This window comes from Callionymus lyra, chromosome 6 (assembly GCF_982586985.1).
Source record: "Callionymus lyra chromosome 6, fCalLyr1.hap1.1, whole genome shotgun sequence".
Classification (NCBI taxonomy): Eukaryota; Metazoa; Chordata; class Actinopteri; order Syngnathiformes; family Callionymidae; genus Callionymus; species Callionymus lyra.
This window is the reverse complement of record NC_141823.1, coordinates 32,157,800-32,301,978: the sequence shown is the minus strand read 5'-3', so window position 1 is coordinate 32,301,978 and position 144,179 is coordinate 32,157,800. Positions and strand designations below refer to the sequence as shown.

The window sequence follows — 144,179 nt, the reverse complement described above, 5'->3', positions numbered from 1 at the left end:
GCAATAAAAACACATTTTATTTACTTATTATAAATCAATCATATGCTCTGTCTACTAAAACAAACTTAAGAAGTATATCAAGTAAATGACAAAACGTTTCAAAATCCAGATGGAACTTAAGGCCGCAAAAATGTAATCGATCTAAGTCAATTTTTAGCAATCCTGAAATCATCATGGAAATCCATTTTCAACTACACCAAACATAACCCATCATCATCTGAGTGATGATCCATTAATTTTTTATTTTTTTTTTAAACCACTAAACGCTTGTCAATTGAAGGGACAATGTGAGCTGTAAAGCATGATGGGAGTTAAAAATATTTTGCTAATGTACTGATGTGAGGCTAGTTTTGCAGCCGTGCTCAAGACTTGTAAATGTGTTGAGAGTGATATTATGATTTACTGGAACCAAACTAGATATTTCAAATCTACTGCATTGTGCGAGATTATAATGGAAAATTAGTGTATTGTTTAATTTCAAAGTCCAGCTGGCCACATAATTGGACCCTGTGGGCCTTGAGTTTAACTCATGTGCTACAGTGACTAGTGCTGTGTCATAATTCCAACTTTTTACCAACAAAACCAAAAGTAAAAGTTTGATGGAATGAGTTGAAACTTTATTTTTGTATGTTCCTCTAACCTTCAAAAATACACTTCAAATTCATGAGCTATTTGTGTGTCCTACAATGCACTGTTGAAATTCACCAGCTGTAGCCAGTAAAAGTGAGAGAACAACTAAATTAAAAGTTCTGCCTATATTTGGAATAAGAATAAAAAAAACTAATGGTGCTTCAGTTCCCCATGTGTGTCACTTAACTTGCGAAAAAAATATCAACATGTACGTTTACAGCATCTCACCAGTCTTGCACTCAGCCGACGATTGTTTTTTTGTTTAGTTTAATTTATTCCAAACTTGCTGCTAGTGTGACAATTTGTCATTCAGGCTGCATCAAACTTTCGAGCGTCGACCTGTTTATTACCGTTGCCCTCTGTACATATTCTTTGAGATGCACACTCGCAGGCACGGACACACAAACACACACAGAGCCTCACACAGCTCATTAGGCCAGCCTAAGCTCACAGCTCTGGCAGAATGTGACCCTGCCTAATTGTGTACCATGCTCATTTGTTCGCCCTGCATGACGTGACGATTGCTTATTTATTCTCCTCAGGGCTCCCATCTCACATTAAAACGATTGCCTCTTTTCATTCACTGCACATTTTCAAGCCTTATTTGATAAGCACACGTCTATAGCGTTCACATTCATGCTTTCCTCCTGCTTAAAAGTTATAATTTTATGAAGGCAAATTATTGTTCACTTGGGATTGTTTTATCGGTTAATTATCTGCGGGAGGAAATAATTTTCCATGTGTGATTCTGTTTATTCCGCTGGAGTTGAGCTGCACAAAAGGCCAGATATTAATGATGCAGTTGGAATATTTTAAGGAGCCAATTGTATAAACAAAAGCGGACGGGCACGGTCAACAAGAGGCTTAAGAGGGATTTGGATTTGGCTCGGCCAGAATAAGTAGACAATATTTGCATTCTGTTAAAGTTTTACATCTGGTTAGAGACTTGTTTTATAAATAAAAAAGCAATCTAGCTGTTTTTTATTCAATCCTATAAAGAGAGAAGCACAGAAAAGAGCATAACGAGCAGGGGCTGATGGGGATTTGGGCGGCATTGTTTCACAAGGATTTAGCCGGCTGACAGTTGATCTTGTCTCCCTCCAGCCACTGTTTATCAACAAGGACATTTTTCTGTTTCTGTTTAAGAAAGGGATTTCCACTTTTAACACCGAACTTTTGTGGCCTTCACGGCAGCAAGATATATGTGAAGCAGGTGTTAACAATGATAAAGTGGTAGACAAATCAACACAGTGACCACAGTGTTTCCTCATCAGCAGCACAGGCAAAATCACTTTATTTTAAGCCAGATCTTTTGTTTGGTTTTCATTTTAACTTTTTATCCACTTATCCACTACAATATATTCATCTTCATCAGTGCAACATATTAGCAATGTTTATAGGCATTGGCAGTTCTTTTTCCTAGAGTTATATATATGCCATTGAAGAAGGGCGCAGCAGTTGTTGGGTGTGTTTTTCTGTAGACTGGTTTGGTGTTTTTGTCTCTTGATATCAGGACTGTTTTTTAGAATGCACATCAAAACTCTTCCTTATGCATCCATGTGCACGAGTTGTCTTGCATATATGTGTGTGAGTTTCTCTACATGCTACCACTGCTTCGTTTCATTTCGTGAACAATCCATTCCTTTTTTTCATTTTGTGTGTTTTATCATCCAGTCTCCATCAGAGGGGACCAGGTGGAGATAGTTGACATCTATTAGTACCGGGACAGTAAACTGGACTGGTCCTGCAACACAGACCATGTGTCTAAGTAAGTACAGAGTAGGCTGTACTTTATGAGGAGGCTCCGATCATTTAACATCTGCAGGAAGCTCCTCTGCATGTTCTACCAGTCTGTGGTGGCCAGTGTTCTGTTTTATGCTGTGGTGTGTTGGGGTGGGAATGTGTCCAAGATGAGTATCAACAGGTTGGACAGGTTGATAAGGAGGGCTGGCTCTGTGGTTGGCATGAAGCTGGACTCACTGGTGACAGTTGCAGAGAGGAGATCACTGAACAAACTACTGTCCATCATGGATGATCACAGTCATCCTCTGAACACTGTCATCAGTGAACAGAGAAGCAGATTGTGCACAATGCTCATCCACAGATGCAACACTAAGACACTGGACTCAGGGACTCTTATGAATGGATTTCAAAAAGGTTTTAACAATTTTCTCAATCGCACAAAAAATAAAAGATAGAAGTAGTAGTAACGATTGTACTATTAAAGAAATATGAATATACAAATTAAAAAGCTGCTAAAAAACATCAAAAACAAATGTGTGAAATTTAGCTGGTGTAGGTCTACACTTTCCTTTCTACTTGTGTTTTTGATCACTAATGTACTGACAATATGTTTTAATTCTGTCTTCTGTGATCCAGCTACGAAGGTCTGAGAAAGAGGATCACTCCAGAGTACACCTGCAGACAAGAAAGGAGATCAACACATACGAAGAGTAAACCAGAGCTGGGAGGTCTGGATGTTTCATGCATCTCAAGATGCAATCTTCTTGCACGCATCATCATGATAGTACCTATGATCACACGGGTTTTCAGATCTTTGAACCTCAAACCCCCTCACCCAGAAGACCCGACGGAAAGTTATTGGTTTCCAGCTTCTATCCAAGATGCCATTGCCCATCGTTTGTACCTCCCAATCCACAGAGTGACTTTCTTGCAAAGCCCCTTAATCCAACTTCAACAGGCAAGCACCTCACACTCCACTCCCCACCAGCTCTCTCTCTTCCTCTCATTGGATTTCTCCATCCTCTCCTCCTAGAGCACCATTAACTACTATAAGATGACATGCTTTATTTACTACAAGAGCATGGCCATTTCTGTTCTAGGGCTGGCTTCCATGATGTTTTCCGGGGAATCCGAGTTGTTCTCCCAGGTACACACTTAGCTGCCTGTTTAGATTGTGCGCCATGGTGGTGGCAAGCATTTGTACTGGTTAATGGCAGTGTTGATGGACGCAGCGATCACCATCAAGTCCTGGTCATGGTGCAATTGATAGAGGTCTCCATAGAGTGAGGTTTGCGGAAGCCAGACTGAAACTTCTCATGGATGTCGCTCTGATCCAGGAACAAAGACAGCTGCTCAGACACCATCTTCTCTAAGATCTTGCACAAGAATGGAAGCTTATATATAGGCCTGAAATTACTGAGGTTAGTCGGGTCTAAGCCCAGGTTTTTTTGTCTAAAGGCTCGACAATGGCATCCTTAAATGCATTGGGAAAAACCCCTGTGGAAATGGAGAGGTTTACCATTTTGGTAACCCAGGTGTTAATTACATCAAACACTTTAATAAAGAGCCTACACAGAAGGACGTCTGACTAGCAAGAGGAAGGTTTCATTTTGCTCACCAGTGCCAAAATATTCAGTCCAGAGTCACAATGTTAAATGAGGACCACAAGCTGGAGACATGCTCAGTGACAGCAGGGGTTCCACACAAAAGGGGAGAGATTTTCTCTTTGATCGGCAGTATCGGCTGAGATAACACACCTCTGAGACCTTACTTCTAAGGGCTTTGGTTCAGGGATCAAGTCCAAGTTAAACAAAACAAGAGAATGATCACTTAGATGGACATCATGTATAGACACATTACAAACGTCCAGGCCGCTCCTATGCTGTGTAGGCTCCAGGATCTCCATTAAGGTCCAGGCAAACAGAAGTGTTGAGGTGATGTCACAGACATAAAAGGGAGGAATGTAGCGCAGACATCGAGCATGACTGATGACGTCAGAGTCAAGGCGAACTGCAGCATGTCTTCTCTTTACTTGGACACCAGAACGGGAACCTCTCCTCCGCAATATTTGGCAAAACTCCCCGGTATCCGACAGAGCAGCCGATATTAGAGAGAAACACTCGATCATAACTGTATCGTGTGTAAAAGTCCTCCATCGACTTTCTGATGCTATACAGAGAGTCACGATCATAAATCCATAAGGCTTGAGACATATTAACTTTATATTTTCAATGTCATGAAAAAATAAAGTCTAGTCTAGTCTAGTCTAGCTGTTCCACAAGACATAACAAACTTATAGTTTGAGGATCTCCTAGCGCTGAACACCCAGGGTCTGTTGGACTGCTAAGTTGTCATGGTCAGGAAGGAACTTATGGATGACTACTCAATTAAAACCAACAAAGATCCTCATCCACACGTATTTAACCTATTTATTTCACATCAGAAGTTATCATAGTAATTTCAAGCAAAACAACATTTTTTTGTGTTGTTATTATGGTATTATGATTTTATTCGAGCTTGATGTTTCTTATATTGGAACTGTTTTGAAATCTTCAAAGGGAAGAAGCACATGGTGTGTTTTGAACTCTCGTATCACATATTTTGCTGGAGTCAAAGACCCCCACAAGCCAGCGCTGCCAAGAACCTTAATGAACATGTGCAGATAGACCAGAAATTGCAGCCAAATAAAAGAATAATAAACCCTAACAAGTCCTTCCTTTGTTCTTCCACTCCACCCACCACCAGTTGGCTGCGCGAAAGCAGGCATTCTTGCAGCTTTGAGGGCAGCTCTGAGAGTTCCATGCCCAACGGCCTTCAATCACAGGGGATATCTGAGTTTGACAGTATAAAGTCTTTCTTCTAGAACAAAATAAGACCCCTAAGCAATAGTGGATGAGCTGTTAGTAGCTCTGCAGTCCACTGGGAGGTTGCTTGGTAGTTCACTGTACACAAAGTGTTGGTTTGGGATAAGACAATGGAACAGTGTAAATACAAACATAATACTTACACTTGCACTGGATGACACAGTGGTAGATGGACTCGGTCCAGTTCAACCTCATGAAGTCCTTTGATTGAATCACCTTGTTTTAGAACCTTTCACACCATCTATGTGATATTTTCTTTTGGGGTGGAAGTTTGGGGAACTGGTAATGTTGCTCAGTGACTTACTTAGTCACAAATGGAATGTGAGCATTAACACAGGGGAATGGGAGAACAATCCCTGCCATTGCCTAGTCAATTCACCGCAATCTTTCTGACAATTTACATAGCGTCTCAGGACACTATAGATTAACAACAATTGTTATTACTGTCTTGAGTAAATTTGACTTGCATTGCAATCTAAAGGACAATCAGCCATAACATTATAACTATATATCAACTCAGAGCATGAACTGCACTGGGAATAAGTCCAGAGAGAAACAAGAAAAAAGGAGCTATCAATGCCTATATTTTCAAAATATCTAATTCCAGCGAATTGGTTGGTGAGTCAATTCTTTTTTCTTGAACGGAACTGTTTTAAAGAAGGATATTGCAGTGGTTAGTGGTTTGTATATAGCAACAGAATCAAATGTGAAAGCAGCACTGCGTCACCTTTTGAACTTTAGTGTGTGTATTTTTATGATTTCTTTCATTTTGACCAGAAATTAAGTAGATCTCTGTTGATGTGACCACCAAACTTTTTCGCATCAATGAGTCAGAGTGGCAGCTGAATTCATTTCCAAAATAAATGAAGAGCAGTTTTTGAGGCTTCCAGGAAGAGGAAACTGACTTACTGTCCTTTCACAATCAAAATGCACATGCAAACTGTGGCAAAGGGATTGAAGAGACTTGTGCTGTCAGGAATTTTAAATGTAATTGTTTTATAAGAAATAAACATGATAACATAAATCAAGTAGAAATAATAACATTAAGATATGTTATTGGTTTGATTACATATGAATTGTGTCTCATCAATCTTGCTTTATTGTGTTTAAATGACAACAGATTTCAGAGGTGGGCGGAGGTGATGCTCATCCCCTCAAATCTCACAGCGGTCAACAACCAGCATTCACCATTATAATAATCCCTCCATCAAATTTCAGCGAGACAATATAAAGTTGAGCATGGTATTTTATTTCGGGTGTGGCTGCAGAAGCAATTTAAGAGGTGTGGCCTTCCACCCTTAATCCCCCCGCTCCTATCTCAGCTGCCCCGGAGGCCATTTTAATTCCCTCCATCATTACAGGGACCCTTGCTGGAGAGCTTTGGAAAAGGTGACTGCTGACGCTGTCATTCACAAGGACTTTTTCCAAATGTCAGTCTGGACCCCAGCTTTGTCTCATTAAATTTGACGGAGTCCATTATATTCATCTCCTCCTCTTGCCTGCCAGTCTCAATCAAGAGCTGAGAGGGAGTTGGTGAGGGAGGAAGGGGGTGGGGGCGCTAACCAGAAAGAAAACACTTGTATTCGTTGAAAATGAAGAAATCAGCAGAATACTTTCTCATGTAAGCTATTCTCTAGGAGATGTTTTACCCAATGTCAACATGACACACTAAGTCTGTCCGTTATTTCATTGCAGCTTACAAAGTCAGGCCTAAGATATCGAATATGTCTTAGTGTGTATACGTATTGAGGTTTGTCCACATTGATTCCCCCATTAAATCTTTTTTTTTCTTTGCGTAATCACAGTAGTTTCCTATTGTGGATGTATATCATAAGTTTCCATCAGTTACAAAAATAAAAACAATAACATTACTTAAAGTGAATAAAATAAAAAAGAAGAGTAAGGATAGACATAATTCTATTTTTCAACTGTAAAAAATAGTTGAAGACTGGGTAATAGTATAAGTAAAGTGGATGCAAGACATACATTGTGAATGTTTTGAAGTTTATGGTTTAATGTTAAATGACAAGATGAGATTGTATTAAATGCTGGATTTTTTTTTCATTTCCTTTTTTTTGTTGGTTGTTTCTTTGGACATACAATGATTATTTTCTTCTTGTCTTACCATTCTTCCGTGTCATCGTATAATTCATTTTGAATCAAAGCTGACTCGATTTGGAATTCCTTGGATGACCATGACCTGGACAAATGAGAAGCTACAGTGACTTATCTGATCACAGGTAGAGCATAGCTGTTTAGCTGCCAGACCTTGTTTATGCCATTGAGCTCACTCTTTAGGACCTGCCTTACTTGCATTAGGTATTTGGCAGTTTCTGGTTTCCTAGTAGTAAGTAAGTAAGTCATTTTTATTTATATAGCGCTTTTCCAGACCAGGGTCACAAAGCGCTTAAACAATCAAAACAATATTCAATAAAGTAGCCTCTTTGTGGTTTCCATTTGCATGTTGTATGTCAAGGTATTTGTAGCTCCTTTCCACATCTGCAATTCTAACTTACTTTTTCACTATTCGACCACACATCTGCAAACTGAGTGGCCTTTCCAAAGGCTCTGCTGTGGATCTTGGTACTGTGTATCAGTGAGTCAGTGTCTTGCTCACTTGTCGTAGAGCTTGATGTCTTCCATGTAGTGGAGGTTACTGATGTTGGAGTCAGTATCCATAGCCATTCTTGTTTATTATTGCCCTGAGGGGGTTCAGGCATATGTAGAACAGTATTAGGGATTGAGCAACTCCTTGTTTATGATACATTGAATGGGGACCTTAAATTGGCCTTAACGATGGTGCTCCATTGCCTAGTTGAGTAAGCAATGAAAGCCCTTGGCATCTTGTTAACCTTGTAAAGCTTCAGACATTCCAGGATCCCATTGTCGAGCATGGAGTTGTAGACTTTCTTGCAATAAATTTGTCTGGTTTTTCAGTTTTGGGAGATTGTTCTGTCAACCCGCATCTAGTGTATCGCTCCAATGATATTTTTACCAGTGGCCTTCTGTGTCAATGTAGCGATTCATGTGTACTGAATCATCTTGTGCCAATAATGTCCAAGGCCAGGAGTTTTTCTTCAGCCGTTAACAAAGTCTCAGTTATGGACATCTGCCTGCACCTGTCTGTAATTCTTTCTGTAATTCTGGGTAGGTTGCACCTACCCAGACTATCAGTGCACCTTTCTCCGTGACACCTCGACAGCATCATTAACGTGTACGTCTTGAATCTCTAGTTGAATTTAGCAGCTGCCATTTGATTTTTGGGTGTAAGCATTGACTGTGGTTATCGTGCCTCTTTATGTAAACGAATTACCGGTTACCATTCCAACAGAGCCTTGTTCTCATATTGTGTTCTTTGCCATCTGCATCTTGCTCCACTATCCCATTTATCATCACAATGCTCTTGTTCCTCAGCATTTGATGCAGACCTTTTCGACTTTGGCAACATTAGTCACAGCAAGTCTGTGTGTCGCTCATTAAATGATGAGGTAAGTGGTAGCATAAAGGCCATTTGCCCAAGGACCTACACTGGAAGAAGTAATTCCCTCTGCTATCTGTAGGTTTACAAGGTCAAGACTCTTAGGGGCTTTACTGCAAACTCAATGGAACACCACTCTTGAGGCCACGTTTCCATTCAATGTGGCATATATCAAGGAGATGCTCTGTCCCAAGTACTGTTCTGCATAGGCCTGAACCCCCTAAGCAAAGTAATCCACAAGACTGGCTATTAATACTGACTCAATAATTGGATCAGTCACCTTCTCTACTAGGATGACATTAAACTGTAAGCATTGTGACAGAGAAAAGGAATGTTGTCCATACAGTGGTTATTACAACCCTATAAGACAGAAGGAGGGAATGTGATAGAGGAGATGACCATGATTGATCTTTTTCATAACTTTAACTTGGAATTGTAAACTGCACTTTGTATTCGAATTCCTATATATATTTATCTCTATGCTTTTATTTTCTTCTGTCAGCTGCTGTACAGTTATTGGAATCCTAATTTCAAAAGAGATTCATAAAGTACTGATAATCCTGATGAGTCAACTCAATGGCATAAGGTCTAGTCTATTATCAGCAATGCCATGCTTGTGATTAGATCAATAATAATAATAATAATAATAATAATCTCTATTTATATAACGCCTTTCTAGACCAGGGTCACAAAGCGCTTTGACAGCCACACATACTGATGGGAGTAGGCTGCACCACATGGCGCCGAATCTGCCATCAATACGGGTATAGCTGGCCCAAAGATGGAAATAAGTATCCAAAGAGTAGAAACAAAGAACAAAGAAGGAGGCCTGGTAGAGCCTCTATCCAAGATGAAACATAAGCGCCATGTCTACATCAGAATGATGGCCCCCAAGAAATCAAGCACTAAATGAATTTCGAAATCAATGGAAATTAAAGAGGAGTAACCATTATGAGAGTAGAAACCCCCTGCATGGGGTGAACTACCGACAGATATCTGAAATGGCTGATGTGAATAAATCTCACAAATGTCTAAAGTTGGCTGGAGTGATGGACAGCTCAGAGGTACTTGTCCTGAGAAACAGTGAAATCCTCCCACTGGCAGTCGCAGGTAGTAGCCTCACACTTGCAGTCTGGTTCAATCTGTGGTGTGTCTGTGGCATCATGACTCCATGGCTAAAGTGAAAAAAGTTATTCTAAGAGAATGTGGCCCTGCCCTTAATAGCAGCGGGTCAAGGGAAGCGTGTACATATAATATATACTATATATGTGTGCAGTATATGGAATACTATGTTATAAGGTGCTGGGCCACAAAAGAAATGGAGTTAAAGAGGAAAAAAAAAAATTAAAAAAGAATCAACCCTTGTGTTATCTCAGGGTCAAAATGACCCGATGGCCCAAAAATAAACGTGTCGTATCGCCTGTGTTGTCTGTAGTTCAAGGTGAACGCCCTTCCAGGCTTCTAGAAAAACACATGCAATGGTGGAGGTCATTCACCTTGACCCACAGACAACACAAGGGATACAAATAACACATTTTTTGGGGGATAACATATGAAACCAAACCAGTCCCTTAAAATCTCTCTATCACAAAGACTTGAGAATCTTTGTTTCGATTTTAAGAATACAATGATATGATATTGGAGTACAAACCAGAAACAATCTTAAACCAGTATGTGAGGCTAACAACTGAAGAAGCTGTAGAATGTGATAGAAGTGTAACAGAGTAACCAAAAAGCACGTGCTGGTTTGGTGTGTTACAGTACCATTATGGTTCATGACATCTCTCATGTGTGACAGCCAGTGAACAAACTCACATTATGTTTAAATCAGCTTTTGTCATCCTGATGCAGGAAATTAAATGATATCAGCTTGAACAGTGACGCGGGCTGATGAATTAGAAAAAGCTCCAAAATCTTCCATATTCACGAGCCTGGAAAAGAAAAGCAATCATTGACAGTAGTGCACAATGATGGGTTTTGTTCCAGGGATCTCCCTCTTCACCTTTGTGCCTTATACAAGTTCATCCTCTAGTGGAAGTTAGAGGAACTGCAGGGGACAACACCAGGCGCGTTCATGTTGCAGCGTCCAGTTGACTGGAACAAAACCTCTGGCCTCCTTCTTCTCAGTCTACATGTCTAAAGGATGGGTCTGGGTGTTGATGGAGCCTCTTCTTCCCTTCTGACACCAGAGATGGTTGGACTTGTTAGGAGGTAAAGAAAGGCAGCTTTGACAGCAGCAGATGTGTTTTTGTTAAGCCTTCGACGGCTCCCACAAATACACAAATGAAACCAGATGTAACAGAACAGCAAATAGATCATGTGTTTAGACAGCTTCAAATAGATGTCGATGTTTGTGTAACTAAAAATGAAAAGACAAGTATATTTTATGGTTTATTTACCATAATGGGGAATTAAATGGAAGAATGAATGAAAAACTTAGATAAACTGCTACAGATTATCTTGACAAATAAAGGGTGAATTACGTAACCATTTTTTGGTTTGTCTCAAGTGTGTGTCACTAAAATAAAAGTGTCCAAAATCCATTAAACTGTACATAACAAGAGACTCACTGTCAAGCAAAACCTTCTTCAATAACTGATGTGCTTCAATAAATAAATAAAAAGTACATTAATAACTTCAGTAACTTCTATCAGTGTCTGGTAATTAAACTAGATTACGATGATCGCTCTCACGTTTTCAAAATTTCTGTCATTTTTGTTACACTGTACATTTTCACTTTACAACTGGCAGATTTACAAATTCATGCTCTCCATGTGATAATAAATGGAACTGCTTCAATGATTTAGTCAAAAAAATATTTGTTATTTATTTTACATTTTAAAGGACTAACAATATCAGTAATAACTTGTTTGTATTTGTATTTATGTAATTAAGCACTCCTCAATATCAGAATCTGTCATACAAGTAAACACCACGTTAGTCACCAGTTTGTATTAATTGATAGTGGTTTTACTTATTGAAGTTCAATATAATTATGAATGGTCATAAATGATTTTTAGCAGAAATGTCCGTTCACTCAAAGCCACTGACTTTCGATCAAATAACAAATACATGTCCATGTCAATAACTTTGGTTCTATAATGTGTAGCTTTCAATCAAACAAGTCAAACTGGACTTATTCACGTCATGTTCATGAGTCTTGAATGGATTTCAATTTGAAAACAGTTCAAGGGAATTTGGTTTAGACCAAATTTTATTGACTCTTCTTCAGCTCAGTTTCTGATGTCAATTAGCTACAAAACTTGACATCATTGATCAACTTAATGTGAAATAATAGTCTCTTAATAGTGTTGTACAGAAAAAATGGAATCAAGAATTGAGGAGAAATATGTATGAAACTGTCAGCCTGTGATTCTGTCACAGGGGAAAGCAACAATAGACAAGATTAACAGTCAGAAGAGTGTAACTGCAGGGCCGAATTGATCATTCATTACATTACTAAATGTGCATTTGTTCACAATGTGAGAGGAAGGCTCTCATTGGATCAGTTTACTGTTTTACCCTTAAAACAAATGCTTAGTGTTAATTTATTTTATTTATCCTTTATTTATCCAGGTTATTCTCATTGAGATTAAAATCTCTTTTAAAAGAGAGACCTGGCCAGGATGGACAGCAAAACACAGTTACGCATACAAAGAATTGCATACAGTATAAAGTACATTGGTACAATATAAGAAGAAGATACAAGATCACTGACTAAAAACATTCACTCTTGCCGATAGAGTCCGTCAAATTCCTGACAACAGCCATAAATTTGTTAAAAGTCACTAGATTCTCAAACTTGTGCGGCAGATTATTCCACGATGACGGCGCAGAAAACTTAAAAAGTAGTTTTACCCAACTCAGTATGAGCTCGAGGAACATTTATAAGCACTGTATTCTTAGACCTTAACCCATGAGGGACACGTTTTTGACAGAAATATATTGACAGATAACACGGGAGTTTACCTAAAACCACCTTGTAGATAAAAACATGCCAATGACTAAGTCGAATGATTTGTTCCTAAAATAAAAACCTTACTTTAGTTTCAGTTTATTTACCAGGTTTTGTATGTGAATTTTAAAAGATATGTGGTCATCAATCATAAAACCCAGGTATTTGTCAAAAGACACCACCTCATTTTCATGACCTTGGGAAGTTAAAATATTGTGATTTATCTCAATCTTTTTGTAATTTGAAAATAAAATGAATTTGGGTGGGGTTGAAAAAAATGTACTGCTGCTTTAAAGGGCCTTCAATTTATGTGCAATAAAATAAATCATTTAGTTAATTATACCAATTATAATTAATGCCTCACTTTTAATACATTACTAAAGTAATGCCACATAATAAATTAATATATCTTGGACAAATATATCTCTAAAACCCTCAAGTTCAAGAGGAACCCTTTAATCCAAACGTCTGTAAGAACTCAGAAGGCTGACGTCGTCTCATGCAGTTTGTCACACTGAAACTTTTGACTTTTGCTCACAGCAGACACAAAACAAATGAGTGTCATTTGCTAATTCACACCCCTGAACGGTGCCAGCGAGCTGGAAGACAGGTGATAAGCAGCAGACGCACACAGGCAAACTCAACAAATTATTTCATCTGCGGTCACACTGAACTCAGACACCAGACGCCTGCTGGAGGACAAAAGAGAGCCCAGGAGAGACGACAACGTTCCTCCTCACACACCAACTCTGCTGCTCAACCACATTCCTAATCCCACACATCCACGGTGATTATTTCCTGAGAAGACTTGTCAAAAACGTGGCCTGTTGAAGCAGCTTATTAATTAACAAGGAAAGTTATGTTTTGAAATCCCTCTTTATGAGCTTATTTCTCTCTCCGGGTGTGAAATTAATTTTTTGGTTTAATTTGGAAATGAACGGCTGCCTTTTCCTACGCTCTGGCACAATTTAAATTGCTGCGGTAATGGGGGTCAGTCAGGAGTCAATATTATTTCTTTTTGTCTCGTCTGGTGGGACCAGAGGTGAGAAAAGCTCATCAGGAAGCGTGAGAGAGCGGCTGAGGAGACGCAGGGAGGGGTGAAGATATGGATTGGCAGTGCGGTAGGTAAATTAAACATTTCTATCTTGACTGAGTGGAGGAAATGAGGGCCGTGGGGAACTATTGTTGGAGGAATTCTCGCTGCGACCTACCCAACACCGCCAGCACTGCTCTTTCTCTCCTGTTCATCTCAACCAGCTCTTCTGAGCGACATCTTCTCCTCGTCCATGTTGCCGATCTCCTCGCCTCTGCAGCGGTTTTCCTGGAGGAGAAGAAGGAGTGTTGAAAGATAATTCTGTCTGAACATGGGTAAAACAATCCTACCAAGTATTTTTTTCACCTGGAGAGTAACATTTCAGTGGGATATTGACAATGCATCTTGAATATCTTGTTGAGTAAAACAGTATTTGGAGTTCTATCCAAGCAGAAACAATCCAAAGTGTTATTTATCAAAGAATGAATGAATCTTCTTGAATTTGAAGTAATTTATTACTTAATTAAGTATTTAAATTACTTCAAATTATTTTTTAAAGTTGATGGTCAACAACTTACTCACACATTATATCAAATCTTGCAAGAAGTGTGGTGGCTATCAATATATATATATATTTATATATATTTATATATATATTTTTTAATTTAAACATCTTATGAGACTCATCCAAGACATTTTTCGACTGTTTCGATGGCAGATTTATTTATTTCACTATTATAACACACAATTCCAGTCAATAATGAGTTAATAATTATACTACAAATATTATATAAAATATATAATATTAAACTTCTGTATAACATAGCAAAGTTAGTAGGTTTATATTCTGGCTAAATGTACTGCAGGTCACCAAAAAAACATAATGTGAAAATTAAATAAACTAATTCATCATTAAATGAATAATAAATTAAAACATGTTTCAATAAAAAAAAAAGGTTTTACAAACATTATCACACACAACACCACACATTTCCCCTCAGAGACAATTAAAATAGTCCGACTTTGACCATGTCTTTTTTCTCCCTTTCACAAGATCAATAAAGTTTGACTGATTTTAAAACCCGGACGCACATCATATTTACAGGATGTTTTCTAATTAAATACAATTTCCTGAAGGGGATCTCCAGAGGGATCAATAAAGTGTATCTAATCCAGATAAAGCTGTGGTTTTGAAAATGTGACTACTTTGGCGTTCACGTTGTTTCTTTTTTTCTTTTTTTTTTTATTACATAGTGTTATTAAATATTTTTGTTTTTAAATGTTTCAAAAATCCTTTACAAACATTTCTTACGTGTATGTTTAAATGATTTCTGCACTTAAAATAAAGTGATAAATAATTAAGTGTCTACTTTGTCCATTTGTTGATCCTACTTGTGTGACTCAACCTTATTCTTTCCAAATATAGCAACTCAAATCATCTGGTGAGAATATCTTTATTGTGTTAACATTTCAATATCAATAGTGTGATTTTTAAAATACGGAAATTATCTTTAATTACTGACAAATCCTAATTACTTATGCAATATAAATTATTTAATATAATGTGTGCGACAGCAGACTTCTGCTCCTAGGAAGCTAAATTATATATTTACATTTTAGCATTACAGTATTTTTTATTGGAATCAGAAATAATAATGTTTTAATTTGTTTTACTCTTAATAGTATTTTTTTATAATTATAAAAAATATATATTACTTATTAAAAGTATTACATTATCCACATTATCAAAGTTAAAAAAAGAGAAAAATATGTATAAATATTTCAGATATTTGCTTCCTCATTATTAGTATTTATTGAAATACATTTTTCAGTACAATATCTGAACTACTTAATCCCTTAGTAGAGTATTGGGTGGGGAGGGAAGGAAGGGGGCCTACCCCAGATATGCGGGCGAGAGGCGGGGGACACCCTGCACAGGACTCCAGTCTGTTGCAGGGCACACAAAGACAGACAGCCATTCACCCACACCAAGTCCTACGGACAATTTCCCCAAGTTCCCAATCAACCTCTGTATGTTTTTGGACTGTTCGAGGAAACGGGAGTGCCTGGAGTAAACCCACACAACGCGGGGAGAAGATACACATTCTACACAGAAAGGTCACAAGTTGCCTCCCTCCTGACCTGGAATCAAACCAGCAACCCCTCATTTGGAATTATATAAAGTTAATATTTTATTATTATGTATGTGTGTTAATCAAGTGACTATTTAAATTACAAAATTCCCTTGTGTTATCTCAGGGTCAAGGTGAACCGAAGGCCTGAAAACAAATGTCTTTGAGGTATCCCTTGTGTCAAGGTGAACAACCTCCACCACTGCATATGTACTTTAACACTCAGAGACAACACAAGGAATACCTCAAACACATTTGGTTTTGGACCTTGGGTCATCTTGACCCTGAGATAACACAAGGGTTAGAATGTTACCACCAATGCTAAGTTATACAATTAAAATGACCCCTATTATGTTCCCTGAATTTTGAATACATGTTGAGTACATGTTAAATATTTAGTCAGATCAATGCAGATACACTTTAAAATGTTGATGATTGACCCCAGCTCATAACAAACAAGACCAAGATAACCATTGCACTTTAATCCTTGTCCACATCAATAACATGTATTTTAATAACGTGGTCAATTAAATGTTCGCTATAATGGACTTGTGAACAGTGTAGTGCGTCTTCTTTCTCTCGTCCCATTCACCCAGAATAGTCCTTCTGTCCTTAATAATGGCAAAAACCAATGAATGAATGAAAAGAAAAGCACCTTTGTTTGGCACAGAAACACATTCCTGATCACATCCCAGTCGGAGCCACAGGAAATGAGATTCATCCTCTGTTGCGTCATGATGTCGTTCAACTGGGAACACACGAACCCACAGCACCAGACAACGGTTTGAATACTGCATCAAACATAATAAAAGATATACACGGGACATTTAGCATCGATATTTGATTAAATCGAATAAGGGACGATGGTTAAAAGGGAATTAATTTTACCCCGAGACCCAGAATCTCTGCGAAACATTGGAAGAAAACCTGACCTTGCTCATAGCCTTGCTGCGGATAAAGTGGTTGTTGCACCAGATGCTGGAGTCATTATTGGTGAATTACATGTAGACGTTCAGATATGAGAGGTGGTCACTCTCTCGCTCTCCTCCTCACGACCCTGCTCACACACAAATATTGAAACACTGCATTTCTTTCTTGATTCTGTGTCAGCGCAACAAATTCAATTAACAAATCGGAATCACGAGCTACACACATGGACATGCAAGCATGTGCACTTTAGCAAAAATCATAAAATAGGGCTCATAAAATTGTTAACTTAATTAATAACATTTTTTAAACGGACAGACCTTGGGAAAATTTCTGTGGCACAAAAACAATCATGAATACTTCAGTGTTCATTTAACTTTTGAAAGTGTTTGAACTTTAACTTTAAAAGCTCTGAATGTCAGAAATGTGGAAAAAACTTGACGTCAAAGTCATTGAAATTCTGCAGAAAAATACTTCAAGAATGTTCACTGACCTTGTGTTTTGCTTCTCATTCGAAAATATCATGCATTTGTTACCAGCATAGATTCATATAATTGTCATCTACAAGTAAATCATGTCAATGGTATATAAAAATCATGACACTTAGAGTAAATAAAAGTATTGGGTAGTAATTGGAAAACACCAAACGTGTTAAAAATAATTTCTGATGAAACATGAACATTCCTGCATCAGAGTGAGTCAGATTCACATCAAGTATATCTTCTATGTATAGTTCATAGTGGTAAAACTGCAAATCTCTAAAATCAACTATTTAAAAAAAAAAAAAAATCCCATATTACATTATAAAGGTATTATGCAACTTAATGAGATGCTATTAGATACTTCCTCTAAGGCAGACCTGGGCAGAGTGCGGCCCGACTGTATTTATGCGGCCCTGGTAATGTCAAAGTATGATCATGTATAAATGGTTCTAATGCATTAACACATGTATTTTGTATTTATTATGCATTTATATTTCAACATAACACTTTTTCGAGTATATATTAATCCCTCAAAACATTTTTTTATAGTTAGTTGAAGAAATGTTTTAAATAAAACTCATATATACAAGAATAAAATTGCAGCTTATATAGCTTGATAAAAGTCACGGCCTAATGACGAATGTCCTTTTTTGAGGGATTTTTTCATCTTTCTTTTTGCTTTACGGCCCCTAACAACATTCACCGAATATAAAATGGCCCTTGAAGAATTTTAATTCCCCCCCTGCCCTAAGAACATGTACAGCCCGCCCAGTTTTCTGACAGCACACCAAGGATGGTTAAATAATGTTTTAGAAATGGTAATAAATCTAAACTTTAACTCTTCAAAACTGGAGCTCAAGTCAATCCACCAACATCAAAGTTCATTCTTCACCATGGTCAAAACTTAACAAAGCAAAGAAGTTACCTTGGGTGTGTAAAAGATGGATGCAGAGAGGACATGCACACCATGAGAATGTCAGCACATCAACAATCAGCATTTTAGAGAATACTCCAACATGGTTCGTACAGTCCTCATGAAAGCAGATCACAGCAAAACTCACATTTCTCAAAATATCTTAAAAATGTGTTAGCTTTATAACACAATTTTAAATCATCTGAGACAGAACCCAGAATAACGGAGATAGATATGTGTTTATTTTAGTGTACGAGGAGGACAAACTGCTGACAAGGCAGAGTGGGAAGAACGAGAGAAGAGCCAGATCAAAACCTGTCTGTCCTGATTCAAATGATCAGATGAGTCTAAGAGGCTTACAAGGAGAAAATGCAGAAAAGCACTACACCCACTCCGGCACAGGTAAGCTTAAATCACAGATAATCTGCTGTTAACACACCATACAGGGAATCATCCCAGGTCCGGTCTTATCCCCAAATCCTTAAATCCCCGGATTCTGGCTGAAGATGAGACAGAAGTGAAGCCCAACAGTCAAATCAAACCCAGGAGATGTCCGGCAATTACTCAAGTTGCTAAACTCAAGACTTCCTCATCCAGGTGAACGGACGACATTGACTGAAGTACCTTGTGTCTGAGCTAAATGCCATGCAAAGAAGCTTCATTCACTCGAAAACAACCTAATAAAATCATGAATTGATTCATTGGATCGAGCATATCGTCTTCAGGTGGTGGAACCATAACTGAAGGAGAAGTCAATCCTGAACGCCCAGAGATTTCAACAGATTTGTCTTCAAAGTCTCTTGAAAGGTATGGTCTTAATTCACTTCAATTTTCCAAAACACAACAAAGCTCTGAATGTTGGCTTGCAGTCGCATGGATGATGGAATCAATTTATAAAACTTACATTCCAATTTGAGGATTGAAGTAGTAAAATAACATTTAAATAGAACCTCACAATACAACAATACAAACATTTTGGAAAGTCAGACTGCATCTGAGATAAAATGAGAAGAATAGCTAGAAGTTCTCCAAATCCTCCCATCCCTCTAAAAACGCTGATCTGAAGAGACCTGGAAGGATTAATACATCTTTTTTCATATTTCTGTGAAGGGTTTTTGTTACTACAACTATTTAGAAATGAATCGTAAATGTTATTTTAGTGTTTAATAAAGTATTCTCTCACACAAACCCAGCAGTTCCAAATTGTATTTTCCTCAATATATTTGTGAGACTTAGACCTAGCTTGCTAAATACCATGTCCACTGGATATGTTTGTCCAGGATATTGAATATTAAAACAATTCCCCAAATTATGTTAATGTGTCCATAGTTTTAGAAGTAACTGTGAAATGTCTTTCCTGGAGAACAGCGCAAAAATGAATTAAAGAGTTTTTCAATGGCAGACAAAGATTAGAAATTTAACATATTATTTGCTTTTTGAAATTTTATTCCACTCAGAAGTTGATGGGATGTCCATGATAACTGCTCTCTAGTGGTCAACATCAGACCCCAAGTGACTCTCTTAGCAGTACCACATCTCTAATGTATTTATAAATACATTTCTATGCGGTCAAAACGAATATCATGGCCCGCCTGCAAGAAGCATAAGACCCCATCAATGTAAATCATACTTTTTTCCACTAGATGGCTGTAGAGACCAGAATTAATCTGAACACGCCAGGCCTCGGTGCTTGTTTAAAGCGTTTAGAAACGAATTAAAAATAATTAAATTATAAATAAAGCTCAAAAAGATTTTTTTTTTAAAAGGCAAATAATAAAAAATAATAAAAAAAAGGATTCAATCACGTCCCAAAATTAGTCGTTGACGGGGCTTCTCGAAAAAACGATTTTTAGGTTTAGGTAGGTAACTGTTTAAATCCTGAACTTGTGAGCATTGGAATCGAAGCATATTTGTTTTAGTCAATTGTTGGCAGGATCGCGTGATTGAGAGCAGAGACAAGTGTTCAGTTTTAGATTGAGTGTGTATTCTTCTATTTTTGTTTAGAAAGCGAGTGACCAACATTTTGGTGTCTGACCTGTGTTTATTTTTGTTTCCTGTCCCATCCCCTGAGACAAAACAGCAGTTGGTTTTCGCGGATCGGCAACGAGCCCTGTCCCACCTTACCTGGCTTCATCCTCAAGGTAAGGGTGGTCTTAGTTGTTCAAGAAAAAAAAAAAAAAAAAAAAAGGAAAAAAAAAATGTAAATGATGGAGGCTGAAATGCAGGAACTTAGGGATTTAGTTGCTCAATTGAGGGCTGACAATGAGAAACTTAGGCAGGAACAGGTTGCAGCTGTCCCTGGCCCTAGTACAGCCCCTTCAGTTTCCCTTCCTGCATCCTTCAGCGTCAGTGCCCCTGTAACCGAGAGACTGGTTATGGTATCACGTGATAGAAGGTGTCCCATGTTTAGGGGAAAGTCGGGCATAGGGTTAGGTGAGTGGCTGGAGGAGGTACAAGCCGGTATGAGGGCTCGTCACCTATCTGTTTCCGATCAGGCATTCTTCTTGTTCGATCATCTAGAAGGGGAAGCGCGTGATGAAATTAAGTACCGCTCTGCTGAAGATCGTTGTGACCCAAGTAAAATCATTTCAGTGCTGCAGGAGTTATATGGATGCACAGCATCTTATGTAGCGCTACAAAAGGCGTTTTTCTCCCGACGTCAACACGAGGGAGAGACTCTCCTTGAGTTCTCGCTCGCACTTATGGGTCTAATGGCATCCGTGAAGCAGCGTGCACCCACAGGCATCCCCAATGCGGAGGTACTGTTGAGGGATCAATTTGTGGAACATGTGCTGGATTGGTCACTCCGTCGGGAGTTGAAGCAGTTTGTTCGCGGGCAGCATGCCTCTACCCTACTGGAGGTCCGAAGTGAAGCCATCAGATGGGAGCGAGAAGGTTCGCCCAGCAAGGCTCGGGGTCGTAGCAACTCTCTTCCCCTGGCTGTTGGTGCTCAGTATGTGGTTCAGGGTAGTTATCCGTTGGGTGTCCCTCAAGTCTCAGAATTCAGCGAATTGAGAGAGATGCTTAAGTTGCAACAGGAGCAGTTGAACCAACTGACTCAAAACATTTCCCGTCTGCAAGGTTCACAGCAGCACAGCCGGGCAGTTTCTCGTGGTCCTATAATTTGTAGGAGATGCCAACAGCCAGGTCACTTTGCTAGGGACTGCGATGGATCACGTGCTCCGGCCCGCAGTCGACCTTCATCACCTTCTGCAAGGCAGAGATCATTCCGCTCTCCTCACACGTCGGAAAACTAGCACCCGCCGCATTGCAGAGTCACAATTCGGAGGGGGCAGTTATTGGCTCAAGTGTTCGGGCAGGCGATGTTGAAGTGTCCAAGCTCATGTCTTCCTGTCCTCATTTAGCGGTGAACATGGGCGGAGTTGCAGTCTCGTGTTTGGTGGACACGGGGTCCATGGTGTCAACCATATCGGAATCCCTCTTTTACAAAGAGTTTGAACCGTGGGGTCAAGAGCGACTCCGGTCTTGTCATTGGCTGCAGCTCACAGCAGCGAATGGTCTGGCTATCCCATATATTGGTTACCTAGAGTTGGATGTTGAGCTGTGTGGCAAGTCGTTACCTGCCTGTGGCATTTTAGTGGTTAAAGACTCACCTGGCGGTACCCATCTGCCGGCTCCAGGTGTGCTGGGGATGAATGTCATTCGCAAATGCTATGGGGAACTTTTCGGTCAGCATGGCCTGGCATTGTTTCATCTACCGGTGGTGTCTGAGGCTCCTACCACCGTCACAGAGGCCCTCCAGAAGTGCCATGAGGCCTGTGAGTTGGCTGATCCGAGAGCAGGGAAGCTCAAGCTACGTGGTAAAAAGGCTTGGCGTATCCCTGGTGGTATGATGAAGATTGTAGCTGCCACATGCTCTGATAAGTACTCCAGCACTACAGCACTGTTTGAACCACCAGAGTCTGGCCTGCCTGCCGGACTGCTGGCTTCCCCCGCGCTAGTGCCGATAGCCCGAGGCACGGCCTATGTGCCAATTTTAAATGTTGGTTCGTTGGATGTGTTGCTCTACCCCCATTCTGTTGTTGGAACCATACAGGAGGTTAAGGTCGTGAGTTTGCCAGCTGGTGTCACTGAGGTTCAGTCTGCGGTGGCCACAGTTTCTTCTCAGTCTGTTTCCTTCCCAGTGCGTGATCAGATGGCTGAATTGGAGTTTGGTCATCTTCCGGCAGAAGCGCAAGGTCAGGTGAGGGCCCTCCTGGGTCAGTTTTCATCAGTCGTCTCTGCCCATGATGGAGACCTAGGATGTACTGACCTGATCGCCCATGAGATCCCCCTACTGGATGAGGTTCCAGTACGGCAGCGCTATCGCTGCATTCCCCCATCTGAGTACGAGGTAGTCAAGGACCATATTAACCAACTGCTTGGTTCCAAGGTCATTAGAGAGAGCAGCAGCCCCTATGCTTCCCCGATTGTGCTAGTTGAAAAGAAAGATGGCAGCCTCCGTATGTGTGTCGACTATAGGCTCCTTAACAGTAAAACCCGGAAGGATGCATTTCCACTGCCACGCATTGACGAGTCTTTAGACGCCCTTAGTGGAGCCCGTTGGTTTTCCACGTTGGACCTGGCAAGTGGCTACAATCAGGTCCCTGTAGCGGAGCCTGATCGTGCCAAAACTGCTTTTTGCACACCCTTTGGCCTTTTTGAGTGGAATCGTATGCCATTCGGGCTTTGCAACGCACCTAGCACTTTTTAACGCTTGATGCAGCGCATTTTTGGTGACCAGCAGTGTCAGTCCCTGCTGCTCTACCTAGATGACATTGTAGTTTTCTCCTCTACCATTGAACAACATCTAGAGAGGTTGAGGTTGGTACTGGAGCGTTTGCACCATGAAGGACTGAAGGTGAAACTTGGAAAGTGTGCCTTTTTCCAACAGGAAGTGCGGTATTTGGGGCACGTTATTTCTGATCAGGGTGTCTCCACGGACCCAGGCAAGATTGAAGCGGTCGCCCGCTGGCCACCCCCTACTACCGTATCGGGGCTTCAGTTCTTGGCTCTCAAGTGGGCCATGACTGAAAAGTTTAGGGAGTACTTGTTGGGTCACCAGTGTGTAGTTTACACCGACAACAATCTCTTGAGCCACTTGTCCTCTGCCAAGTTGGGGGCCACGGAGCAGCGGTGGGCAGCTCAGCTGGCCTCGTTCAACTTCGAAATAAAGTATCGGTCAGGAAAAAGTAATAAGAATGCTGACGCCCTCTCCCGCCAGAACACACCGGAGCCACCAGACCTGCAAACTAGCGGAGGCAGATGTCCGCTGCTGCTTTAGTGTTACTCCGTCAGTGGGATCGTCTGACAGAGAGGGACGGGTTAGTTTATCGGCAAATTTTTAGACCAGATGGGGCGGAGGTGGTGCTGCAGTTGTTGTTGCCTGCTGTTTTAAAAAAGGAGGTCCTCACTGAGGTTCATCAGGGCCATGGTCATCAGGGCATTGAGAGGACTTTGGAACTTTTGCGCAGGCGTTGCTACTGGCCAGGTATGACAGCTGAGGTGGAACAGTGGTGTCAGGCATGTGAAAGGTGTCAGGTAGCAAAAGTTTGTAAGCCGGCCGCTCGTAGTTTCATGGGCCACTTGATGGCTTCTCGGCCTAATGAAATTTTAGCTATTGATTTTACTCTCCTCGAGCCAAGCCGTAATGGTTTCGAAGACATCCTGGTGATGACTGATGTATTCAGTAAATATACCTGGGCGGTCCCTACCCGTGACCAAAGGGCAACTACTGTTGCCCAGGTCCTGGTGACTGAGTGGTTTTCCAGGTTTGGGGTACCCGCTCGGATACATTCGGATCAGGGACGTAGTTTCGAGAGCACCATTATAAAACAACTGTGTGAGTTTTATGGCATTGACAAATCTCGCACCACTCCATACCATCCAGCAGGAAATGGTCAGTGTGAGCGGTTCAACCGAACACTCCATGATCTTCTGCGTACTTTGCCAGTGTCTCGGAAACATGACTGGAGCTCATGTCTACCCCAGGTCTTGTATGCCTATAACACCACACCACATCAAGCCACTGGTGAGTCCCCATTCTTGTTAATGTTTGGCCAGGAGCCCAGGCTCCCTGTTGACTTTCTCCTAGGTCGGGTTTAGACCCCTGTGGGAGGTTATATTCATGAGTGGGTTCAGGAGCATCAAACCTGACTGCAGATGGCATTTGAGGGGGTCCGTGACCGATTAAAGGTGGCCGCGGAGCGCCGTAAGAGAAATCATGATCAACATGTCCGGCATGCTCCTCTGAAGGAGGGCCAGTTCGTTTGGTTGCGGGAGCTTGGTGTGCGGGGCCGCCACAAGATCCAAGATCAGTGGTCGTCTGTCATACACCTTGTCTTGAGGGTACCGAAAGAAGGGGGCTCGGTATACACCATCGCACCAAAAGATGATGCAGATAGAACCAGGCAGGTCCATCGTTCCTTGTTAAAAGCCGTAGTTGGTGTCGATCCTTCGTGTGAACCTCCCGCTGTTCCCTCTCCATCTCCGCCCGAGTCAATTCAGTCAGAAGATGAACTTTCATCTGAATGTGACTGGCTGGTTTTAAGGACCGAGAGCTTTTCACCCATTTCTGTCCAGGCTGGAGCTCCAATCCATACTAGCCCCAGAGGTCAACCTTCAACCTCTGTGCACCCTGATCCTATGGTGGACAGGCCCCGTCTTCTCCCTTCGGTCGGCAGAGAAACTGTGCGGCGTACAGTGAGGTCAACTGCGGGTCAGCACTCTAATGTTCACCATCTTCCACGGCCGTTAGCAGACCCTGAACAAGGATCTACTAGTCCTTCCAACTCAGTGTTTAACTCTGTTGCTGCACTGTTTAGACCGTGGCAGTAAACTCGGTCATTGTGTCCGGTTATTCCATCGTCGGGCCGACGATTCAATTGTTGGGGGGAGATTGTAGCAGGACGAGGTTGTTGGCATTCCAGCCAATCCCGTCTTAGCCTGCTGGTTAAAAGGAGGCGGTGCGCACACTTCCCTCTCGCTCTGAATGGCTGGAGGCTGAGTTCCCACCTCAATCAGCGTCCTACGCTTCCGCTTCCGGGGTCAGAGGTAGGCTGTTAGCGACGACTGTGGTTCTCTCGTTGTGTTCTGTCCAGCTCTGTGGTAAGCTCATGGATCCTTTGATAGATTCCTCTCTGGGTGTGTGCTTGGCTGTGTGTTGCTTCCCCTCTGCAACTTCTTTACGAAGTGGGTGACGCCGTTTCGTGCCGTGCTCCCCAGGAATGTTTTGATCGGTATGTGGCTAGGTGATTAGCACATATGGAGCTTTCCTCCTCCGGTTTTTTTAGTTTATTTTTAACTCTGCTTTTATTGATCCCCCTAGGTCACTTAGCGAAGCCTCCGCTAAGACCACCCGCTTATTTCACTGCTGTTTTGTCTTGGGTTGTTTTATTTAAACCCGGAACTGCTGGGACGGATCGGGTGGCAACGATTCGCCCTCCCGACCACCTGTGTTCCGACGGCCGACTGTGCGTGTGTGTGATTGGCTAATCGCACTAAGTCGAGCGAGCGACAGCGGACTGAGGCTCTGTGTCGCAGTTCACCCCGGACTCTTGAGTTCTTGTGTTCATTTTTGTTTACGTTTATTTCAATTGTGTCTGTTTCTTTCCGTGTGATTATTTTGATCATTCTATGTTTTGTTGATTTGTCATTTGATTAGTTTTACAGTTAAAGTATATTCATTTGTATTTTGTTCGTCATTGTCGTCACTCATTGTTAAAGTTTCACTCTCTATCTGCTCAGGAGCTGCCGTACTGCGGTGTCGGATTGGTGTCCCGGTGGTGGTGTTTCCCCCCTTTCTTTTGCACGTGGGTTTTGTTTGTAGTGTTCCCAGGGATCCCCCCTTTTCGTCGGACATCTCTCACCGTAGGTGTCAGCCCTGGGCAAGGGTATTCGTAACCAGCACTGTTTTATTATTGTGGTAAATTAATATATAGAAATAATAAATATTCTTTCTGAATTACTGTCTCTGCTCCTTCCCACGAATGAACCTATGTGTCGACTTTTATATTAATATCCTCTGGGTGAAATTCCCAGGGTGGCGTTGTTGAACACACAAATTACATAAGTAATACTCTATCCGTGCTCGTGTCGCCACAAACAAAGCCACAACATTCATATGGCTTTTAATAAAATATTAAAAGTTAACTGATACATAACTGATTCACTATACTTTTTAGGTTGCGTGTCATGAGGAGATTGAAATAAGTAAATAAAAAAAGTGACTTTAAAGTATTTTATGTCAACCATCTGGTGATCACCTTGTGATATATAGAAATGGTTATGGCACCGAAAAGATTTCCTTTTACCATATCTGCTCCAAAATGAATTATTTTTTAAAACTCATTGATTTCTTCTTCATGTGATCTGCAATATTCTCATATGACCTCATATATTTGAAATGCTGTTCAAACGTGCACACAGGTCAACCATTAGAATATTGTATTAGTTATGAAAAGAAAAATCCATGACCAAAAACCTTGAAATCTTTGACTGAAACAAGATGACATAAGGGAGGCCACATGACTGTATATGATACAGATCATTATTTAGTCGTGGAGTGGACGAGGAAGGAACCAGACTGGATTGATTCAGTCAACTGTGTATATTTTTTCTTGGGTAGAATTTTTAATTTTAAAGGGTTCTGTAAAGGAAGAAGTTCAGAGTGTACTTGTTGCTGTGGTGTGTCAATAAACATGACTTTGGTTATATTCGATTAGGTTGGATTAGATTAGATACTTTATTATTCCCTCTGGAGATATCCTTTTGGGAATTAGGTTTCAGGTTCACAGCAGACCATAGAAGGTAAACTAAGTTTCATGAAATAAAGAACAAGAACAACGTGCAAATAAAAGGTTCAAAGAGAGAACAAATTGGACATATAAAGAGCACAGATCAAGGAGAAAAACACAAAGATCAACATATAATAGCATCATCACTTCACTCTGCTCCTGCCCTCAAACTCAGAGTTATAAAGTCTAATAGCACGAGGAATGAATGAGTCCCTGAGTCTATTAGTGTTGCATCTGGGAAGGAACATTTGTGCACTCCATCTGCTTCTCTGTTCACTGATGACAGTGTTCAGAGGATGACTGTCATCATCCATGATGGACAGTAGTTTGTCCAGTGATCTCTTCTCAGCAACTGTCACCAGTGAGTCCAGCTTCATGCCAACCACAAACTGGTAGAACACGCAGAGGAGTTTCCAACAATCTCCAACTGTTCTCTTCTAAAATGTGTTCATGCATAGCATTTAAGTCATCAAAGGGGCCCCATGAAGAACTGGCCACTCTGGACTATTTAAATGGGTTCAGCCAGAGACGATGTTGGAAAGGAAGAATGGATCTCATAGAAACGATTACTTTGTTTCTGGTACTACAGGGAATGGCAGAAAAAGAGAAAATTGCAATTGCATTTAGATTTTTATATTCTGCACTAGAGCATTTAAATAAGTTGCTGTAAATCACTTTTGTCAGGTTAGAAATGTGACTTGGGCCATTTCAAACAGAGAAGAGGAATCAGAGATGGTTTAATGTCACACAAGCTTTACTTAAATGGCAAGAAGTGAAAAAATAAATAAATAAATGCATTAATTAGGGCACTTTTTATGCAGCATAAGAGTAATGCAAGCTGTTCATTATCATCACCAAATGTAACATCAGCAGCCCACGCTTCAACTTTGTATCTGATTATCAGAGAGAGCGTGCAGTTAGTTTGTCCTTCTGCAATGACTCAACTCAATCCAGCACCTCAGGTTTCCTGATGTCAGCTAAATATGAGTTGGTCATTCATCTAATTTTGAAACATCAATTCAACAAATTTGAGGTCAAGAATAATAAAGCATTTACATTTTTATTCAACAACTTGAGATAAACAGCCTTTACTATAACAGAAAAAAAGACAATTTTATTAGGTAAAGGAAACAACCGTTTTATTTTTATTCCACAAGATGATAGTAGGTCACAGTTTATTACAACAAATCCAGGACAAACTTGAGGGAAAAAAGATAAATGACCAGTATTTGATGTTTATAGGACCTCACCAGTGACACATCAACTCTCCTTTCTCTGGTAAATAAATGATTGTTCACATTTATTAAGCAAAGACAAACTTTGGTTTAATGTAATTTTGGTTTAAATATCTTCACAGTTCACTCACCTGACCTAGATCAAGGAATGTTAAACTAAGGTGTGATGGCAAATGCCCCAAAGTGTCAATAAATAATAAATTAAGGTTTTGATGGAAAGTGTAAAAACAAATTTTAACAAGTTTTAAAGAAGAAGATGAACCTAGAACTTCTCAATGAACAACAAACCCCCACAAAACAAGGTACAAACTCCTTTCATGCTCCATTAATCATCTATTTGGCTCTTTATCCGAAAAAACAGAATAAGTTACATCTTAGCTCTCGTCCAAAACTACATCTAAAATTAGAAGTCTCCCCTGTATCCCCAATAAAAACTAGAAAAATCCTGCACTCGTCCTGATAGACTTTTGAAGGCTTTTGTCTTGGAGTCAATCGAGAAATGAACTCTGTTGGTATCCCCCACTGCAGCTCACATGGACATATGTTCAGGCAGCACGTAGGAGATGTCGTCCCAAGGGTGACGGTACAAACCCTGTTTCAGCCTCTTCTGATCCAGATAGTGACCTTGGATTGGTAAGACAGCCGTTAGAAGAAACTCAGATTGGAAACTACATGACAGCACTGAAGACTCACCAATGAAACCCATACTCCGGCCGAGAACAAAGACTCCATTCAAGGCACCGATCTCCACAAACTCATCAGCTTCGTCACTGAAACAAGTTCACAAGACACGGATGAGCAAAACCATCCAATTTTCCCTTAAGTTGAAATATATTTAAACATTTTTTTGTTAAAACATGAGGGCGCTTTACTGTAATTTTTATGATCATTTGTATTGTTGATAAAATGACTCATCAACAATTCTGAATGTCAGCAGTACCATCTATTGAACACAAAAACAAATATTGAATTGGATCAACACAGAGGAATCTGGAGGCCTCACCGTGTGAAACCACCACATGTCCTGAGAAGGTCCACAAAGGCCACACCAATAAAACCGTCAACATTGAGGATCAAGTTTGGTTTCTGAAAATGAGATTTGTTAGATGAATGCATCGGCATTTTAAGCGAAGCAACAATATCCTTTTTTATCTTCAGTAGAGTCTGCATGTACCTTGGAGGTGGTGATCTTTTCCACATCCAGAGCATAGTCCAGTAACTGGGTAGAAGTAAAATGTCCCTTCACGAAGTCCTTTAAGATCTGCACCCGCATGTCAGGGTTGTTGATCTGCCGTGAGAAGAGGAGGCATTTAAACACAAGGTTCCTACATTCGTCTAAAATAAAATAAATAAACATAATGATAATATGGTCAATACAAGTAAATATATGCATTTTAAATAACATGTCAGACCGTTGTAAAACTACAAGCAACTTGTTTAACCAATGTATCGTTTTTGTCAAGACACTTCTGTGAATGTACGTTTTATAACAATGAAAAGTCAAAGTTACAAACAAAGTAATTAGTGTACAATGGATGAGGTTTAAATGGTGTCATGGTTAGAAGGACCAGAAAAGAAAAAAAAAACAACATAGGAAAAGGGAATTCCGAGTGATGACGATAATGTGACAAGGCTGTATATTCCTGTTTGTGTTTTACCACCATAGGTCTAAATAAACCAAGTAAGTGACAACGGAAGTGACTAATGTTCATACACAGTAAGTTTTTATAGGAAAATGCAACTGGACAGTGAGAGTTATTTATTCAAGTCATTTTTAAAAGTTTTTTGGGTAGTTTGTTTTTTTCTTTTTTTTTTTAACAATAAACGTACATTTTTGTGTTGGGTTTCAGAATAGATAAACGGTATTTATATTCATCTCAATGGAAAAAGGTTTAAAAGTTACAACTGATTGATCTGGTCTTAATGTGCGTCATCGCCCCGTAGCATAGGAAATATTATCAGAGTTGCTGGTTTGAACTCTTCATAAGAAGGTGCCACTTACCGATTTGACCCGGTGCCCGATGCCCATGATCAACTTCCCCTCTTTCTTCATCTTGTTGACAAACTCCATGGGCAACATACCACTGTCAAAGGCTTTGCTGAACTGTTTGGCTGCTGCGTCCAGAGCTCCTCCAAATCGGTCTCCCTGGATAGAATCGTTTCTAATCAGCTTTCTTACAGTCGAGTTTGATGATGTCAATGTGTCATGTGATGCGTCACTAAATAGTACTGACAATGGTGAGTAGCCCAGAGGTCAGGCTGGAGATCAAGTCTTTCCCTGCACGAGCACAGACAATGGTGTTGTGGGCTCCAGAGACGGCAGGTCCGTGGTCAGCAGTCACCATCAGGCACATCTCTATGAACTGGCAGGCGTAACGTGGCAGTCTAGGAAAAAAACATTTAACAATTGAGATTCAGGATCTTTTGATTCGGAACAACTTTAATGGCGACATCTGTTATGCACACCTGCGTTGGAACCAAAGCAGTCCCAGAACTCCTCCTATACCCATCTCCTCTTTAAAAACCTCAGTGATGGGCATGCCAGCATAGATGAGCTCCTGCCCTCGCTCATCACAGATGCTGGTCATGAAGGAAGCCGGCTTTCGGATCAGGCCCAACTCCTGCAGGTTAACAAAAGTTGATTAATGTTTTTTGTAAAAACATTTTCACGTTTAAAATACACAGACTAAACAATCTTACTCTGGCCCAGGAGTAATCCATAGGAACCGTTGGGGGAGGAACCTCTTGGGCAGGGATGATAGTACCATTGGCCACCAACTGATCGTAAACTGTCCTGTTTGAATCACAAAAAAGAAGATTTGTAAACTTTAAAAGGTCAAATAGTATACACAGTATAAACAATTTCCCGAAGGAGACCTCCTGAGGGATCAATAAAGTTTTACCTTACCTTAGTAGTAAGTAAGTAAGTAATTTATATTTATAGAACGCTTTTCTAGACCAGGGTCACAAAGTGCTTAAACAATCAAAACAATACTCAAAAAATAGAGAACAACACAGGAGTCCCCGAAAATCAGGGTGAAACCTGCACAAATAAGTAGGTCAACTTCTCAGGAACAAAATACCTTGTTGACGTCATGATCAGATGTAAGGAAACGGTTTCAACAGATGTCAAGAGTCTGGGAGCAAATTTGGTATTCAGGCCATTGATAATGTCATCTAACTTAGGTTATTTGAATTTCAAAATAGACACTAGATGACACAGTTTTAAATATAGCCCTTCCTACCACCTCATTTCATTACTAGAAATACAGTACTGTGCAAAGGTTTTAGGCAGGTGTGGAAAAAAAACAACTGTTAATAGTTTATTTTCATCATTTAACAAAAGCAGTGAATGAACAGAAGAGAAATGTCAAACAAATCAATATTTGGTGTGAACACCCTTTGACTTCAAACCAGTATCATTTCTTCTAGGTACACTTGCACAGTTTTTGAAGGAACTCGGCTGGTAGGTTGTTCTAAACATCTTGGAGAACTAACCACAGGTCTGCTGTCTCTTCATGTCATCCCAGACGGACTCCATGATGTTATGATTTTGATTCATCAGTCCAGACCTGTGACATGAAACTGTCTTCCACAACCTCATCTTGGTAGAAGAGTTTGGCTGTTCCTCACTCAGTTTTAAGCTCCTACACAGCTGTATCTCTTTCACTTAATCACTGTGTTTCAACCTACTTGTAAAATTGATGATCATTAGCATCTGTTTGGTATAATTGTTTGATCATACACTTCACTAGAATCCTTCAAAACCCCTGACTTTTTGCAAATGTACCTAAAAATGTATGCTGGTTTGAAGGCAAAGGGTACTTACAACAAATATTGATTTGATTTAGATTTCTCTTTGTTTGCTCACTTTGCATTTTGTAAATTGATGAAAATGAAGAATTTTATGTATATTTTTGAAAGCATTCTTAGTTTACAGCATTTTGTCACAACTGCCTAAAACATTTGCACATTACTGTATATGCAGAAATGTTGTGCAAAATCTTTCCATCTTTTCAGAGGTTACTTTTCATGGATGTCCGCTCTCTTCTTTAGCCCATCAGTGTCATCAACACGCGACTGCACTCATGTACAAATCTCATTTTTAATCAATAAACCTGATCATTTAAATTAAACAAGTAGATCCAATCATACATGTACCTGTAATGTACAATTAAAAAGGAAATTACTTAGTGTTGATTTATTCAAATTATGTTATGATAACTGATTTGTCGTTTTTGTTTTTAACATCCATGCTAAGAAACAGTCTATATAATTAATACAATGTCTTTTGTACCTTATAACATCATCCAGCTCATCAAAGCTATTTGGCACATGAACTCCAGCATCTTTCAGAGCCTGGTTCTTCGCCACCGCAGTCTCGGACTCCTGGTTTGCACATGCTCCAGCGTGGCCAAACTGAACCTGTGTAAAAATATCAGTACGGGTACTTGAGCTTATTCACGTATAGTATATATATATTGTTTTTTAAACTGTCCCAAACTGACCTCAGAAGCAAACAAAGTGGCACACGTCCCGATGCACCAGCACACAACAGGCTTGGTCAACCTGCCTTCTTTGATACCCTCAGAGATCTTGTACTCCTCTGTTCCACCAATCTGAGAACATTTCAAACATTTGTTCTTAAATATGTGCCTTTATGGTTTAAACGGAATGTTGAAAAACATGGTATAATGTCGATTTATAGTCACCTCTCCAAGGACTACAATCATCTTAACCCCAGGAGTATCTTGGTACCGGATAATGTGATCCATAAAAGTGGAGCCAGGATATCTAGAGAGAGACAACCACACGTTTATAAAAACACATGCATATCAATTCAATTGGTGTTGGGTGTGGTGTGTGTCTGTGTAACAAGTTCTCCGTCTGTGTGTGTGCAGTGGTCAGTGTGAGAATAGGACTCCAGTCACCTGTCTCCTCCGATGGCCACGCCTTCAAAGACACCATCAGTGGTGCGGGAGATAATGTTGTTGAGTTCATTAGACATTCCCCCAGAACGAGACACATACGCCACACTGCCAGGTCTATACAGTTTGGAAGCCAGGATGTTGTCCAGCATGCCTCCTGTGTTCCCGATTTTGAAACAGCCAGGCTTAATCCCGCCAACCTTGAATTGTTGGGTGGTGAGGAAAAGAAGATTACATCTACAAGTTTCATAAATCAGTAATTCTGAAAAAGACTCAAATACCGTTGCAGGTCCAATGACGGTCACTCCCTTTTCATCTGCAAGTTTGATCAGCTTCCTGGTCTGGGCTTCAGGAATACCCTCTGCTATGATGGCAATTGTGCGAATCTGAAACCACCAAGTTAAGAATTAGTGAAGTCCCTAATGGTCAACAGTCAAAGCTTTTACCTGAGGGTATTGCATTGCTTCAATGGTGCTGTCAAAGGCTGAACGGAGGGAAGCGAAGCTGATCAGAACGTCCACATCAGGATGTTTTTTCATAGCATCTGCCATGTTCTTGTAAACTGGAACCAGAATCTCCTTGTGGCCCCAGTAAAACTTCTGCTTGTGATCCCCACTGTAAAAAGAATTAAAAGCCTGTGAATTTATGCTCAAGGCAGACAACTGGATGACGTAACGGTCTGTACATGCTGAACCAATCTCGTTTGCAAAACTGTGTTTCAAAAACCAACTTGAGAGCCAATGAACTCAGTGAAAAGTGAATTTCCAAGCTTTGAATAAACAAAGAATTCATTGGTATAAACACGGAGACAATGTAATTGAACGTAATTATTATCATTAGCATTTTCAAACAATTTCAAGATCTTGAAAACATAGAGATATCTGCACAAAGACAAATAGTTCGGGCAACATACGTGAAGGGGTAGACCAAGGCAGCAACAGAGGGCTCCTCCCGGGAACACACGTAATCAAAGTCCATCATCCCTTGAACCGCACGCGTCTGCATTCCCCAGACTATGGATTTGGTATTTTTGTGGAACAGTGTGGTGGCTTTGGCTGAAAGGACATGATCAGTACAGGTAAGAACAAGATCAATAATCCACTTTTCAATTTTAGTGATTTATCAACCCCCAGTTATAACCATTGAAAACATATAGGATAAATTGTTTTCAATTGAATTCCTTGTACAAAGACTGCATAAAGAGTTCAATGAAAATACAAAACAGAAAAACAATGAAAAGTGGAAGTTGTATATACTTTAATTAGAAGCCAATAGTTGGCTTCCAACTTGATCATATACATGGAACAAAGGCATAGGATAAATCCCACAATCAAACTATATAAAGTGAGATCAAGAAACTTGGCAAAGAGCTCAGGTTTCTGTGGAAATTCTGTCACTACAAAGTTGATGCTCAGATAGTAGCTAGAATATTCAGTTAATTAGGCATTTCCATCTTTGTTTAAATATCAAGCACTATATACACACAGTATTTGAGTTCCATATTCATTAATAATTTCTTGGTAGTTTTAACTCACCGACATGAATAGTTTAAAATCAACATGAGCATGTAAAAATGTTTACGTAGTACACCGTGTTCATAATATATATAACCCAGCAGAGGTCCAAGTGTACACTGGTTGACACTTACAAGCGATACAGACGCTTAATTTTTCCCTCATTTTTGAACAAGACCCAAAGGTACATGAACTCATTCACCTAGGGATGGGTCTCCCCTCTGACCTGGACATGGAATTACACCCTTTTTAAGATTATGACCATAGTCTTAGGTGACAATCCACTCAAAAACAGCTGATAGTCCAATCCTTTGGGAGCCAACAGCACCACATCATCATGTTCAACGATCATGTGCTTCTCTCGAGGTACAATCTCTGACAACTATAACAGTTAGGATCGGGCTTTGAGCAGTGGGCTATAAATTAGTTGCACTTTCATTGACTTCATTAGTTGTAATGAAATTATAAGTTGGGTAAAGTGCAACTAATGTGTTTATTTGTGTGAGTGTTTCTTAAATAGATCTTGGACCTCTATTGTACTCATCAGTATGTGTCCGTTTGTACAAAACTCTCTTTTAACTAAAATATTTACATTATAAAATATGCTTTAGCCACACCCACTGAAAATGCTTTATTTTTAATATATATATATATATATTTTTTTTTTATATATAATATTTAATTTTTTTAAGATTAAATATTGTTTACCATAACCACATCAACTCTGCTGTGATTGCTCAAGCAACAAAGTGTGTCGCCAAGTGTCATCAATTCCAGAAGTCTTCACCTCCAAGGGACATTTGTTTTTATGAACAACGCGGGTTGTGATTACATTAGTCAGTTGGGTTTTCACGGTAGTTGCCCTTTACGCAAAAACATGAATCTGAATTGTTTGACTTTTAAAAGTAAGGGAAAAGAAAGGTAAGACAGGTGAAAAAGCAGAACTGATGCAGATCTCAGGCACACCATTTCATACCTCCACTGCAGCCTGAAGAGGCTTGCACTTCTGTGACCCACAAGAACCAAAGATTGGAAATGACAACAGAAGAAAAAAAGGGTGAACGCAATATTTTTAATATGTTCTAAACACTGCAACACTGAAATAAAAAAGAAAACCTTGTAAAAGAGCAGTTAAGTTTTAAATGCGTGCTTTTATCTAAATGAACCAGTTGTCTGTAGCTTTAAGACAGTTACAGTTTCATATTATTACCGTACATTACATGCAAAATGTTAGTTGTCAATCCTGCTCAATGGTCAAACTATTCTGGGTTACATTTAAAATTTCATTTGAAATGTATAAATGCATGTAATTGATCCACTACATTTATAAACATTTTATTTTCCATGTCCCACATTCCTGTTACACATTAACAAGAAGATTGAAAATGATTTTAACTATGTTGTCTTGATGATTATTTTAAAGATGTCACTTTCATGATCATTGCAAAAAACATACATGCAGACAGGCACTTTTCACACTGAAATACGTGTTAAGTAGCTCACTCTTGTTACTTGGAAGTTATTAAATCGTTTCCCAATTCCTTTCATGTCACTAGTGAGATGAGAAAAACTAAACTGGTCCAATGCACCGTAAGCTTTACACACCCGTCACTTACCTTTAAAATCACCGGTGACCGTAATCTTCAGAGGCCACGGTTTAGAATGAAGAGACTCTTTAAAATGTAACCATGAAAATGAGCATCAGTGGCAGCCGATCGTAAAGGAATGAGTGTGCAGTTGCATTTGTAGGACAGGGACAGTATGCAGGAGAGAGCAAGGATAAGAAAATGAAAAGTATATCTGAAATACATGCCAATATGGGGCTTGCTCGAGAGGAAGCAGTGTTTTAGTGCGTTCGGTCGCGTCATTTACCTGCTGAGGGACTTGCTTTGGCCTTCGTGGTTGGTACAACATCATTCGCCAGCTGGGTTTCAGAGAAAGAAGCTGTTCTTGTGGCAGCTGCAGCCTGGGCCAGAAAAAGTGAAGATTCAATCACAGCACATGTATGAATAAAACAAAGCACTGTTTTTTAAATGGAGTCCAATTCAATGATTATATAATATAAATATATATATATATATATATATATATACACACAGTATATATATATATTTATCACCTGAAAAATTATTTTTCTCATTTTGGAACCTTTTTCTCTTTGACTACTTCCAGTCTTCACGGATTACTCTTAAGAGATGCAATTAAGCAGTTTAACACTAGTGTTATCTCTGGGTCAAAATGACACAGTAGCCCAAAAACAAATTATAGAGACCAACAAAGAACTAGGAGGAGTTGAAATGAATGTGTAACAGGGCAACATGGTGTGCAACGTCTAGTGCAGTGATGCCCGGATCTGAGAGACAGTGCTGAGCTCTCTCCCCAGGCAGCTATCTTATCATAAACACGTTGGATCATTTGAACATAACATCTCACATGACCGTGTATGTTTCCAACCCATTCAGGATAAAAAGGACTCCAGGGCCAAATCAAATCCTACGACAATTCCAATCCAGTATTTGTTTTGTCTCTTTCAAGGTAAGATATGTACCTACTCCCCTCACCACCTATTTGAAACTAATGACGTTCCTCAGTTGAGAAACCCTACACACTCTCAAGTTGCCACATTTTCGAGTCTTTAGAATAACCATGACTTCAGGCGACACAATGAATGAGAACCTACCTCAACACACTGTGGTATAAAGTTTAACAAGGTATCACGTGTATAGGGCCTATTATATCATTAGTGACCTGGTAGAAAAGTACTAGCCTAGTTTAGCAAGCAGGTCCTGGTAGCCCGACACCCAGTGACCATTATTATACCTAAGGCCAAAAAGGTTGATTTACATTATTTAATGTTGCATGTGAATAAATACATTTGTTTCAGTTATCACTATAAAGGGAAAACCTCAAATGATGACATGTATGCACATACCACTGCACTGTTGCTTGCATTCAGAAGGAAGTTTGCAGTATGTGCATCCATTGGAGGCTGGTTGGGGATTGGACGATGACCCAGGGCCATACCAACTATGGCAGTCATATGGGTCTCTGTACCAAACACGTGGATAGGAATCCCAGTGGTCTTGCCTGGAAATCAATGCACAATTATTAACCAGAAAGATATACAAGTATGTATGTATATACCCACCAACTTCACCCATCACTCTGAGGCCCTCCTGGTAATTGGGTCCTCCACGTCGAACAAAGATCTTCACCTCATGCTCCTTCAATGGGCCTTGGTAGTCTTTAATGGCCCTGACAATGCCCTGAAGACCAAGTAAAATAATCATTATTTTGAATTAAACCATCTGTCCCAACATGTGCATTTATTTTACTTCACTGAATGTAGTGATGATTTTAAAGCATTGTATCATATTTGTGTCATTGTATAATTTTATAGTCTTAAACTGTGTTTTTCATTAAATGACACGATAAACTGTTGAAGTTTGTGTAAAGTCAGTATGGTTAACTGTATCAAAAAGCCTCTTGCAGAACTGGAGGAATTTAGGCCCATTCATCTTTGAAGAATAGTTGTAATTCAGCCACATTGGAGGATTTTCCAGGACAGACCACCTTTATTTTGACTAGGGCACATTTTATTCAGAGGAGGACTTGCCGTTTCAATCATTCCATAGTTTATCAACATAAAAAAAGGGATTTTAACCAACTTAACATTTCTTAAACCAAATTCCTCACAGTTTTTACTGATTTGTTATATTGCAAGATGATGGTTCAACACAAACAGGGTAAACTGCCTCAAATGCTGGTACCAAGTTTTTTGGACTCGATTCTAGAAGCATCATTTTTTTTTAAGTTTCATTTTTATTTGTTATACAAACTTAATCCTTTATTTTACTTATAAAAAGGAAACTTAAATAGTATGGATATCACGACATTATTGCTGCCATACGATATAAACATACAGCCGTTCTGCAAAATGTTATGATTAAAAGTGTCATTACTTCAAGCCTCCACATGATGGCGCCAATCGAAGAGTCCTGTCTAGCAACAATTCGTGCAACACGTAGGCATTGAATATAGTGTAAACAGAAGAAGTACATTTTAATTCACCTCCAAAGCCATGGTACATGAAATACTTAGTTTTACTTGTCATGTCATTTATTTGAAATTGATGAAAAAGCTTTGCATTTCCAGTTAAATGGACTCAGTGCAGTTAGTAAATTCTGAGTTTCTTAAATGACACAGATATCATGATACATTGTATACATCACTAACCATAGAGGGGCATTATCAGGAGAGTTTTATTACCGCGGGCTAATATTGATAGTACCATAATGGAAGGGGCCTGATGATGCCTAAATCAGATTATCGCCTTCAACTTAAAAGCTTGATCATATGCACTTGTGTGCCTTTTATCATGACAGTGTGTGCACACATTTCTTGTTAAATCCCCAAAAATGCTTTTAATTCAATGATCATATACTTTTGATTAAAACCAAAATGTTACCTTGAATGTGGCAGCAACATTAGTGAAGTTGGCAATACTTCCCCCAATGATAAGAACTTTCCCTGTAGGACAGAGAGAACAAACGGTGGTCAGATCTTAGACATATTTTCTCACTGGATAATGTTTGTGGCCAGCAGTTGACCTCAGGGCTGACTAAAAACATTTCCGCTGTGATACTGAAAAAACATTAAAAAATATATTCTGGCTGTTTTTTTCACTTTTCTTTTCTGCAAACATCATAAAACTTATTTCAATGCAAATATAGACCAAAAAGTGTTTAACTTGCTCACCATCTTGATGTTTTTCCCTTGTCATCAGGGAGAGGATGGTTTTGGCATAGTCATAAGTCTGTTGTTCGCTGGGTGCACCAGAGTACTCGCCATAGTTTGCCAGCTCATCAACTCCGCCTAGGTCACAGATGGTGTCACTAGAAAAAGTACAAAAAAAAGGGAACTAAAAATTACAGTTTGAAGAATTTACAAAAACAGAGTCAAGAAGACCATATTTAACCAAAATTGAAAATAAAAACACCATATCAATTAAAGAAGATATTATTTATTTAGAACTACAATTTATCATAATGTTTTTTGCTGCGTTTTTACATTTGCAGGTCGCATTGAACTGAATTGTTTTTTATTTCTCAGTTCCTTATACACTTTTTGAGCCATGAAGGATCCATGAGGTGATATACAAGTAAAAGTGCGCACTGGTCGCTTTTGTGCACCTGATCTTATTTCAGCTGTGGAGTTTTGGTTTTATTTAATCTTGATGCAACACTAGATATAGCTATACATTTTAAATACATTCAAAGACACAAACTAGTACTACCTTTGTGCGTGTCCTTCATATCATTCCACTGTCCCACATTGTCATGTGAATATCGATTCTGATGAATACCAAACTTTTTGCACGATTTGTCGAATGCATTATTTTGTATGCAAGCATCGCTTATATAAGGGACCCTTTAAGTAACAGTACCTGTAGACGACAGAGGCCCCACCACCTGCAACCATGGTCCAGATTCTGCCTCGAGGATTGAGGAGCGTCAGTTTGAGACTGGCACCACTCTTTGCATCCAGGTCCGCAATGTATGCTTCCTGACAACAGAGTCAATTGGATGATTAATGACCGGTCAGATAGTTAATACATTATTTCAGATGACAAGTTACAAGAGTTAAGCGACTCTTTTTCAATAAAGGAAACTACATCCAAGGTTCGCATTGCATATTTTTACATACATATATCTATGTACACAAGCACAAGAATCTTACCTCAGGATAAGCCTCTCTGCCAAACGGAGGGGGGAACTCCACATCACCCCACTTAGCCCTGCAGATGTAATCAGCTGTTGCATCGATCTTTGCTGCCATGTCAAGAACGAAGACTCCATCTTGGGTAACAACTACAGAAAAAATGTTAAATGAATGATTATTGACAAATATAGTAATTAAATAGTTATAATGTTCTTTCTGATAAAAGAAAATTAAATAAAAACTCAGATTGTGGCAAGTAGTTTCATGTATTGATAAAAGACAAAAAAATATATAGATTAAATCAAAGTATATTAAATGGTCATCTCACCAAGTGGGTTGATCTCAAGATAGGTGAAGTACAAATCTTCATACAAGTTAAAGAGGCCCACTATGAAACTGGCCAGGACTCTACAAGGAAAAAGAACAGAGGCAATTATTACAGATAAATGACACATTAGCAAGATATACTTGTATACATTCATTAAAACCAGGGCTGTGTATTGGCAAGAATCTGGCAATTGAGCAAATAATTTCTCTAATCAAATGTGAAAGTTCTTTAAGGAAAGTGCTTCTTAAAATATTAACAAAAATGTAAACACAAATTTAAACTTGCATTAACAATAATTAAATTAGTTTGACTTAGTTGACTTTAAAAACTGCTGGACTCTGGTGTATTCTTTCTTTTTCACTCATTTCTGCCATTTCATTGGTTTTTATTTTTTGGAGAAAAAAAAAACATTTTATCTGTGATCAACACGATTAAAATATAAGCCATAAAATAACTTAAGAGTTCAAATAAAACGTTACATCAAAGGTTCAATATATATATAATGTAAAGTTATTCTTTTTAAAAAAAACACGTTAAATGTATTTTAGTTTGTTAAATTTGCGGAGGGTCCAGTGACGTCACACACACGAAACTATTTATCGAACCACTTTTAAACTCTCCATTTATTGGATCGAGGCAGATTCCAATGATGAAGTCAACATTAACACTTACAAGAACGTTTGTTATTGTTTACTGTCATGCGTCGACTGAAACTTTCTCTCGTCTAAACTGAACAGCAAAGTTAACTGCTTGGTTTTGTTTCATCTTTGTTTCTCCAATCTGCTCATATTCTTTGTTGTGACGCGTCTCTAGATGCTTAATAAAGTAAGTGGTGTTGAATCTTCTAGCGTGATTTCTCCTCCACACCTCCGCTCACATCTTCACTGCAGCAGAGCTGCTGCTGTGAGCGGCTGCTTCGCGAGCGTGTGACGTCAGCACAAAAATATACTGTATATTTTTAAATATTGATACAGTGCTATTGAATATTGATACAGTATTGTGAATAAAAATATCGCAATATATAGTTATATCCATATTTTCTTACACCCCTAATTATAACGTGATACTAATGTTACTGTATGCAGTACACTTGTAGTATTTGTTCATGTATAACCCATACCCTATTTTCTCCTGAGAAACATGTGTAAGGAGCTGTGACGTGACACGATCCTCTGTAAGTTTGTCGTCCACAGCCACCATCAACCTCTGGGCTTTAGCATCCACGTCACCGACTTCCACCCCTCCCTCGTGATGAAACAGCACATAGTCACCCTCTCGTGTGGCATAAATACATACATAAAACTCCTCCTCCTGGGGGAGACAAGAACAAAAAGAGACATGGTCAGATAAAGTGGGCAAATTGCAAACTTAAATCTTAAAGCCTCCTCTTTACTTCTACAAAAACTTCTCGTTTTATATTATGGACAGAAAAGTGTCATTCGATTCTATTTGCCATTCATTCAACAAAATAAAACAGGTTACTATTACACAAAATTTCCTAACAGCAGTCTACAGGATTACAGAGGGACTTATGTTGTGAGAAGGTGTTGTGTTGCACTCAAACCTGTGTGTGCTGCACAAATGGCTCAACCAGGAAGTTTCTGAGCACACCCTTTGCCTTCCCCACCTGGAAAACAAATACTTAATGTCATAAACCATTATCCAGCATATCAGCAGAAATTATTTACAACCAGAGTGTGTACCAATGGTGTGAAACGAGTAAAGTTGTCCCTTTCTCAGTGATGAAAGGATAATAATGACAAAAGCAACTGGTCAACGGATAGTGATTGGCCAGTCTGGAGGGAATGCCTGTGTGAAATGTACCATGGCATAGTTGTATGAATGGCATCCCAGAATGGAGCTGCCTCTTCTGACGTTGCATAACCCTTGACCTTGCAGATCTATACATAATCCAGAGCCCTTCATGCTCTATACTTCTACCTTTGTCAGGGCCAATAAATGTAACCTTCAATTGGAAAGGTTGAGTGAGTCTATTCAACAGATAATAACAGATAATAATCCTCTGCTGGCCCAAACATACTCAGAAGGGTGAATGGAATTTTATGTTTTGTAATATTTTATCAACTTGGTTGCCTAGCTTTAAGTAAGTTGTGATAGGAAATTAACTCTGTTGTGATGAACATTTATCAGTGAAAGCAAACCATCTAGATTGGTGAGTGTAAGCATTTAATATGATTTGGATATTTATCAAGAATAATCAATCAATGGTAACAATAAAATGGCAAAATTAATGCAAATTAAAAATCAATTTTGAATCATGGTTTCATTCACTTTAGCAAAAAAAAATGTAAAAAGACCTACATTGGTCTCTTTCATCATCTGAGTTGAGAGCCACTCCTGGACGCCCTGCAAGTCTAGGTTTATGCCGACCAGTCCCAGCTTCCCACGTCGCTTGATCAGCTGATCTGGCTTCACCACTAGGCGCTGTGGAAAGAAGAGAAAATTGATAGTTATTACGTATTTTGCTTTCTAGAACAACAGGCAAAGAAATGTTCTATTTTTATTTTCTGCCATTTCTCCATAACCCTTTTATGATTTATGGTTTATATAATCTTGTAATCTACATCTCCAGTTTGGAATACAAGGGTTTTAACAACACAAAGAAGAAAAGTTTTTACTTTACTTCTCCCCTGAATATTATATCTTTATGTGTATTTCCAAACCAGCAGTCATATAAGGAGACTTCTCTTAAGTTTGACTACTATTCTCCGTTCTATATAACATCTGACAATGTTCAGGTAAGAGTCAATAACTGGCTCTGTACATTATCAACAATGACTGTCTCTCTAGCTAGTTAGACCATTTCAATAATTGTGTCTTTACAAACACACGTGTGTGCTTATCGTTCTACGACATATATATATATATACTCTTAAACCCCCATTCTGTAGAAGAAGCAGCTGCCTTGTACTACTTGGAAAGTTGTTGTTTATTAATAAATATACATCTTGCCACTTTATATTTATTACTAAATATGTGCATTTTCTATGTAATTTGTTCATGTATAATAATAATTTAGTGGTGTTGCTACTTTAATCTCTTTAAATAAATAAATGAATATAACAAAAAGGATAAATGAAAGCTTTTGTTGTACCTCTGTTAGCAGCCACGAGTGCTCCTGTGTAAGGTGGTCCCAGTCCGTTTCTGGCGTGACCCTCGCATAGCGGAAGCGGTTCTGTACAGATGCTGAGGTGCAGATATACTTGTAAAGGAACTCCTTTCCCGTCTGCTCGGAGATGGCTTTCGCTGACATGACAATTCTCAAGACGCACAGGACCTATGGAAGATCATATAAATACAACCATATAAAAGTTGATTTCAATTCCAGCATAAAAACAAAGTAAACTTTATCAAGTACAGTAGATTAAATACGAGCGACCAATAATGTTAAGGAAAAGTGACACTGGACAGGCAAGCGAGAGGAAGCGAAAGGAGAACTTCAGACATGTTTTCCTTTTTTTGTTGATGCTGTCAAAAATGGTTTAGTTGTTGACCAACCTGTTCCGCAAAACAATGCGTTATTCATATTAATTTATGCATCAACACATCTCATTTCATCCTAATATGTAGGCCTCGTCTACAGGGAAGAAGAGTTTATATGATATCAGATGTTATGTTGGTCACACTTCACATAACAAATGCACACTACAATGCTTTACTTCCATTGACTTTAAATTAATGTAGCCTTGGCCAAGAGGATTTGAGGTCAGAAGGTGGTACCCATCGTTCATTGGGTGTTACAACCTGTCCACAACACCCTTCTTATGGTGTGTCATGATTGGATGAAAATTGTTTTGTTATTTTCAGTTCACTGGAACTGGTCCTCAAAGGACCTGGGTGGTGCTGGTTTTTGTTCCAACCGATCAAGCATACACAGTTTAACCAATGAGGTTTCAGCTAAAACAAGCAACACCAGACTGGCGATCAACAGAATACACTCTGAAGACTCTTGATTCGTCAAAAGGTGTCAGTGTGACCATTATTTACAAACATTTTCTGCCCATAGAGTTGATCAGACCACAGAAAAGTTCCTCTGTTAAACTCTGAAGGACCATCCTCAACACAGGCACATCAAGATAAGACGAGAGGTGCGTGTGAGAGAGAAGGAAGAAGGGTAGGTTGGAAAGAGGAGAGCTTTGTGGCCATCGATGAAACTGGTTCCACTCATGACCCATGTTGGATTACAGACCTAGTCTAAAACACATGCAGCCTAAATTCTTCTTATGTTTTTTGCACTTTAGTTTTGGCGTGCGGAACCCGTGGTGCAGAGGTGAACTTAACAGATTCACAGCAAGAAAGTTGCATGTTCGCTTCCAGGTTGGGAGGGAAGCAACTTTTGACCTTTGTGGAGTTTGTATGTTCTCCCTCTGTTGCGTGGGTCTACCTAGGATACTCCAGCGTCCTAAAAATGGCTTCAGCTACCCATAAGAAAATACTTGGCAGAAGATGAATAAATGAGTTTGGGCAAGTGATAGTTTAAGCATCTCCATTACTATTCAATTGTAATGGGTAAACACAGTAAACGGAGAAAGACATAAAAGCAACAACTGTTTAATTTCCGTCAAGCATCAAATGCACTTGAATGATTGCCACATCACAAAAGAAAATAATGGGGTGAATGTTGAAGTGATTTTCCTGCCCATCCTGTTTTTAAAAACATGCTGCCCGACCTGTTCATGCAAATCGTCATCATCAAGTTAGCTATTCTTAAGTCACTAAAAAAGAACTTCAGTTAAATTAATTTTTGAGAATAGAACATATAATAATCAACAAACAACATTATGTGATTTACATTTGACTGGCAATGTTGACTTGAGCTTTCTGAATTCTATGCATAATGTAAAGTGGACGGACCCCCATTAAACCTTCAAAGGTTACAGCGTAAAATGCTTCAACTGAGAGTCGAAATACTGTATATGGTCAGACATTATTAAATAACAAAAACTAAAAAAGTGAATAACCTGACCTAAGAGTACGATCCAGACTCGATACTCTTTTGAATCAATACGTTTTAACTTTTATTTTACATTATCAGGTTTCCCACAGCTTAAAGGCAAGTTCAATTCAAGACCAACTCAGGAAACAACCAAATTTGAAAAATAATAAAAACCCACCACAGTTATTATATAGGTTTGAGGACAGTTGTAACTAAATGTTTGTATTCATTTGAGATGAACGTGAGGTTTAGTCAACTGAAAAACTAATTTGATTGTGCAGATTTAAAGGTAATTCCTGAACAAAAAACATTGTGTTTAGAATATGTTGCCTGGAACCGTTTTCAGCTATGAAAAAACATTGGTTTGAAACCAAATACTTTTTTGAAAAATAAATAAACATGTTTATTACCAGATATTTTCAGATTTAAAACTATGATAATATCCGGATGTGTTTTGATTTAAAATATTGAAATGCCAACTAAGTCCAATTTTTAGATTCATAAATTGAATGCCTTTTAAGACTTTTTAAGGATCCGCAGATTCTCTGGTTAGACATACATTTATTTGTCCAGGTCCGGGCAGAAGACACGGGATTGAGGATCTACTAACCAGTTACCTCATGTGTGTCACCGTGGTTGAATTAAACCACCACACCCATGTCGGACTAGACCTCAACCAACTAGATGAGCAAGTTTAATAACAAATGCTAATCATTTTTAGTGGAAAGCAAACGTGACCAACGTAAACAAACAAAAAAAGTAAAATACGTCAGCTGGGCGAGAGACGTGGTGATTTATTTATCATTTTTTAAGGAGTCAAATATTTGGATCATACATGAGATGCACATTGGAACCAGTTAAACGGCTCAGAGTTGTAGTTCGTCAGTGTGGAAGTTAGAGAAGATACCCTCAGCATCACAGACGTGCTAACCTAAAGTTGTGCTAACACCAATGTAGCCGCGGCGGCGTAACATCAAACCCCGACATGACGCACACAAACGAGCGCCATACTCACCTAGTTAGTGATGTTGTCAGGTTGGCGATGAACGCAGATTCCCTCCTGCTGTCAATATGTGTCAAGCGAACAGTTGTCTCTTCCTTGAACGGGAGTTCCTATCCGGCCACTCTGCACTCTCACCATAATCTGGCGAGTGATTACGCCTCCATGGCCGCGCGCTGATTGGTTGGCCCGGTGTCACATGGGTAGGTCAGCCCCGCCCCCGGACGAATGAGACAACTGTGTCGGTGTCACCGGACCGTCTGAGAGGGACGTGGTTATGAACACACGGATATATGTTTTTGAACATTTACAACAAATAGAAAGAGTTTTAAAATAACTGAAAAAGTGTAACGTCGGATGGAAGGTTGTTTATTGAGGTGGGAGTTTGGGAGGCGATGTTAAAGTTCACTGCTTTCATAAAATATTCCCCTTCATCCCGTCATCATGTAATATCCTTTATTTATTGTCTTTGCACTGATCAAATAACCTCAATTCATTTTAGGGCAAAAGCAGACGGGCCACACTTTCTTTTAGTATATACACTATGAAAGTTATATACAAGAATATCAAATAAATATCATCATTTGAACTCATAAAAACAACATAACAATACAATCGTTTAAAAAAGAACAGAACACTCATGACAGTTAAAAGAGCTGCCCATACAGGAATGCACATTTATGTTCCAGGATTCTCACATAACCTCTGAAAGGTCATGGAATGCATCATGATTCAACATGTCATCCGTCCACCAATAGATACCACCAATAGCAAATAATGACTGCTTTTGAGGTAGCTGTTGAAGAAATCTTTCAGCAGTTGACATCACCTTTTTGTAACGTTTGTTATTTTTGTGGTGTGGGACGACACGTCATGTTGTATTGTCATTGCTGGTTAACTGGTTTCAACCTATTCAGTCACATTTTTTCCTCAACTTTACTACACGTGTATTAATAGTCTTGTCTATTCAATCTAAACATATTTACTTTCCATATATACTTTGGTTTAATAAATATAAGATAGATTATTTTTCTTTTTTTTTTTAATTTAGCAAAGCAGGTTTAAAAAACGATCAGCCTATTGCAACCAACCAACTCTCCACTATCTATTTATTTATATTCTGTACTGACATCCCCATAAAAAAAATCACGTGTTGTTTTATCAACAATGGCAATACATGTTTTTTTATTCTTATTCTGACAATTGTACCATCTCTTTCTTGTCCAAGGTTAAGAAGTTGCCTCTGATCACCTTTTTGCTTCAAGTCAGCCTTATTTAAAGACTACAGCGTGAACATAGTAGTATGTACACTTCTGGCCCGCAAGATGGAATTCACACTGGATTGGACACTGCCAGGGACTCTAGTCACCAGCCATTTGTCACCAGTTCTGTTAATATTAGGATCTTACCTTAGGATCTTATCACTTTTTATTTAACCAATGATGTGGTCTGTTGGCTCCCTCTGTACCTCCAGTTTGTTTATCAATTTATTTCAATCTCATTTGTACTCATTGTTTACATATATCTGTGGAATAAATACAATGGTAAAATACCCTATTCTTTACAGTAATCACAAAATGTTTTAAGATTTCTAATCCAGTGGTAATTAAAGTCCTTTATACTCCTATGGAGTATTCTTATAGTTTTAGTTTCATGCAAGTCATTGTTTTAGTCATTTATTTATTTAATAATTAATGATATGAGACATCATGATAAACAATTGAAACAATTAACCATACAGACAAACAGATTGTATATTGTCAAGGATCTCCAGACACATATTTGCTTGCACTTTTTTGTGAGCACTCTTGTGAGTATATGGTTTACTCAAGTATAATCCATTTAAATTATCGTGCCATTCTTTGATTCCTGTAACAAATTAAAAACATACTTTCCAAGTACACTTAATGAGCTTTATTATACCTTGTGATACTTAAATTTATTTTTTTTTATTTACATTTTTAATATCTCATGTACCATTAAGTAGTAGATTTTTGCTGTCAAAATGTGGTCCAATTATCTTGAAAACCAAAATGTGTCTATAAGTTAACAATGTTCTTAATTACTGAAATAGTTTATAGTATAGAAGGAAAACTTTGACAGTATAGAAAACGGATGCATTTTTCTCCAGGAAAAAAAACAAGTCTTTATTTTCTAACAAACATGTCACTTGGACACAATGACAGGCTGTAAAATCAAACAGATGAATGGTCATGGGCAAAGATATTAAACTATTTAGAATGATCAAACCAGTGGGGGGAGCCTTTACCAGAACACGCATTAGAAGAACGATTGGATGAGTCAGTGGGAAACCTATAGTCACTCTGGATTGGAGAGAGTTTTTTGTAAGGCACTCGAGTCTGCACAGGAAAATCACACATGTATGCTCGGTGCTTGATTTAAAAACACATTAGAAATAATGTGATGTTCTACTTTTGAATATTTAGCAGGAACATATTTGTACAATGAATAAAGAGGAATATCTTTAGGTTCTGATTTTAATATAAAAAGGGACAAAGAAACTTTTGCAAGAAATTGCCACAAGTTGGAAAAACAGTAGAATAAATATAAATACACCAGAGGGAAGGTGAGAAATAAAATTTACTGAATAAAATCGACTTTACATTCAAGTCAATATACAACGCAGCATTTTGCATCAAAAAAAACAAAAAGAAAAACAACAAACAGCATGTTCTTTTAGCAAGTGGGTCAGCCAAGCCCACCCCACTGGGACCAGTGTAAGAGAAAATCAGAAGGTGTCCTGAGGTCAGATTTGACAGTCTATTGGAACCTGCAATACACAGTTTATTACATTTGGGGAAAAGCCCATTATGTTTACATATAAGAATGAGGTTTAACATCCGTGATGCTGACGGCTCCAACACAATCCTCACCACAAGAGCAGAATCTGCAGTTGATTCCGACAGGGGTTTCTGAGCATCGGCATTGGTCAATATAGAGGGGCCAGAACAGAAAACAAAAGAGCTGAACAATTTGTGAGAACACGTAGGAATCGAAATATTGGCAAGTGAGGGTCCAAAATGTCCGCTGCAGCAAGTCTCCTTTTGAGGCTCACATTTATCCAAACTGAAAGAAGAAGTTCCCAGGGCCGGAATCTGCAAACACAGGCTGATATTAGAAACATTTACAACACAAACACACAAGAAAAATCCCTCTCAATGGATGAATAATAAAGAATAAAATGCATCTCAACATCTCAATCTGATTTAAATTTCATATCATTAGCCTCAGCTACTGAGATAACCCTATTAATGGCTGGATGTGATGATGCAAGCCTGCATTTAAAACATTCTCTAGTAATTTCTACTAACTAAGTATGAAGTAAATATAGTTTTAACTCCTAGAAAGGAACTGAAGGCGATCTGATGATATAGATGGTATAGAAAAAAAAGTTTAACTAGACGCTACAATGGTTCTAAGTACAACCCTCAGTCAAACTAGTTTGACTTTAAAACGTGTTACGAGTATAAAACAAATATTTGGATAATTTCCAGCAATTATTTTTGGACGAGGAAAACTGAGCAAGGTTTGCAACCGTCAAGCGGAGATGCATTTCTGCCTATAAATCCAAAAAGGATTGGATTAGCTGCCATGAAGGCGAGTAGAAAATGAGTAAAGTTTGAATTTTGGGTGAACTTTCACTTTAACTTGACAGGTCATAATGCCATATTTGTTTATTTGTAAACAGAGGTGAGCTGAGCTCAAGTGCAGCCATCAAGGCTGGACAGTGCAGTGATGCACATTTGGGCCAGTTCAATTGCTAATCACACTAGAGGTCCTCAAAAAAACTGTGGCATTTCAGTTCTATTTGAAAACGGGCTGATCCAATTCAAACTATTAGGGCTACCTCTCTAAGACAGGCTCTTTTGACAAAGAAAGTACTGATCAATTTGTGGAACTGGCAGAGGGCTGGTCCAATCAACACTGGACTTGCACACATCACTGTGCTGATTCCAAGACTGTGTTGTATCGAAGTCCTGCATTTACTTGAAGGAGTTGAAAAAATGGACGCATGAAAAAAGGAGATGAAGGGGAGGGTTCTATTGTATGTAAACGGGTTGTAGTTTGGTTAATCCCACTCAAACCATAATAACTTGCTAATTATTAATTTCCCATTTAAAAATTAAATGCACTTTTGACTTTGAAACTTTCATCAAGTTAATATGACTAACTTTATAACTAAATTAACAACACTGTGCAGCAAGGTTTACAGGTCCAGCTTTGAATCAAAGATATCGGTAAGGAAGTTAACCATTAAGCAACCATCTTGGTTGTAAAGGCCACTCATTAAGCAGGAACACCGAAATACTTTATTGGAGTTTTTCTCTGGTTGTGCTCCATAAATTCTTACTTTAATTCTGTTTTGTAGTTATTTTCAAAGTTCCAACTGACTGATGATATCAACATCAATTTGTGTATTTATTCAAAGATTATGTACTGGCCTTAATAATGTTATGCAAATGCAGCAGGTTTGAGTCCAAACTTACCAGGACTGGAATCAAAAGTATATCCTCCACCACCCCCTCCACCTCCTCCTCCTCCTCCTCCTCCACCTCCTCCACCGAAGAATGCCCTGAAGATGTTGTTTGCATCAAAGTCTAGAAAAAAGAAACATGTATGCCGATGAATGAGTCCACTTTCTATAGCTGAACAAGACCAGCTTTAAATGTATTCCAAAATATAGCAGACGTGCAAGAATGAGATACAATATATCAAATAAAAGTACTTGATTGTTCATGAGTTTTTCTTCTTTTTTTTAACCAGAGTTAAACTAATTCAGAAGCAGTATTTTAAATAAGATAATTTAAAAATTGTGCACCAAGTTGTGTAAAGCAATTAAAAAAATTAATTTGACAGGACATTAGTAAGAGCAGGTCTGCATTCCAAAGGTAATACACTCGCCGTACCTCCACCATCGAAGCCGCCATCATCAGTCAGATCGTGCCCGTTGTCATATCTGAGCTTCTTTTTTGGGTCAGAAAGCACTGTGAAGGCCTCGCCCACTTCCTTAAATTTCTTTTCCTCCTCCTTTTGAACCTCTGGGGTGGCAGCACTGTGGCGATCTGTCGCAAACACAAACGCAATTTAAGACCATAAAATAATTGTCCATGTTAATTCTGTTAGTGTGAATGCTGAGAAATACCTGGATGATGCAGGAGTGCCCTTTTACGGTACGCTTTTTTGATTTCATCTTCTGAAGCATTCTTGCCTACCCCGAGTACTTTGTAATAGTCTTTTCTCTTGCTTTTTTTCAGCTCCAACTGTGCCGATTTCAGGAGCTGCTTGTGGTCTGAGGATGAACATTTTAATTGAGTAAGCGGTATATGCGGTTATATTGACAGAATCGTTATCCAAGTCAAAAGGCTATCTACCTGATGTCTTCTCTGTCTGGTACACCTTTTCATAGTCCCTTACAGCTTCTTCATACAGCTCTGTGTCCATGTAACTGCAGTTTCCACACAGAAAACAGGGCAATCCATCACAAGAGTGCAAACAATACAAAAAACAAGGAATTTGATTTTCATTCTTTCCTTCTTCCACCACTCACAAAAGTCAATAAAACATATCTATTGTAACCAAAACTCCTCATGACTTGCATGAGAGGATAGATGAGACTACATTATGGTTATGACTCTAGCACTATTGGTTTGAGAAATAACATCCGTCACATTATGTATTGTTCTGTCAACGATATTCGACAGTGGCTAAATATTACCACATGAAAAACTACAATATCTGAAAATCTATTAACTGCCTTACAAATTATCACCATTTACATCTCTTTCGCAGATATACAAAAATAAACAGAAAACAAAATCTCTGACCCATGATGTAAATCAAAGGGCTACATTGTAGCACAACTTTAAAAATGGAAAAAATGTGATTTACTATTTTTTTCAAATCAACTAAGACTTTTACCCACCATTGTGCTCTTCTTAGGTATGCCTTTATGTACGAGTCATCTAGTTTGATTGCACTGGAGCAGTCCTCAATGGCTTGGTTTAGCTTCTTCAGCTGGTCACAAGAAATAATTATTGAATTTAAATTTCTAGAAGACCACAAAGACAATATCACCTTACCTTTGCTCCTGCTGTGGCTCTGTTGCAGTATAGTTTGGCATTTGTCTTGATGTTGTTAGGGTCAATTGCAAGTGCTTCAGTGTACAGATGATATGCAGCGTCATAGTTGCAGATTTTGAACGCACCATTGCCTTCATCTTTTTTGGCCTTCAGGGCTTTGGCATCCTGCAGCAGATTACAAGAAAGGTATTACTAGACAGATCAAAAATACTAATTTACGCTATCTAAACATTAGAAACTGAACCTTATAAAACTATTTCAAACAGAAACGATTTAAAGGTTAAATCAGTAGGCAACATCAAAAAAGCCCTCAGATTTTCATAGATATCAAATAATAGAGAAGCATAAACTCAGGTAAAGGCTATTAGACAATACTTTCCATCTCAACATTGAGAAAAGGGGAATGTCGATGTAAGAAAATATTTTTAAAACCAAGTCCATTAAAAAAATAAAGAGAAACTATTGTCCACTAGAGGGCTCTAAAATGCAAAAAGTCTAAAGCTGTAAATCCAAACCAATGGTTTTCAGCATACATACTGCATATGCCTTGAAACATTGTCAACTGTGCAGTGAAAGATGAACCGATTTCAGCTGTTTGTTGCTCCGATAGCCCGTGTACACCAAGCTTATGCTGGTACCAACTAAAACGGGGAACTTTAAATACTTGTTTTTAAAGCAGGAAAGATGCTGCTGCCACCACAGTTGCACTCAACTGCTGAACTGCAAGGTTGTTTTTTTACAAGACCTGGAACCTGTGTCTGGTGAACATTGAATGAGATGGAGAAGAAGCTTATGTACAGCTTAAGATTCCACTAAACAATTGATGATGGTGGTGTATATGTTTAGACATATTTGGGCTTTTAGTTCTATTAATTCAACCAAAAGAGAGTGGAACGACCCCTAATGTCACTGATGTGAAATTTGATGTACCCTAAAATCGTTCCAAAACGTATGCAATTTATGCAGTGCATCGAAATTCATCTAGCAAATAGTATCACAACAGCCCTATTGGTTTGGTGACTTTGGTCGTTGTTTTTTTGCAATTGATGACAACAGAACAAAAACTAAATTTTGGTATGGTGACATGCTGTGTGATTCTTCAAAAAAAATGATGTGTGGTGGATTCAAGAAAAGATCAGCAAACAGTCGAAATGGATAAAGAAAACCCTCCTTCTGAAATTCTGTTGTAACAGACAGTACTGCGCTTCATGCTAGTACAAATCATGTAATTGGTGATAAGAATGAGCAGTGAGATTATCAGCAGAAGAATCCTTCTTCCTTTAGTAATAATTACCATATTTTGGATCCACCATGAAGTTAATTATTCTTTGAGGTAAAAAGGAAATCTTACTCTGCAAGCAAGCCGGGCCTTTTCGTGGTCTGGTGCCATGCGCAGAGCCTGAACGAAGAACTGAACTGCCTTGTCGATGCAGTCCTCGTAGTACAAACAGAGACCTCGGACATACAGAGCATCTGCGTTTGTGGACTCGAGTCTCAGGATGTCACTAAAAAAAAGAAAGTAGCTTTTTAATACTGTAAATTACACTTTTATAATCAAGATACTTGTAACAACATGTATCCAATTTTGCACACAAACAAAAGGTTAGACTATGTTTAACTACTTTACTTTTTTAACAAAGTTGCAAGATCATTTGTTAAAACAAATGTATGTATATTCAATTGGCTCACTGTGGGAGTAAGTTTGGATGTTTTCAGCCTGGGAATAAAGCCCCTATTAGGCAAAACTTGTGATGCATTTTTCATTGCCAACATTTAACTTAATTTGCAGGCAAACGTTGAGTGCAAGCTATGCATGCACACAAACACAGAAGAGAATGATCTTGCCCTAAATTTCTACATGAATGTACCTTAAACATATTAACCAAAAATTATTTTTGTAAAACGTAGGAAAAGGGGAATCCTACATTATCACAGAATAGATTGAAGGAACATACAACACAAGAATCAAAACAGTAAAAGGGTATGATTGCACCTTGCAACAGATTGAGCCTCTGGGTAGCGCCCCAGGAGGGCTAAACACTCTGCCTTCAAGATTTTGAAGCGGTGGCAGGCAGAAGCCAGAGCAAGGGCCCGGTCCATACAGTACACCACCTGGCACAGAACAAGTGACACAAAATAAGACAAAAAAAATGGCTTTACTTCAATCTTTTAAACACACACATGCTTGCTCACAGAGTAAATGTAACAGGGTGAGCAAACAGATGCAGAAGTGTTATCTAAAAATATTGAATACCTTTCTAAAATCCCTCTTTTCAAAACCAAAATCTGCCAGTCGCTCAAACTCCAGCACGGTGGCTGCATTCTTGTTCTGAAACACATTTAAATTAAGACAAGCAAGACAGTTAGTATAACAAGTTCTCAGTGACATAGACAAACCTAAAACATAGCATAACCAAATAAACATTTCTACTTGTGTTTACACCTTATATATAGAATTTATAAACTAAAAAGATATATTAATTTGCATACATGTCCAGGTTATAAAGTATGTCCATCCATCCATCTTCTTGGATGATCATGTACTATAGTGGGGCTGTACAATATATACATTTGAAACATACAAGCCATCTGAAAACTGAGTTTAAATGTTATCCTCTTAAAAAAAGATTACATATACAAATCAAGAAAGTATTTTATTCACATTAAAATTGTTTTCACATATTTGATTATATGCATCAAAGCATCATCTAGATCAAGGCTATATATCAAGATATATTTAGTACATCTCGATACAAGTATAGATTTCATCAATATTTAAATGCCGTTCTCCATGTTAACACTAGCACAGGCCGACATAACTCACCTCTTGCTGGGCTTCTCTGTGGCTCGGTTCCAGCTCCAGAACTTTCTTGAAACAGCGACTTGCTGCCATGGCATTCCCCAGTGAAAGGTGGCATTTACCCTCACGTAAATGACCCTATCCGTAAAAACAGAACCGACATCAATAACGCAAATATAAATGGCCTCTGGATAATATGCAGTCACTATGGAGCATCTAGAGAAACTGACCTTCATGAAGCAGTCGTCCAGTCGCACAGCTCTCTGAGAATCTTCCAGTGCCTCTTGGAAGCGATAGAGCATCATCAAAGTGGCTGCTCTGTTGCCATAATAACTTGCATTTTTGGGGCAGGTGTCTTCGAAAAGAACAGAGGACACCATATAACAAACTATCGATTGCAAATTAAGCTCTGCTGTATAGATATATGACTCTTTTGAGGACTAATAGCCTGGTCCAGTTCAGCATTAAGATTAAATACATCCTGTATACATCCGGTGTCGCACGGGGCTAAAGCCTAACGTTGCTATCCTCATTTTATTTGAAATTTATTTTTCTTTACAGTCAATTAGACTGACCAGAAGCAATAGTGTATATTTTTGAAAGGCAAAGTTAGAAAGGTGAAAAGTGCATTTTCTGAGTATCTGGTCATGGATTAATCATATAATTATCTATAATTCGCATGACATTATTTGCTCATTGCCACTATTTGAATCTTTTGTTGTTTATTTGCACATTAATAAGACAAATATTTAGGTTTGTCATTATCCTTAAAGGCTGCTAATTACAACTTTGTTGTTGGTTTTTTTGTTGATTTGCACATTTATGAGAAAAAAGGTTACAATTAGCGCTATTTGAATGTAAAAATTATTGTTGGTGCTTTTGTTTATTAAAGTTGTGCACATGAAAGTAATTATTTTCTTAAATCTTGGTAAATAATTGGTATCGAAGTATCAAAATAATGCACTAGTATTGGCATCCACAACTGAAATAATTACACACAGCTCCAAAATAAAGCAAGAGAAAAACTAAGCAGTTTCTGTAGTGCGTTTGCAAATTGTTCTCTGAAAATCTATATAGTTGTGTATCTTTATTGTGGTAGAAAATCACCCATAATTGTGATAAAATATTTCTTTCAGATCCCCTTCTCTAACATCTGATGTGCGGACAATTTAACAAGTGGATTTTTATAAACCAGAATCCTTACCTATGGCCTTGGTGTAATAGTTGAAAGCTTCAGAGTAATCCTTCTTGCTGTAAAAGATGTTTCCTTGTTCTTTGAAACCTTCCGCTTGTCTGGAGAGAGAATGAAAAGATGAGATAATTTACAGATATATCACACCTAAAATAAGATCTAAATTTAACATCATCAGGAGCTTCACATTTGATGAGTCAAGGGGCCATCCAAGGTAAATTGTTGAGACTGTTTTTTTGTTCAAATGGATTTTTTTGTTATTTTTAACTGTTCCATCTTAACTATATACTCAAAGCTATATAAACAAAAACAATTGATGCCATGTTTCCTTATCCCTTAACCATCTGATATTGTATAAAGAGTTCTTTGCTCGACCCGATCTTGTAAAAATGATTCAGGCTGCTCAATTATGCGCAGGATCCACCTCGATTGCTTGAGTTTTATACGGAACTTTTGCACTAGAACCTTTTTAGAAAATGTAATAGTTTGATAAAAAAAAAGATCAGAGAACTCCACAGGACAAGAGCAACTCTGTATCTTTCCTCAGATTTTCTATCCCTGATGATAACAATCTTTACTTGGCTAGAACATTACTTGCGAAGATAAAATAACGTATTTGCCTTTCTCCAACTATCAAATGGAATCATATGATCAACATACTTGTCAGGTGTGACTTGAATCTAGGGATTACTCAGTAGTCATTTATAGAAAGTAAAATATTTTTATTTGTAAAGCGCCTTTTTAACAGACCAGGGTCACAAGGTGCTTAAATAACAAATGAATACTCAGTTAAAAATACTCACAAATTTAAAAACTTTAAAAGGCAAAGACAACATGTTGAAAAAAATATCAGGTCCAAGTTAGATTTTGCACAATTAAAAAAGTCTTAAGATGTTTCTTGACGGAGTCAGAAGACTCCATCGAACGCAGAGGGAGAGAAAGAACTTTCCAAAGCTTAGGAGCCTGGAAGGATTTCTCTCCTCTCATTCAAAAGCCAGATCGAGGTAAAATGCTTAGGTTATATAGTATTTATATATTCATATGTATTTAGTGATCTCTAATAACAATGGTTGTATATGTATCTGCCAAGGATAAATAGTTGGGTTACCTTTAAATCAGAAACATGAAATGATTGTTATAGTATCAGATCTGATGTTGAGATACACAACTGGGACTATTAAGCTGACATATTTCGCCAACAATGCTAGGCTAGTATGCTGTCGACGCTGTTTTTAAGGACACAAGTAGGGTGTGTTTAGAAGAACAACGATACAATTTTTTTCTCCCGATAACGCCCTGCACTGTCACGATTAGTACAAAACAATATACATTTAGGCTCACTGGTACTTAAGAACACGTGACAACACATGATAACATATATTATATTAATTTAGTTGTATGTACTAAAACAGGGTGACGTTTCAAATTCTTAACAATTCTGCATATAAATAAATGATCGAGAATGTGTTTTCTTATCTTTATTAGTAGGATGCTATAGCTCGTTAGCTAGTCTGTGTTAGCACCGAGGCCAACGTGTAGTCTTGTCAACCAACATCTCGCCAATCTCACTCATTTCTTGGAAATCAATACAACAGCAAAATAAAAGGCGACCAACAGTGTTTTACTTACCGTTCCATGTCTGCCTGGTTGTGAATTTGTGGCTCTGAGTCCACCGGCACGTCCATATCAACAGCTGCCATTTTGACTGGAAAGAATGAAAAGACGTCACTTCCGGGAGAAGCTGTTTTTAGGTCACATGAAAAGAGGTCACACTAGAAAACGGCGTTTATCTAGTTTCACCATTATCAAATTGTGGCGATTAATAAATAAACACATTATATAATACAAACATAGATCATTGTTGTCGCATTCGTTTGCGAATTCGTTTGTTTCAAACATAATTAAAATTAACTATTGGAACACTGTCTCATACATTTTGGAGCTGCGGTGTAATAGATAGAGAGAATGATCTAATACGTCGTCTGTGATTATGCTTATTTATATCCGAAGAAAACAGATATATTTCACCATTTTGCTGAAACTGCTTTGAGTTAATGCATCTGTTGTAAACATGTTTACTATGACCATATGATGAATGGTTTTGAAACTTTGTGTGACACAGGTATGATGCCTGTAGTATTGCAGCGCGACAGGAAGATCCTTTTTATGCTGTAATCAACCCATCGTAAAACTGACTTATGAAGAAAGGTATTTTGAATGCACTTGCACAACTACAGTAGTCCCTGATCAAGCCTATTGTTAATTCACTGCATGTGGATTCTTTGAATCAGGTGCTGATGTTGTCAGTTATCAGTAAAGTGCTGGCCGTGTTGCAGGATACACCATTATCGTCCCACTTTTTAAAATCTGCTGCAGTTTCATGAAGACAGTTTGATGAAAAGATACTAGTGGCACTGTTTCAACGACATTATCAGGACCCCAGACTGCATATACCAGAATTTATAGTTTCAACACTGACCGCTGAATGTCCTTGTATTATCCCCATGCCCCACTTAACCATCATGCACATTCTGTCTACTCATACGAACCTTGTAGACATGCCAGTATTGTCATGTTGTTTAAAACAGGTGGCTTGTGCAGTTCATACAGTTAGCCACAAGCATGCTCAACCTTCACATGCACAGTACAAAATGGTATTGTTGACAAAAATACTGGAAGGTTATAAAATGAATGAATCACCAAATAAATGGGATGCGCTTTATTTACAAAGTCTCAGCATGATCAGGATACATGTCACACACAACAAATAACAGCAACACATCCACAATATAATTGTCTCTTAGGCTTTACATAATGTTTCATCTTTTGGCTCAACATGACACTTTCTCTTGATTTCTAACTGTATAAAAAATGATCTCTGACTGAAGGACTGAACTTGGAAGGAATCTCTTTTGGTGCGGCTCTCTTAGTGTCCACAGTCTAAGAAGTTAAACCCCTTGTCTGGTCCTGCATGTTTGAGCCTCCACGTGAGACCTCAAAGTCAGAGCCCAACCTTTATTTCTTGCCAAATAACTATCACATTTGTAGTAGCCCTTCAGATCCCACAGTGACCTTGGTGTTTACAGCGTTGTATCAAAATGGTTGGTGAAACCTGTTAGAGGCTCAGGTAGTAGAGCGAGGCCTTCCCAACGTTCAAGCGAACCATGTCTATGTTCCTCCCGCAATCCGTTCCCAAATTCTCCAGTAAGGGACATGTTCAAGATCCACCATATCTTCTCTTTCCTGTTTCACCATCTCTATGTTTAACAGTCACCTTAAAACTCTGCGTTTTGATGAAGCCTATATTTGGGACTACCTTAGGCTTTGCCCAGACCAGCTCTTAGTCATGCTTCTTTAAGTTTAGATTTCTGGGGGAGTTATTTGTACACTCTGTCTCTTTCTTTTTCCTGCATCATGCCTCATCCTCTTCACGCATCTTATCCACCCCTTCCTCAATATCTCTCCCAGAGCTCAACCTCCTTTTACAGTACTGTGAAAGCATACTGCTGGATCTACTTTGAATAATATCACATTCATTCATTGAAATTACATTGTACAATAACAGATTTACTCTCTGAAAGAAAGTTGTACTTTTATTTAGACAAATTGAAACATGATGTTGATGAGATTTTTATTAAACAAAAATATAGAAAGGGTATGTTTGAATCTATAACACATTTCATCTCCAGAAACTTTATACTGCTAAAACTGATAAATTCTATAAAAAAAAGTTAATATTATATTAAATGGGTATTATTTGTTCACACAATATTAAACATGCATACCTTGTTAACTTAGCAATATTTAAGCTGTCGAAACAACAAAGAACATGACATTAAATCACAGCACAATCATGACATTACAATACAATACAAATATTAACAATGTCAACAGTTTTGACCATTGTGACCCTTTTTAACATCTGTATTAGGTATGAGGTTTTCATTCACCATTCTCCATGTTCAGGCTTTCGTCATGGAAGAGGGGTTGGACTCTCTCTGATTTGTCACTATACATACGGAGAGAAGATAAGAGGAGGATTTGAGGCCCTCAGTGGTCCTGGTGCAGGCATAAAGAGTCTTGGGCTTATCAGGGAACCCTGTAAGATGGCTGTGGGACCTTGTGCCGCCTGTGGGGTGAAAGGGGAAGACATGGTGCAGAAAGCAGTAGCATTTAAGGGGTTTGACTGTAAACCTGATCTCAGGATCTTGGTTTGCAAGATCAGATTATTCTGAAACACAAGAAAACATAAGAGATAATTATAGTTAGATAGAGACATTACCCTTACATTTAGAATAATGTACATATATCATTGAATTTTCCCTTTTTCTTTATTTTCAATGTCACTCATTTTAATATTTTTGCAATATTCAGAATTAGGATAGTTGAAAATCTTAGTTCACTGAACTGTCCAGCAAATGTTTTGTTTATTTAAGTTGACACTTACCGCTAATGCTGCTGCAAACAGCAAGTTATTTATTGGTAAAGACTTTGGTTTGACCTGTTGTCTGAACAGTTGCTTGTGTCTGCGACTATTCATGTGCTGAAAGGAAACAAGTTAATCAAGAACAAACAGTTGGTCACAAAAGTGAAAAGAAACATGGCATTACACAGGTATGAACTTAGCAAACCTGTTGAAGTTGATTCCCAGAGTTGACGCTAACCTGACACCTGTCGCAGTAAAAGGGCTGCCTGGACCCTGGCCCTCTGGACTTGTTGTTTGGACTTTGCCTTGGTCTGATGTTTTGTCGTGTAGTAGAAAAAATCTTGAATCTGTGTTGTGATTTACCCTCCAGCTTCTGTTTGTGTTTTAAACCTTTCCAAAACAGAAACAGAGAATCTTGAGTTTATAAAACCATAATTAAACCCCAAAATTGGAACCTTTTAAAAAAAAATTCAAAAGAAATTATAAAGGAAAAATGGTACAACTCCATCAGCATCATGCTAATGTGTTACACCTGTACAACAAGCTTAGTCTGACAACATGAAAAGTTGAGATTAATTTAAAAAGTATGTATGAATAACACAGAATCAGCAAGGGGGGATATGCATGCAAAGTTAAATGCTAAAGTGTTCAATGTTAATGTAACAGTTAGTTAGTTATTAAGTTTTCTTAAATCTTTCTGAATTACCATGTGACAGAACGAAAGTTGGGTTTAAAAAAACTTGTTTTAATGGAAAAAAAAGAACTCTGAAGTCAGATGCTGTGAGGTGGGGAAATCAGTTTATGGCTGCAAAATAAAAATAAAAAATTAAATGTAAATAGCTATGTAAACACATTTATGTACCATTTAAGTGATCTTGCAGCTGAACACATGAATTTACTTTCACTTTACACGTGGGGCAGTGTAGAGGAATGTTGTTAAATCTGGTCTCTTTGGGTTTATCTTGGGTCTCTTGCTCATCCCCTCCATCTCTCTCTGGGGGCTTCTGACATCTCTGAGCCAACCAGCAGGTGACTGGAGTTGAACCATCTGTAGGTAAATCAGTGAGATAAAAAAAAAAAAAAAGTCATTTATTCATTTATTTGCTGACAGCATCTTTGCGAGTAGTGCTCAAATAACCCAGGGCACACAAGGACAAAACAGGTCATGATGTACTACAGAAGGGTAAAAGCATAATATGCCCCGTTCAGTGGAAACTACATGGAAGCACCAACTTCTACTTTGTAGGAATGCACATCGAGGAGGAACTGAACCGGGGTGCCAACTCTCGGTACCAAAAATGCTGCAGCTTGGTGCTCCTTTAAACATATACTTCTTTTCTTCGTGTGTGAGTTTGTAAGTCATTTTTTATATTCACCTTTTGTAATCTCAGATGTTCTGTGGTATTGCAATTTAAAATGGGGGCAGTGTGTGAAGGACAGTGCGCAGGGCGAGATTGCTTTATTCTTTAGCATTGTTGGGCAGACACAAGTTGTGTGATTCTAAATAATATGTGATATTATTCAGACAATTTGATTTGTTTGACCAATTTTGACCAATCCCAGCAGAGTGGGTGTGGTTAAGGTAAACAAGATTTATCTCCAGAAAAAAACAAGAATTGGTTTCAGTGGCGGGGGCTTAAGCCCATTTTGTAAATATTTAAATTAAAAGAGAGTTTTATTTAAAAAAGTCACATACTGATGAGTAAAATAGAGGTCCAAGATCAATTTAAGAGACACTCAACTGAAAACATTAGTTACTCTTTGAATGCATTTATCTGAGGAATCATTCATTTTGACAGTGTTTCGGATTAGTAACTGGACCCAGGAGACTTAGCATGATCATTGCCCACAGTGTATCTGTGGCTTTTTGTTTATTCCTTTTATAAATTTCAGAACACTACTGCTACCCACTGTCCTACTAAGCCCATTTGAATTTGGTTATTATTAAAGATATGTCTGATGCTAGAAAAAGGTATCTAGTTGTATAGATATAAATGCAGGACAATATCGTTTAAATTTATTGTAAGTCTGAGTATTACTTTTAGTTGTTAGTGTCTAATGAATTCTGCTCATTCGTTTGATCAAAGGAAGAGCGGAATTTAGAATTAAAACAGTGAATTTATTAAAAGAAAAAAATGATTACAAAAGTAGGCCAGAAAACACCTCAATTACAACAGTTTACAAAAAATGCAGATTATTCAGAAATACCAGAAGTTCGAGCACTCAGTCCAGTCTTTGTCCGAAATCCTGGCGTACACCAAGTTTCTTTTAGAGGATAGCTGAAAACCTCAGAGGTATGTTATAGCTTGTGGAATCTGACTCCATTATGAATAACAGATGTTACTCTCATCCTTGGTATAATTTATTACTGACAGAGTCGCTGAACCTCAACTTTCATTTTTTCTTCATACTCCATTTCCCTTCACCTGGTTCACCTGATTTCTGGGTTTTGACATTTTGACAAGCCGATCCAGTTCTTATCTCAAAATGGAAGGAGTCCTGGCTCGGCAGCTACTCCTTAAATCATGTTTTTCATATATCTTACCTTGCTCGGGGACGGGAACGATACATAAAGGCCTCTTTTATTTATACCAGAGTCGCACACGATCGTTCGTACAAAGTTGAGGCACAGATGTTAGAGACTGAACCTTTTGAACCTTGGTTTTGGGAATGATACGTTTAAAAGATGAAATACAAGAATATGTTTTAATTCCGAGTTAAAAGGTAATATTGTCAATGTTAACAATTGATAAACATGAATATATAAAAAGAGGATGTATAATTTAACCCTTCAGTACCCACTGTTGGATGAAAAACAATTTCCATCTTGTTATTTTGAAATATGTTGTTCATATGTTTTCTATATCAGATCAGATTCTATATCAGTCATTTAATTTCAAGTATTCACACACTGTTTGAGCTGCTAATCCATAGTGTCCTCAAAATCCTCAGAGATTTGATTTGTTTTGAATGTAAACTGAAATGCATTGCCAGTTCATAAGGGATCAAATTCCAAAATGAGAGACGTATATTTGAAATTAAAAAAAATTAAGATGTAAGTACGAGATTAACGTGAGTTAAAAATCTTACCCGTACTTTCTTTCAAGTCCAGTCTAGTGTTTCCCAAAGTCATCCTCTTCTCTCTCTCCATGTCTTTTCCCTTAAGCGTAAGGTTTCCACATGTTTGTTTTCTTCGAGTATCGAAGGTAATTAGCTTGCAAGCATGTTTGTGGACACAGTGTGCCTTCGTCTGGGTCTGTAGCAGAAAAATAAATAGGAAATGTCAAAAACATCCTTTTTATTTATGTGCTACTCTGTCTCCAACGTGTGTGTGTGTCCCCTGACAGTTTACCAAAGCTGAAGTTAATTGATATATACAAATGTATATACATATACAGTACATTTAAAATAATAAAATGTGTATCCAAAAGTTTCTTTCAGGAACCAGTATCGAAGGGAAGGTATCTGTGGGAAGGGAAGGTATCTGTATTGTAATGGTATCATATTTCCAATTGATACCCAGTCCTAAAAACCCCAGATTGAAGTGATAAATAAATAGGCTATCCATGTTACAAATACAGTGTACATTGCCAATCCCTTGGTTGATGTGATGTGGTACGTTGGCCAGACACAGTGCCTTGAGAAGTTACTCCATTCCATTCGGACATGAGACAAATAAACAAACATGTTATTAATATATCACTTGCGCCTCTGTAATAGCCAGGGGGTTGTGGTCTTATCAGACTTTTAAAAAAGAGCAGGTTTGTTTATATAGGACTCAATACGTATAACAATATACTGCATATACGTGGCTAATTTCTTTTGTCCAATGTTTTAAGATACAGGAAAGACCTTACCAGTTCATACACTTTGTCATATTTTTATGTCTTGCGGGGCTGATTAAGGGGTTTTGAAATAGTGGTCAATGAGTGGTGAGCTGTTGGGATTTTAATGTTAGTCGAAAGGGGGGTGTTAATTATTGTCCTTCTTGCTCACAATAATGTTGACAGATTTGAAAAAACGCTACAAATCTGACAGATTGCGAGGGAATCTCCTGTGCACAGCACTCTTTAGATCCCCTTACCTATGTTCAATGGTATTTTAGGTCTGGACTCTGGCTGGGCCATTCCAAAGCCTCAATCTTATTCCGATTAAACCATTCATTTGTTGATTTAGATATGTGCTTTGGGTCATTGTTGTGCTAAGAGATGAAGTTTCTCTTCATCTTCATCTTTCTAACAGAAGATCCCTTATCTCTATCTCCCTACTCTCAGCTATGGTCACGAACGGTGGGTAGTGACCTAAAGAACAACGCCATATATACGTGTATAAGTGGCCGAAATAAGTTTTCCTGTAGGGTGGCTGGGCTCTCATTTCTAGATAGGGTGAACAGGGCAAACCTGGATAAGCGGAAGAAAACGTAACAAAACAAAGACAAAACTTGGCTTCATCAGACCATAAAACATTTTCCCAGATTTTTGTGTGGGAGATTTCAGACGTCTCACCACCCTACCCTATAGCTCACACATATGAAGAAGAGATTGTTGTCACATGTACTACACAGCCTGTACTGTGCCAGAAATGTGTGCAGCTTCTGAACTGTTGCTGTTGACCTCTTGGCAGCCTCCATGAGACCCCTTTGATGCATTGGAAGCTCTCTGTGGACCATGTTATGTGGAGATGTTGTTACAAATAATTTCAGGGAAAGCCTACTTGAACAGCTTTTACTTGTGGTTGAGTCACTTTGGTTGGTGAAAGGTGTGTGCCGACTTCAGTTTGAATGTAATTGGTTAAATGTGAACACAGCCACATCCCCAGTTATAAAAGCATGTGCACACCTATAGAACCACATAAAAGTTTGTTTTTCCAATTTTGTTGGACAGGTTATAGCCAACATTAAATGTGGAACAAGTTGTGAAAGAATTTTACTGTAATTTCTTACATGACAAAAACCTGGCATTTGAAGTGTCTAGACTTTATCCACTGTACATCCAATTTATAAATTCTGTCACGCTTAATCTGTAAAGTATTGATGTGTCATATTTTGCCAAAGATCAATAAAGTTTCATGAAGTCTTAACATAATGTATGTTTTTGCTCTCTCTCGCTCACAGACATGGTTGAAGAGTCAGATAAAGCAAGGCAGTATACAAAAGAGGAATACCCAATATTTTAACTAATGATAAGAAACATTTTGAACAGTCATGACTTCTCCAGTACTAAATAAACTAGTCCAGGCATCTGCTGGAGCAACTTCTCCAGTGTTGGGTCACTGCTCCAAGTGCATCAAAAACCATCTGCACTACTGTCGCCTTCACCTTCTAGGCTTTTTCTAGCTTCTTGAAGCCTATGGTATAGTTCCAGTTTCTCATGTTACTAGTTCCTTAACTTTTCTGAATGATGACTGGATCTCTAAATACTGACAGCAGTATAAAACAGTATAAACAAGGTGGCGAGTCGGAGATAGTTGACAACTATAAGTACCTCGGTGTGTGCGTGGACAGTAAACTGGACTGGTCCTTCAACATAGACCATGTTTATAAGAAAGTTCAGAGTAGACTGTACATTCTGAGGAGGCTCTGATCATTTGACATCTGCAGGAAGCTCCTCTGCATGTACTACCAGTCTGTGGTGGTCAGTGTCCTGTTCTATGCTGTGGTGTGTTGGGGTGGGAATGTGTCCAAGAGGAGTGTCAACAGGTTGGACAGGTTAACTTACTGGTGACAGTTGCATGTCACTCGACAAACGACTCCATCATGGATGACGATAGTCATCCTGTGAACAGTGTTATCAGCAGTTAAAGCAGATGGAGTGCACGTATGCTCCTCCCCAGATCACTAATACACTAATAAACTCAGCACTAACTATCTAATTTGATCATTGTACAGGGGATGTTAAAGTAACAAGGGTGTATGTCATTTTAAACTTTGACCTCACCGCATTGAAGCTCAGCAACAGGTTGTGTGGTGTGGCGGTGTTGCTTCTCAGATGCTGGAAGTGCTCCATCAGTGCCTGGGATTGCAGGGATCCAGTAAATAAAGGGAGGGATCCAAGCAGAGGGTTGATGTGACCCTTTGACATAACACCTAAACAAGAGAAGTTTTACAAATTCAACATCCGACATGTTTTTAATAATAAGGACTTCAGTGAAAATAATCTATCATAAATGTTAATTGCTAAACCGATTTGTAAAGGACTTTCTTGGCATATGGTAAAGCTCTGTATGAGGTGGAAGTTGAAGGTCATTCCCACCAGATATATCGAGCATGGCCTTCCATGTTTACCTGCCATATGGCATTGGTTGAAAGCAAGGTGAGGATCAACGCGATGTATATGCCCCCAGCTGACCGCCACCCCTAAGAGACTTGTTTTTTGGGCGTGCGAGACAGCTCGCAGATGGGCACCCTCCCTGCTCAACCTCAAAGAGGGTGCAAAAAGCATTTTCCTCATCGTAGTCTTCCTACGACTTGGAGAGAATATGTGGCTAAAGACTGCCAGGCCTCTAACAGGCCATTTCAACTTGCACAAATCTTGAGGAGGTAAATGGAACCAAGCAATCCATAGAGAAATGGATGTGATGTGATGTTGTAATTCTTATTTTTTTGTCCAATGTCAAACATATTCTGAGCTTGGTTGCAGGTTAAATGATGAAATAAACCCTTCTACTCCTGACATACACTTTATTTATTATTATTATTATTATAATTATTTATTTTATTACATTTTGTTTTGATAACAGCGTACTAAAAACCTACATACCATAGCCTATTAAAATTAGGTTTACATAATAAGCCAGCCACATAATAACTGAAGGAAGATTTGAACAGTGTATTCACCTGTAGCAACGGCCTTTGCCAGTCGTCTCAGCCTCCGCCTGTGTGTCCTGCCCTTGTAGTGGATTTGAGCCTGTGCACCCGAATTTAGCTGAATGTTGCATAGCTCACACATTGTAGCACTTCCTTGACGACGTTTGATCCTGTGTTTGGTCATGACCTTTGGCCTACCCTCTTTGTCATCGTCCTTCTTATCCTCTTGTCCTTCCTGCTCTCTTTTTGGTTGCAGTCTCCCGTCTGCCTGTTCAACCCGCATGGAACACTTCATGCCTAAAAGAGAAAATGCCATACATGAAAACAACTAATGTGTTGATTTAAGTGTCTCTTACATCAATCTTGGACATATGTGGTACTCATCAGTATGTGACTGTTGTCGAAACTCAACCATTAATTGAAGTATTTGCATAAGAAAATGTGCTTAAGCCCTGAGTTATTCCCTGATAGACACTATTCTAATGGATTAATTAAACTTGCTTTTAGTGTTCTTTGGCAATGAACTAGTGTAATACAATTCTGCCCTGCCCGCACAACCGTGGCCCCCCTGTGACTCGGGGGACCTGGGCCGGTGCCTGGCCATTGCTCCCCCGGGCTCATGCGGTGGCACTCGACCCGGCTACTGGCCGTGTCCGCAGGGTATTGGGGGGGGCTCCGCTGCCGCTGCTGTGGTGGATCCCTATCTCCTTGACTCGGTCCCCTGCTATGGACTTGGTGGCAGCCTGACGGTCTGGGGGTCCTCCGTGGCCCGGCCTGGCCCCGGGGCTCTATCCCCTGACTGGTTCTTCTGGCTGCCCCTCTGCCCCGGTGCCTGCGCCTGGTGCCTCCCCCTCTCTGCTTCCTCGGTCGTCCTCGCCTGTGCTTGCCCTCTCGCGCCCCCGGTGGTGGTCCGCCTTCTCGCTGGTGTTTGGGGTCGGCTCTGGTGGTTATCTCGCCTGCCGGGTCCTGGTCTCCCGCGGGTTCCTGCCGCGACTTGGGCCCCTGTGTCTGGATCTGCTGTGCTAGGTATGTGCCCTCTGGCCTGGCTATTTCAACCCCCCCCCCCCTCCCCTCTATATATCTTCACCCGTCACCGGAGTCTGTATACATGTGTATTGTATACATTTGTCCCAAACCCACACCTTTTTATTTCTCTCCCGGAGCCCCAGGGATCCACCTCCAGAGCTGCTGCTGATCCAGGGATCCACCTCCAGAGCTGCTGCTGATCCAGGATCTTCACCACGTCATCAGATCCCGAGTTCTCTCCACCACCCCCATGGACCCTCCTACACTCTCCTCTTTTCTCTCACTATATCCTCCCTCACTCCTCTCCTTATCCATCTCTCTACCCCCCCATCCTTCCTCCCAGCCGGTCAAAGCGGCAGGCCGCCAACAATGAGTCTGGTTCCGCTCGAGGTTTCTGCCTTCTAAAAGGAAGTTTTTTTACAGTGTTTTGTTTCTTGCTCTTTGTTGAATTGCTGGGATCTATTTTTCCTTAATCAACTGTAGTCTTATTTCAACTGTATAGTGTCTTGAGATAACTTTGTTATGATAAGACACTTTAAATAAAATTGAATTGAATTGAATTGAATTGAATTGAATTGAATTCTGAATCAAGACAAGATTTTATCATAAATGTGTACTCAGACATTAATGTCTTTAAGACTGATAGAATCCTGTCAGGATGAATTTCCCTGGTGGCTTTAGTGATTTTTTTTCTATTACATATAACTCTGGACACAAAAGAAATGAACAGTAACCATAATTTTGATTTTAAATATGCCAAATAGATTTGGCATGCAAACCACACTTCGTTTGACACACAAATTATAGAGCCATATCTTTATTTGTGACAGTTCTATGAAGGATTCAGCAATGACAGAAGCAGAGAATTGATAGATTGACTAGAATCAGAGCCTTGTTGCTAAGCAACCCTGGGATTTTCTGTGAAACTATTGTTGAACCAGACAAATTGCAGTGTAATTACTCTGTAATTTGCGTAGAAATCACAGCAACGGAATGGAAAAAAAGCCAAACCAGTGAGAAACACGGATAGAAAATCATTCTTCAAATGTGCAATGCACACGCACAAGAGAATAATAAACCTAAGTTTTTTTTAAATATATTTTATTTATTTGTATCATGTGGGGACATACAGTAGGTCATATGTACTGTATGATTTATGAGCTGAGGTTTACCTTACTAATATTATCATTATTTATTTATTTATTATGTCTGTCTTGGTCTCGACACCCATCCTGACTAAAATTCTAGCAAGAACACTCAAGAAAGTAGAATACTTTGTTGGAATACATATAAGAGATGACATCAATTCATTATCTTAAAGAGAGCTACAGCTAGTATCAACATATTAACATAATTTACTCAACTAACCTTTCTTTCAGACAAGTTTGTGACATTACTCCATTTGATCCTTAGGGTGAAAGAAAGCAGCGTCAGGCCAACCCTTGGTCTTATTTCATCAGCAAAAGTGGGTATAATTCTACACATTAGACAATTACAAAAGTGTCACGCACTTCGCCACTTTCTAGACTACTACTGTAAAAGTGGTGATTTATAATGGTGTCTACATGCACCACTATCATTAGAAAAAATGCCCTTTGAAAATGAAATGATGCATTTTGAATGAAATAGCATTCGTCTTAAGAAGGGGTTGATTATGCTGATAGTTGATCAGGTAAATGTATTTATTGATCCAATCGTTTTACTTGCATGGGCTCACTTTGTGAATGTGTACCCCATGTGACATGATGTATTTTAAGGGGTGAAACAGCTCAAACAAAGCAGATTAGCTGAGCCTGTCACTTGAACAGCAAGAGAACCACAAATGTAGCCATTTGTAGCTTGTGGTAAAGGTTAATTTGGAAATGATTATAAACCAATATTCTTTACATGTTTTTAAATGTTCTGGACTGAATCTTGGTGGACAGTGCATCTGAGAGCTTGCCATGGATGACAGTTTTTCTGAATGTCTACAAGGAACTTCAATGAACTTAAATCATTTATAATTAAACAGCAGACTGGATGGAAACTTGGTGCACATGGATCTTGACGCACAACATAGGATGGAGCAAACAGGAGACATGGAACATTTTGGCCAAAGAAGGACTTAGTTAGCCGAAGGGTCGGACTAATAATATACTGTGGGCTGCAATCGTGGGCATCTGTCATCCACCATCTGGGTGCACCCTGTGGCGAATTTGAGGATGTATGTTAACCCGACCTCCACATGAGTGACAGTTTAATGCTCTATCCTGTTTTCACATTTTAGTGGAAAAGCACTGTAGACACATTTAGAAAAACAATGAAGGAACTTAAAACAAAATACCATTTAGAAAATTCCTTCTGATTAAAGTAGATAAGATATACCCATTTTCTTCACACATTGGGGATAGTAACACAGACATAGTTACTTGACACATGGTGTGACTACATACTATGATTTTTTTTGACTATGATTGATTATTTAGATTTAACAGAATTTATATTTGACCATCCTGACTAGCATGTTTTGTTCAGGATCAAATAAGAATCCAGTTGCGGTTTGAAGCATTTGAAGGCATTAAGGTGACTTGTACTAAACAATTTTTTTGTTCAGAATGAGTCTCTACCCCCCATCCTCATGCAACATCTTCGTCTGTTTGTAACTTTTATAGACCTCTGGTTTAAATCTGTGGATAGTGATGAATAGAGCAAAATAACTGATACAAGAGACCGAAAAGGCTGGGCTGATTAGGTCATGTCCACCGTTAGGATAACATGGGGAAGACAGGAGACACCATTGTAGCCCCATGGAGGAAAGGTATGTGCTTTGAAGCTGAGGCAGCTGCCTCCAGAAAAAAAATGTAACAACTTAAAAAATTAGCATATTCATACTAAAATACGTACAGGATCCTGTTTTTAGGCCTAAAAAAAACCTGATATTGTTTTATGGTGTTATGAAGTTAAATAAGTTGCCACAATGTAGGTACACAACTTTTAATGAATGGAATATTGAAAAAAAAAACATTACAGAAAACTAAAAGGCTGTTTTTTCATAGAAGTCTGCATGATGTCCTTGGTGGCAGTTATTCATCGTCATCAAATTGTTGGGCAATAACTTAAAGTAATGCGTAATGCATTATTGTAATGGCCGGACCCTCCACAAAGTTGCTCTATGTTTTACAGAGAAGTTTTAGTGCATGGAATCTGAAGATGAGGATGTTTCAGCAGCACTGCCATGTTAATTGGCTCTTGCTCTATTGATTACACATGTTGTTTGTCTTTAATTTACAGTATCCCTGTCAAAATATTATTTTGCCGTGAGCCTTAAATGAAGCCATAATATTGCTGTATTTAAAGCAACCACTAAATCCGACATTTTTGTGAAAGTAATGCAAAACTATTATAAAAGCAGTGTATCACATTAGATTACATAATACAACATGACTTTATTAATCCCTCTGGAGATCTTCTTTTGGGAAATTAGATTTACAGTTCACAGCAGATAGAAATAATTAAAATTAAAAAAGAACAAGTGCAAAGAGATAATAAAGTTAAGATATAAACAGTATAGATCAAAGGAATAACACAACGATCTTAAAAGTATACAAAGGTTAACATACAGTTGCACTGAAAATTATTCAACCCCCACTGCAAATAAGGATTATTGGCAAAATATACAAATTAGCAGCTATTTGCAATAAAAAAATCAAATAAGAACAATTCAAATGGCTCAGCACAACTCATATTACAAGCGGTTTCAAGTCAAGATATTTGTCCAAAAAAAACAGAAAAGAGAACATTGTCTTACATAAACAATGAAAGGGTTACAAAAACATAGTAAGGACACTGAATGTTCCTAGAGATACAGTTGGAAACACAGTTGGCAAGTTTAAAGTGAAAGGAGCAGTGGCTACACAACCTGGATGTAGCAGAAGTTATCAATGGTTGCAACCAGAGTTTTGAGTAGGCAGGTGGTAAACAATCCTCAACTGACTGCGAAAGACCTGCAGCAAGACTTGGCAGCAGACACTGAGGTTTCAGTGTCCACAGTAAGGCGCACACTAAATGCTGAAGGGCTCCATGCCCGAATTCCAAGACGTACTCCACTACTGACCCAAAGACACAAGGCTCCAATTTGCTCAACATTATATTGAAAAGCCGGAGAGGTATTGGGATTCTGTTCTGTGGAGCGATGAAACAAAACTGTGACTTTTCAGGCCTATAGATCAGCGTTCCACCAAGGCTTGGTTTCAGAAGAGGTCCTTGAAGTTGTTAGAGTGGCCATCACAGCCGCCTGACTTAAACATCATTGAAAATCTCTGGTGGGATTTGAAAATGCGGTTGCAGCACGCAAACCCAAGAATATTAGTGAACTGGAAGCTTGTGTCTGGCTATGCATCATGTCTGCAGCAGGTCATATCAGCAAAAGGGTGCTCTACTAAGTATTAAAGTTGCTTGTCATGAAGGGGTTGAATAATTTTGACACTGCAGTGGTAGTTAAAATGAGATTTTGTGTTGTATTTGGAGAAACAACTTGAAATATTAGTTGTGTTGAGCTATCTAAGTTGCTCTTGCTTGATTTGTGTTTTGCAAACAGTTGCTAATTTGTACATTTTGCCAATAAACCTTGTTTGCTGTTGGGGTTGAATATTTTTGATTACAACTGTAGACTACATCATCCCTAAAGATGGTAAAGTTATATTACTAATGATTTGAAAGGAGAATATTAAGTAATGCATAATGCATTGCCATTTATGACTTGTCCAACAATGGTCATCAAAATAGGGGGTTTGTGTTCTTTTCCCAAAACCAAACATGTTTCAGGGTTTCCATCAGCGGGAGGCACTGATCAAAAGACAAGCCAGAGCTTTAGCTGCTCTATACCCATCTCGTTCCACATGAGTACTCCCAATTTCACACATGAGGGTTTTATTATGACACAGTTGAAACCAAATGCACCCTCTGATGATAAGGAGGAGAATCGCGGCAATGAACCCCTAACTTCGCCACCTTTTTATCTCACAATCAATCTGTCTAGAACATAAACTCAGATCTGTGAGTATGAGATTATTATCTGTCACAAATGCAGTCTGAATGTATATTTACCTCTATTCACAAATCTCAATCTGCATATGTGTATGATGCATTAATTAAGTATATAGTATGCATTAAGCAGTTTGGTGGTCACTTGGACAATCACTGACTCTCTTGGTTGGACTCCCAGGCAAAGTTGTGTAGTTAAGACCATTTATAGTTTTTGACTGATTAACTCGGTCATGGCTCTAATAATGTCAGAATGGAGAAGTTATTGCTGCTTTAAATTGGTTTGTAATGGTGTTAATTACTTAACTAGCATTTTTTAAAGACTGTGTCCGGTCCGGACACATCTGCTATCAGATGCTTTATTTCAAAACCTTCTTGATCCACGATGTGGCTAGCTTTCAAAGCCCCATTTGTATAGGCAATGCTTGCAAGAACACATTGTGCAGTTTATCTTTTCACTCTTGCACTATTTGTTTTTCTTAAAGGCTAACAATCGGACCTTAAGCCCGCACATTATTATGTGGTCTGCAACATTTGGCATGTGTGCTTTTGGTTTAATAAATTTTAGCTAAATGACACTAGAGCAATAAATATTCCCTTTGAATTAGGATTTAAATAACATTCCTGTGAGATAACATCATTTTCAGCTTGTTGCTTTAACGCTACAGAGCAGAATAAACACTTCAAAATTTAAAATAAACGCAAACCATTGTTTGGCCAGGCTAAGTGAAAAGAAATGAATTAAATTCTTAAACAACAAAAATCTTAAAACATTGTGTGCTTATTTGTGTGTGCATGCATGTGGCTGTTTTTCCTAATATTAATGTGTGTATTTGACTTGTATGCCATGTACACATGAAAGTAAAAAACAAGGACAATTTTATATCTTATCAAAGTCCTATTCAGTAAAGAATAACATTCCAATAAAATAAAAAAGAATATGGCCACAAATATATACATTTTAAAAGAAAATTTATGTAATGTCAGGCTTGATCATGAGAAAGTTGAATCATGCTCATATGGATGCCAATTTTGAACATCTTCAAGCAGTATAATTTAATTTCAGTTTCTAATTTAACTGGAAAACCACATGACAACTTTTAGTCCAAATATTTAAAGTAGGCAAAAGGCTTAAATCTCAAATGGTCTCCCACCCAGAAAAATTGTTGAGAAAAACGTACCTGAACACGGAGTCTCCTCTGCTCTCTCCATCTCTCTCCAGCAGTGACGAGAGAATGCTGGTCTGCCACACTCCAGTTGAGAGAACGCTGGAAGACAGAAGACAGAGATCAAATAAAATGATACACTGAGCTCTAGGGGAGGGAAGAGGGAGGAGAGGACGGACACTGATGGAGGGAGAAATATAGAAATAATGGGGAAAGTGTTATTATTAATTTTATTATTATTAGTGTTTCTATCTCTACCTTTAAATCCCTACAAAACCGTACGAATCAAGTGCATTGCATTGCCTATAATTCAAAAATATAACACTAATATAATTTAAAGCTGCAGTACAGAACACAAAGATGAGTGATGTATACAAATTCATAATTGCTTTTAAAATGTATTTGTTTCTTTTTCTCAATTAATCCCATCATGATCTAATGAAAGATTAATAAATCATGTTAGATGACAGTTTCTTTTTTAGTGACTCGTTTTTTCCACCATTTTCCTTGTTTTGGTGGTGCAAGGCAAGATAAAAAGATGTATATTTTTCTATAGTTCAACAAACACTTCAAGGATTTGGACTACCAATCTAAAAAGAAAATATTCAGCCGGAATTTCTTTGGTCCCAATATTAAAGTCAGACAGAAATGCTGCCATCCAATGGTCAACGTACACAATACAATACACGTTGCATTTCTTCATTAGCACAATGTATTTATTTTAAATACCTTGGGGACATTTTGTGTTTTAAAGATAATTGAAAAAAAAAAATCCTAAGTTCTACACTATATTGGCCACTACACTTGTTAAGGAGACGTTTAGAATAATGCATCTAGAAAATGTCAAAGAAGAAGAGTACTTTACTTATAGTAATGATTCATTAATGGTAATGATCAACATTTGTTATTCTAAAGAAACTTTATTTATGGTACATTATTATCCTCTATTCAGGGACAGGTGAGTCTTTATCACTCAGGCGTTCAGCAAATCAATTAAAACACAATTTAAATGATGGTCCTACCTTGAACACCTTCACAAAGTATATTATACATGTACTGAGACTTCCCCATTGTCTTGCCACTGGTCCAGCTCCTGAGGTTTAGTGACACAAATGTCACCCGTTTAATTTAGGACAGTAGCGACAGATACACAAATTGATACTGTATGGTCAACTACCTTATTTTGCTCCTGGTTTAACTCAACTCAAAACATATTGTGCTACTTCTGTTGCCATTTTAACTTAATCAGTATTGAAATAAAGATTCTAGTGATATTTTTTTTCTTTTGTGAATCTTCATTATAGATGAATAAACTTTATTGATCCCTCTGAAGATCTCCTTTGGGAAATTGTTTTCTAGCACACAGAAAAACAGACGACAGATTCATAAAAAAAGAACATTATAAAGTCAATAAAACAAGTAATATTTCATGTTATTTATTATATTTCAGATTTTACATGTCAACCAGCTCTCCAAAGTCACGTATGTCATCACAAAAGGAATGCAAACAACTGCATTCGTTTAAAAATATTTCCAGAGGTGTAATTTGATGTAACCCAGTCTGCCTGAAAAATATATATATTGAGCCATCGAAATAAAATTTTGGTCCAAATAGTCAACACAAGACATCCATAGTAGGAAGAGTGGGGAGGTGAGAGTACAAAGCTGTACACACATGGTTACTCATTAATGTGTGTGTATGAAAATATATATTTAGTTCTATAAATATACACATGCAATCAAGAGTAAAGGTTTGTCCTCCGATGAAAGGGATAAAAATGGAAGAGGATAGTAGTGGTGAGGGTCTTCGTTGGTCCCTCTAGCTTATGATTTTCTCCAAAAATATTTCTCTAATCGAAGTTGATAGTTTCATCTTTCATTCCAGGATTGGCGAGTGGCTCTGCCCTTTCCCGTCACTATATACATCCTGTCCATAGAACAGGGTTCAAGGCTCACTTTCTGGATGCATTATCTATTGAGTGCTAATTGCTGCCACCACAACATCTGCTTCTGCGACTCTGAGTAGTGGTGTCATGAAGATCTACTCCGGTCCTGGTCCGGCCACTTGGTCCTGTCCCGCCCTGGGGATCATTTTTTGGAAGTTTCTTTGCTGGAATGAAAGCACAGTGAAAATTTGGAAACTTCGCTTATGCGTTAGTAACAGATAAGGAATAACATTGTTAGAGTTACAAGAGAGTTAACCTTTTTAACAGGTTCTCTGACTAATGACTATATCCTCTGTTAGAATGCCGTTACTGTTACCAACAATTAAACTATGCCCATTTTTTACTTAAGTATGGCTTCATGACAAAATAAACATAATTTTCCCCCTGTGACAAAATATGATATTTAAAGTCTTCTAATAAAGGTGGTTAATATAATTTTACAAATTATAAAGTTAAAGTATTTTATGCATTTACTATAATCAATGAAAACATGCGAAAGAATAATTTTTACACTAATCCATCCAGATTATCGCTTTGATACATCATTTGACACAATGTATGCAATTGATTACCCAAGTGACAAGAATTGATGATAACCGAGAGACTCACCAATGGCCATAAAGACTTCATTAACATTCATGCCGGTCTTTGCTGAAGTTTCTGTGAAGAGTAAGCCGTTGTCATCAGCATATAGTTGTGCCTCCTGAAAAAAGTCAGAAAAACTTAACTTACATAAAGTTGAACAAATGTATATTATAAGATGACTTAGAGGTCGTCATACCTGTTGATCTACAGCTCTTTTATCTGCAATGTCAGCCTTATTGCCAGCCAAAGCAATCACGATGTTTGGATTGGCTTGTTTCTGCAACTCCTTGACCCAGTTTTTTGCTCTCACAAATGTATCCTGCAAAATCAAGTGATGTTGACTGAGTGTTTTTTCATTTTAGTCATACGACTTAACTCAACCACTATAATTATAATGTGTAATTTAAAAAATGTTATATACAAATTTCACCAGCAGGGGCTTGTTTCCCCTTGTGCTGCACCTTACCTCTACTGCCAGCTTCTGACTTCTAACAGCTATCCACAAGAACACACGTGTGTCCTCTGTAGTGGCTGATGTGTTACCACTAACATTAAACTATATTGAGTCTTTTTTTTTCATCCAAATGTTTAGTTATTCATTTCTTTAAATATATGGGGGTGGGAGGAAAATATATTAGAAAATATTAACATCACAAGAGGATGAAGAGAGTCGTTTTTTAAGAAACTTTGCCAACACTTAAACGTCAAAAGTGCAAAAGTGAGCAGTACACTAGTCTTTGTAACTTAATGGCAAGTTCATTAAAATTAGAAGGATTGATACTTCCATCAAGGGAGATGGTCATTTGTGTTGTTCATTCATTCACCTATCCATATTTTCTGTATAAATAGTTTAAGAACTTATTTTGATGTATTCAGATTTGCACCAACTTGTAGATAACATCAGAAACAGTCACCAAACCTTGTAGTAGTTTTCTGGTGTGATCGCACCAAAAAATTGTTGTCTGTTCGGATAGTGATGCGGCTGCACTCATCACAAGTTCACTCGATCATTTTATTCTTGTAAAATCTGTCATTCGGACTAGAAGCTGGTACTTGCTGTTGGATTTTGGTCGTGTTGGTCTTCAAAACAAGTTTAAGAGTCATCTGTTAATGTTATATCCATTGTTATATGACACAACACCAGGTGCGTCACTAGGTTGTGTGAATGAAGGTGCTTGGCCCTCATGATACGTGTTGCACATGGACATGTTACAATCAGATGATTCTTGACAAAAAGAAGTGCTAGGGGAGGCCAGAAATCCTATTTGAGAGCCACAGTGAGCGCCTGGGCATACATAAGGAAATTGATTATAAAATATAAAAAAATCATATAAATAAATGCTTAGCTACAACATTCATTATCAATCTAATCAATGATTGCAAATTGATCCATTAAAGAATAAAAATAACAACAGCACAAGTTGCCTAAACATCAGAATAGATCAGCTACAGGCATTAAGTACTGGCCTTGGCCTGGATCACATTCATGTTAAGATGCCAATATTTAAGAATTGGTGCGCATTCATTCAAGTTGAAATTGGAAACATGACATCCTCAATATGCATCAAGTAGACATGTAATTGCTCAGAATAAGCAGAAAGTATGACAATCCATAATGTCACTCACAGTGTTTGTGATGTCATAGACCACAATGGCAGCCTGTGCCCCTCTGTAGTACATAGGAGCCAGACTGTGGTAGCGCTCCTGTCCAGCAGTGTCCCAGATTTCAAATTTGACAGTGATGTCGTCCAGACAGACCGTCTGGGTTAAAAAGGCAGCTGAGAAGAATAGATGAAGTGAAAGTCATTAGTTGTAAATATCAAATTGTTAGTACAGTATAAAAAAGGTTTACATTTGAAAGACATTTCAGTTGTTAAGATTCGTGAATATGTATTCAAGTGCCAATGTAGGTGACCAAGAATGTAAGTAATAATGTCTTCCTTCTCACCTCCAATTGTGCTCTCCTGGTATTCGTGAAACTGCCCCTTGACAAAGCGCAGCACCAAGCTGGATTTTCCAACTGCTGACTCACCAAGCAACACCAGTTTAAACTGACAGATTTTGTTTGCTGCTGCAGTGCCATTAGGCCTGGTGGCCGTGCCAACATGGTTAGCCATCGACACAACTGAGAGCTGACAAGCAATGCAGATAACTGAAGGATGGGTAGATGCTGATTCTTCAGGCTCTGATGGTGGAGAAGGAAGAGTCACATGCACCTAAAGAAAAAACAACAACATTGTAACGTTCATTAAACCATTTTTGGCTTCAGATATTGTAAACCTGTGACTCATGAAATCAACGGAGACACATCCTAAAAGAGTAAAACAACATGTGTTGACATGCATTTGGTTATGCCAATTCAATTTTTCAATGTTTACCTAAAGCCTTTTTTTATACGGTGTTTGGAATTCATAATAAAAGAAATAAAACTGTTTCAGTTGGCCGACATTACTTATTGAAAAGCAACAACAAACTGCGCATTTAAGCATTACATTATGAAGATAAACCTTGAATACTGATCATGTCGACGCTAATAGCACTTTTTGGGTGTATAATAATAGCATTAATAGTTTTAACATGACACTGGACACCCTGTCTAACCAAATTAACAAACAAATACATGAGTAATGACGATGTACACCATACATAGTCATTTAGCTGCGTGACAAGTTTGTCTTCAAACCTAAAACGTCTTCATTTAGTAAAACACAAAAAAAACAACAGGATACCAGTTCAACCGGATAAACAAGTCTTTGGTGAGGAAAAAAAAACAGCAACAAGACTGAAGTTAACTCGAAAGCTAAAGCTTTTAAGTAAAAAATAAGGCTAAGTATGAAGACGCGTTCAGTGAAGGAATGGACAAGTAAGTGTGATTCTCACCGACAACACTGCACTGTCCAACCCAGGGACAGGACTCTGATCCTTTTCCCACTCACTCGCTTGTTTTCTCCACTTTTCTTCCTAAATGTTTTACTTCCGCCTTGTGCAACAAACCATGTGACATGTTGTTTGGACCAATGAACAGTTAGAGAAATGCAGCTCTGGCAGCCTGGGGATCTGGGCGGAGCTCAAGCATAAGCCCCGCCCACATGGCTTTGTGACTCAACTAAGGACGGTATCTCTAATATCGAAAACTTTTAAAGCACCAAAGAAGGATGTAACAAACGTTTTATCATTTTTTTTTAAATTGTCATTATAATATACATAATATACCACTACAGTTCACATTTTAACTCGAATGAACAGTATTTAATACTAATGTAAAACTTGTTGTTATGGGGTTTGATTAGATTCAATTAAATACAAATCAGCAAGAGTATAAGCGGTAGAAAAGTAATGACTGCGAGTCTATATATATTCGTTTTTTAAGGGTTTTTGTTGTGTATTTTGCATAGGCCTGTCATAAAGGTGTTTCCAGTATATAATGACCACTTCATCTACAAGTGTATTCAAAGTTATTTTTTGCTAATGCAGTACAGTGAGTTAATTGTTATTTCTCTTTACTTTCAGTTACATACATGTCCTATTGTATAATCTGGTCCATAGAAGATATGTGATATGGATGAGAATTAATATATTTAAAAAAAAAAAGAGAATTAAATTATAATTGACGATTACAATCTTGTCTTTTTTGGGTTATCTTGTGTAATGCATAAATTATTGTCATCAAAATCCAGTATGCAGCGCTTTAACAGTGGAGGCAAGTTATAACTTTAACAACGTATGTTTGACTTTGAAAATAAAAATGCCTATATGTGATTACGTTTTAGTAACAAATGAGGCAATAGTGGTACCCATTCTCACTATAAATATCCCCATGCTATATATATATGTTTTGTACATGTTTTCTTTACACTCACTTACATTCAACATTAATGACCTGAATGTATATTTTCAAGATGGATGTAAATATTACATGTAATGAGACTGCTGGAATGAAAGATGACACAGGTATAATCTATACATTATATAATCTTGAGTCTAAGTTTACATCCAAGTATAGGAATGTTTTATGGTGGGTAAAATAAAATTCCATTGCATTAAGACAGGATTATTATAATAGACGCAAGACGATATTGGTAAATTAAATTGGACGTGCAGCTCTAAAATGTGGCCACACGATGGTGCCACAAGAAAATCAATGTTAGTTATTTCGATCAATTCGATTGATGACAGACGTTTCGCCACATGGAATTGTGATTGATGAATTAATGGTTTAATGTTTATGTGGTTTATTCGGAACAACATGTTTATGTTGTTTATTCGTAACATTCGTTAATGTTGGGTTGTTACTGGGACGTACTGAGCTGTTTCCCCAGCAGTCACCGAGGATGATACTTCTGTTTCTGCCCTTCCTGGACCAGACTGAGTATTTTAAAGCTAAGTGTGTTTTTTACACTTACACACAAACGTATAAAACTCCAACTACTTTTTTACAGCTCTGGAAAGAATTAAAAAGACCACTGCCATTTTAATCAGTTTCTCTGATTTTGGGATTATAGGTTAAAAATACCTTTTGTTTCATTCTACAAACTATTGACAACATTTCTCCAAAATTCCAAATGAAATGTTATCATTTAAAGTAATAATCTGCAGAAAACTGACAGAGCCAGCATGTGAGGCTTGGTACAACTGTCTTGGACAATCAGACCCTCAACACTGGATCCCCTCAAGGCTGTGTACTTCCCAGAAGACACCACCCTCATTGGACTCATCTTGTGAGAGGACCAGAATAGTGGAGATGATAGTCGACTTCAGGAAAGTCACAGCCCCACCATCGCCCCTCATCCTCACTCCTCAACCCCCTTCTCCATCGTGGACTCCTTCTGCTTCCTTGGCACCACAATCTTGCAGGACCTCAAGTGGGAGCAGACCATCAGCTCCCTCACCGAGTAGGCCAAGCAGAGGATGTTCTTCATGCCGTAGTTGAAGAAACACGGTCTGTCGACTGAGATGCTGGTGCAGTTTTACACAGCCATCATCAAGTCCGTCCTCGCCTAATCCATCTCTGTGTGGTCTGAGAAGGTGAGAAGGCTGTAAACTACCATCTCTTCAAGGCCTGCATGTCTCCAGGACGTGCAGGTTGGATCACAGCCGGCCCTTCTCACCCTGGTCACAGACTCTTCACTCCTCTGCCATCAGGCAGGAAACTAAGTTCCATCACGACCAGAACCTCCCGCCACATCAATTCCTTCTTCCCCTGGGCGTGACTCCTGAGCCATACTTCTTGGTAGCTGATTTTATAGGAGAACCACTTTCAATTCTTAACAATATTATTATAATAAAAAAAAAGATAGTTGTATTGTACTCACTTTCTATTTGCTTGTCTTTAAGTCAGAGTAGAGAACCTTAGGAAATCCTTCCCCCCAACTTTTTAGAGCATCCTCTGGTGATTGGCCACCAGTGGAGTGAGTGAGCAAAGTTTTACTTCAGAGATGCACCAATAAGCTGGAGTCACTATAGCATTTTCCTAATAAAGTACATCCAAATCAATGTCTTAAGGTTGCAGGTCTTGGGCTAATTCCCAAGTGAAATATTAATTTATTGCAAACTACTCAACAATCTTACTGTCAGAACTTTTTATTTTTTTGGTGATACCTACAATTCTGACTCCAGAGAATTCAACCTAAATGCTTAACAATGGCTTTTTTAAAACAGTTTGTCATATGTATTTATTATTAAAAAGAGATAACTGTAATTTATTAATTATTAATTAAGCGCCCTGAACCACGAGTCTAGCCACCCACTCAAACAACATTGCGAGTCACAAGCACTTAAAGCAACATATTTTCTCCTATCATCAAATTGTAAGGGCTTTCTGAATGGGCTGCGGCAGATCGCATTATTATGCTTCCACAAACACACGGAACTCCTTCATGTGCTGGAATCTAGCACATGCTTAAGTGACAATAAACCTTTGAGTAAAGCATTTTCAACATCAAAACCCTCTCTGCCTGCGGGATACTGCGCCATAAGAAGACATGACCAGGCGTTTCCAGTTTAGCAAGCAGCTGATATTTCATAGCCTATGATGTTTCATTGCTGTAACTGTAAAAATCCAACAGTGCATGTTGCATGCCAAAAGTGCAAATATTTTAGCACAACTGGAACAGAGTTGGTCATATCTTTGTTTAATGCGTCAGTTGCCAAATAGTTTTCTTTAATGTCAACTGAACATTTTTGCACAGTTTGTTTCACACCGCGGTGAGCTCACTTGCCCCTCCCTCACCTGTCTTCTCCCTGATTACCTATTGTTCCACCTATTCCCCTTTACCCTCATGTGTTTTAGTCTTTGTCTCCCTTGTCATGCGTTGTCCTGTTCATTCAACCCAGCCTTGTCACAGCCACAGCTCTGTCCGATCAAGTAAGATTGTTTTTCCCCTTGAAGAGTAGTGATGGCGAGAGGAAGCCTCATGAACCACTGAAGCCCCCAGCCGAGTAGTTCATCTTTGGAGCAAAGCCTCGTGAGGCTTCCTTTGCACGACCATGCCATCAAATGATTCTTATAATAAAATGTGCTTGACTAACTTGTTTGGTGAATTATTTATAAAAAAAAGCAGTATTTCCTGGCTAATATGTAAAGAGACTGGTGGATGTTTTTTAAACTTTTGCCAGTATTTCAGTGGTGTCCTCCTATCTTTTAATATTGTGTTCAGTGAGGTAGGACTTGACTACCACCGTTGCATCCACTGTTTCAGCTTTGTTGACACTTACACTGAAGAACCCTATTTTTCCAACAGTGTTGCAGGTGAGGACAGGCTCTGGGACTGGTAGATAAAGAGTTTTTCTTTAAGGTAACGCCTCAGAATTTTAGGTCTCTCCTCTCCTGCATCTGTAGGAATCCTAGATCCTCCTCTGTGTCCACCTGCTTCCAGATTGTCCCTGCGCACCTGCATTCACACTCTAACCACCACTGCTCCTAAACCCCCTCTGTGTCTTGTCTCGTACCATTGTCTTGTGTTCCAGCACTTTTTCTTTTCCACGTAACTTGCCACAGTTTTTTTTTTTCTTACTGTGTTTTGAACCTTGCCTACCTGATTTTTCCCCGTCCTTGTCTTTATCGATTCTGTTACCTATGCCTGTTTGGACTGATCTCCCTGTTTTTTGACCTGGACCGATTAAACGTTTTTGGAACCTGCCCTGAACCCTGATTCTCTGCTGCCTGTGTCCTACTTCTGGATGCGAAGACCTCGCTCTTGACAGATACACATTATTTTGTCTGAAACTTCAAAAACGAGTCGGACGACGCCAAATATGTTAGCTATTTTGTTTTCCACAGTTTTTCACCTTTTTGTAAGATGTATGTGCCCTCGAGGTTTTGACCTAACCAGTTCAACTTTGGGGGAATAATTATTTTCATAAAATGAATTAAAAGGAGGAAGCGTGGGTTTGTTATAGTTATAAAAATCAGGCTACCGGTTACGCTGTTACATTTAACAGCGTTATATGTATGTAATTACTATATTCACTATTCAACCTAAAGACTTAAAAAAATAAAATCTTCAGTGGTGTGTTATGCTCGGCAGATTTCATTAGAGCAAACAAAGTATTTTGTTGATATTTTATTTTATTTAATATTGGTTCATAAAATGTAAATTATGGCTACTTGTATTTAAATAGACTTTTGTTTTTTATAGTGCTTGTTTTTTGAATCAGGGAATATAGCAGTACTGTGGTAACATGGCTGGTCCATGATATTTAAGGCACTGAGCAAATGAGGGCAGGTGCGTTTTATCTATTCCAAAAACTTCTTCAAACATTCCCCTCTATGTTCCAAGGCTTACTGAAAGTGAGCAAGGGAAACTCAAAGGCTGTTTAAATACTTGATTGAATTTTCTTGTTTACCCACCTTAATTACTTTTGTGCATTAACACATAATTTGACAGACTGGACTATATACCAGCTCCTCAACTTCAATATTCATATTCTGTCAACAAATGCATTAACAGGAGTTCTATTTGGATATAACTTTGATTCAAGTTTAAACTAATTCAAAATATATATTCGGGTCATGGAAAAAAATGTCTTGAAAATATGCACAAGATACTAATGGCATGGGGGAAAGTTTAGTAGAATAATTAGGCCTCACCATTAGCTTCTTTCCTTGTATTTTGTCTCTGATAAACAATAGTATATTATTTGATAAGGTGTTTATCTACATACCTCATTGAACTTTGCCTGCATTGTAAAGTATTAGTGCAGTGGATGCCACAAATAAAGAAAACGGATGTTTTACAAGATCTCCCAACAAATACCACAGGATTATAATTGTTAAGGGTTCAATTACAGTAATAATGAATTAGTTGTTATAGCACTAAATAGCAGATATGAATGTTGTTGGGGATGGTGCACTTCTGTCCCCCTACGCAAGCTCCAGTCCGCTCAAGACACTGCTTACCTTATGGGCAATCACACCTTCCATATCCATGGTTTGGCATGGCATTCTGACATACCATGGACCGGCACCTCTTCCAGACGTATATGTACCATATCTATAAAATATTTTAACCAATGGATAGTACAAGAGGGCCCTCTACGATTCTTTGTTCTCAACACCTTCCTGGAGTCTCCAAATACCTTGAATATGCCCACAACTCCTTAACAGTTTCTGGGATGTCTTTTTACGGTTGGTTATGATTAGCAGTTTTCCTCTCTTCCCTTTCTCAAGAATTTGAAGCAGCTATTTCCCATGTCAGAACCCAATTCAGTGCTGCAGATCCTACTGTAAACATGCCCAGCAGGCTCTTTGTCACTCTATTGCCCTGGTCAGCATGTATGGCTCTCCACTCGGGAGCTGCCCTTGATTCCTGCAAGCTGGCTCCTAGGTTCATTGGGTCATTTGAGATTGAGTGAATAATCAATCCCACTGCATTCTAGTTTTATTTTGAATTCGATTATTGAACTTATTACGCCTCGTTTCCTCTCTTATTGCCACATATGTGAAATTTATGCGTCCAGGGCAATATGCACAGCTGGGTGGAATTATCCAATCTCCCTTCCCCAGTGTCAGCATGTTTGCTTTGATGGTTTTTCTGGCAATTTTTCAGAACCCTGAGTTTCCCATTGTTAAGTTTCATTCATTTTTTTTTTTATTTTTAGAATTTTAGACTTTTTTTTTTGTTGTGTTGTGATTTAACTGAGCCACCCCTGCCCTATTCCTCCTTTCTAAACAATTTCTCCGTAAAAGTAAGTTATTTTGGAATTTATTTATGAAGCTCATGGACCGTTATTGAACAGCAATTTTGTTTTGGTGAACCTTAAATTGACAGTTTCTGCAGACTTGAGTCCCCTGTGTTCTTGTTACCTGGCACACTTGGGTGTCCATAACCCTAGATGTCACACTAACGACTCTCAGGAGGGGAATCCCCGTGATGGGTTTCTACAACTTCTCCCACTTGTGTCCTTATCTCTTCCCTATCTCACTGAGGTGGGACTGGGTTTCAGTAAAAGGTGGTTAATGTCAATGTTAATTCTGGCGCATTTAATCTTTGTGTTATCTCACTTTCAAGGTGACCCGAAGGCCCGAAAACAATTGTGTTTGTGGAGGAGAAACAATGTATACTTCATATAATCACACTTTATACATTGAAATGGGAATATACATGGGCTCTAGTTGATTCAAGACCATGGATCTCGATTTCGAGTAGACTAGGACCAAGCCAGGATATTCTGACTCAGTCACAGATTCCAGAAGTTAAAAATGGATGTCCTTTTGATGTGACGTTGAATGAAGAGTAAGTAAGTAAGTAATTTTTAATTATATAGCGCTTTTCCAGAAAAGGGTCACAAAGCGCTTAAACAATCAAACAATCAATAAAGTATATACTTTAAAGGGCAAGATAAAACTGATAACACAACAGGAGTTCAAGAAAATCAAGGAAAAGCCTGAACAAATAGAAATGTCTTAAGATGTTTCTTGAAGCAGTCAGTAGACTCCATCAAGCGCAAAGAGAGAGGAAGATCGTTCCAAAGCTTAGGAGCAACAGCCTGGAAGGATTTCTCTCCTCTGGTCCCGAACCGTGTGCGAGGAACGATCAGTAGATTCTGATCCACAGACCTCAGAGCCCGAGCTGGGGTGTAAGGCTGGATCAGATCACTGATGTAAGGAGGAGCCTGACCATGAATAACTGAAAGTAAGAACCAGAATTTTAGAGTTGATCCTGAAAGAAACTGTAACAGTTTCGCAGTTACAGTTTCTTGAAGCCAGTGAAGAGAAATAAACATGGCAACCATACAGGCTTGTTATTCTTTATGGGCAAAAAATTGAAAACTTTGACAAAGCATAGTTATTATAAAGGAACTCTAATGATTCTTACAGGGTCCCACTTTTGATGTTAATATTTTATTCATGAAATGAGTTCAATCTATTTTAAGAGCATTTAAAACAAGATATTCAAATTTCAATGTGATGTTATGATGTTATTTAAACTGTTAATAAGTTAGCAGTTGATCACAAATGAACCATTAGCATTTCAAGTGACACTATTATAGGGCACAATGTAGTATACTGTGGGATGAGGAAAGACAAATATTTCAGTTTAGTGATGCAAAACAAGCATTCCAAGGTGTCCATACATGCTCTCTGTCCATTGTAAACTAAACACATCATGTACGATGCTTACAAGTTGTTTTGGTAGCTTTTCCTTAGGAAAAAAAAATCATTACGTTTAACGCAGCAAGATAACAAGTCTCACGACATTTGACAAAAAAAGAATAAGCTGCAGCCCAGTCTTAAACAAATGGAATGAAACACGGATGACACACTTTGAATGGAAATGCTATGCTTCATGAATCAAATATATTAAACTACACAATGTCAAAAAAGAAGAATAGTGATGCAATATTTAAAAGACCTTATGTGTCCAGTGAATGAATGAAGAACTTCACACCTTTTTTTAAATAAACCTTTCATTTGTTTCCTATTTGTTATTTTGTCAATTAAATAATACTAATAAGAGAGAAATTCATGGTCTGGTATTCATCATCCCCAACCTCTAAAATACACAATTATGAGGTTTATAGCTTTGAATGACTGCAGGGTTTTGTTCTTCGTTGTAAAAATCTGCATGTTGAATCATGTTTGAATCCTAAAACACGAGTTTCTATCTCTCCTCCAGTATGCTGTGTTAAAGTATTTTGATTTTTCGTTATGTATAGTTGTTTTAAAATTACAGTTTAAATATTCTGTTGAATTAATACTGTTCACCCTTTAGTTTTCAGAGCTGCCTTTAGCGATCATAGTTCCTATTACTCTTTCTATTTACAAATAATCCGTTTGATGGCCTTCAAATGTACAGGAAAACATTTGGGCAAAGTAAACTCTGTTATATGATAATAATGTAAACAAGATGAAATGTTTCATATTAATACATGTAACATACAGAGGGTGATACGGCACAAACTGATCTCCAGCTGAGTCTGAACACTGATAGATGCTACTTGTTCCTCAATCAAAGAGGTCCTGACACCATGACTGTTTTGTGTTCGGAGTGTGAACACAGATGCTGGACCTCTGAGATGATGCACAATCACTCTCCTTGCTATCGGTAGTGCCACTATTCCCCAGGAGGCAGTCCAAACGTGTTTGGTTTTCTGTGGATGAGCCTGTCAGTGGGAGATGAAGTAGTGGAGATACCTGGGGAGAAACGGGAACATTGGTGAAGTGTGATCCTACATTTTGTGAAGGGTCAATGGAGGACTCGGGTTGTAAGATATTTTGCTGGGTTTTAGAATGAGTAACTGGACTGGCCATCAGAACACAAATCCCCTCCAGTGAAGTTTGAGTTGAGTCCAACTGGGAATCCGACGGCAGCTCAAGGTGGAAATTAGAGTTGGGTGCCTTGTTCCCTGTAGTATTCATAGATGTGCAGGTATTGCTGATGCAGGATAAAAGGCAAGACGGTCTTTCACTGGTGTGCTGAAACAAAGAGAAGGGTGAGACCTGCTGATCGTGGATAAACTCACATCCAGACTTACCATAGAAGAGTTTTCATGTTGAACCTGTGAAGAAAAGATGGGACTTTCAGCCAGGAAGCACGAGCTACTGCTGGCAGGAACAGCCCAAGTCTGTGGAGCAGAATACAGGGTGGATCCAGCGTTGGGTTTCCCAGAAGGTGGCATGTTGTACTTGACAGGGGGAACAGTTGATGACAAGAGTTGGTGGTGGATTTCTGACTGTGTGTCAGATGTTCCAACGTAGTTCAAGGTAGGAGTCTGTCTTTTTGGATTATTGTCTCGATACACATCAGACGGTGTGGTGACAGGTGTAGGTAGAATCTGGATGCTGTATGGGTACGAGTACTGATGAATGGATACATGGGCTTGCAGAAGATGCATCATGTGTTGGAGGCCCTTGGTGAGCTCAGATACTTCTTGGTTTAATACAGCCATCTGTGACGGAAAGTACCAGAGACATGTTTAGACAGGGGATCATATCTATGCAGTATCTTGCTGATAAAACAATAAGTGAAGACCAAACATGAGTTCAGAAACAGGAAAGTTGAAATATTTATGTCGCTGCCAAAATACCAATATTTTTTTTTCTCTGCTTCTTCAATAGCCCTATCAATAATATTTTAACATTGTGTATACAAACTTTGAATGTAAGTGTGCAAATAATAACAAATGTGATTGACTACAATCACCAATTATGATTATTAACCCTTTATTAAACCCCAAATGTGCAGAAGATGTAATATATATTTCCCTGACCCAAAAACTAAAATCTTTTTATCCAGAAGAGAAATTGAGAAGTATGAGGGAGAAAGTATCTGAGGACATGTTTATTTATTTATTCATAAAAACCATTAATGAATTGATCTATTCAAAATATAAAATAAATACTATAAAAAGGGCCAGTAATAAAAATGATATATTCACTACCCATTGTGTTTTGAAATATCTCCATAATGGATTTAAATGGTTCTTAAATGCAGTCGGAAGGAATTGAAACAAGATTTTACTTAACAACTAGTATACTGGGCACATAGAAAGACTTAATGAGAGGGAATTAAATAACTGAACCTTGTTGTGTAGTTCACTGATGCTCTGTTTTATTTCCTCTGTCCCCTGTAAGAGTTTTGCTGAAGTGGATGTGTGGTCTAAAAGACGTAACAGAAAGAAAAAAAGTTGTTCAGACACATATGTATTGTTATTCTTATCAAAACTGAATATATTACAAGACAACCATCTGTTTGACTACAGATATATTTTACAATGGGGAGAAGGGAAAGGGTACAACTTTATATCTCTATAATCAGAAATTAAGTGCAGAAAAGCAACAGTCCTAGTGAAGAAAAGTGGTTGTAAGTCAAGATTACAGGCCAAAGGTGCAGGCACAGTCAAAGAAGGGTGGGAATGGTCACTGTCAAGCCAGGGACAACCTTTGGAAAACAACCACGTCTTACTGCTGATAGTGAAGAGTTTGTCCAGTTTAGTTTACACCCAGAAAAGCTCATAGATGTGCTACTCATTGAGATTGCATTTGGAAATGCTAAAAATGGTATGAAAATATTATATACACCTAATAACACAAGGAGAAGTAATTGCTTTCTGAAATGTAGTGGAGGGTTGATAATGTTATGGCACTGTGTGGCTAGCAGGTACTGGAAACCTGAATGTTTAAATTGAGTTCATAAATGTTTAAAGTAAGTTCAGTAAGTAACAACATGATGCAGTGATAACACTTTAAATGTAATAATAGAAAGTCATTGTCCACAATCAGTTTCATAAAAGTGTTCAGGAATAATTCATCTTTTTTACGCATCCAAACTGAGATTATAGTTTATTATTATATATTATTGGGGTTTCGACATAGACAAGTGGGTTCTAGGTTGTTAATTCTGCAGGGTAACGAACAGACACCGATACAGACCTGATGCGTTCTTTGAAGGTTGTTGGTGTCATAAAATTCCAATGACACACACTCATTAAAGAGAAGAAAATATGGAGCAAGCATCTGTGACACTTTTCAATCTTACATCATTTGTGACACTTGTTATTCTTAGGACTGTAATTATCAAAAATGATTTACAGTTGAATTTAGCAGCCAGGATGAGGATAATCTACTCCACTAAGTGAAGTTGTCCAGATACTAACTGTAAGATGGCCCCAAAAGGTATCCACCAATGACCGACGAAAGGACTATACATGGAGAGTGTCACAGTGACTCCAACCAACCAGATGCACTCAAAAGCTTCTTAGCCCCGGTTTAAGGACCCGTCCTACCCTTTCAGGCATCAGACTTCACACCTCCAGAAGAGGAAACCATTAAAGCCTCTTGTGGTGGAAAGATTCCTGATGAAGATTGAAAATCTCCAAGAGAGGGTGCCAAAGGACTGTGTTGCTAAGCTGTCTGAGGTACTTACAGACATCTTTAACATTTCCCTCATTCGGCTCCTCACGCTTCCTGTCTCCCGTTGAGACTGGGACTTCCTGAATAAAAACAGTTGGAATTCCCATCTCCTACTCCTCATTAAGCACAGTTTTTTCTATTGCTATTGCTGTTATTTTATTTCATTCTTTTATTCTATACTGCCACCACACAAAATCTCCACTGGCGACACAAGTTTCTGACTCTGAGGCAAAACTGCCCTGGCTCTCCCCTTTGGTTTGAACTTATTTAACCTCTAACCATCTGTTTTTGAGTACCCTAGGAAATGGTTTAGGATTACCTTTACTTTCATCACCTGTGTTGGCTTTTGGGTGGCTGTCCTCCATGTTGAACTGAAACGTGGAGCCGTTATCTTCTACCCCATCCACGATCCTAGCAGGTCGGGTCAAGAAGAGGACGAAGCTGTGTCAATGTAACAGTAGTGCCCATCCCCATCTTAAATTTTGTTATTTTTATAAAATATTATGTATATATTTATAAACATAATCCAGACATGGAGGCATTTCAAAAACTGTTAGAAATCAATTATCCAATAACGCTTATTGAATTGATATATATTTTTTCATGTTGCAAAATATATTAGAATCCAGCACCTCGGGTATCACTTGAAACATAATGCCAGAAATATATTTAATGATAGTCTCCAAGTAATTCAATAACAAATATTTAAATGAAAAAAAAAACAACCTATATTTAAATAAAACCAGAGCTGCTGCTGTTATTGTACCTCGGACTAAGGTCAGGTGGCCCAAAACAGGTGACTGTTGGAACCTGTATCTTGGAAGGCTTCTGCTCAGCTCCAGTCTCACTTCTGGCAGATGTTGTTGAAGGAGCAGCAGCAACTACTGAACTGGACTTCTCGTGTTTTGCTGAAGGCTGAGGAATTGTGCTTGGCCCTAGAAAACCATGGCTGAGTTTCGGGGAACGGCAGTGGCGAAGGGCATGAAACTGGCGGAGCTCATCCCCGAGCAGGTTCCCTAGGGATGTGCGGCGGACTGGGCTAAAGTTGGGCAGCAGGAGGTTTCGGGCTGAGCGTGTTGAAGGAGAAGGATGAAGATTCTCACCAGAGTCATCAGCCCTGGTCTCTATGATAGAATCCAACCTGGAATCCTGTTTTTCAGAAGATCACAGAAGATGAAACATCATCAGCTTTGGAATCAAATATGTTTCTTTGGGTTAAAATATGAATAAACTTACATGAGAAATCCTAGGTGATCTTGAAAACTTGTGCCCCTGGAAAAATAAGGTACACATCAAAAATGAATGTATTTCTACTTTATTAATTTATTAAGATAATAAATTCGACTTGACAAAAAGCTTAGGTAGGTCACTTAAGATCATGATTTTGTAACTTTAAATTTAAATGAATTTCAAAGAAGATGATCAAATCAGTGCTCACTTACACTGATTTAGACATACAGTAAATGTTTTAGATCTTTGAGTTAAGCTCATGAATAATGGCAGCTAAAAACAAAATGGTTGTATTTATGTTTTCGTTCGGTCTTTGTAAGGTAGAAACAGCAAACAGATACATGAACTGTTTGTAAAGGCATAATTATTGAAATGGGCTTAGTGAGTATAGAATAACATTGTTGATAATATACTGAGTCAGAAATATAAACTATTACCAGAACAAGTTAATGTTATTTAAAGTTACACCCGATGAAGAGCTAAACAATCATGGAGAGAATATGTATCAACCATGTAAGAGAACTATTTTTAGGCAAATGAATACTTCTGTAAAAGATGTAACAATGTGGAACTCTACCAACTGGGATGAAAATGGTAACAAGTGTGAAGCTCCATTGAAACATGTTTTCGACTAAACTAGTACTTCATAAGAGGTAAAAATGCATTTACTAATTGGTCAAACAGAACTAACTACATCCTACTACATCATGTGCAAGGACAAATGAAAGAATAAAAAAACAAAAAAACAACATGAACATAGACCCCAACAATAAAATCAGAAAGAAACTTATAATACAACATTTATAATAAGACATTGGCAACAGAATAAATAACAACATAGACACAAACACTGATGATAAGATAACATTAACTTATTAATATCCATTAGCTATGAAGTTAATATTTTCTTCAGTGAAAAATTAATTATAAATATTGTAGGATTACAGAAATAATATTGTGTACAATTCTATGTATTCCACAGATTCATCCAACCTAATTCTAAACTGACTAGATAAGATAGAAATGAACAAACATATAAACTATTTTACTGTACCTCGTCCTGGCTGCCCTCCCTCAGGTTGTACGTCAGGTTGTTCTGAATGTCGGAGACGAACACACTTCCGTACTCGGGGTACAACTCTAGAACTTCCTTCAGGCCACGGACACTGATGTACTGGAGATCACAGTAGGTCAAAGCCTTCACATCTGCATTCGTCTTTATCACATGATCCGTCACAGGTATATCTGAGCCAATCAGATCTCCTTTACCTAAAAGACAGCAGGTATTACTCAAAACAATAAACAGGGGTGTCAACATTTCTTTGATTGGGATACATTTTTTAAGAACTTGCCACACATGGCAGGCTCACTATAGGCTTAATGAAGCAGCATAAATAAAACACAGTGGAAACAGTATAAATTACAACACAGGCTTAATGATATTTTATTCAATGCCAAAAAGGCTGTTTTTGTCAAGGCATGTTAAACTCCAACTTTACCGACCGACTCACATGTTTCAAATGTTGAAGTCTTTCTCTCCAAGATTCCATAAGTCTCTCATAGTGACGATGTTTTGAACTTAGTACTTGATAAAATTCTCCCCTGCCTGGAATCTCAGCGAATGAGAGGTTACGAGACCGGATTCCATTTAGATGTAATAATTGGCTTCACCAGCCAGAGACACACCCGTCTTTGTTTTCAGTGTTCTCAATGGGCGGGGCTTAAGCACATTTTACAATGTAAATATTTAATTGAAAAGAGAGTTTTGTACACATAAAATACATACTGATGAGTACAATGGAGGTTTAAGATCTATCTATCTATCTACTATATTTATAACTGAACTATTGTTGTTAGTTAAGCACTTTAGCATCACAGTGCTGATATATATCTTTACTAATTGGGTTGGATATGTTGTGGCAACCAATGGCAAAAAAAACAAAAAAGAAACACAATGTTTATGCCTTTTGTGCCACTTGTACACTCAGCCGTAGGTCATTATCAGTTGGATAAGACACATCAGTCTTGTGTTGGCCTTATATCAGAACTGACTATTTGGCATCAACAATATATTATTATTATTATCATACCCACCTAAAATAGCCAAGACCATGCTGTCCCTTAGCACCTCTAAAGAACCAGAGCAGACAAAGTAGTTGGCGTGCAAGGCATCACCCTGGCGGATCAGGTACTCTCCTGGGACGCAGAAGGAGGTTTTGATATGAAGTGAGAGGGAACGCAGGCAACCTCGACTGGCCCCTTTAAAGACAGGCAACTGCAGAATGTCCTTGTTCAGATGCATGGCAATGTCAGCCCTCAGCTCGTCAGGGAAGTCGTGCAGTAGCTGTGAATGAATGTCACAGATTGACAAATACATCGTGCAACCTGTCAGCCTTCTCTTCAAGATCATGACTGTCACTGGGCTACAGGACTCCCACCTCGTTTGCATCGATGCCGTTGTTGACGGACCAGGTGGTCTGAAAGTACTCCAGCATGCGCTGCTTGATCTGCTGTGGCAATCGATGGACACGGATGAAGTCCTTCAGGTCCTTCATGCGTGTGTGGTAGAGGGACCGCCTGGAGTACATTCTCTGGATGATTGCTGTCACGTTACCGAACACTACAGCATGCATCAGGGCTGTTTAAGTGGACAAAAACACACACCATTTCCATTTTCAACTGTAAATACTTAGAAGGAAACAGTTAAATACGAGAATATACAAGATGTGTGATAAGCTGTGAAAAGCTTCTGCCACCACATTTGGTTACAATTTGGAACATTTCTCCCAACAGCGTGCATGATGGCACTCGATTAGTTCTTGTGTTCATGACTGACAGTTAAGAATTATGAGAATAGAAAAAAATGTTCAGTTAACCTCTCCTTTTCACCAATCAACAATAGAATGATTGATAATTGCTTTTTTTTGGTTAAGCCACATTAACCGCTGTAATTCAACACATTCCCTGTTATTGTCTTGCTTTGCTAATAATTGCAACAAGATACACCTCAAATAGAAAGTATGCAAATCACATAACATTTGAAGTGCTTGTCATAGTAAATTGAATGAACCCTTTCTGTCTTCAACCAACCTCCGATGAGCATGGTGCAGATAGAAAAGATCTTCTCAGCGTCAGTATTGGCACAGACGTTGCCAAAGCCCACACTGGTCAGGCTACTGAGGGTGAAGTAGAGAGCAGCAATGTAGGAGCTCCGCACTGTCGGACCTCCAACCGTACTGTTGATGAACGGCATATCAAGACGCTTGCCAAGTTCGTGGAGCCAACCTGAAATGTGCAACAAGTGAATAACCATTTTGAGAAGGTGGCAGAAGACTCATGAGCCAGTGGCCCAACCAGTGAAGAAATAGGTTAATTTTCATTATAGGACATCACATGCTCACAGACAATAGACCAGATGCACACACACTTTCATGCTTCAACCTTAATCTAGATTCAGAGTTCCTATTAAGGTAATTGACGGTGTTTATATTAAAGAGACAAGCATTTATATAAGCAAAAAGATGTGATTGAGTGATCACATCGATGCTGGTATTTGTAGTTATTGTCAGCCGATCATGATGCGTTTCTTTCTTCAGACCAGAAAGATTGGAGAATGATAAGATTTACAAAGATCGTCTTGATTCATATGTGTTAAAATTAGTCAAATCATTCTTTCAATGTTTGTAGATATTTTCTTTTTTAACTGAATCGGAATTCCTAAACCTGCGGGCAGGGCAATGTCATCACAACAAATTATCATTTTACAGACTAATTATGTTATGTTTGCCATTTTTATAATTATTTTCACGAAATAACACAATTTGAAATCAAGTTTTGTATTTGTTGCTAAAGCTCTGTGTGTATCAGTAACTATAGTTACACATTCATAAATCAATACACATGAATTTTGCATTTATGGAATTACATACGCATTTGTGGGTAATAACCCAATGAGAAGGCCCGCGGAGAATCTAAAACAATCCCACCAGCATTTTATATTTTATCATTATGTCTCTTTTCCTGTTTTCTGCTGTTTGTTTCCTTCCTCTTGTTTACAGAAATGATTGGTTCTATTATCTGTCTGGACAGTTCTCAAGCACACGGTTTGCGGCAATTTTCCCAATCCCTCCTTCCTACAGCATGACGACCAGTTCGCTGTACAACTGAAACCTGGGTTATTTATGTTATGAACCTAAATCTTTCAACTGACATGTTTTGTGAAGTTTATTTTTCTTCAGAGCCCTGAATTTACATTTTGGTTACATTTTTTCTTCACTTTACCTGTTTTCTGTTGTTTATTTGGCCCTCCCTCTGTGTCAATTTTATTTTTGTACCTTCGTCATAATCACATGACAAATCTCTGTACAACACCCTTTTTTTTAAGTTGACTTTTTGTAGACTTCCGCTTGGTGTGTTCTTTTAATCTGACGACTTGGTTCACCTTAACTTCACGACCCTAAGAAAGACATTTATTTAAATTAAAGTATTACTGCCTATATTTTGTTTCTTTCCAATGATTCTGTTGCTGTTTTTCTATGGTGAAGAATCTTGCAGTTCTCAATCACAAAAATGTTGTTAAAATAACAAAAATAAATATTTTTTCCCATCTCTCTGATGATTGATTTAATTTGGTTTTGAATGACTTGTGCATTATAATAATAACTTTTATGGGAATTGCAATTAAACTTCACTGACAAGCAGCTTCGCCAGAAACAACATTTTCCTACGTATGTATGTACCCAACTTAAAAAGACATAATCAAACTCACCAATGTCCCAGGTCTCAAAATTCTGGATCTCCTTGCGTCCAATCATGTACCAGATGCAAGCCATCCAGTGTGCCAGCAGTGCAAACACAGACATCAGCAGTGTGAGCACCATTGCGCTGTATTGAGAGTAACGGTCTAGTTTTTGAAGCAGACGGAGGAGCCGCAGCAGCCGCACCGTCTTTAGCAAGTGGACCAAGGAGGTCTGCAATGTAGGGAGAGGTTGTCAGAGTGAGGTGACAAAAATCAGAGAAGTGGCCCATCAGTATAAAAATGTTTTATCTTTCAAGACGTTGAATAGGAAGCAGAATAAAGTTTGACTTACAACTGTGATGTTGAAGGCATAGAGTAGGTCAAAGGGTAGGGCAGCAACCAGGTCCACAAAGAACCAGGTGGTGGCATAGTGAATGCAAATGGGCCTTGATTCATACACCACTTGACCCGACTGACTGACATATGTGGTGCGGAAATTCAAGATGATGTCTAGAAATGTTATAAAAAAAAAAAAAATTGTGTGTATGTTCAATGAAAAAGTAAAGTGCTCACACATTTAGTATTATGTATTAATAAAAACTTGTTGGTTAGCATGTAAGCACACATGCTTTTGCTTGAGTGCAATGATCTACTGTAGAAGAGCCTTTGTTCTTCTATCTACAGAGCTTGTTCATCCTCTGATCGCTGAGGGACCAGTCATACACACAGGGATAAATAAATCACAACCCGTTATGACAGATAAAGCTGTTCAGGGAACAGAAGCATCAGCTGTGTAATGGTTGCCATCATCAGCAATGATAACAATGAGTCAAACCCAGCCAACCAGGACCAGTAGAACTTACCCGAGATGAAGAGCATCTCCACAGCTATGTCACTGACTATTGTGGATCGCCCGGCAGTGACTGTGTCATCATATGGAGTGAAGCTGACATTGTAGGGCACAGTTACTGCCACATAGAAGGTGGCCAGCAAGATCAGCCAATCCCACAGAGCTTTGGAGACGCTGTAGTGGAGCAGAATGAAGCGAGACTTCTGCACTGCTGCTACCTTGTACTCCGGTATGGAAGGCTTATCGATAATGCTCTGTGTAGAGAAACAGACCAAAGAGAAGTAATTAGTTGGATTAGTGTGTTTCAAGTTCAGCTGTTTTGTGGAACTTAATATAATTTTATCTATCTTTGTCATTCTCTATCAGCTTGAATCCACCCCGTTGGCTGTCAATGTCCCTTTTCAGAGATCACAAAATGGTACGTCACTTTTGAAACTGACCCAGGGGCTCCACATTGTGTCTTTCCATTCTGTTTCCACCAGACACTGGGCTCAAAACAGCTTCTGTGCGATGCACCATGTTTGGGGGAGCAGACGCTTTGGTAAGTACTTATACTGGAATATAGTAAAAATATGAAAATGTCCACCTATGAAAAAACTTATTTTTGTAAAAATGGTAATAGTTTGCCACCAGGTGATGAGTAGGGCAGCAGACTGAGGAACAGCTCCTCAACTGAAATGGAAATCCTTGGCTAGAAAAGAAAACCGTATATGATACATGAAATTATTATTATGTCAATGTTGATGGGAGTTTGTGATCTTTGCTGCATCCTGCCACAACTTCACTTTTTCGCAGGGAGGCTATTCATAGTAATAATAAGTGGTAGTTAAGTGTTAGATCGCCTCATTTTTTTCACTCGCAGTATTATAAGTAGTATTAGTATTGGTTTTATCATTGGCATTATAAATAATATCCTAGGCCCAAGGCTCCAGTCCTAGTGAATGAAATTCACGTTTCACAGATCTTGCATATCTGCAAGACAAAAGTCACTATCTTCAAAAATGAGGACGTGAAGAAGTGATGAGGAGATAAAAACAAATAGATATTAAAATTAATTGTGTATAATTTTAATTTAATTTGTGTCTTTAAGGAAACATTGTTTCCTGAGCTAAACTAGATATACTATGCACATGTTTGAACTCTAAAAGAAAAAAATAATAAGAACCTTAAGGGGTTTTGCCAAGGCCAAAAAGGTGGTCCACAATTCTGCGACTACTGGGATACAAACCCATGCTTCAGAATCTGACATTTTGGACGATTAGACAGATTCTTTGCATTTCCTCACATTCATGTCGTCTTAAGTATGATTTAAATAATAGTGATGAATATCATTTTGATAAGAATTTGGATCATATATTTCTCACATTATCTTATTATTTTAATGTTTAATTTTTTATTCAGGAATGGAATGAGGTCACATGATTGTGGTTTTCCCAGTGTGCAATTGAACAACATCCATGTTGTGTGGTTTACTCACGCTGCTCAGGTTCACTTCACTTTTGCCTCCTGAGAAGTGACTGGTGAGCTGGTACAACATGGTGCGTCCTCGCCTCCTGGCCTCGTTCAAGTGGGAGCTGCTCTTCCTCCTGTGTCTCTTTTCCCCTAAAACTGCCAAACAAACTCATAAATGTTGCTGTAATCAAGGTGGGTAGGTTCGACCAACTCGTCACCAAAAAAATGTAGTGAATGTTATATATTGAATCTTTATGTGATTCTTTTTTGAATAGAATAGAATAGAATAGAAAAGCTTTATTCATCCCCAGAGGGGAAACACACTTTCACAACAGCGCAGTTGAAAAAAATAAAGTGCAAGGAAAAAAGGAATAATAAAAGAGATAATACAAAATAAAATAAAAACGATCTTAAGAATATACAAATTATTTACAAAATTAGAAATTTGACACTATTAACAAAATAAAATAGAATAAAAATAAAATAAAATAGAAATAAAAAATGCTGCAGCAACTGCTTGGATAAAGGTACACATGTGTGTCACATTTGTATCTTTATTTGGTAATGATTAGAGAAAGAAAGAAACACATGTGCCTCAGTCAGCTGCATCTTGCTAAACTTAGAAGTCCCAAACAGGATGTCCTACCACTTTTCAGTCGAGGTAACACGGTGTCCTCAAAGTGGCCCAATTGCTTAACTGTGTGTGAGGTTGAGGGGAAAAATGCTGAGGCAAACATAACTGCAGGGTACAACTTGACACTGATAAACAACACAAGTGTACAACGAGGGAAGATTTCTGAAGGTCCTTTGCCCACCTGCTCCTAAAAAATCTCATTAAGCAGTTTTAGTGGAGAGTCAAATATCCTACCTTCCTTATTGTTGCTATGGAGGGCTTTTCCATGAGTGTCTGTGATGTCTTTGAATGAGAAGAGGAAAAGAACCATTTCACCCTTCTCATTCTTTATGGGCACAATGTCCAGCAAACACCAGAAAGATATTCCTGGAAGAGAACAGACAGTAAGCAACAGATGAGGACGCCTGCGATGCTGCAGCCAACATATGAAAATAATTGCTTTATGACAGTGTGCAACAGAAATAAAGGATGCTTGTTTTTTTGTTTTTATTTCTCTCTAATCTGTATCTCTATAAAATGGTTTTAAGTGGGAAAACGAAATCCTTTTCTTAAGCTGAATGCTTGTAGGTTAATTATACATGTGTGCAGAAACATTACCGTGTTACAAACCCCTACAAATCCATGGTGCTTATTTGTCCTCAAGCACTATAGTTACTGTGATTATCAGGGGGACTACACACATTAAAAATGTTCTGTTTTCTAAAAGTCATTATCTTTTTTTAAATATAGTAAGAGGCGAGTTCAAAACCCTTTGTTTGTACTGTGCAGCGATCATTTCACTGTGTGTGCGACTTAACTGGGTAGAGACACAGAGATGCAGGAGAGAAAGAGATAAAATTCTTTCAATTCAACTTCAAATGTTAAAGATTCTGAGTTGATCCGTGGAGTTGACATGTTAATTCAGTCATCCTCCACACGAAGCAGATAACTTTCATATAATCGCCCAAAAAGTAATATTTTTCATTTAGTATCATTTATTCACATTTAGTGTGATTTTAAAAAGGAGTTAAGGAATTAAATGATCACTGCAGAGGACAGACAATATTGTGAAACTTGCTTCATATTTTAAAAGGATTGTGCCAAGGATTGTGCCTTTGGTATAAGGTACACACTTACAGAAGTACATAGTGCAGATATTTCTTCTCTACCAACTTTTTGGAATCATTAATGTTCAAAAACATTGAATATAGTTTTGTGTGGGTTTTATGGACATATTTTTAATATTCAGCCACCCTCTGTTCTGACCGAAAAAATGTCTTGATATGTTTGACATCATAAGGTTTCCAGTGGAAAATACAGCTAAATAAACAGGGTTCTAAGCATTTTTTTTTTTATTACCGATGATTTACTTAGATGAAACAAAGTGCAATAATGATCTTTAGAGATTTGAAGCTGTAATTTAATGACCCCTAAATACTATAATTATTAAATGATGGTTAATGGAATACTTATCTCACACTCAGGTGGTGGTGGTTGATATTTTGTTTTTTTGCTCCAGCTCTCAGTATTTTTGTAAACCATTGATATGATTTACATGCAGAGGACTATTATGAAAATCTATGCTGATAACAAATGCATGATATTCTCTTTGAATAAAAATATATTTGAATTGAAAGAGAGCAGCTTATCTCACATAACCATCTGTTTTACACATCATCAGCATCATGAGAGTATGAAGCAAAGCTTCATCTATCCTCCTACCATCCTTCTTGTAAAAATGGACCTCAGCCTGGTACTCCTCACGACTTTCCAGGGCTTTCACCATCTGCTGTGCCATATGCTCACTGGTGTCTCGGCCGTACAGGAATTGGCAGCTGGAGTTCTTTTGCATCACCTCAGTTCTGGTGTATCCTGTCAGCTCGCAGAAGCCATCGGAGCAGTAGACGATGGGGTAGCCACGGTGACCCTGGGCATTACCCAGCAGAAAGTTGCTGTCTAAAAGTAGATATCAGAAGAAGGTAAATAAAGGAAGTCCTGAGATGCAGGGAAAGAAAAACCTTATGAGGATTTTAGTTTAGTTTAACTGTGTGGTTTATTCGATTTCTTGATGAAACAATGTGTTGTATTTATTGTATCTATGTACCAGTATTGTTTTTTTTATTTCATCATGTCCTTTACAACAGTTTCAGTAAATTTAAAGGATGTAAAACAATCATACTGTTTAAATTACACATTTCTGTTTTGGTCTTTTTATCATTTATACGTCATTTTAACATTGTTTGTCATATGTCATATATCAACATTATAGATTTCATGTAATAATTTATGTGATCATTAGTTGTCATTTATTTATTTATGTATTCTATATAGTGTTAGGTTTTAATTTCAGTTTCAGATTTTGTTCCTTTTTAGTGAAGTATACCTTTAAGCTCCTTATCCATGAATATTGCCAGAACATGTCATCTTTCGTTTGTTTTCCTGAGAGTCCCACAAGTCAATACACTTCATTCAACTTGATGTTTCTCCTAACTTTTAGGGTTGCAGCCATGTCTCCATTGGTATATGAAGCTCTGTCTCGAGTGGGGGTTGAAGATCCTTCAACACTATGTGGTGAGTTGAGAGATTAGCTCCTCTCTTTGCGTGACTCTCTAAACCCAGACTCAAATAGGAATGACTTCTACGCTTACTGTGTCACGTCACAATGGCAATATAGATGCTCGCTCTGGAAGGAAATAAGCTAGAAAACGTAAAGTCAATTTGGTTGAACTAAAAAGCAAAACCCTCTTTGCACATGTGATTTTTTTTGGTTCCTGTGCCTTTTTGTTCTCTGCATCACTTTTTGTGAGAGTCTAGTGAGTAAACCTGCAAGTCTTTTCGTGAAGTGATTACTGATACTTGTGCCAATGAGATCTGAAGCCTTGAAAGCAGCTGTACAAAGTCACTGGTGAATTATTTTGTCGAATTCTCAATTTAAGGAAATGTTCTGGAGGTCCCCTGTATTTACACTATCTGGGACTTTATTGTCTTTCACACATTGTCAAATGTGATATTTTGTTATCCCCTGTTGCATTTTTTACATGTGCAACTTCCATTTTATTTTGGTGAGGCTTCCCTTTCCTGAGTGTCTGCACCATAACCGTTTTTTTGTCTGGTTACCCCTCATTGTGTGAACCTGGTGTAATTACCCCTGATTTTCAGCACCTGGTCCTGTTTCTCTATTTAAGCTCCCCGTCCTGTTGATTGTTGCCAGTGTGTATGATTTAATGTCATGTCAGGTCCTGCTCTTTGTTACCTTTGTCCAGTTTGTGTTAGTCTTTGTTTATTGACCTTTCACTATCTTTTTTACCAGTGTTTTTTTGTTGCTTGTAAGTCAAGTGTTGTTCTTCTTTTTTAGCACTCTTGGTTATTTTTATGTCTAGTTAAAATATTTTTACCTTTGTTTATGTTTCGATTTTTGGGCTGAAGTTAAATAACAAAACTACCTTTGGTGTCGTACATTTTTGATGAACTATTAAATCACCACCTCATTACCTGAGCTTCAACACACCATCACTACTTCTGTGACCCTTGTGTGTACTTTGCTTCTTTAAAACTCACCTGGTGTGATGTCAGGTGGTATTTTATCTCGCAGTCTGGATGTAGCCATCGTGGGAGCTATGTTTCCTCAATATTAGATAAGTGATTTTTTTTTACATTACACTTTTTCTATAAAGAAAGTAACACACGTTTCATTTTCGAAAAACATACTGTATATGTAGGTGATATTAAATTATTAAAACAATTAACAATATTCATTGAATTCTTCTTAAACAGTTGCTATTTTTAACCTCGAATGACAACTCTGAATACAATTCATATTGTGTTCAGACATCAGTAATCTAGAGAGCAACAATGAACATGTGAGGTGTTAACCGTGAATAGAAAAGCATATTTAAGTGAGATAAGAAAACAAATTGGTTCTCATTCATAAAGTGTGAGCAGAAATCATTTCTGTGTTAAATATCGATTGAGGCCGGTCAAACTTCCAAAAGTATCTGTCAGACATCCAGTTGGATCGTCTCTGTATTTATCAGTTATGTTGTCATGATTAACAGCATCTCTCACATCCCTGTGCTTTGAATGTCCTGTCACAACTTCACAACTAACAGAAGAAAATAATATATTTTAAACACCACTTTTAACAAAAGAAATAAAACATTTTGCTGAACTTCACTTTACCTAAAATTAGTAATTTAGGAGTAATTCCCTGAGCAGATTTTCACATAGCTATGAAATGTTGATTTACACCCACTACCCCAAATTTCCCGCTGTTCATGTTTTACTCAAATTATTTCTGCTCATCCTGAATGACATCAAGTAAACCTTAATTTTGGATGTCATTAAGTTAGGACTACAGTGAGTTGCATCTGACTAAAGCAGCTACACAATTTTTTCCAATTAAACAATTGTAAACAAAGTAAATGAACAAATTCCAGCATTAAATAATTGCATTTTTCCCCCACTAAACCTTAAGCAAAATCTCTTAAAGCCTCTTTACCACGATGGATGCATGATAGTTACTTGACACACCACTTCCACTACTGTATTCAGATTACCTTTGGATTCAAACATATGCTATTGTTGCTGATGTGTTTGTAATGCTACATTATACATACAAGTGAAAGTGTGTGAATATATAATTTCAATTTATAAACTACAAATACATGAATGAAACAAAGAATGAATAAACATTGACATATAATGTATGTGTGTGCACATGGAATTTATTTCTTTTAATAAAAAAATCATGATCCCGGAGAAACCTGATATTCCGGTGATAACACGGACAAGCACGCAAAACCACAGTGATTCAGTTACAGCGCTTAATGACATTTATTAGAAAACTGGCACGATATTCATTGATAAGAATGAAGGAGGCAAGGTAAAGGATGACACAAGAGAACGTTTATCACATGGTACAGTAAGTGGATGCTTCACAGGGCCGTGTGGAAGTGACCCAAATCTGTTTGTTGAATGGGATGTGACCAAAGTTAAACTATCAAAATCCAGCTTAAGTTTATCACATGTCCAGAATGAGCTGTTGCAATCCAACACAAATGCATCAAGTGACAGACACTTCTCTGCTTCCTGTGGTGACACGTCAATTCCAGTCTGAGGGCCTGAGTAAGATTCTTATAAACGTTTTTTTTCATTATTATTTATGGAATGGCTAGCTGCAATAAAGAGAGAAAGCATAGTAATCATTTTCTAATGCTACTTATTTTCTCTCTGGAGTCAGCATTCATTGTTTTCTTACTGAGTAGTGCTCAGTGGAAACACAGTCAAGTCATTTTTTGTTAGTTGTTTGTTAGAAATAAAGTGGTGAAAAAGCAATCACATTTTGATAAAAATGGCTACTTATAGTCAAAGGAATTTGGGTTAGTTCACGTGTCCAATGTGATAAAGTATTGGGTACTCAAACTTTTCTGCTCAACTCTTGAAGCTTCTCCATGTTTAACCGAATATAGTGAGGGTTTTATATGCATTTTGACAAACTGTCCCCCACTAAAAATTCCCTTAAACATCAGCTCTTGTCTCTTCTGGAATGGATATTTTACATTACAGCACCTCAGTGTCTTGAATGTTCAACCAGCTTTTAACCTTGTAAACAACCAATCGTTGTTCAGCTGGTTTCTTTGCAGTTTGTGACTATTCCAAGGCACTAATCCACTCGTGGATATTGCTTGGAAAGCAGCAGCTTCCTTAATTACACATCTGTGCTGACTCGTGTAATCTGACATGATGACAGGCGTTCCTCCATGACGCACAAGTGACGAGGAAAGCAAAATAAATAAAAGTTCAGCGACTGAGACATGTAGAACTAATGAGCACATTGGACTGCAGATTGTCTTTGTTAGTGTGAATTTTGCACTTTTTATTTTCAAAGGTTCCTAACTAAGATATTTTACTGTTGCTCAGTTTCACAAAGCACAGCAGGAACATTAAAGCAATCACTGTGACTATTTAAATTGTTGAATCTGCACAGATGTCCATACTAGAGACATTAACTTGTCAACAGAGAAGGTATAAGATTATCCATTGGTACTAAAAAAAAGTGGCATATGAGTGTTATTTTTATTAGAATGATAGTTTGTTGTTATTAAAACTAATCTCTAAAATGGTGTCCAGTGGTAGTACATTAAAAACCTCTTCATCTACATCTGGATTTTTTGAACCATCAATACTCCTATATATCACTATTCACACATTTTACCAAAGCATGAACCAATCACAGACCACTTAAAACCGTTCTCTGTGCCACAGACATCACAAGGAGCCTTATTTAGCTTAAGAAATGCCAAGCTTTAGGGAGAGCAACAGAGCTCTGGATTCTGCAAAATCTGTTTTTGTCATCTAAAAATATTTGCAGGTAAGGAATAAATATCTTTATGAAAACTCCCACATACTAACACCCACGTTCACAAAGAAGCGCCTCAAGGTTCAGTCCTGGAGATCCACAGCCCAGTCTTGCTCAAAGTATAAGGGGGGCTAAAGGCAGCAGCAGAATAGCATTTCTCAGGAAACAAAAGCTGAGAATCTGTGTTTGCCATCACAGCAGCCTGGCTGCCTCTTCTGTCCATTGGCTATACAACTGTCCCTCCTATCTCTGCTGCATGGTGTCCAGTCGTGAAATAAACCTTCTTATCTCAGCCTGCCTCTCCAAGAACAGCACCCCCCTACTGTATGACACTGGTGCTGCTGTCAGTGGACCGCTGCTGGGGAGGTCGTAAAACAATGCTGTGACATGTTGGCTTTGACGCACTCACAATACAGAGGCGTGAATTTGTTGGAGGGGTTTACATTTATGACAGCAAACATCCACCCTGCTGACCTGGCCTGCAGGACAGCCATCAGGATGCTGTAACCTTAACCTACACCCTGACATCCTAGGAATATACCTCCAGGAATCAATGAGATGTCACACACTGATCTGAGATCAACATATATGTAAACTGATGACAGACACTCATAATGCAGTGCAAGTCCTCCTACACAAGACACAGTGTTGTTATGTACTAAAGGTTATTGGTGACCATAATTGCTCCGAGGAATCTTGTGCCCAGTGTAAAAGGGTAACGCTCCCCCATATTGCTAAATGCTGTTCTGTGGGTTTTTCCAAGTGTAAGGTACTTAACATGTTTACCTTAAAATAAAGACTTGCACACATAAAGATGATTAGGATTTGTTTCATGATATTAATTTCATTAATGTTAAAATTCCAAGAGATTTGAAAGATATTATATAACATTTTACTAATGATAACTTTTTAATCCTTTATTAATTAACTTAATTTATTCAGCTTATTTCCCATAATTGTTGCACAGCAATTACTGTATATACTTTTCTTAAGCTTCTGAGAAGGTCAGTGTGGTGGTTCAGATACTTTCATAATTGATCTATGGTTCACTACCCACCGCTCGTGACCTTAGGTTAAGGTTGGAGATGTAGGTTCACCTGCGTAGTGAGAGCTTTGTAAATTACACATGATTTTAAAATAAAAACTAAACGTTTGCTAGTTTAAAATGTTCAGACCTTCTCTTAGTGCAAGCAAAAGTTCAAGGTTTATGAATAATTTTGTAATCCACCATATATTGGAACATTTGACTTGCTAAACCTTTTTGGTCCCCTCTTGACTTCAGCAAAGTATCTCAGAAGCTCATAAAAGTTTTAAAATGCTGCTTATATTCAGAGCTTTTAACAAAAAACTCCAGAAACCTTAAGATGGAACCAAAAAGCTGAGGGGGGAAGCTATTTTCAGCAGTGGGGCACTTTGGCTTCCCCCCAGGATCTTCCATGGAATTGTTACAAGATATAAAAACATATTGTTTGTTACCATTGAATCTCAGGATAGTATAATGTTGATTGATAACACCGAAAGAAAATTCACATCTGGTGGGACAGGAGGGATTTGGAGCCATTATTTGATCCCTTTATAACCTCTACCACAGTCGACTGCACATTGGTGAGTCGGCATTAAACTCAACTCTCGTTGTTGTTTGACAACAGTTCTCTTCATCAATCATAAAGGCTAAATTGATTTGTGCGAAGGAGAAGGTGCGATCGGACGTCATCGATGTTTGATCAAAGTTCCTCTCATTGATGAGTGTGATGACACGTCAGCTCTGCCATCTGCCCAGACCGAAACTAAAGGTGGTAAGATATTTTAATTTCCTCTCTTTAGTTCGGCTTTTACAACAGAGCTGAACGTGAGTTACAGCTGTCACCCACATGACCGCTGCTGTTCTCTTCAAAAGATGCTGCTCTGCGCGCATATCAGTGATGCGCTGTCATTAGCGACGTCATCGGTGCTGAACGTGGGACTTTTGAATGTTCGCTCCATTGATAATAAATCCTTTTCTCTGAATGATCTCCTCACAAGAGCAAAGTTGGATTTATTATGTCTGTCTGAGACTTGGCAGAGAGAGGAAGGGTTTATTCATCTGAACGAACTCTGTCCAGTAGTGAGTGCTGTCCTGGGGAAGCCTCACCTCTGTGGTCGTGGGGGCGGTTTGGCTGTTGTATATAGAGAGAGTTGTTCTTGCAGTGATTCAGACACAAGAATTCGCTTCTTTTGAGTCTCAGATGATCTTAGTTGGTTCTACAAGACCTTTCTATTGTGTGTCAATCTACCGCCCGCCTGGTCCTGCGGTGGTATTCTTGAAAGACTTCAGTTGATACAGAACTCTGCTGCGAGAATTCTGACCCGCTTAATTATAAGAACTCACATTTCCCTGATCCTTAAAACTCTTCACTGGCTGTCAGTTTCTTTCAGGATCAACTTTAAATTCTGGTTCTTACTTTCAGAGATATTCATGATCAGACTCCTCCTTACATCACTGATCTGATCCAGCCTTACACCCCAGCTCGGGCTCTGAGGTCTGTGAAACAGAATCTACTGATGGTTCTTCGCACACGGTTCAGGACCAGAGGAGAGAAATCCTTCCAGGCTTTTTCTCCTAAGCTTTGGAACGATCTTCCTGTGTTTGATAGATCTACTGACTCCTTTAAGAAACATCTTTATTGCTGACATGACATTTTTATTTGTGCAGGCTTTTCCTTGATTTTTCTGGAACTCTTGTTTTATTCTCGGTGTTATCTTAACCTTTTAAGTATATATTTTATTGAGTATTTTTTTGTTTGTTTAAGCGCTTTATGACCCTGGGCACAGAAAAGTGCTCTATAAATATAAATGAATTACTTAAGGTTGGTGTTCTCTGAGTATCAACATTGTCATCTGTAGATTTTGAGGTGCTGTGACCTCAATCATGCCAAACTCGCTTGATTTGATTGCCTTATAGAAATTCTCTGAGTAAGATGACTGGGGTGTATGAAAACCTAGATTCACTCTGAATAAATATATATATATATATTGGCCCTTCCCCACTTCTACAATAAAACAGAAATGCGACAGAATAGCTTTATAAAAATGTGAATCACATGCTTTCCATTCTTCCAAAATCAATCTCCAGCATGTTGCGTCTGGTAAACTCTCCAAACCCAACGTTCTGTAGCATCTGCACAGTTTATATTCCCTCAGAACAATGCATTAGTGTTCACACAATGCAACTAGATAGGCACAAACACAGTGCTTATCTAGTTGCCTTGTGTGAACACTAATATATACATATATATATATTCTTTGCAGTATATTTGTTTGTAATCATTTGGTAGAAATGATCTCTATTGTTCTGGCACAGACAAAAGGTTGGGTTTTAGTTTTTTAATTATTTTTTTTATTCTGTATGATGTACAGTATATAAGAGTGCAATTAAAACATGTTTTCATTTGGAATTGAACAAGGAGCATAATAAACATTATTATTCATCATTTACTTAAAGTGATTAGATTAAAGGCACAAATAACCCCACCTAAAGTAGTTTTCACCAACCGCAACTGATCTCCACACACACAATTCCAAGCTACAATTGTACACCACCTCTCAATTAAATCATATCACTTTCATTCTGGAAGTTTGCGCCTGACTGTGCACACAATTGGCTTTTCTTCTGTTGTATATGTCGGCAACAGTGAAAAGTAAATCTGCAAACAAACAAACTCAGCCACCCCGTTGGGATCCTATTTACATAACCTGAAGACTCCCTGGAGGAAGACGCTGGTTCATAACAAGAGGTGGCAACACTATGATAGCTGCCAAATACCAGTTTCAGATTCTCTCTTGATGAGACGTGCACTTTTGTTCCACGTTACTTATGTACAACAGCTAGCATTTAAATAAGATGTTCCAATAGTATTGTCTTACAAAATGACGCCCCTATGAAGAGTATTCTCTTCAAAAATAATTAGGTTAAATTACTGTCTTGAAGCCTGGTCTGCTGCATCCATATGCATTTTCTCAACTAATGTGTTTTCCAGAAAGGACCCTTGTTGTGGAGATGTGACCATGGCCTGCTGGCTGTTCTGTGTGCAAAGCAGAACCAGCTTTAACGCAGTAATCAGAACATACGCTATACAAACAATCACCAAGCAAAAGACTGGATTAGTTATGCTGCCTACTACTGGATCTTTTTCTAAAGATAAATTATCTTGCAATGAGTGTGGAGTTAATACAACAGATCATCATCATCTAGTTCCCAATGACTTTGCATTTCAATATGAAGCCGTAAGGATAAAAAGTGACTCCAAACATCAAATGATATCAATGAGAAGGGATTTTGAAGAAGGATTAATTTCGAAAAAAAAAATCAAAATGTTCCCATTATTAATGAGTCGCTGCAGTTTTGTCATATTTATACACAGTTCAATAAAATGCATTCGCTTCAGTTAATTGTTTATTAAAATTATCCACTGTAGTGGACACAAACCTCTCTAAACTGTCACTGAAAACTAGTTTTAATTAGAGTTAAACATGAAACTGGTTACACCGATGAAAAGAGACTTCAGAATAATAAGACATAATCAGCCCAGTTTTATATAGAACCTGTTTAAATACTACACACTCCTACTTGATTCCTGCTATACAATTTATAACACCGTGATGAGTGTTAAGGTCATACAAGCCATGAAACGCAATGTTCAGGGTCACCATGAGTCTTATTTGAAATTTTGATTTCACTTACGTGTGCCATCAAAGCGTGTGGCAATGGTGTCCAGGAAAGTGTTCTGGGGTGCCAGGAGCCCCTTCATCACTGGCATCTTGACCCAGGTGAGTTGCTACCAACAGTAGACTGAAGCTCACAACATTCCAGAGGAGAAGCAAGGGGTGACTCAGCTTCTGAGGTTGACCGTTCCACAGCTGTTGCTGCAGAGATTTTGTCCTACAGACTAGAAATTTGGACGAGAATATCTAAGATCACACAGGTGGCTGTCACTAACAGCTGCTGTTAGACTCGAGAGCTGCAGCCAATGTTGATCCAATCGATCCCTTGGTTAATAAAGTCATTCCACTCGTCAAAAAAGTTGCTCTGAAATAAAACATTTTCCTGTATAAAGATGTTGTTTTCATCCCTCAAAGCATCTTCTCAGTGCCTCACTCCTCTCCTCAACATCTTGCTTTGTTCACATCTACTCATGTGGTACAGCAGCCAATGAGACGCTGGAATCGTCTGTGGGGGATTGTTTTTCAGCAGTCGTGGCTAGAGGAGAGAGAGAAGAGGAGGAGGAGGAGGAGGAGGAGAGGTAGAAGGACACTTTGGGGGCAGCTGACAGCAGCGTCCCGCCTTCAGTGCCACTATCAGTACATGACTTTTGTACTAATGTCTACAAATGATGAAAAGATATGCATGAGCTGCTGGTGGTCATTGTGTTGATGGTGGTTTTTAGGGGACAACATCTGAAAACTGAAAAATGTTATTGTTTTCATTTTGGTAACACAGTGGGTCCTCAAGACTGTCGAGTGACAAAACTCCAGGGCAACTCCCAGACATCTTTGTGCAGCATCTCTGTTCTCACAATCCCTCCAACAGGAAGAATTAAGACCCTGGGAGAAAAGCCTCTAAGAGCGGCTTAAAAGGATAAGCCTAGAGATATTTTTCATGAGGACTTGATACTTAACACACCAAGTTGTGTCTGACCCAGGAAAAAAACATAGCTTGGACACAGACTCTAGTGATTGAAAGAAACTAACAGCATCAGCAGCAAAAACAAAGTCATTATGCTTTATCCCACATTTGAAATGTTTTCATGGCACAAAGTTTAACCTGACAGGGAATACGAAACGCTCTGAGTTGGCCTTTGAGCGCCTGTGGCTCCCCCGGGGAGAGCAGGACAAAGTAGCTGGGGAGACCGACAGATGGCTCAGAGCTATGTTTAGGTTGAGAAAGTGAGGTTCTGCAGAATTGGGAAATACATTGTCTCCGTTTAGTGCCAAAGGAAACATCTTTGTAGCTTTAAGTAAGAATGCAAAGCTGCGACCAGAAACGATTAATGAATCTTTCTTACACAGAAACAAGGCTCCCGTTAGCAGGTGCACTGTTTATGACAGTTGAGAATGATTGTGTATGTGGTGCTTGCTAACACTAGATGGAAAAGTATGGTCTTATTAATCACATCATGTGAAAACACTATATTAAAACATTACTTTTTAAAACCAAGTAAAAAAACTATTGTTATCTGTGAACATGTAGATAATACAACCATATATTTAAAGTTATATTTGTGCAGGATTAGCAATCCAAATTTCGAATAATTTAATTCTAAAGAAATGTAAACTTAGAAATTAAAAATGAAAACTTGACATTATTCTTTAATTTATTTTTATTAAATAAGTACATAATTAGCATTTTTATTATATATTACTCTAACATTAAAACACACAAACATTGAGTGAATAACATGACAAAAATGTTACTTTATGTTTTGTCCTTTATTTGTAAAGTTTCGTTGTGTGTCCAAAAAAAAAGGCGCTCTAAAAATAGATTGTATTATTATTGTTACTCTAGTCAGCAAGAAAACATTTCAGCTGCTGGCATTGTTGTTTGAGGCCGTCACTACTGTTTTGCCATAGTTGACAGCAGAAAGAATGGCTGCGCTGGTGCAGGTTATGGAGGGTCCACTCTGCTGGTAGCAAAGGATCTCAGCACATCTGGAACTGCTTGCCTTCCTTCTAATACCAGGGCCAAGACTGGCAGCTTCCCTAAGGCTGCATCGTTATCTGGACCAGGGCAAGGCCCAAAGCAAGTGTTGAGCCGCGCCAACTATGAGTCTAAGCGCACCGAGCACTTTAATAAAATGCATGCTCTGTGGACAAGAAATTAAAGGACACACGTGTATGAAAAATCTATAACAATAATAACATAAACCTTCATTCATTCATCAATTATATTGCAAGACTTCTGTAATGAATCGTGTTGCTCGAATGAGAAACGTTGACTTTATCCGTGGCGCCATCTTGTGGCCAAACTATATAACCGAGTTTACCAATATTTTATTTTATTATAACAGATTTGCTTTTTGAAATAATGAACCCGTTATTACGACGGTGTATTAGGGCCACTCAAATAATTTTTATTTTATTTTATTACGAGATTTAAGACATTCGAAAATACTTGATTATGAAATTAAAGTCGTATGAAAAAACTTTATTACAACATTAAAGTCTCCGTCGTACGTTATTGTGAAGTTCAATATTTGGAAATAAGACAGCAAAAAGTAGACAACAATGTTTTAGCGCTACTAAATTTGTTTTTTTGTATTGCGTACACATTTCTAGTTAAAATAAAAAAGTCTTAGTACTGCTAGTTAATGTCCACTAGTAAGCCATATATAATAGTAAAGAATGTCTGGCTTCCTATTGGATGTAGAATTTGGCCTCCAATTTAGTTTGCATTCATTTTAACGGTACTATCATAGCATCACTTCCCTTCTCACAGCCCAAGAGTTGGTTTCGTAACTAATTGACGAAGACGAAGCAAACCACTCTTGTCAAACCATTCTTTATTTAAATTACAAATACTAAAACAAATTCATTGAAACTAACATCACGCGGCCTGTTTCAGGAAACAGTTTTCCGCAAGAGGAAGTCTGCATACTCTCTTCTTCTCAGCACCCGCTGCATTTTAAACGTGTTCGGAGAAGTGTTGGAGAAATCCATAATTTTCTTTCGAAGCTCCTTGAAAGCACCATCGGCTACCAGCTGCACTCTCATTGGTCCTATGCTGCCTTTGATCCGGAAAGATTTGTAGACGGCCGATTCCTGCTGGAGACAAATGTCCAGCTAGAGGAGGAAAGAAAAATACAATTAATCTCGTCTTGGCAGAGGAGAACCACCTGCTGCTACTCAAACATCCAGCCAAAGTTACTGTGGCAACTTAAATGTCTGAATTTTAAAAGAGTTATCATCTTAAAAAAAAAATTACTTCTGTTAATGTTCCATAAGTCTATATTTTTACGATTTTTTATTTTTTAAATTTAATTACAACCCCTTTAAACAGTGGCTAAAATTGTTTCAAGGACATTTGATATTATATTATTTTATGAAATATGCTTCGTCAAATGAATAAAGATTGTACATAAACACAAAGAACTACTTTTATACTATAATACCAGCTAGTTTTGAAAAAGCTTAACTGCAATGTCGTGAAATCTACATTTCTTTTCCAAAAGAAGATAAAGGCTCTTGTTGAATATGTGTCATCTGTTCAATTGATATTTGATTATGAATAAATTAAAAATATTATGGAAGACATTTTAATCTTCAGTTTTTTTCAAATAAAAACTTTCACTTTCAGCAAAGACAATATCAAAATATTATGAATTGCTGCTTTAGGAAGAATTAATTAAGAATTAATAAGGTTGGCAAAAAGGAGAATAAAGCAAAAGAAAAGCAAAAAGGAAAAAAAAGAAGAAGGAACAAGAACATAAACCAGGAGCCTAAAGATTGCAGGTCACCTTGTATCTCTGTTCCTCCTTTAGATCCCTCACTCCCCTCAGCTCTAGAAAGACCTGGTAGTGTGGATCTGAGCCCCCAATTGAATCTCCTTGAAAATAAAGAGCAAGAAAGTCATCTTGGAGGCAAATAATATGGAATTCCTGCTAGAATTTGACTCTTCACGTTACCCAAGATTCCACTCTCAGCACAGCAGTAGTCCACCATCTGAGACCCAGGCCACAGGTCAACAGCTTTCTTTAGGGCGGCAAGGAACACACTTTCGGACACTTTCTCTCCTCGAACACTCAACATCTGACCACGTCTGACATGGAAAGAGAGGGAAATGAAAATAGAATTGAGGACATGCATAGAGTATGTTTTAAGCATAGTGTCGGTTCTTCTCATAGTAATCACTTTCTTAACTCATATTATACCTTATTTTTATGCTTAGGACTCTTAGGTCATAAATAACTTTTCAGAAGGTTAAGTTTGTGAATATAGAAGTCTTTCAAACTCAATTTAGTTGATGGAGTTTTTTTTGTTTTTTTAATCAGCGACTTAACCCTTATGTATCTTATTTAATAGAGCAATTGAAGAAAAGTTCATTGAAAAATTATTCTTTCTGTCCTTACGTACAACATCTGTTATATGCTGAACAGATTGTCTCCAAACATATAGCGTAAATAAATGTTGTCACTACATCCGTTTGTGATTAAATATTCATGTGCATAATCATTTTTATAGCCTAGTTATAAAGATATATCTTCTCAAGAGTAGACTTCTAGTTGATCACATTTTCGAAAAACTCGATTTTCAATTTCTCTTGTTGGTATCACATTCATTACATGTTAGAGCAGTAACGATTGATGTCAAGGTAGATGTATAATCGTTAGAACTTGTCTCTTTTACTGTAATTTTCAATCCAAATTAAAGAAAAAAACTTGCATTGTGATTATACAACTCACTTGTGTATAATCCAGTGTAAACTATTTTATTACATGACTCCTAAAGCTCGGATGTCACTGTAGGAAATGCTTTCCAACACATCCACACAATTAATAAAACTGGTCAAATTAAAGTGCAGTTGAGGGACTTAAACTCTTTCATTTAGATGGTATCTGCTCTTGTTAATTATATAAATCTATGTTGGAATTTTAAATATATATACAAATTACAATTAACGGATGTCTATGGGTTAATGATGATTAAGTTAATTTTCAGTGGAGATATTGAACACAATGCCATTAAGAAACGCACAACTGTCTAATTAATAAGATTAATGTAAAATGCAGAGATTAGTCCAATCAAATTAAAACTGGACATAAAGTGTTACCTGTATTGAAACTCCACAATAGGACACTGATTATGGAATCCAGCTACTTTCACAATGTCTCCGATGCGATACCTGAAACACAACAACGCAGTTGCTCATGAACCATCATACAAATGTATTAAACAACGACAGGAGGAACATACAGAGCAACAATGCTAAGCAGACTTTGATACACAGACAATAAGGGACAACATCTTACAATGATGATATTATAACTAAAAATTCTATTATAAAACGTTCAAACCTGAAGAGCCCAGAGGCATTTGTGATGACCAGCTCATAACTGTTGCCTTGCTTCACCTCATCCATTAGCAGAGTCTGAGGTGCTTCTTCATCCAGGCTATTTTCTGGCAGGAACTCGCAGAACATGGAGCGAGGACACAGAAGGTAGCAGCGCTTCTGCTGCAGAGGCCACAGATTCACTCCAATCAGACCTGGAACAGCCACAATCTAATCAATGATTCACTGAAAATATATTCATTAGCAGTTTTCATCATGACGGTTTAAGTGAAGATGCTAAAAAAAAGGGCAGCATATTGGTTGTCATTCGTGCAGATGGCAGGATTGTAAATCTGGGACAATCTCGTAATACTCCATTTAAACGTTGCAATTATGGAAACCATCAATACTTTAGAAAGCCCAAACACAACATTATTACGGTGAACAGCATTTCTATTGAAGCAGGAAACTACAGTTACTTCTAAAACCTGTGCGAAAAAGAAAGTGTGTAAATGAACAGTGAAATTAATGCATCTCAAATGTTGTCTTTCCCTATTAACGTTTAAAAACATTGAAATAGTTTAATTATATTAATTAAATTTCACAATTAAAATGTAGGTTGATTGAAGTACAGATGCTCAAAATGTTAGTTAACAGTTATTTTCCCTCCTCTGGGGTGAACTTTTGCAACCACAGGCTATAAAAAGATGAACAAATACAGCTGCTTACCTTCCGTGGCAGCATAGAAGGGTGAGTAGAAGGGAACTCCCTGGCAGAAGTTCTCCCTCAACATTTCCCCGTAGATCTCATTAGAGCCCGAATCCACTGCAAGGACCAGATGCAGGTGCGACCAAATGCGTTTGGCAATCCCCCGTGAACCCTGCAAGAAGTGAGCCCTGAGCTCCGCAGCTCTTTTGGTGTCAGGCTTCATCAAAGCCTCCAGTCTGGCTCGGACTTTATCCTCCAGATCCAGACTGCTGCTGATAGTTCCTTTTTCGATGTCTCCTACCAGCTCCTCCCAGCGCTCCTGCAGGTAACAGGTGGACAAGTCAGAAACAGATCAACTACCATAACTTTTTAAGGTGTTCTTCCTTATTTTCTTTACTGCTTCTGCCGTTTTAAAAACTGTAACATAGCCACAAGATTATATAATTTCCCTGTTACTGTTCCTGTTTGTTAGTGACAGACAAAATGTGGAGGAAACGCATAGACAAATGTGAAGGCTAAATTAATTAAATATTATTTTGAAATGTATCCAGCTTTATTTCTCTGCAAACAGTTTTGTAAAGCAAGAATCTTTCCACTAGGAATTTTGCTAAAAACTGGGTTCTTAAACGGCGATACAGTTTTCAAACGAAAAGTGCATAGAAGCAGAAGTGCCAAAAACTAATCTGGAAAGAAGTAAGTCCCATTTTGTAACCATAATGATCTGCATCAGACTTACGTTTAAAAAGACCCAACTACTTTTATGCGAGTCCTTATAATAACACAATTGATCGTATCCAACACAACAAAAGCCACATTATACACCAGGGCTCAAAAAGCCAATCAGGGGCAGGTAGGAAGTTAAATGCTTTGATTTCCATATGTAAGCGAGACAAAAGAGAAAGGAGTGTATTATGCAATCAGTATAAGTACAAGTATAAGTATAGTACAAAAAAAGACTTGAACTGTTATTAAACAAACATTAAATGTACATGTTGAGGAATTGTACCTGCAAGGCAATGAAGGAGTAGAAGACAGTGGAGGCAAAGTTGGACTCCAGAGTTCCTACACTGGAGTCTTTCAGGGCAAAGAGCAGATGCAAGTACAAAGTATCTTTCTCACTGGTCACCTGTAGCAATAAAGACTTTTTAAAACATGTACGCTATAAACTGCGAAAGGTTTTCCTTTTTATACCTCAAAGGCAGCAGCTGGAGTGGTGTAGAAGTCCAGCATGCTGCGAGAAGATGCTGGTGTAGAAGAATTAGGCCCGATAGGAATGCCAGCTTCTGATTGACGAACACTTGGTGTGTAGAAGAACTTTGTTGTGCGTTGGAGGTTGTCTGTGGATGGAAATGCCTGTCGCATGGCGTCCAAACATACTGCTACACCCTGGAAATAAAAAGTAAAAGTAAGGACAAACGTAAATCTTTCACTCCACATTTGTAAAATCAAAATGCAGATGTTTTAATATTTTCACATATAATTATAACAACCGCACATCACAAGAAAAGGAGTATGTGAGCTAAATTAAAATCCACAATACACATCATATATTTATAAGTTATTAGTTATTGATTAATTATAATAAGGAAAGAAATACAAATAATACAAAAAACAGGGAAATTTTAAATCCAAAACCTTGTAAAAATGTACTCTTAAACCCACAGGCAGTGAGGGGAGAAAAGGCAGCATAGGTTCTGTGGTAGACCTGTGTCTGCTCCTAAAAAATGGTTCTCGGTTTCCTTTAAATAAACCAGTAAATCAAGGGCTCCACCTTGTGGTTAAACCCTTTCTTGAACACAACAGACCAATACCAAGACCTTCTGACTGAGGATGCTTCACGGATCGGTCTGACACCGAAGATACTTGTACTCCTCCACCTGGGGAAGGATCATCCAACCTTTTCCCTCTAAGGACCATGGTCTCAGATTTAAAGGCACCTCATTCTCATCTCGGCAGCCACCCAAGAAACGCCAGTGCAATCTCTGTGGCCAAGTAAGTTGAACACACAACACAACCAGAGATAAACAAAAAAAAAAGAGATCTAAAGGAAAACCATGAGAATTATCATGCCAGAAGTAACTGCCACAGTTTCAAATATAACATGTTCCCCTTTTTCTGATGAACACTATTGTGACTCACCTGCATAAAGAACTCAGTGTTGGTGTCTTTGGTGCTGAGCAGCATCGCACTGGCTCCAGAAGTCCCAGAGGTCATGGCCAAGATAAGTGGCTTCTCAGCAATAATCACCTTCGCCTCACCAGCAGCAACTCTTCTAACAAACTCCCGATAGTGTTCATAAGTGGTGACAGGGTGACGGGTCCGGAACACATGCACATCTGGACAAATGGTAAAACATTGCAAATACAGTCCATTAGAAACGAATCTGATTTCATGTAGAACATCTGACTCGTAACTCAGGTGGAAGTCAGTGGACACAGATTCATGTCAGTGTACCTGTCATTGAGCTGAAGTCATACAGCTTTCCATAACTAGTATCCTGGTTCTGCTTCAGTCGCTTCAGCAGGGTTTGCTCCTGGACCTTCTTCACATTCAGAGTGTCGGTTTCCAGCTTCCGTCGCTGTCGTCTTCCGATCCAACCGACTGCTTTAGCCGCCAAGTACTGTCGAAGAAGTCCAGCCACAGTGCGATGTTCACTCTTCATCCTGGAGCTGATGTACTTCCAGACCAGCAGCATGCTGACCAGGGAACACACCCCGAGGACAGCGGGCAGACCTGCAGTGAAAGTGGGTTACACAAGTAGTGTACTGCGACCACATCCGGACGCAACCCGGAAATAGAGTATCCTCACATTTATTTAAGATTAGAAATCCAAAAAAACGTCTTTCTACTCACCCCTCGTGTGGTCAAAGGAGGCGACAGACACCGAAACCACCACCAAAACAAAGGCAAGAGTGACTGTCAACGTAGAGACACCCATTGAAATACGTTCTAGTGGTGTAATGTAACGTAATTTTACATTTTTGTAAGATAAATACTGTTTGAATGTGGACTCGGAAAACTGAGATTTGACTTCCGTGTTTATATCTTGTGTTGCGTTCGTGTTCATCTGGTTCTACGGTGGCTGGGAAGGACACATTCAACTTCTGTCAACACATTATAAAAGCTGTTTCTCAAACTCTCTTAAAGAGCCAATAACAAGCACGTGATTTTATTTTAGGACATTTTCCAAACTCACTATAACATGAAAGAAATAAACGAAATGGGAGAAATATGAAATAAGTGATATTAAATATACAAATATTTCATAGTATTTCGATTAAAAAGAAAAAGACTTTTGTTCAGAGTCCAGATATTCATGATCTGAATAATGAATAAGAATAATGCTTAACGTTGGTTATATGTGTTAAGAGCCAATTCATGAGTTCAAGCTCTTTTGCAAGGAACCTCAATACATGATGACCCCTAAGAAGTCATCTAGTAAGTAAGTAAGTAATGGTTATTTGTAAAGCACCTTTTGTAGACCAGGGTCACAAAGTGCTTGAAAAATCAAAAGCAATACACAGTAAAAAATAAATAAATACAGATTTGACTCTACAACTCTAAAAGGCCAAGACAACATAAGACAAAAACAATCCTTAACTATTTCGTAATGTTAATTATACAAAAATTAAACTGCTATTTCCTCTTTCATCAAGCCTAGTAGCCTACGCACATATGACCTATGCCATCTCTTCTGTGCTGTCAAAAGTAAATGTATCCGTTTTTCACTGCTTAGATGTGTTGTGGTTATTGACTGATGAACAATAGTCACTGTCACTAACACTAACACTAGTCACTAAACATATTGTCTTATTGTATACTGTACTGTAAAACCTATCTGAGGTAATCTGTAATATGTTTTGAATTCCTGGTGATAATACTGATGATGCCGTTAAAAGCAACAAAAGCGTAAAGTGTCTGGGTACAAAAAGTGAACAAAGGAAAACTGATACACAGTAAACGAGAAGTTCGATTTTCTGCTCTCTTCACAAAAATGACACAAATACAAGATATTCTTTTTCTACAATTAATTTATTTAAAAACAGATCTATGCTTATAGTGGTTTGCTTTTCTAAAGCAAGAGATAATGTCACATTTTTTTTGTAGCTGGTGCCCCTACCTCTACAATGACAATCAGTGTTTAATCCCCATGCAGAAAACAAACAAACACAAGAACTCTACAGTGCATTAAAAGGCACCTGCTCCACATATACATTTTTTTAATTCTACAGTGGGGTGTTGTTAATGCAGCTTGACCGTCCCACTGAGCAGCAGTTCTGAAACTACAAATACTTTTTTCTAATGTCACATTACATTGATTTGCAACTCCATTCACCACACACACATACATATATACACACTAGATGCAAAATACAATTCTCTGGTTTACATTACCAATGGTTCAAGGGGACATGAAACATGCAGTACAGTATGGGGTCTACTATTATCTGGATCTGAAAAAAAATTCAACCATCATGGACAATTTTTATCGCTGCAACATGCTCTGGGTCATTTCTTTTCACTGTTGGAAAAGTAGAAAGGAAAAAAAGTGGTTTCAGACCCATAAGTTTATTTTTGTTAAATTAAATATTCACATTATCAAATCTCCCTTTTACAGGCTATGACACAGGCCTCCGTTTTCAATTGTCAACAAACATCCAACATCAGCAGCAACAACAAACATGCATCAACACAACAATCCAAACCAAATATCTTGTAGTTCTACAGAAAACCCTGGTTTGTGTCAATAGTTTAACAAGTCCAATTTATAATTTGTATTTGGGATTGTATTGTGGATTTGTATTGTATGATTGTATATAATTGAAAAACATTGTAGAATCAGTTCGGTTCTAAAACATTTGTCATTTAAACATTTAGTAAAAAAAAAAAAAAAATCAGACACATTATCACCCAATCATCACAGAACATTAGGGCCAATGTTAATTCTACATTTTCTTCTCTCCATTGTAGAAATGTAAATATTTTTGTTGGTTTGTTACATCATCAGTCTTAGTATACAGTTTGCTTGGTTACCAATTTAGACATGAAAAAAAATAAATCCCACAATGTCCTTCTGGACTGTTTTTTTTAGACCTAGTTAATTTAATTTTTCAGTGGTGTAATAAAAGTCATGACGATAATGGGTTTTGTAGTCAGCTGTATGTACACTCGAGACAACTTAAGTCAAGTACTTCCCAGTAAACAATTCTAAGACTGAGCCAGCCGCAAATGTAGCGCTTAACTTCTGAATCCATAAACATGTTTTTTTAATTAACTCAAATTTGATCACGTAAGTATCGTATATGAACAGCAATTGGGCAATTGTAAGTCACCACATCCTTCATTGTCTACTAAGTTTTATAGTGAGCAAGTTAGGTTAGAGCGGGAGTTTTCTGCCATGCTTTGTCTCACTTGCATAGATAACTGATATTTTACTCATTCTTTTTTTTACTTCAGTGTAACATTTTATTATTTTATCTGTAAACGTTTTAAGTTTGTCTTTTGTGAAGTGCAAAACACAAAATGAGATTAAACACCGTTTTAAAACAAAAGTCAAATTGCAACAAACTCTGTGGAGCAATGGTGATGTTGTCAAGGCATTATTTGTATTTTTACTTCAAGAAAGTGTTGATGTTTCTAAATCTGAGAATTTCCTAAAGCACACAATCAAAGATCCAGTAGCTAGTGTTGTGATGGTGACATTCATAATGACACAAGGCAAAATCATTCATCATGTTGAGTTAATCCTAAAAAAACATTAAATGCACTTAGCTATTGAAGTTTGTAGGGATATTTTCAAGCATGAGTGGTTGTTCATGGGCCATTTAAAATACTTCACACTTTCTAGGTCACAGGAAAGCGTTTTCAATGCGTATTTATGCAAGAGTATTGAGTTTAAAAAAGCAGTAATTAATGAAGTATGACAGTGTCCTCACACACACAGTTGATTTTCTATCAGTGCACTGTAACCTCTTTAGCTTGCTGCTAACAACACTGTAAAATAACCTGCTTGAGATGACCTTGTAAATCTTTTTTTTAGGTGCCCATTCAAAGTTGATCAATTCTCAGTTGATGAAGCAATCATGGAACGGGTCCAACGAAGGAAGACTGGTAACAAGTCGGTGAGCTGCTTTCATTCAAAGGCACTTCCTGGTAAAAAGCTTTCCAGAGTAGCACCTGGGATTGTTTAGAAATGACCAGTAGAAGCCCTTTATAGGAAGGAACCTGGGAGTGCACACATTTCCTTGTCACAGAAGGGTGAAGCCTAAGATGTACTGGAGGAGTTTGTTCCGGTTGGCCTGAGGTAGAAACGTGTTAGTCAACTCCAACGCTGTAATGCCATTGTCCTTTCTTTCCTTTAGGACCTGCAGAGAAATCAAGAAAGTGTTACCAAGTGTTTTTTTCATCTAAACATGCACATTTGAGCATAGCAGCTTCTACAGCTATGGTATCATGACAAATGTCTCAGCATTTTTGTGATGCAACGAAAGTTTGGTGCTGCAAATGGCTGCTGCTGTGATTGTCTCAATGTTTTCACTTCACCATGAACAGTTCCTGTTTTGTTTATTACATTACAGGCCATGAAGCTGCTTGTGGTTCTTAATTATGATGACCTCAATACGGTTTTCTCAGATCACTTTATTCTATTCTGAAACAGATTGTCATGAAAGCACTGTTTTGTTTCAACACAAATCAATTTGCCCAGACACTACCCTGGTGTAACAGCACCCAGCGAGCTCAGAGGCTCAGATGCTTATTTGCATACTTTTGTAATTGCTAAGGTTCAGAAGAATAGTGACTGATTCTGAGAAACATGCATCACACAGAGCTGAAGGCCTGTACATGATACAGTAATCTGACATTTGTTGTTAAACATGAACAAGTGGTAAACATGATCAAACAACAAGGGGTTCATCTTTGTTGCTATATCATGTTAAATGTTGACCGTGTTATATTTATTAATAAAATGTGTGTGTGTGTGATAACCACCCAACTCACCCCAAGCTCTTTAAATGTCTTCACTGTATTCTTAACCAGGTAATGAGTCGCACTTTCACCTGGGGACAAAAAACAATGATTAGACAGTTTTTATTTTCTTTCCTTCTTTTCTTAATGTGGTTGTAAAACTTTTCCCTTACCATATGCAGCGACTCCTCTTTCTGTTCGAGTGAGCAGGTATTTAAAAAGTCTTGACGTGTACTCAGACTCCACCATGGGTTGACTCAGACTGTGAATGAAGATGGCAGCACTGCTGTACGCCTCCAGTACTGGGCTGAGCTGCCGTTGAAGGAAGACAAAGAACTCCTGGTGTTCTGCTGAAAGGCTCACCTGAAGAAGACATACAGTTCACTGTTACACCTGCAAGACACTCACTTTATTAGGACAGGTGTAGTGAGAGAAGGATACCTTCAAGAAACGATCTCTTTGCTCCTCTCCAAAGTCACTGTCTTCATCCTCCTCATCACTTCTCCAAGAAACGGGCTCTGAGAACTTTTTGGGCCAAGGTTCCTCTGTTGGGCTGAGGCTGAGCTCATCCTGATCCTCCTACAATCAACAACCAAGTTGTCTATAAATCCTTCCGTCATAAACTTCCGTCATAAACTGGTATCAATCAATGGAATTTATACAAACATTTAACCATAACTGCTTCAATGCTTTTAAAGAATTCATTACATATATTAAAATTAGTAACTGACCTCCGCTACATATAGAACACCATACTGGATCAGACGGGTCACTGCATCGTGGAAAACTTGATAAATCGTTTGACAGGGCTGTAACAGAGAAGAAAGACTTGTTGTAAAAACTGCCTTTAGCTTCAATATTATTTTTAAATGGTTAAATATATTCAACAATGGCTTACACTTGGATATATTTTAGTCATCCTAAACATCCCTACATCAGTGTTTTTGTTGTACTCTGACACCATTAGAATACTACACAGGGTCCCAATATTCACATTATTAGATATTGTAATATCCACCTATTATGAATTATATTAGTACATGATTTATAATTCTGTATTCATTCATGTAGCCATGTTGACCAATTATTGTTCCGTTTTCTATCACATCGTTTAAAGATGTGCAATAGAAAACGTTTTTTGTTGAGGTCAACACGCTGATTTTTTATCGTAATTATTATCATCGTTTAATCATCATTCATCAATCATTTTAATCATTATAATTCCTTAATTCTTTGTGGCTAGTAATTTACTTTTAAATTGGTTGATAATGGATAAATCTGTACAAAGTCTTATTTTCTTTGTTAGGGGATATTGCTAGATGCCCACTAAACCAGGCTACTTTAGAAAACATATACATTAATAGAAAGCTGAAATAAACTAAATAAAGCAGACACATAAAATAAAAGACATTTATATCGTCATTAACTAAAACAGCCTTCATCACAGAAAAAGAGCCATAAAAAGCAAACCTCACCGGTGCTATGGCCACCTCGTTGATGAGGAAATGTGAAAGTCCTGCAGCTTTGCGGATGAGATTCTCCTGACTGATGGGCAAATTGTTAAGATCCCCCTGTTGCTGTGCAGGCTCTGAGTCAAAAACCATGTCCCGCTGCAGAGACAAAATGCTGCAGGCTGGATTTAAACAAGCAGAAGAGAAAAAATGTGAAGCGGATTTGAAACACTAGCATCCAGCCAAAACATCCTTCTTTTCACATACCAATGATTGCATCAGAGATGAAGACGTGGAAAAGGCCATTGCTGTAGAAGTTGAGCTCAAATAGTGCTGGAACAGTTTGGTTTGGCGCAATGGTGAACTCGCCATTGCGATTGGAACTACTGGTCACATTTATGCAGTTTTCCAGTAGATGTAGGGCTCGCATCACCACGTCCTCAGAGTTCCCAGAGAAGCCCAAGTCAAAGTCCCGCGACAAGATCTCCTCCTTCATGTTAAAGAAGTCTTCTACCAGCTTAGACAGAGCCACACCCTAGAAGAAAAAGTAAGTAAGTAAGGTCAGGGTTTATATTCACCACTACTCCACAAATGTACCTGAAGGCAATAAACATGATTCTGATCATTCATCTACATTTACATAATATTGACTGGCAATTAGAGAAGAGCAATGTGGCTCTTCGAAGTGATCTGATCCAGAAAATCTGTTACCTTTTAAGAGCCGCTCTCAATGACCGGCTCAGTCTTTATGTTTTCTAAAGAAACTTGAATGGGGGACACTCAATATCACCAGGAACTAAGGATAACATTTGAATCAGAATCAAACCTTGAAAATGTATTCAATATTTTCTGGATATCTTAAGGTTTTATAATTCAGAATTATTGCCTTTCATTTCTTAAACCGTTTTTAATGTCTCATTCGTAGTCACTTTTTACCATTTGACAATGTTATAAAAATAACTAATGTCTCATCGAACAACAATTGAAATGTAACTATATTCCCTGAAAGAAATAATTCAAATAAATCAGTCTTTGTCTTGTTTAGCTTGTATTGATTAAACAGGAGTTACAAAAACATGTTTTTTTAAGGAATATGTGAAGGCAATGTGGACAAGTCAGATGACCTCATGCAATATTTGTGCCGTTATTGTGTCTGTCTTGTTTGCTTTTTTTCCATTAAAGATTATGGTCTTTTGTGTGCATCTATACAAGTGAAATACAGCGAGGAAAAAATGGATATTTTCATGATGTTGACTCTCATGGTACGTGAAGAATCGTTTGGGATTGGTTTAATTTGATTTGGGTTTTTTTAGGAAAGTCACAATTCATGATAGGGAGGTGCATAGTGAAATGGAAATTGACACTCGAAACTGACAGTGAGTTAAAAACAAATCTCAACGTACCTGTCTGTGTCTGTACAGCAAAAGACACGCAATGATGTGTGTCGACATAATGGCTGATGACTTATTGGCCGCTGTGAAGACAAAAGGAATGGGTGTAAAAGTTCAAGTACAATTACAAAATATTCCCCAACCCCTTCGACTATTCTTAACTTCCCTTGAACTGATTGGTTAAAAACAACACACCATACAAGTGACTGCTCTCTGATTGGTGTAGGGAAAAAAAGCACTGGGTAAGGGACAGTGCATGTGAAAAGAAAGTTTGTGTCCTGTTAGAATAGAGTGCATATCTTGAATGCTATGAGACCGATGTAGCGTCTGCTCTACTGGGTTTCAATAGAGGTGGCATAACGAATGACTGCATTTATTTTCTGCCTTCTTTTTTTTAAATAGATGTTTTATATGGCAAGAAGCGAGTCTCTCTGAACAAAAAAGCCTGATGCATTAAATAATGTTGAGCATTTGAAATATGAAAGACATGGTTAGATTGGGACATAAATAACTCTCATTCACATGTTCTTACTGAAGAGGACGTGCTTGGCGAGGTTGTTGATCAGCTGCCTTCTGAAGATATCATCAGGGAGTTCTCCAAAGTGTTGGCCATTCTCTTGCTCCTCAAACAGACGCACATCTGGCCTGCACACATGAAAAAATATTTTTGGACAATCTTTGTTTATTTGTACTATTGTATGTATCTATACATTCATCATCAACTTTATACCTTAAAGGAAGAATATGATGCATTTATTTGAAATGTGAATGGGTCATTATACATGTTTATATTATACATGTGTATACAACTATATAGCATCTAAACCCATCCAAAATGTATCCAGTGACAAAAATGCATTAATTTCATTTGGATTTTAAATTATTTTGGAGGAAGAAAAGTAAAATGGAAGTAAATAACATATTGAGTGAGTGAAGGTCTACATTTGAAGACAAAGTAAGATGCTCGTAACTGCAGGAACTACAGGGGGATGAAGTTGATAAGTCGTAGTATTTGGAAAGAGGTGTCGATGCTAGGACAGTGAGACTGTGGTGAGAAGTGCGGTAGAGTGACATGGGCTTTAAAGGCGAGAGTAGAATTACATCAGGGATCATCTCTCTTCCACTACTTGTTGGCTATGGTGATGAACAGACAGATTAGGTTATGGAGAAGGCTCAATGCAGGCTCACGCAGTAGGTGTAGTTGGTACAAGAACATTAGGCCGAAGGTCACTAATCAATTTTGTAATCAATCTTCTAACTTAAGCTTGAATGTTTTAGCCCCTCAAGTGTAGGGGGAGACGAGCAGGACTATCTACTAATCATATTCTTATTCAGTATTCAGTGAATTGGGTCTGATGGGAGTGGAACCTCCTGAACACATTTATGTTGTGAGGGTGATCTAGACTGTCAACTTGACCTTGTTTTCTTCCTCCATCTTTCTTCATATTGGGAATACACAGTAAAACCCAAGAGGTCCATTTCAAAACCTCCATTGTTGGCAGTGGACAGTTATTTTTTACATGGTCATCTGAGCCTTAATAGTCAGAAACCCTCAAACAACCATGAGGACACAAGGTCAGGGAAGCCTTTCGACTGAACAAGACTCCATTACCTGTTGTGGTGACGACTTTTAAGACCGTAAAGAAGCAAAACACAGGGCTGAGAAAGACCTTTTAGTCAACAACAAAGCACTTCTGGAAAACTTTTAGGATATCTAACTATCATTGGATGAGATTAAAATTTGTATTCCTTTAACTTAAACCAGGTAAGTTTCCAACCATATTAAGTGTAGCCACTAACATTTAATGACGGAATGACATCACTATTAAAGGTCCTCATTATATTCAGTATCTATATACAGAACTTCTTTCAGACTCACTGTGCAGAAATGATTGTGGGCATCAGGGCATGTTCCAGTGACACAGGCTGAGGAATGTGTCTGCTTCTCTGGGAGTCAATGTACTCCTGCAACAATACAGAGTAATGACAAAGAATAAGTTGGAAAACAATATGATGTCTCCAGCTACATTAATGTTCTGAAGAATGTCTTCATACACAGCTATCCAGATAGGTTGAAACACATTCTGTATAGCCTCAGAATGCTTTTTTTAGATGCTGTTCTCCTGACAAGATTCTTTCATCTCCAATTTCAATCAAACCCACAGGTCTAGTGACCTTGACCTTAAGAATGAAATTGTTTCAACCCTTACAACTCAGAATGTAATAAATTGTTGATATACAGCATACAACAAGCAGTGGCTGATGCAATATTAGGTCATTGAATCTAAGTGTATTAACTGTATAAATGATACATTTAGAATTGAGAAAATTATTTCCTCAAGGTATTTATAACACCATGTTGGAAAGAATAAATATAGAAATCAATTGATATGAATCATTTCAGAAAAATGCCTGTTAATTTGAATGGTAATACATAAAGATCTACAGTATATTCAAACAAAAGTTGTGCAAAGTAGTCACTTCTGTGTTTGTCATGTGAGTAACGGGGAGAAAATAAATCATAGAATGTCAAAAAGAACAGTTTTTGGCAGTAACATGTCATAGCTATTTAAATAAGAATTAATTAATTTTGGTCATTTTAAAGAAATATAGTGAAATGAAGTTGTATACAATATTTATGTTTTTATTATACGTGTCCAAAAAAATGTACCTTTAGTTGAACAAATCATTAACTGGAGGTGAAGTGGTGGGTAAATCGATTATCTGTACTATCCAAAACCTTTTGTTTATATCCGAAAAGAAAATATATTTTTTTTTGTCTCTTAGGATATTACAAAGCTTACATTTTGATATTGATCAAATCTACATAAAGTAATTGATAATTGTTTTCTGCAGCGCTCTTCTTTTATTGAAAAAATAAAGATGTACCTTTAGAGAAAAGGGCTGATTAAAGTCAACCCGAACACAACCATAGTTCTTCCTCAGCATCCTCAAGACCCCACAAGCGATCCCCCACAGACTCTCGTTCTTTTTGGGCTTCCCCTGTTTGGAACATTAACAAATCATTATTCTTTGGTCAAGTAATGTAGTAAAAAAAAATGTGCTTCTTACCAGTTGCTCACTGTTGTAGTTGCCCTCAATAATTCGGTCATAGGAGATACCAACTGGCACCACCAGAACATCTGCGATGGCTCCATTGCACAGTGTGTCCACCACAATGGAGAGCATTCCTGCACGGGCTGGAGAGGGCTTACCACTGCGGGACCGTGTGCCTTCCAGATACACTTCCAAAAACTGCTGCTGGCGCAATAACTCCTCTGTGTACTGGAAGCAAACAATGACAGAGATAAGACACACATACAGATATGATGGCACAACGCATCATCATACAGATAAAAAGGGTTGTCTTTCGACCATAAAACGGGGAAGCTGCTGCACCTGTGGTCTCTAGATGCATTTGACCCTGAAAAGTCATGTTAGGCATGTGCCAGAGGCCTTGTTGTGTAACTAGATTCCAATGTGTTGATTACAAACACAGCCACATACGGTGTGTGACAGTGGTCTTTGTTCTGAAATTGTTGTGAAGCTCAGGAATACCTGTTCAACTGCCTAATTACACCAGATTTAAACAAGGCATGCATTTCGAGTGCCACAGTTTATAATGACAAGAAAAAAATTAGTACCCTAATATCATCATTAATTTCATTCCTGCAAATGACAGAGTGAATTTAAGTGTCAACAGCCTTTTTGAATGTATATTTATTTTCACCATCAAGTGAGGTTTGAGTTCTAGAATAGTCAATCATTTTAAATCAATATACTAAAAAACAGATTTCACACACCACATGTAAAAGTGATCGGTACAAGACATCCTTCTTGCCATCTCCTGTCTCTTCCATCTTCCGTCGTATGAAGAATCCCCCCAGTTTTCTGATTAGAGTACTGAAAAGAAATGAAAATATTTTCTTTTGAGTGACCAAAATAAGCACAAGATAAAGATAAAGATGTCTCTAAAAACTGTGACCTGTAATTTGTTACACTTTCATAGTCTTACCCAGACCGTCTACAACAGACCAAGAACAAGGTGTGTGTGAAAAAAGATTAATATTTCAATTTTAATCCCATTTTATTTAATTTTGAATGCAAGACTGCAAGACCTTTATAAGACAAATTAACAAACTTGCAAATGTATTGCAAAAAATAAAATAGATTAATAATAATATTTTTTTTTTAAGTGCAATTTAGTCCAGAAGAATATGAATTTACTCAGGAAAATGCAAAAAGTACACCCAAATTGTGTCACCTTTAACAATATTAGGTTACAATTGTATCACTCTTCAGTTCTGTCATATGATGTAAAACAGGTAAAAACAAGATGTATTAAATTTCAGGAATTTGTTCAAAGCAAAATTATACGTTTTAAGGAAAATAAAGTGGTAAATTCATTAAGTATATTGTCCATTTGTAACTTGTCTATGATGACCTTGACTACTATCCTTATCAGTTTGGTGTTATTATACTTCAGAAAACTAAACTAAATGATCATTCCGTACCTTCTTGATATGATATAACACCGAGTTTGTTAACATGAAACACAATAGCTAAAATGCAGAGGAGCCGCCCAACTCTGACAATTATTGGTTTAGAACCAATGAATTATGAACCTTCTATGATTGTTAGTTGTCACAGCCTCACAGAGAGATGATGCTTTTGTGGCAAAAATTTACAGTATGTCTTGATCAAACATTACAGAGAGCATGTACCTGAGGATTGGTATGCTCAGGTTGTTTCCTGCAGCGATGTGAGGAGCTTTTATGTTGTGACAAAACAAGATCAGCGTGATGAGAAGATAGTCAATGTGAGATTTGTGGACAGGGAGGAAGACCATCGGCACATTTTGCTGTAAAGACAAAACCATTTGTGATGCTTATAACAATTTTGAAATGGAAAAAAAAACACATTTACTACTACTTTTCAACAAATAATAGTGACAATTTTTCATTACATCATCACAACAACATTGTTACACATTACATCAATACTCATACATCAGAGTAGCTAAAAATGAAAAATGGGAGCACGACAAAAAGCAATTCTTTCCGGAATTCAGACAGTGACCTCCTGTTGGCAAGGACAAAAAGCTATCCCTCTTTCAATGGCTCAACGATTGGTGGGCTGCATGAGAAAGGCCCCTTGAAGTGGGCAATTGCAGCAGAGGTTGGAAGCACTTAAATGATCCTTAGGGTCATGAAACAATGGACCTAATTGGTAGACTCAAAAATATGTCACAGACTGCAAACCTGAGGATCTCATTGGCTGTCAAGACAGGTGACAATCCTCAGCCACAATTAAGGTCGTTGCTGGTGCAAAATGGTTCTTACTTTCTCTGCCTTTTAGCACTTAAAGAGCTTTACACTAAGTCACCATTTAAACCCTGATGGTAGTAGGCTGAAATGCAGCATGTCAGTTTACCATCCGGAACAATAAGGGATAAGTATAAGTAAGTACAAGTAATAAGGGATAAGCCTGTAACTTTGCAACTTCAACCAAGTAAGATTCCCACAATAATTAGTATAGCCACTTTCCACCGCAAGCCAACCACTAGCTAAGCTATGCTGCCCTTATGGACCAATTCCTATTTTGAGGTTCTGAGGAAGATGTGCTACAAACCTCTGTGGCTGCTTTCTTAACCATCTCCAACTGGCCTTTGTGGATTTGAATGCTCCAGAAGAATCCATTAAAGAGTCTCAGGAGAATCCAGCCTGTCAACCTAAAAAATGGGAGGGAACAACTTTATCATTAAACATTAGTTGCATGTGTTTGTGTCTTTAGTTTTCAGAACAGAACATAATTTTTAAATAACAAATTTTCTGTTTCACTATAAGCAATTATGTTAGGATTGTTAAAAATGCTACAGACTGATGATGCCACAAGTCTCAAAGTCAGCTTTTCTTCTGCAAATGGCAAGGATTAATAAAGCAGCTTAAAAGAAGAATAATAATTATAGGCAGAAAGATAAGAAGCGCCACAAAAAGTCTTAAAATTAGATCAGAAGCAATGTACAAAAACATAAGGTCGACTTTATGTTTATTCTGTGTAAATGTTCACTTTTAGGAGAGTAATTCACTATTTTAGGCATCCTAAATAAACTAAAGACAATCAAGAACAATAAACTGATAAGTGTTTCCGAACCTGATGAAGGCGGGGGAAATGTTTGCCACCATCCTCTGGAGAACACCTCTGGCTTTCTGCTTTGCTTGATTGACGGCTTTTTGCTGTTGGCCAAGCTCACAGGCTGACGCATTCAGATCCGTGGCCACTTGTATGATGGCACTCTCTACCCTAAAACACAGACATGTATTGGGATAATTTAAAACGCAACGAACAGCCTATCAGCACAAGCTGGCAATATTCCTCATAAACTGCCTCTTACCTTTTATTGTTGAGCACGTTGTCAACCACGTTTCTGGGGAACATGTCCTTGTTAACATCTCTCTCCATGACAAAGAGCGCATAACTCAACCTTCGAGCCAGCCAGCCCCTTTGCCTGCAACACCACAGAGTAAAATGCCTTCATTAGATATCACTTGCTCATCTTTCTTCCACCACGTATTAAAAATCGGATAGGGTGGGCCAGTAGCCTTTAGCAAGAAAGTCCAGACTTTCCTCTACTGGCCACTTAGCACAGCCGAAAACTCAGGTGTTACTTAAGCCAGCAGTGAGACAAAGTCTTTTAAGCAGACCCACCTTTTCTCACCGGTCATTCTCCCATCACTTAGCAACAAGACTAAAAATTCCATTTATTATTTTTTATTTTGTAAAATAGCAATTATAAATTCACATGAGAAAAGTATTTACTGATAATGAATGAACAATATTATTGTACCTTACTTTTAGCTGCACTTTGTACAAAGCATAAAATGTAAATTCAGTCACAAGGCATGTGACCAGAAAATCAAATATGAAATACAATAACTGTGTACTAGTGGTAGATTTGAAGTTAAAAACAATTGACTTCATATCATCAAGACTCGCAATTAAGTATAAAATGTTTAGATTTGCATCCAGTTCCTTTTCTTTTCTTTTTTTGCTTTAATAGATTAACTGCTTGGAGACCATCTCAAACTTTTATTAAAAAATAAATCACATATCCTCTGCTCTCAATTGAAAGACAATTTGTTCTGTGCTCTTCTCTCTTTGCATGCTTTAAGAGAGGTAAGGGGGAGGGGTAGTGAAATGGCTGGTGCACAGGGACGGTATAACTTGCTCAAATCAGAGCATTCTGTGTTGTTGATGTTCCTATGCTTTTGACATGCTCAATCTATTACTAGCCATTCCACCTGCTACAACAGCCAAACAAGTCGGCCCCTCCTTCCATTGAGTGCAGCACTGTGTGACACATTAACTAATCTGGGCGGCTAAATATTTCTTAATTAAATGATTCATCGAGGCAGAGGACATTCTTTGACCTTTTTTTATTTGAGGAATCTTTCCAGAATGAGTACGATTTACAGTTCTATGGGATAGGAAAATGCTTTGGCACCGTTCGATAATGGGTATGAAAAACCTCATTATGAGGGTGTCCAATATATTTTACAGGATTCCCATAGGAAACGGTTGATTGACTTTTCCCAAGTCAACAAAACACATGCAGGTTGATTTGGCAAACTCTTATGGACTCTCAAAGATCTTGCCAATGAATAGAGACACAGTGTGAGTGAGTGTTCAATATGGACAATCTAAGTTTCATGACAAAACACCACTCCAAGTAATTTATATTGGTAGAGCAGTTTTCCAGGCCAGGGTCACAAAGTGCTTAAACAATAAAACAATACTCAATAAAATATATACTAAAAGGTCAAGACAACACAGAGACAAACAAAAGAGGCTTAAGAAAATCAAGGAAAACCCTGCACGAATAAAAGTGTCTTAAGATGTTTCTTGCGCATAGGGAGAGGAAGATTGATCCAAAACTTAGGAGCAACAGCCTGGCAGGATTTATTTCCTCTGGTACTGAATCGTGTGCCAGGAACCATCAGTAGATTCTGATCCACAGACCTCAGAGCCCGATGCTTGGGTGTAAGGCTGGATCTGAGCACTGATGTAAGGAGAAGACTGACCATGAAAAGCTCTGAAAGTAAGAACCAGAATTTTAAAGTTGACACTGAAAGAAACTGGAAGCCAGTGAAGAGATTTAAGGATCGGAGAAATGTGAATTCTTCTACAAGAGCGGGTCAGAATTCTCGATGCAGAGTTCTGTATCAACGGCAGACAAACAGTTCCTTCTTGTTAAGACATGAAAACAAACTGTTGCAATAGTCGAGACGAAAAGAGTGGCAGATACACTAAATCTGCGCCCAGAGAGGTATGACGAGAACCACTGTAACACAGAACCAGACTGTCCCAATTCATCCCTCAGTCTTCTCAGCAGGATCTGGTGATCTACTGAGTCAAAGGCTGAGGACTGATCCAAGAAAACCAGAACAGCGTATTTACCCAAATCATTCGACAACATGATGTCAGTGGACACTTTCAGTAAGGCTGTCCCCGTAGAGTGATGTTTGCGGAAGCCAGACTGAAACTTCTCATGGATGTCGCTCTGATCCACGAACAAAGATAACTGCTCAGACACCACCTTCTCCAAGATCTTGGACAAGAAAGGAAGCTTAGAAATAGGCCGTAAATGACTTAGGTCAGTCGGGTCTAAGCCTGGTTTTTGACCAAAGGCTTCACAATGGCATCCTTAAATGCATTGGGAAAAACCCCTGTGGAAAGGGAGAAGTTAACCATTTTGGTAACCAAGGGCCCAATTACATCAAACACTTTAATAAAGAGCCTACATAGTCCTACAAGGATGTCGGACGAGCAAGAGGAGGGTTTCATCTTGCTCACCAGTGCCGAAATATCGTCCAGAGGTACAGCACTGAAGAAAGACAAGGAGGAGACAGGCTCAGTGACAGCAGGGGTTCAACCCAAAGGGAGAGGGATTTTCTCTTTGATCAATTTAATTTTGTCGATGAAAAATCTCAACAATGCATTGCGGTCAGCTTCACAGAAGACAGGCGTAATTTGAGAAGCAGGAGACACGAGAGAATTGATCGTGTCAAACAACACTTTGGTGTTTTTCTTATTTGCTGCTACCAGTTTCCTGATGTAATCAGATCTGGCAGTTTCCACCATCTTATTGTATGAAGACATCAGAGCCCTGAGGTGAAATCGGTGCACCTCAAGTTTAGTGGACTTCCAGAGACGCTCAGTCTTTCGACAAAGTCTATTCAGACTCAGGAGTTCTTCATTTGTCCAAGGGCACTGGTTTCTCTCAATTTTCAGGTTCAATTTAACAGTTGCCACTTGATCCAGTATATCAACATAATAATAAGTGAAACCGTGAATCAAATTGTCCACGTTAAGGCAGTCATTGAAGGTAAGAGGGTCAAACATAGCAGAAAAAACTGTCTGCAGTATTGGCTGAGATGACACCCCTCTGAGACCTAACCTTTAAGGGCTTAGGTTCAGGGATGAAGTCCAGGTTAAACAAGACAAGAGAATGATCACTCAGATGGACATCATGTAGAGATACATTAGAGGATGAGGCATGCCCAGAAGTAGCACTCTCCAGCACAGCAAAGCCCAACATACAGCCACAAAGTGAGTAGTGGCACCTCTGCCCCACACCTCTTCCAAGTGGAAACTCCAGAGAGGGAAAGAGTCTAACCCCTTACTAGAGGATTACTTCTAGAGCGAATATTGATAGTTGAGGTGATTCTGACAAAACGTAGCGAAAGAAATGTCATCCTTACACACCGGATTGGGCTTTGTACCTGCCATAGAGGTCGCATTCATCTGCGGCAGCCAAGGATTGGCCTGGCCAGCCCACAATGTGCCTGACCCCTTTGGCCCCTCCACAGATGGTGATCCCATGGGAAGTCATTAGATATCACACACTCAAAACACAATGATTATATAACACTGATCCAACGCAACACGTTTCCTTGTTTCAAGTTTTGATTATCATTAGATGGATACATACATTTTTTTAATTATTCTAGTTGGCTCTAAACAAAATGTTCAAAATAATATAGAGCATGTTTCCTATAGACAAGCATTAGTCCACTTGACATTTCTGTTTCAAATTAATATTGCTACTTTATCCTTTAGTTTAGCGAGTTAAAACATCAACAACATTTCCTATGAGTTTTTCTTTCTGGGTCAGTCACTGGATATATGTCGGTTCTGTTACCTGACAACTACTATGAATTATTAATTGCTGTTTTTACTCTGTCCTTTTAGGAGCGTTACCCTTATTGTCATTGTAGGAATATGTGATTAGTTTATCAAATACGCATAAATAACAGTTACAGGGGAACATTAGTTATGCCGGTTTATGGGCTGTCCGGTTAAAAATCCACTCACAAATCATGTCACTTATTTTTTACTATTTTTAACTGTAATATAACAAATCTTCAAATCTTTCATACTTTACCTTGTATGGGTCTCATTGATGTAAATGACATTGCGCAGTCCCAGGGATGGAATACTTGGGTGAAAAAGTTTTTCCTGAATTAGAAAGACAAATATTGTATGACAAACGGAACAACATTATAAACCACTTATTATCCAGCATATTACATACTAATTTAAATTGATACTCAATAAAAGGTATTGAGAATCAATTTAATATTTAAGTTTTTCAAGTATTTTTTTAAATTAATTTTTAAGTATTTCAGTAGGCCAGTTCATCATTATAAGAAGGGTTGAGTTTGACAATAAAACCATTCATTTTTAATTTCATTATATTTTGATTTCTAATACATGCAAACTTTACATTCCGATTAAACCCTTAAAAATAATCAGTTGCTGCTACCTTGCTATGGATGCAAATGGAGACAGTGTCTTTGTGTAACCCTACCCAGCTTTGTGGTGTACAAGTGTGACAACAACGCCCAACAAAAGGCCTTTTTCTGTTCAGCAATCCCTCCTTCCATGTGCTTGTAAGACACCGAAGGACTGAAGGACTGGTGCTGCGATCCTACAGACAAGAATTTTTATTTTATTTTTTATGTCACATGTTGGATATACAATAGTTTCAATGTATCATTTGTGACTTACAGAATCATCGTTGGGGTGCTTCCAGCGGTTGCACCACTGCTCCCCATTGTTGACCTGTAGCAACAGACCGTCTGACGACTCCATGGCCCCCCTCGTGGCCCCTCTTCTTGATCTGGCTCACTAACACACACTAGCTCACAGTCTGTGTAACACAATAGGGTTTGTTGTCAAAAAAGCGGACTTTTACAAGGCAAAATTTTGTACAGCACTGACAGAAGCGGCCAAACTTGTTGACAGCATACGGCACATTGTGATCATATTGGTTGAGGCTTAGCAGAGGCTTAGACGACAGTAGAAACCACAATGACACCTTAAACGTTTCAAACTCAATCATTATCAGTGTTCCCCTCTGTGTTTGGATGTGTATGTATGTTCTCTTTCAATGTGTCTGAATTTGGATTTGCCATGAATGTTTTTTCAATGTTATTTCTATACTGCTTTCTTTCCACAACATGGGGTCAGCTATGACACACCCACATGACATGGCTGAAGATAAAACAGTAGGTATTAGAGAGTGACAAAGACACATATGTGGGGAGACACTTTTTGTTAGATGATATGCAAGTCATAATAGTACATCTGAAGTGGCTCCTGCTAGCAAACCCGAGCTTGGGCAGCGCAGGGAGACGTCAAGGGCAGAGGACGTAGAGCAGCTACACAACTAAACAGGTAAAAAGGAATAAAGACAGCAGATCGCAGATTTGCTTGTTAACCTCAATATTAAAAGCGTGAGACCTCTGGCTACAGTACATAACAACGGCTTTAAAAATATATATGACTACACAATCCAGGAATGTAAGGAGAGCTCCATGTGGGTTCACAGATTCTAAATAGCTTCATGCATTTCCAATGAATTCATTAAATTACATTTAAGTCCGTCTCCACAGAACTTGTTCAAGCAGTCACGTTGTCAATGTCCAACCCCATGTGGCCTGCATAGCATCTGGTCCGTCAAAAATGTCCTACAGTGTCACCTTTCAGGGTGATTCATTCATGAATGTTGTAATAGACTTTTTTTTTAAATGTGTAGCCTAAGTAACCCCAAGAAGACATTCTTGTCAACCAAGCATTTACTGACCAATGGAAAAAAATGTAAGTACACATTTGATTGGTCAATAGTCTTCGCTGTGTAGGCAAATCATTGGTCAAATAGCCCACAACTAAAATTGCACTTTGATTTAAACTCTCATGTAAGATTAATACAGTTTACACCAGGTGCACTAACGTTTATTACTATACATGATGTTTAAATCTCATTTCATCTTAGCTGCTTCAATAAATATGCAGAACTACTACTAATTTGTTGATTTTAGTGTCACTTGAATAGATCTAGGACCTCTATTGTACTCATCAGTATGCGTCTGTTTTTTAATGAAATATTAACGGGCACATGAAAATGTGCTTAAGCCCTGTCCGTTAATTTTTTTTTTTCTGGAGATACCCTGACCATACCATTCTGCTGTGATTGGTCAGTCTCCACCTCCAAGGGCTTTGTTGTATAAACAAAGCAGGCATGATCACAGCTGGCCGGAGGAGGACTAAAGACAATTATTATGTCATAATGGACTGACTGAACTTTATAAAGTAATAACCTTTAAAACACTGTCATGATGAGTGATTTACTGCATGAAGACTTCAACATTTGAAACATGCCAGTAAATCATGAGAATTGGAGTTTGAAATTAGTTGCCCTATAAATTAAATCACTGCAGGCTATTTGACTTGGTTAAAATACACATTCCCTGGATTATATTTGCATATTATATTACTGCCCAGGTAAAGATACATTATGAAGAGCATCACTTAAATAACAGGTAGAGTCGTTCTATAACATGTTTTTTTCCGGAATCAATCATTACAGAAAAGATGAAAAAAAAAAAAAAAATTTAAATATCTGATTTATTGCTGCTTCAATACTTGAAGGTATTACAATAAAAAAAACGGGTCACCCCCGCCTGTGTAGCGCCCGACCGTCGTTCCTGGGCTTAGGTTGTAATCGGTCTCACCAGATCCGGGTCACCATTAATCGGGTCAAACAGGAGAAGTCCTCGTGTGACAGATGAGTACAGGCAGCCAGACAACAATGGACACCATCATGTCCAGGTCTGACCGGGCGAACCACAAACGTGCATGTGTAACTCGTAGACCCGCATTCCTGCTAAATGAACCACTACGGTACACTGTGCGCCTGAGGTCGTGCGTGCCGCTGCCCGGGGTTTGTTCCCATTCATGGAGCAACCGGACTCCCGGTGTCAACGAGCCCGGGCTGTCAATGTCAACGGGCAGTACACCCGACAAACCTCCCGCTAAACACGGGGCCCACGCTTCGCACACGAGCGCACACGTGTAGCACTAGAGTAGCGTGAGTTTATAACATAAAAACAGACACGAACACACCATGAACGAGCAAGAAATGAGGAGCTAGCGGTGACCGGTTAGCACTAGCTCGCTAACAAGCTTACGCTCACTTACCTTGAATGTTAAGTCGCGAACACTCATATCTCTGGTAAGACGTGTTTGAACAAAGAAACGGTGGTTCTCCGAGTGATGTGCGGTCCGTGTGTTGACGAAGGTGATCCACGCGCCCCGCTGATAACAGCGGATGACAGGCGGAGAGAGATGTTCACTGGCAGCAGCAGCGTGTTGTTTTGGCAGCAGGCAGACGCCGGTGTTAGCGAGGCATGTCTGGCTGTGGCCACTAGAGGGCGGTGACGTACCGAAAGCAGACTTACTTTGAGAGGACGTACACGTAGCTACGTCAAGTGCAGATGGCGGAAGAAAACTAATCTTGAAAAATGAACCCTACAGTGTGTGCGTGTTTGCGTGTGTGTGCTCGTGTATGTTAATCCCTTTGGCTAGAAAAAAACACGATTCTTTGTTCAAACGTTCGATCTTAGAGGGATTTGACAGATGGATAGATCAACCATTAATCCCTCAGGAGATCTCCTTCGGGAAATACTTCGGGATACAGACTTTAAAGTGACATACCGGTTGTCTGATTATACCAATTTAATTTATATTATAATATATAATAACATAATATTTATGTAAAGGAGGGGGAAATAGCTCAGTGATGTGATTCATGATTGTCTTGCATGTTAAATATAAAGCTTTGGGTAAATGGTACCCTCAAGCGGCAATAGTGAGGCATTGCCGTACGAGATGGACGGTACAACTTGATATAATGGAGTTTTGGGGCACTATAAAACATTCCGTTATTTTATCACACATTTATTTTTTTTCCTTTACCTTTTTTGGCTGGGTACAGAAATAGGTAGTTTAACAAAAAAAATATGTGCGGTTTTGCTATATTCATAATTTTCCGTGGTTATGTGGAGCAAAGACAATTGCTGATTATTTTATGATTTAGATCACGCAAAACCCCTGAGTTATTGGTTTCATAACTTCAGGTTCTACGAATTGGTGCGAAACCGTATGGACTACTGATCCAGTTGAAAAAGCCACGGACTGGGAATTGGGGGCCCCTCTTATACGGTACACTTTGTTAGGTCTTTGTTCAATAGGTTATGTGCAATAATTTAAATAAGTTTTAATAAAAATGTAACCAGTCCGGCCTTCGGCTTGAAGAAGATTCGTTTTTTGGGCCCTATGATGTATTTGACTTTGACTTTAAAGGCAAACAACAACAAAATAGGGAAGCACCTCAGGGGACAGTACTGGCCCCTCTCCTCTTCATCATCTGCACCTCAGACTTCTGCTACAACTCAGAGCTGAGTCTCGTCCAGAAGTATGCTGATGACACTGCCATTGTTGGATGTATCAGGGACAACAGCGAGGACGAGTACAGGAGTCTAATACGTGACTTTGTGGACTGGCGTGAGAGGAAAGATGTGGCACTCAAAGCGCCAGCATGTATATTTTTTGTATATTCTGCTCACTGATGATAGTGTTGAGAGGATGACTGTCATCATCCATGATGGACAATAGTTTGTTCAATGATCTCCTCTCAGTAACTGTCACCATTGAGTCCAGCTACATTTCAACCACAGAGCCAGCCTTTCTGATCAACCTGTCCAACCTGTTGACACTCCTCTTGGACACATTTCCACCCCAACACACCACAGCATAGAACAGGACACTGGCCACCACAGACTGGTAGAACATGCAGAGGAGCTTCTTGCAGATGTTAAATGATCGAAGCCTCCTCAGAAAGTACAGTCGACTATAACTTTCTTATATACATGGTCTGTGTTGCAGGACCAGTCCAGTTTACTGTCCAGCCACACACCGAGGTACTTATAGTTGTCAACTATTTCCACCTCGTCGCCTCTGATGGACACTGGACGTGGCTTGTCCTGGACCTCCTGAAGTCCAAGACCAGCTCCTTTGTCTTTGAGTTGTTCAGTTGCAAGTGGTTCCTCTCACTCCAGTCCACAAAGTCAAGTATCAGACTCCTATACTCGTCTTCGCTGTTGTTCCTGATGCATCCAACTATGGCAGTGTCGTCAGCATACTTCTGGACGAAGAAGGTGGGGCAGGTCCTGAGGCGGGCAGCAGTGAGGGTGAGGTGGCTTGCTCAAACCTGTTGAAAAAGTTGTTTAGTCCATTTGCCTCCTCCACCGTGTCCACTGCTGTCAGAGAGGCCTTGGTCTTGTGTCCAGTGATGGTTTTAACACCATCCCAGACCTCTCCTATTTCTTCTCGGCTCAGCTTCTCCTCCAACCTCCTCCTGTAGGTTTCCTTTGCCTCTCTCAAGCATCGCTTCACCTCCTGCTGAGCTGATCTCATGGCGTCCCTGTCCCTGCTCCTGAAATCCACTTTCTTCCTGTTAAGGACATCCTTGACCTTCTTTTTTACCCACGGTTTATTATTAGGGTAACAGCGGACAGTCTTAGTAGGGGCGACAACGTCCAAGCAGAAATTAAAATAATCCGTTAGACAGTGTGTCTGTCCCTCGATGTCCTCACCATAAGACCTCAGCAGCACATCCCAGTCTGTTGTTTCAAAGCAGTCTCTGATGGCGTCCTCCACGGCTGGTGTCCACTTTCTGATTGTCTTAGTGGTCACAGTCTGTCTCTGCACCAGAGGAATGTACTGTGACTGAAGGTGGACCAGGGTATGATCGGACCTTCCAAGTGGAGGAAGAGGTTTGGCTCTGTACGCGTCCTTCAAGTTGGAATAAAGAAGGTCAATTGTCCTGTTATTCCTGGTGGGACAATCCACGGCCTGATGGAAAGTAGGCAGAGTAGAGTCCAGGTTGGCATGATTAAAGTCTCCAGAGATGATGATAAACGCGTCAGGATGTTGATTCTG

The 144,179-nt window shown here is 38.4% G+C and overlaps 7 protein-coding genes across 7 annotated transcripts; all 7 read right to left on the bottom strand.

Moving 5' to 3' along the window:
• Positions 1–28,046: 28,046 nt before the first annotated feature.
• LOC148078823 (ATP-citrate synthase-like) lies at positions 28,047–46,780 on the bottom strand. The gene is made up of 28 exons (XM_087792793.1): positions 46,651–46,780; positions 43,794–43,976; positions 43,001–43,123; positions 42,243–42,305; positions 41,799–41,989; positions 40,679–40,758; positions 40,369–40,499; positions 40,076–40,194; positions 39,388–39,524; positions 39,098–39,159; positions 37,778–37,895; positions 37,562–37,716; positions 36,502–36,595; positions 34,029–34,170; positions 33,562–33,730; positions 33,397–33,501; positions 33,119–33,315; positions 32,900–32,981; positions 32,696–32,806; positions 32,485–32,612; positions 30,888–30,981; positions 30,654–30,808; positions 30,422–30,572; positions 30,190–30,333; positions 29,362–29,475; positions 29,191–29,273; positions 28,881–28,957; positions 28,047–28,811 (listed from the first exon to the last, which is right to left on the bottom strand). Exons 2-28 carry the CDS (start codon positions 43,950–43,952, stop codon positions 28,717–28,719), a joined length of 3,279 nt encoding a protein of 1,092 aa, XP_087648919.1. The 5' UTR covers positions 43,953–43,976; positions 46,651–46,780; the 3' UTR covers positions 28,047–28,716.
• Positions 46,781–48,755: 1,975 nt separating this feature from the next.
• LOC148078822 (dnaJ homolog subfamily C member 7-like) lies at positions 48,756–58,459 on the bottom strand. Its single transcript, XM_087792791.1, has 14 exons — positions 58,358–58,459; positions 56,741–56,829; positions 55,767–55,891; positions 55,561–55,674; positions 54,991–55,065; positions 54,730–54,848; positions 54,088–54,241; positions 52,737–52,901; positions 52,580–52,671; positions 52,029–52,102; positions 51,800–51,946; positions 51,564–51,719; positions 51,144–51,254; positions 48,756–49,751 (listed from the first exon to the last, which is right to left on the bottom strand). Exons 1-14 carry the CDS (start codon positions 58,426–58,428, stop codon positions 49,714–49,716), a joined length of 1,530 nt encoding a protein of 509 aa, XP_087648917.1. The 5' UTR covers positions 58,429–58,459; the 3' UTR covers positions 48,756–49,713.
• A 1,693-nt stretch (positions 58,460–60,152) lies between these two features.
• Positions 60,153–75,263, bottom strand: LOC148078821 (zinc finger protein 385B-like). The gene is made up of 8 exons (XM_087793522.1): positions 75,189–75,263; positions 67,990–68,256; positions 67,091–67,239; positions 64,245–64,410; positions 62,017–62,202; positions 61,360–61,544; positions 61,176–61,271; positions 60,153–60,959 (listed from the first exon to the last, which is right to left on the bottom strand). Exons 1-8 carry the CDS (start codon positions 75,217–75,219, stop codon positions 60,738–60,740), a joined length of 1,302 nt encoding a protein of 433 aa, XP_087649648.1. The 5' UTR covers positions 75,220–75,263; the 3' UTR covers positions 60,153–60,737.
• A 1,330-nt stretch (positions 75,264–76,593) lies between these two features.
• LOC148078820 (ras-related protein Rab-5C-like) lies at positions 76,594–80,706 on the bottom strand. The gene is made up of 6 exons (XM_087792790.1): positions 80,585–80,706; positions 79,653–79,920; positions 79,331–79,482; positions 77,901–78,023; positions 77,729–77,822; positions 76,594–77,283 (listed from the first exon to the last, which is right to left on the bottom strand). The coding sequence occupies exons 2-6, from the start codon at positions 79,819–79,821 to the stop codon at positions 77,156–77,158; spliced, it is 666 nt and encodes a 221-aa protein (XP_087648916.1). The 5' UTR covers positions 79,822–79,920; positions 80,585–80,706; the 3' UTR covers positions 76,594–77,155.
• Positions 80,707–89,311: 8,605 nt separating this feature from the next.
• Positions 89,312–112,156, bottom strand: kcnh4b (potassium voltage-gated channel, subfamily H (eag-related), member 4b). Its single transcript, XM_087793996.1, has 18 exons — positions 112,019–112,156; positions 102,663–102,896; positions 101,196–101,327; positions 100,353–100,483; positions 98,889–99,129; positions 98,378–98,535; positions 98,056–98,257; positions 96,378–96,572; positions 95,726–95,925; positions 95,382–95,631; positions 94,342–94,556; positions 93,294–93,329; positions 92,824–93,206; positions 92,377–92,468; positions 90,728–90,804; positions 89,681–90,094; positions 89,500–89,621; positions 89,312–89,339 (listed from the first exon to the last, which is right to left on the bottom strand). The coding sequence occupies exons 1-18, from the start codon at positions 112,092–112,094 to the stop codon at positions 89,312–89,314; spliced, it is 3,186 nt and encodes a 1,061-aa protein (XP_087650122.1). The 5' UTR covers positions 112,095–112,156.
• Positions 112,157–114,816: 2,660 nt separating this feature from the next.
• On the bottom strand, positions 114,817–121,093 carry ghdc (GH3 domain containing). Its single transcript, XM_087792789.1, has 11 exons — positions 120,881–121,093; positions 120,482–120,760; positions 120,167–120,363; positions 119,219–119,413; positions 119,034–119,153; positions 118,049–118,346; positions 117,345–117,534; positions 117,101–117,172; positions 115,956–116,089; positions 115,788–115,876; positions 114,817–115,113 (listed from the first exon to the last, which is right to left on the bottom strand). Exons 1-11 carry the CDS (start codon positions 120,963–120,965, stop codon positions 114,892–114,894), a joined length of 1,881 nt encoding a protein of 626 aa, XP_087648915.1. The 5' UTR covers positions 120,966–121,093; the 3' UTR covers positions 114,817–114,891.
• Positions 121,094–122,084: 991 nt separating this feature from the next.
• gpam (glycerol-3-phosphate acyltransferase, mitochondrial) lies at positions 122,085–141,540 on the bottom strand. Its single transcript, XM_087792788.1, has 21 exons — positions 141,378–141,540; positions 138,906–139,047; positions 138,706–138,825; positions 138,280–138,353; positions 134,230–134,343; positions 133,989–134,138; positions 133,467–133,566; positions 132,560–132,696; positions 131,639–131,738; positions 130,908–131,120; positions 130,725–130,838; positions 129,715–129,800; positions 128,368–128,480; positions 127,848–127,918; positions 126,712–126,979; positions 126,469–126,626; positions 125,725–125,802; positions 125,435–125,572; positions 125,167–125,356; positions 125,027–125,085; positions 122,085–124,392 (listed from the first exon to the last, which is right to left on the bottom strand). The coding sequence occupies exons 2-21, from the start codon at positions 138,987–138,989 to the stop codon at positions 124,276–124,278; spliced, it is 2,484 nt and encodes an 827-aa protein (XP_087648914.1). The 5' UTR covers positions 138,990–139,047; positions 141,378–141,540; the 3' UTR covers positions 122,085–124,275.
• Positions 141,541–144,179: the final 2,639 nt, after the last annotated feature.

Bases quoted from the DNA above. Each gene is read 5' to 3' on its own strand.
- LOC148078822 (XM_087792791.1), bottom strand. From the start codon at position 58,428: ATGGCAGCTGTTGATATGGACGTGCCGGTGGACTCAGAGCCACAAATT. The intron at 55,066-55,560 runs GTGAGTTATGTC...AATGTGTTTCAG, and splicing joins ACAGAGAAGCCCAGCAAGAG to AACAAGAATGCAGCCACCGT. The intron at 52,902-54,087 runs GTAAGATTTCCT...AATCTGCTGCAG, and splicing joins AGGCCCGGCTTGCTTGCAGA to GATGCCAAAGCCCTGAAGGC.
- LOC148078821 (XM_087793522.1), bottom strand. From the start codon at position 75,219: ATGGAGAGAGCAGAGGAGACTCCGTGTTCAG. The intron at 64,411-67,090 runs GTGAGGTCAAAG...TTTCTGCTACAG, and splicing joins TGTTGCTGAGCTTCAATGCG to ACCCAGACGAAGGCACACTG. The intron at 62,203-64,244 runs GTAAGATTTTTA...ATTTACCTACAG, and splicing joins GGACTTGAAAGAAAGTACGG to ATGGTTCAACTCCAGTCACC.
- LOC148078823 (XM_087792793.1), bottom strand. From the start codon at position 43,952: ATGTCAGCGAAAGCCATCTCCGAGCAGACGGGAAAGGAGTTCCTTTAC. The intron at 42,306-43,000 runs GTAGGTCTTTTT...TTTGTTTTCCAG, and splicing joins AGATGATGAAAGAGACCAAT to GTGGGGAAGGCAAAGGGTGT. The intron at 28,958-29,190 runs GTGAGGCCTCCA...AACTTGTTTCAG, and splicing joins ACATGTGGTGGTTTCACACG to TGACGAAGCTGATGAGTTTG.
- gpam (XM_087792788.1), bottom strand. From the start codon at position 138,989: ATGGAGTCGTCAGACGGTCTGTTGCTACAGGTCAACAATGGGGAGCAG. The intron at 128,481-129,714 runs GTGAGTCTGAAA...TCATGTGTGCAG, and splicing joins CCCACAATCATTTCTGCACA to GCCAGATGTGCGTCTGTTTG. The intron at 125,803-126,468 runs GTGAGGTTTGCT...TCTCTGTTACAG, and splicing joins ACGAGGTGGCCATAGCACCG to CCCTGTCAAACGATTTATCA.
- ghdc (XM_087792789.1), bottom strand. From the start codon at position 120,965: ATGGGTGTCTCTACGTTGACAGTCACTCTTGCCTTTGTTTTGGTGGTG. The intron at 118,347-119,033 runs GTACAATTCCTC...TGTTACCTGCAG, and splicing joins ACTCCTTCATTGCCTTGCAG to GAGCGCTGGGAGGAGCTGGT. The intron at 117,173-117,344 runs GTTTGAACGTTT...GTTGTGTTTCAG, and splicing joins AATGCCTCTGGGCTCTTCAG to GTATCGCATCGGAGACATTG.
- LOC148078820 (XM_087792790.1), bottom strand. From the start codon at position 79,821: ATGGCTAACCATGTTGGCACGGCCACCAGGCCTAATGGCACTGCAGCA. The intron at 78,024-79,330 runs GTGAGTGACATT...TTGATTTTGCAG, and splicing joins TCTATGACATCACAAACACT to GATACATTTGTGAGAGCAAA. The intron at 77,284-77,728 runs GTGAGTCTCTCG...CTTTCATTCCAG, and splicing joins TGAAGTCTTTATGGCCATTG to CAAAGAAACTTCCAAAAAAT.
- kcnh4b (XM_087793996.1), bottom strand. From the start codon at position 112,094: ATGCCAGTGATGAAGGGGCTCCTGGCACCCCAGAACACTTTCCTGGAC. The intron at 102,897-112,018 runs GTAAGTGAAATC...ATCTACTTTTAG, and splicing joins CACACGCTTTGATGGCACAC to ACAGCAACTTTCTGCTGGGT. The intron at 89,622-89,680 runs GTAAGTCTGGAT...TCTTTGTTTCAG, and splicing joins AACATGAAAACTCTTCTATG to CACACCAGTGAAAGACCGTC.